Below are 144,179 nucleotides of genomic sequence, written 5' to 3' on the forward strand. Positions count from 1 at the left end.
ACATGATGAGAGCATTATACTGCCTCTGTACAAATCCCTAGTTAGACCGCACATGGAGTACTGTGTCCAGTTTTGGGCACCGGTGCTCAGGAAGGATATAATGGAACTAGAGAGAGTACAAAGGAGGGCAACAAAATTAATAAAGGGGATGGGAGAACTACAATACCCAGATAGATTAGCGAAATTAGGATTATTTAGTCTAGAAAAAAGACGACTGAGGGGCGATCTAATAACCATGTATAAGTATATAAGGGGACAATACAAATATCTCGCTGAGGATCTGTTTATACCAAGGAAGGTGACGGGCACAAGGGGGCATTCTTTGCGTCTGGAGGAGAGAAGGTTTTTCCACCAACATAGAAGAGGATTCTTTACTGTTAGGGCAGTGAGAATCTGGAATTGCTTGCCTGAGGAGGTGGTGATGGCGAACTCAGTCGAGGGGTTCAAGAGAGGCCTGGATGTCTTCCTGGAGCAGAACAATATTGTATCATACAATTATTAGGTTCTGTAGAAGGACGTAGATCTGGGTATTTATTATGATGGAATATAGGCTGAACTGGATGGACAAATGTCTTTTTTCGGCCTTACTAACTATGTTACTATGTTACTATGTTACTATGATTTGGTCAGAAATCTGCAGACTGCATCCACATATGTTACTTGCAGAGTTCCCTGTGGATTTAGCTGAGGATTTCACCTTACCCCATTGCTAAGAATTGAAAAAGGTGCAATCTGCAATGAAAATACGAATTTTAGCTCAATTTTTTTTGTTATCCACAATCTGTGCAATGGATTTTGAAATAGCTAATAACTTGTATTGCATATTACTGTAAATATGGAATCTATGCTGCAAATAATGTGAACATGGCCTTACATGCAGATTCTGTTTCGCATTGGCCAAGTTCACACGTCGCAGATTTGCAGCTCCGATTCCACATTGCAGACATGAAGTAATAGTACAATAAAAGATTCACAGACTCTCAGAAAGGAGAAGGTGGAGAAACTATTTTTTCCACTCCACCTATGAGAAAAACTGATGCCGTCCTGATCAAACCGTGATCAGAATAATTGGACCTTTATTCACGTAAGTGGAGAAATCGGCGGCGTGAACTCACCCTTAGGGTATGTGCGCACGTTGAATATTTGCAGCAAATTTTCCTGTCTTAAAAACAGAAAAATTGCTAATATATTTGCATTTTCTGCCTGCGTTTTTCATGTTTTTACTTGCTTTCCCCCCCCCCCCATTCATTAGAATGGATGAAAAAGGCTGCAAAAACGCTGAATGAATTGATAATACTGATGATTTAAATAAAAAAAAAAAGCTTTAAAGTACGCAAAGAATAATAATAATAATAATAAATTAAATAAATAATTCAATAATAAGAAAAAATAATCAGCGTGTGCACGGGATTTCAGAAATCTCATCCACTCTGTTGGTAATGGGTAACGCTGCATTTTTATTTTTATTTTTGCTGAAAAAAACAAAACAAAACAGTGTGTGAACAAGCCGTAACCGAATGCAACGTGTGATCACAGCCTAAACCTAAAACTGCAGAGAATTTTACAGAAAATAAGGGACAGCGCGCAATATTAAAAAATCAGCACAGCAGGTCCCAATAACGGTGGAGAACAATGTCTGGAAAACGTCGATCACATGTGTGAGGTTAGGTTCCATTTCCGCACCGTTTCGGCGCTGTGTGCATTTATCCCAAGGAGAAGCAGTGACAATGGTCTGCACCTGGTATCACAGTGGTACAGAACACACAGCCCCAGCTCCTCCATCAGACCCTCTCCAGCACTGGGCTCCTCTCCTCAGGCAGCCATGATGAATCACTGGGTTATTAGCAGCCTGTGACTTCCTCCATTGTCCATTCTGAATTACCTGTTAGCGAAGCTCAGAGACTCCTCCCTGCAGTGAGGTCACATAGCCGGAGAGAGGGGGAAGGGAGGAGAGAGACAGCAGCCAGTGCACCTGAGACAGCTGCCAGCAGAGACCTCCAGCGCTGCCCGGTGCCCCCCACAGCCACCCTCAGCCCCTCCATGTGGTGCTGAAGGACAGCTCTGCTGCAGGACCCCACTGCCTCCAGACAGAAGGGTGGGAGCACAGAGAGGGGGGAGCAGCCAGGCTGCCTCATTGTGCTGTGTGCACTGCCTGCAGGACTGCCTGGGTGCCCCCTTCCCCATTCCTATGCCCACCCTCCCCTGATGGGTCTTCTGCACTAGCCCTGCCACCCACACAGGAGGACAAGGATGAAAAAGAGCTTTCTGGTGCCAGAGATTAAACCCTTGGATATATATGATGTACAGCAGGCCAGGATCTCTGCCTCTGTCAGCTGGCTCATCTACAAATGCTATGGCCAAGGTAAGGGGGCATCCTGGGGGTCTGCATGGGTGGGAAATAGGCATTGTATATCCGAACCCTATCACTATCCCATTATATGACATCATTAAGTGGGGCGATCATGGGCGTCAAATGTACAATTATATGCTAAAGGAGCGGAAAAGGATGCCCACCTGGGCGCAATGGCCCCCCAACAACATATGATATGTAATAATGCAATTATACATGACTATGCACCATAAAGGGGCAATGCCATATCCATATGTAATTTAGTAATATAGCAAGGCTATGGTGTGTATATATATATATATATATATATATATATATATATATATATATATATATATATATATATATATATATATATATATATAATTTTGTGTACAATTTTTTTATTTTTTTTTAATTTGTGTATATGTATAATTTTATTTTTTTTCAATATATATAATCATATTTTTTTCAATAACACTTACACACACACACACACACACACACACACACACACACACACACACACTAACACACTAACACACTAACACACACACTATATATACATGCGGTATATATATCTACCAGTCATCATTAGATCTCACCAGTCCATACGTCCTGGCCTGGAGATTCCGGCATCATTCACATTCTATATTCCTAAATAATATAGGATGACCCCCCCCCATAGGTATCTAACCCTATAAAATGGGGGAGAAAGTTCCGGTCTGGAGACCCACCCCGTGTTTACATTCAGATACATCAGGGATGACTTGGTTATGGCTGCTTCATTAATAATGAGGGGAGTATCTGGTTAACCCTCTGTGCCCTGCTGTCTGCACTTCCTACAGGGGCTCTGTAATAGGAAATGACATTGGCCTGGGTGACGCTTTCCTATTTTCGTATATTTTTTTATTTCTAAGGCATTTTTTCTAATACAATTATTTATTTTAATTTAAACATAGGATCTTAAAAATATTTGCAAATAGATCCTACGTACTATAAATTGTGTAATAAAAAAAATATATTTTTTACAGAGTATATTTATATAATCTATCTGTAAAATAATAAACATTCATGCAAGACTACATAATATAGTACAGTATATAATATATAATTCCTGAATACAATATAATGCAATATAAAGATGTAAAAATGTAACATTAATATGAATACAAGACATGTGTATATACAAATATTTGAGAAACTAAAAAAAAATAAAATATATATCCCCTGCTGCAGTGAGGTCACTGTATTCTCTTTATGTAGATGGGTCCTATATAAAAAGCCCTTTTGTTTTCCAGGACTTTTTCTTATGTTAATGGCTGATGGACATTGACAAATAAATCTACCTGCCCCTCACACCCTCACCCTGTACAGGGCTGCATCTCTTTACAAGGGGGTGGGTGGGAGCGGTTTACAAGGGCCTCTCCTTTCATACAAAAACGCCTTCAGGGTTGTTTGCTGAAGCCGTAGTTAAAATAATAATTTTTATTTTATTTTTTTTCAAATCCTCCCACCGCTTTTTTTTTTTTTTTTCTTTTTACACCTCTGTCTTTTGAAAGATGGTTTTATAATGGAGTCCTCCTATTGTTTGTGGCTCAGGGTGTGTCATATAGTCATGGGGTCCTGGTTTCGTTTTATTTTTTTTTTTTAATCTGTCAGAGATGAATGGGTTAATTTTGACAACCATGTGTGTTCTTTATAGCCGGAAACGGGGTGTTTGTGTGTGTGTGTGTGTATATGTATGTATATATGTGTGTGTGTGTATATAATATTGTGTGTGTGCATGTATATATAATAGTGTGTATGTATATATATTATGTGTATGTATGTATATATAATATGTTTAATTTGTGTGTGTGCGCACGCATATGTGTGTATCTATTGTGTATGTGTATATTGTGTGTGATCTATCTATCTCTCTCTATCTATGATATACATATGTATATATGTCAGTATGGTCCCTCCCGGTGACAGCCGGCACTGACTCATGCGGAGCCCGGCCCGAGGGCCGCAGCAGGTGTGATGTCACCTGTCACAGATGACTCGGTCATTCCAGGAACGTTCCCGCTGACGCCTTACCCAAATGACTCGGTGCCACGTACTGACGACATATGTGCTTGTATGTGACTAGGAAAGCTCTTACCTGGACACATATTTCACATCTGTTTCACACTGTATCATACAAGTTTGGCCATGACCGTAATAGTGTAAAATGTCAGCTATGAAGAAAATATATATTCTTAAAGGAGCCACTGCACCTTTAAAAAATGTACTCACTGGCCTCTGTATCGAACTAATACCATAAGGCTATGTTCACACTGAGCCTTGGAGACATTTCAAAAAATGGTGATTTTTTTTCAAGCTGAAACCTCTTCATAAATGCTCCTTTTTCCTGGATTTTTTTTTTTTTTTTGCAGCTTTTTGTTGATTTACTATCGAGTTTGGAGTTGGCTCCATCAGGAGACACATCCTCAAAAAATGCATTTTTTTTTCTCCCCATCAGCCATTTATCAAAGTGGATTTCTTGTAAAAATCTGTTTAAAAAAAAAAATTAAAAAAAAATCAGAAGGGTTTTAAGGAGGTAAATAGAATAAGATTAGTTTTCTGGGCATTTTGAGGAGGAGTTTGTGTTGAGTTTTTGGATCAGAAACTCTCCAATGGCTCCTGAAATACTAGGAGTTTCTCCTCCAAGAAGTCAGGAAAAATAACTGTGTGCACATTTCCCTTAAGCTGGATTTTTGCATGGATCCAACTCCCCTGTTTTCACAGCAAGTTCCAGAAAAATTCTTCTGTATATGGGTATTCGTGGAAGGTCCCGGGAAAGGACAGGATTTATAAATGATTCACTGGAAATTGCCGTAAAACTGGTAAAATGTGGCCAGTTTGAACCATGGGACACATGTCCAAAGCCAAGAGAGAGCCTAGCCTAATGCAGGCCTGTGAAGGTGGCTTAGACCAGAGGTAGTCTCGTTGCAGTTGTATAAATTCTTACTACATCTTTATAATTCTGGACCTTCTCAGAACTTCACGTGTAGGACATGTAGTGATCGTGGCGGCAGACATCCTCTCGGTAAGCTCCTTGAAGAACATTTCACTAAGGCCAGTTTCACATGTCATATGCCTTTGAGGCTGTTGAGTACAAGTCAGGAGACCCGAGCATCGTGATCTGTACTCCAACCATGAACATTGGCCGTGTGGAACCAGCCTAATCCCTCTGCTCAGACAGATATGGAGCAGTACGTTAAGTATGTAGTGAGATAGACTTGGCCGTCCTTTAAGTCCACGTGTTATGCATAACGTTGGGCTTTCTTGAACGCCGTTGACTTCAGAATGTCTAAACTGGCTGTCATGGGTTTACCGCGACAGAGAAGAGCCAGAAGACTGCAGCCTTTGATTTTTTTTTTTTCTTACTCCTGCACTGATTAGAAGTACTTCACCTTCTTATTAAACGGTATACATTTCATTTGGCAGTGCAGGGGTTAATCAGCTCCTGGAGCTAAGATTCTTAGCTGTGCACTTAGTCACTCCCATCTCCTATATAATCTGGGCCCTGGCTAGCACTCATTGTCAGAGTCAGCTTATGCTGCATGGCTGGAAGTTGTTGATTATTATTGGAGAAGGCCTATGGTGGGTATATCTGTAACTGTTGCTAGGTTTTGAGTGTGTGATAATTCCCTTTCTCCTCCTACTTTGGTTTTACCCCATCCTCCACTTTCCGGTGCATTCCTTTGTTGTCTGGGTGAGTAGATTTGTATGTTTCGTATTTTCTGTTATCCCTGTTGGTATTACATTGTTAGACTCTAGTTGGTGTATTGTTGTACACTACTACTCCCCTCTTCCCTGCGTGGGGGAAGGGTACAGACTGAGGGCGATTTCAGGAGCTAAGGCGAGGTACGTGGCCCTGGCGTCTTCACCATCAGAAGCAATCCTGGGAACAAAGTGAGCTAGGGTGCCCCTAGCGTTGGGGATGGGGAAGGAGCCCCTGGTCTCGGGAAATCTGACAGTCATGACACTGACTATCTCAATTTAGTTTTCCTTCACCTGGTGCTTAGAAAGCATTAACCTGTGTACCACTGAGATCACTAGATCTTGGGCAACACCGAAGGAGCCTTTCCTATGGGAAAATCATGTCTCAATGTCGATTAATGTTCTTAATGGGAATATGTCAGCAGGTTTTTGCTATGTAATCTGAGAACACTACGATGTAGGGGCAGAGACCTTGGTTCCAGCAATGTGTTGCTTACTGGGACATGTTGCCGTTTCATTAAAATAAGCTTTGATTATCACTACAGGACTAGGTGTCTTGTGCCCCCTGGTCCAACCAGCCCCCCCAGCTTTCTGTTAATCAGTGATGTGGGTGGGATTATACAGGGCTCAGCAGTAAGAGCACTGCTAGACCTTCAACAGAGAAAACTGGTTTGTATCAAAATGACAGCATGCAGTCCAGCAAGTAATACATCGCTACAATCGGGATCTCAACCCCTACATAATGCTGCTTTCAGATTACATAGTAAAAACCTATTGACAAATTCCCTGTAGGCTGCAGTGAAGTTCCCATTGTTGTCTTCCACATAGTCCAAAATATGCCCCTTGGATCCTGTCCGTTCCAGACTGTCATTTATTGGCCTGTGGGCTAAATGCAATCCAATCGGTGGTCCTTTATTGTCCTGGTTAGACGGGCCAAGGAACGTTTATACTCGCGGAACTTTCGTTAGTTCTGTGCACATAGAATATCGGGTTCTCAGGACTGACAATGACGATAATTGATAATCAAGCTTAAAGATGATCGCCTCTTGTGAGCGAGTGTGTCGGGTGATTGCCAGTTAGGGGCACCGATAGTCCGGAGCAAGCGTTCCTAGAATTGCTCGTCACCCAATTGTTGGCTTTTCTAAATGGGCCATAATTGACCATTATCACACCCTATTATATCATTGGTCCATGTGTGCTCCAAAATACCATATACTATTTTGTGTTTTTTATTAGAATGGGTTTTTGTTAAATTATGGGACATGCCTACCGGGGAATCAAACACTACTGCAGATTTGGATTTCCTTCTTCAACCCTCAGTGATACTGTTGACGTTTTGTGAAGTTGGTGAGGTTCGGGTGTCGTCTAATACATTGCTCTTTCACGTCTATAAAAATGACCCCCTTGGGACGTAAAGGGTATTTCCATGTTGTAAGTGATAATTTGCTGAGCTATGTCCTCACTCTATGATCTGTAGTGGTCTGACCTGTGGCACTCCTACCCACCCTGACAATGAAGGGCATGCATAGCCGGTGTAGTACTGAATTATTTGCACCTTTTTTTTTTTTTTCTTCCATTTCCCTGGCACTCGTTATATAGGTGACTACAGCACATCTAGGTAACCCGCTGTGGCGGCCATACACGTGATATCTGATGGCCCAGCACTCACTGGTGCGTCAGCTGTCTCTCCTTACTTCCCCATATACATAAATGCTCGGCGAAACATTCTTTGCAAACACGTGAGCCTATGGAAGAGGACACCGTGGTAAACCAGTGCGCCGACCCCATCATTCTCCGAGTCAGTGGGGGTGCCAAAGGTCAGCCATCACTATATAAGATGGTAGTGGTTGACGGCCGTAACCTCCTGATTTGGCCTCACTGGTGATCTGTCATGTCTGACATTGGGTCAGAACGAAAACAGCTACGACAACCACTCTCGTCTATCCTTGATTAACAGGTAACATTGGTGGATCTCTCATGTCTTGAACCTTTATCCGTGTCCTAAACAATTAATCTTAAGGATTGTGGAGATCATATTACATTGTGTAAACCTATACATACTCTATAGAGGCCCTGACTCTCTATTTTTTAATTTCTGACCACAAGGGAAGAGTCACACAGCCATATAACTTGGATGAGGATCACAACACAATGCTTGGACTGGCTGGTGGCTCTCCGAACCCAAGAGTATTTCTATGGGTCAAGAGAGCCGCCAGCCAGTCAGAGCATTGCGTTCCAATCCTTGTCCGAGTAAAATAGTCGTCTGACTCTCGCCTAGAGCATTAGAATTCCTAAATGAATTTTTATAGAATTAGATAAACATGGTGGCTTCACCCCCCAAAAAAAATAAATAAATAAAATGGCACCGAACCTGCCCCCAGTTAGCCTGGTTTTACAATTCAGCTCCTTTCTTAGAAGAATGCGGATATGTTTGTCTAATGCTGGACAAAACCCTTAGGATCGGGTTCCATTTCTGACCATCCTTTAGCAGCCATTGGGTCTGTTCTCCACCTTTGCTGTGGAAAGAATGACCACTACCAATACATTTTATAGTGTGTATGTATGTACATATGTAAAATTTCAGCCCCTTATAGGGCGGTAATCGATTGGGATGTGTAAGGGGGCCTGCTTATCCTCAGATGCTCCTAATGGATTTCTTGTAGAGTTCTCCCAGTAAGATTGGGACGTGGCCAATAATTGTCTCTGGTCTTCTATTCCCCGAGTCCTGACCCAAAACGAGGTATTTTAGCACGGATCTGCGGGGCACGCTTATGTGCCCCCTTTCTTCTCTATGGTGGCATTCATACAGTAAGCATGGCATCCCTCAGCACTTAGTGCAGATCTGTCCAGGACGCTGTCTGCATGCTGTCTCTTTTCATCCTGGTAGCCCAGTTAATGAAGTCTTCATGGATTAATTGAGCTGCATTAATGTCTAGGGTAGAGAAATTAGATTGCAAGCTCAAGTGATGGATACGTGTTATCTACATGTGCAGCTGATGGGGGGGAGATGGATTTTTGGCTGTGGTATGTATTGTATGGAGGCTGTCGTCTCTCCACACTGCGGTACACCCCCTTGTATTGTGTGGGCAGAACCTGCGTAGCTATGCATATGGTGACGTATACCGGCTATGTACGGTGTGTCGTGCTGTATACGCTCTTCCTATGATGCCCTGCATGTGCTCAGTGATACTTTGCCTTCCTCCTTGTCTTCCCCTTTGTTCTGTGTCCATGAATTAAACATTGCGGATTGTGGCTGCTGTGCAAGCTGAACCCTCCGCAGGCCGAGCTCTGCCACCCCACCATTTATCTTCCAGCATGGCTATAGGATTTCTGCTTGCCTGTCACCACTGATACATAGGCAGGTGTAATGCACCCCTATGTTCCATGCCTAAACGTCAGCTGAAACCGAGATGAGTTTCCACCATTAATTGGTTAGATCCCTCGTGTAGTAAATGGCAATCTGCTGAAAAAAAGGTAACAAGTAATGGCAGATTTTCTGGCTGGTGATCAGTCATAACCTGAAGTTTATGCTTTGATCAGACAATTATTTTTTTTCCTCTCCTCTTTCTATTACCAAGACTCTGACAACAGCCAATATACGTCTGGATTAAAATTGTATGGCCCATTTTTTTACCATCTTGGCAGACTAATGGGTCCTTTTTTTTCCTGTCTGCTTTATTCCCCCCCCTTTTTTTCTGTCTGCTTTATACCCCTCCTTTTTTCTGTCTGCTTTATACCCCTCCTTTTTTCTGTCTGCTTTACGCCCCTCCTTCTTTTTTCTGTCTGCTTTACGCCTCTCCTTTTTTCTGTCTGCTTAACGCCCTCCTTCTTTTTTTTGTCTGCTTTACACCCCTTCCTTTTCTGTCTGCTTTACGCCCCTTCATTTTCCGTCTGCTTTATGCCCCTTCCTTTTCTGTCTGCTTTACGCCCCTTCCTTTTCTGTCTGCTTTACGCCCCTTCCTTTTTTTTGTCTGCTTTACGCCCCTTCTTCTTTTTCTGTCTGCTTTACACCCCTTCCTTTTCTGTCTGCTTTATACCCCTTTTTCTTTTTTCTGTCTGCTTTACGTCCCCTCCATTTTTTTTTTTTTGTCGAGGAGTCTGTAGTAAATTACCCCATTATGTTTAATTTGACAGTTTAATCTGCCATGTTACTGGTGGGATCCGTCATATGAATCTGAAGGATGATTTATCGACTGATCGCTCTGAAGGATAATTATGGGCCACAATCTGATATTTCGAATGAGTACATAGAAGGACCGGTTTCACATGCCCGACAGTATGTACCGTGACGTCCGGACCCCCTGAAGATCTCCAACCTGAACCCAGCAGCTTTGCAAATGTTCACTTGGTCCTCCGTGCAATAAGCGGCACTCTTTTAGAAAAACATAACAAATAGTATAGATTTATGGCCGGTAATAGCTGAACCTAAAGTTTACGGTCTTCTACTTCATTTCTTATATTTTTTTTTTCTCTATTTCATATGTAAGAAAGTGGGTTCTTACAAGATGCCAGAAAAATGGACCAGTCTCTTCTTTTACCACTTCGAACATATACATGCCAAGTCATTTTGACACTCCAGTGATTTTATGTTTTTTATTTTTATTTTTTTCAGTTGGGTTCCAGGTAGACGGCAGGGGCTTATACCCTTGGTATGAAATTGGGGAATCTACTTAATATGGCAAGAGTGAGAGTTGAGACTACTTTAATTAAGGTGGAACTGAAAATTGAGAATCCATCCTATTGGTTGGAACTGAATATTGAGGAATTTGTTCAATAACGTTGACTAGAGAGTTGTGGATCTATTCTGTGAGATGGACCAGAAGTTTGGGGATCCGTGCATCAAGGTGAAAGAGTTGGGAATTGAAAAACGGTGTGTCCACACGTGGCGAATTTTCTGCACATATTTTCCCGTGTTTTCTCCTTTTAATGAATGGGTGAAGACGCAAGAAAAAATGCTGCAAAAAATTCACAAGTATTATATACAGAAACTGAATATACCCTTAGAGTTCTTGAGATGGAAAAATGCTGGATACAGGGCTGTGTATGGGGAGTAGCGCTGATGTGAGAAGGGATGTGACTATGTAATAACATAGAGGAGCGGATTCTTCGGAGAATATGAAAGGGGCGCGCTCTGTATGTAGAAGATCTTTATATCTGTTACCTGTATATTAGGAGATGCTGAACGCTCCGACCCCGAGAACTAGAAGTAATCTAGAAGGTTAATGGAGCAATGTAAGTGAATTCTCCGCATTCTGCTGATAAACGGGACATTGTCCGGGAAGATACAAACTATCCAGTGTCAAGGCCTGATATGTGACCTATAAAGCTATGGAGGGTTCTGCATTTTCTTGCAATAAATGTGCAGAGGAGGCCAGCGCTCCAGGACATCTTCCTATTGTAGCCAGTACTGTCGCCTGCGTTGCCTCCCTGGGTATACGGAAGAAGAACAAACAACATCCAGGAATTTGCATGGACTTTGAATACAGAGCAAAGTGTTTACTGAGTTCTGCAAGAGATACATATGGACACATACAAGGATACTGAGCATGGCGGCTGAATGTGCATGTGTAATGTGTGCAGAAAGATATGCGCCATGTACAGTACATGTGATCGCAGGGCGACTGGGCACGCGGGCGTTTGTATACATGGGTATATACTAGAGATACATGTGATCACTTGGTTATTGGGTATGTGGGTGTATGCATGTATTTCTAGTGTGTGTGTAATGTGTATACATCCACGTGATCAGCGTGACCAAGCGAGTGTAAGTGTAAGCAGGATGCAGTGACAGACGAGGCAGAGCAAGGGTTAACAAGATATAACGATAAACGGGGAATTCACTCCTCACAGGTAGGTTAATGGTTAAAAGAGGGACAATAGGGGTAACAACTGTAAAACAATAGCAGTCCAATGAAATAACTTATGGTGTCCTGTGGTCCTCTGCAGCAGATGATCCCACAGGAGGGAATGTTGTAGTGCCGGCAGCGGCCTGGCGATGTCTTCAGATGGGGTCCTTTTAAGCGATTGGTCTGTCTTCTGGCAGCAGTGGTCCGTCTCCGGTACCTTGTCCTGAGCCCCTAGTCCATAATCACGTGCGGCCAAAACAAACAAGGCCGCGGCACTCTCCGACTCAAATGTAAACGGGGGGAAGCAAGTGGCAACTTTGGCCACAAAAGTCTGTAGGGTACTCGGCCTTCTCCCCTGTGCACGTGTGCGGTACTCGGTCACAGAACGCACGGCACTTCTGTTTCTGGCAGCTACTGAGCATATGGCGCTTCTGTCTCTGCAGCTACTGAGCGCACAGCACTTCTCTCTGCAGCGGTCCCGCTGGAGGCGGCGGGTACCAAACAACGCAGCCCATCGTGGCGCCGGTGCTCAGAGGACAGGGCACGCTGCTCACCCTGCTGCGCGCGGCTGCTGGTTCCCGCCAAACTTTGCGCTCTATGCTTTTCAATCTGCCCCTCCTACCCGGTTCATGAGGTCGGTCCCGCTCCTCATTCCTTCCCATAGGCAAGAAGGGAGGCAGCCTCAACAGTTTCAGACCTGGCTCGGTACAGGTACCCGCGGTCCGGTCTTCCTCCTCACATGTGTACACACACACACACACACACACACACACACACACACACACACACACACACACACACACACACACACACTTGAGACCCATGTGGACACATAACATGCCTTCTCTGATCCTTCAAGTGTTCCTCGTAGGACATACTTTGCAGTCCGCTTACCATCCTGGTAGCTCTTCTCTGAACTTGCTCCAGTTTTTCGATGCCTTTTTAAAATATGGTGCCCAAAACTAGACACAGTATTCAAGATGAGGCCTGACCAAGGAGGAGTAGAGGGGAATAATTACTTCATGTGATCTAGACTCTATGCTTCTCTTAATACATCCCAGAACGTTTTGCCATGAATCCATGAATATGTATTTTTGTACCTGTTGTAAATGCCACTGTTCTCCTGAATCTGGCACTGTTTTTCTTTTGTTCCTTCTCCTTTCTGTTTCTGAGCCATGGCCACCTCTTCCTTTTGTGTAGTTTGTTTAGCCAAGTGGGTGTGGTAATCAATTCTTTTCTGGGGTTGTCTTCTTGAAGACCACACCCACTTGTATAAAATGAGTACGTTTATATACAGGAAAGAGGGGGCCATATCTACGTAATGGAGAGGCGAAGTAACAAAAGAAAGACCTCCCTAGATTACCGTATATACTCGAGTATAAGCCGAGATTTTCAGCCCAAATTTTGGGGCTGAAAGTGCCCCTCTCGGCTTATACTCGAGTCACGGTAGCGGTGGGGTCGGCGGGTGAGGGGGAGAGGGCGCTGACGCATACTCACCTAGTCCCAGCGATCCTTGCGCTGTCCCTGCCGTCCCACGGGCTTCTGTGCTGCAGCTTCTTCCCCTCTTCAGCGGTCACGTGGGACCGCTCATTAGAGAAATGAATAGGCGGCTCCACCTCCCATAGGGGTGGAGCCGCCTATTCATTTCTCTAATCAGCGGTAACGGTGACCGCTGATAGAGAAAAAAGCTGTGGCACCGAAGACCGTGGGACGGCAGGGACAGCGCGAGGATCGCTGGGACCAGGTAAGTATGTAATATTCACCTGTCCGCGTTCCAGCCGCCGGGCGCCGCTCCATCTTCCCGGCGTCTCTGCTCTGACTGTTCAGGTCAGAGGGCGCGATGACGCATATAGTGTGCGTGGCGCCCTCTGCCTGATCAGTCAGAGCGGAGACGCCGGGAAGATGGAGGCGCCGGGACCGGACGCTGGGAGCTGCAATCAAGAGAGGTGAGTATGGCTTTTTTTTTTTTTTATTGCAGCAGCGGCGGCCATGGCACAGATTTATGTGGAGCATCTATGGGGATATGTGAACGCTGCAGAGCATATATGGGGCACAGCCAAGGGGAGATATGAACGCTGCAGAGCACTATATGGGGCACAGCCAAGGGGGAGATATGAACGCTGCAGAGCACTATATGGGGCACAGCCAAGGGGGAGATATGAACGCTGCAGAGCACTATATGGGGCACAGCCAAGGGGGAGATATGAACGCTGCAGAGCACTATATGGGGCACAGCCAAGAGGAAGATATGAACAGTGCAGAGCACTGTATGGGGCACAGCTATGGGGCAATATAAACGGTGCAGAGCACTATATGGCACAGCTATGGGGAAATAATGATCTATTTTTATTTTTGAAATTCACCGGTAAATGCTGCATTTCCACCCTAGGCTTATACTCGAGTCAATAGGTTTTCCCAGTTTTTTTGTGGCAAAATTAGGGGGGTCGGCTTATACTCGGGTCGGCTTATACTCGAGTATATACGGTAATTAGAACAGAGGCATTTACATCAGGTAAGAAAATTACATATTTATGCCAAGTGACCGGTCCTTTTTATATGACTTGTACCAGCCTATGGGTCGACAGAACTGTAACATGGCAGCCATTGTGGTTATATAGGAATAATGAGTGGGGCGTCCTACATAACTTAGTTTATTACTGTGGCAAATCAATCAATAAGACTGGTCAGAAACAGATCAAAGTTAGGTTTACAGGAACCTTGCGGACGTATCTGCATTCTCGTGCTTCTCAGATGTGATCCATAGACATAGAAGACAGCGACTTACTGATAACTAACCATGATAATCTAACACCAGGCAGATATTATAAATAGTTTATACCGGCTCTGGCTGAGCGACTGGTTCTTGCACTATTATTAAGTCACCTGCTAGCTCACATATGCCTAGTGTTACTGTAATACAGGATTACAACATCCCCGGGAAATTGGGCGCTAACCAAATGCCGACCTTTCATTGCCTTTTCACACTCCACCTTATTCATACATCATCGGTTCTATGGGCAACCAGTACCATTCTGTCATGGCATGTGTGCTTAAAAATCTTTGTACTAGAATTTCATCTTGAAAACTTGAAATAAGGACATTGAAGGTTTTGAAATTCCCTTCTAATACTGCCCTTGGTAGAGGGATTGGGTGGGGTAAGAAAGCCGTTGACCTATATTATCTGAATGAATGGGACATGTCAACTGCCCTACTCCAATCAACATAGAAAAGTTTCACAAATGGAGTCTAACAATGATAAACTGGTACATGGCGGGAGAGTGTCCTCCCCTTGCCCCTTGCAGGGTAATGGGGAATGAGACAGCAGGTCGGTTAGATGCGACCGTTCTTGTAGTGTTGAGGTGGTAGGGGTTCATTTCAGGCTGTAGGCTTTCTTGAAGAGAGATGTTTTCTAGTTCCATCTCTCTCACATTTTGAACATTCAATCTGATGTTTTGGGACACGGAATTCCGGAGGATGGAGGACGCTCGGGAGAATTCTTGGAGGCGATTGGTTGAGGAACGTATGAGTGTGGAGGAGAGAGAAGGTCTTGGGTAGGACCGGAAAGTGAGAAGATGTTGAGATATTAGTTCGGAGATATAAGGAGCAGACAGATTATGGACTGCTTTGTAGGTCAATGTTGGTAGTTTGAACTGGTTTCATTGGGGAATTGCAAGACAATGAAGAAATCTGTGGAGAGAAGGAGAGAAGTGGATTAATCGGGGCACAATGTTGTGAGTAACTGATCTCCAAAAGTGTTAACTCATGACTAGTAGGGATCAGCTGATCATCGAGATGACTTCTAGTTCCTGTATTTGACCCAAAGTACACTGTCCTTCAACTTTTTGCCTTGGACGCAGGTAAAAAGATTTATGTTTATGTATGGTTAGATTTGGAGTTTTCATAATGATCTTCAATACCTCCGGAAGTCAAACTCCTAACTAATATGCCATGGAGGCAACCAATGTTCAAGAGGTCATGATGGATATCATCTTTGTGGACAACCCAACTATACATATAGGGACTTGTCAATGAAGACCATGAAAAATTAACAAGCCTTCAAGACTCTCTGCAAGCCTAGAGTTGTGCAACGCTCGGTTCAGGACAGGACAATTAGTAAAATCATTGACCTGGATTTAATGTTTCTAGGAATGTTGGTCTAATTAGGCGAGGGGGGTAGTGTTGCCAAATGATGGCAGTTAATCAAGGTGCCTTATAGCCCCCATACATCCTAGATCTGTTGAAGTCCTTTTGTCTATTGATGGAAATTAATGTGATTTTCATCCTTCTTATACGGTTGTGGTTTTCTCTCCACCTTTTCCTCTGTCTTCATAACAAACATGTCTGCACTTATCTTGCTTCTGGTGTTTTGTGAGTAACTTTTTCCAAGCTCAGCCAGCCCTGTCCCTGTTCTCACACATGTGCGCTGTTCTCACAGTACGTCTGTGCTTACTATTTGGATATCTATGAAGGTGGCCCTGATACTCTGAAAAATAAAATTGTCTACATTTTTATTATTGTGCTTTTTGTCATCACCCATATGTATTAGATATACAATGACATGTAAAAGTTTGAGCACCCCTGGTCAAAATTACTGTTACTGTGAACAGTTAAGCAAGTTGAAGATGAAATGATCTCTAAAAGAGCCTAAAGTTCAAAGATGACACGTTTCGTTTGTATTTTAGACAAAAAAAAAATTATATAATTCCGGATTGTAGACAAATGGAAAAATGGATCTAAAATTGCACAGCCAAGCTCACACCAGACGATGAAGGAACAGTGCAGGGTATTTGGAAGCGGGTTTCATTTGTCAACGTGTTTTGATGCATACAACCCTTCATCAGGACAACCACTATATTGTTTGGCAGCGCGATTTTAGATTGCATCGATACGTGTTGACAAAAATCTCTTCCAAATACCCTTCACTGTTCCTTCACCGTCTGGTGGGAGCTTGGCATCGTGATTTTACATCCATCTTTCCATTCTTCTACATTTTATCTGCCTCGATGGATCCGCAGCAGCCTTCTGCTCTCACGTGCTAAAACAGGAGTTATCGTCACAACACCATAAGGTGAACATAAACCGTTTTCTGTTTTCCCTCTTTTACACCAGATAAAACCTTATTTGCGCGTTGTCTCCCCAGCCTAATTTTATCCGTATTTTTTTGGATCATAAAACACTTTTTCCCCTCCGAATAATCCAAAGCGAGTTTACCAGGGAGTGGCAGAAACAGGGCGATGCTGCGGTGTCTGAGATCTCACAAGGTATTGGTGCCGGTGAATGGAGTCCATTTTCCCTATTACATCCCTGCTATGGGCTTTGGAAAATGGTCACCGGAGGCGGCACATGCATAGATTGAGATCTCAGCAGGCAAAATCTCATCTCCTGACATCTCAATTTGCAAATGCGCCACCACCGGCAGCAATTTTTCCCTATGCCCACCACAGGGATATCATAGGGATAATGGACAATGCTCACCAGCACCCACACAGTCTGAGATTCCAGGCACCGCAGCATCTCTGGCCTCCTGAATCAGCCATCCTGCCTCCTGTGACCCCATTCCACTGCAGCCGTCCCCAAGGTAAACTACTGTTAAAAGGGAATATAAGATGCACCACCCTTTTATTTAAATGTGTGTTTAAATAAGCCTTTTTTTATAGCTTGTGTTCTGTTTGCATCAAGAATTTGTTGAAATTTCATTGAATCCATTCTTCTCTCTACTCATAAAATGTTCCCGTGCTATTGGCTGCAACACGAGCCCAGTGCATTAATGATCTACGCCCATACTTAATGGTTGGCGAGATGTTCTTTTTCGGAAATTCTGTGCCCTTTTTACTTCATACATAAATTTGATCATTGTGGCTAAAGAGTTCTATCTTAACCAAGACTGGTTTCCAAAATGCAACAGGCTTGTTTGGATGTTCTTTTGCATACTTCTGATGTTAAATATTATGGTGAGGACACAGGAGAGGTTTTCTTCTGATGACTCTTAAGGTACCGTTACACTAAACGACTTACCAACGATCACGACCAGCGATACGACCTGGCCGTGATCGTTGGTAAGTCGTTGTGTGGTCGCTGGGGAGCTGTCACACAGACAGCTCTCCCAGCGACCAATGATCAGGGGAAAGACTTCAGCATCGTTGAAACTGTCTTCAACGATGCCGAAGTCCCCGGGTAACCAGGGTAAATATCGGGTCACTAAGCGCGGCCCTGCGCTTAGTAACCTGATATTTACCCTGGTTACCATTGTAAAAGTTAAAAAAAAAAACAGTACATACTCACATTCCGATGTCTGTTGCGTCCCCCGGCGTCAGCTTCCCACACTGACTGTGTCAGCGCCGGCCGTAAAGCAGAGCACAGCGGTGACGTCACCGCTGTGCTCTGCTTTACGGCCGCCCGGCGCTGACAGTCAGTGCAGGGAAGCTGACGCCGAGAGACGTGACAGACATCGGAATGTGAGTATGTACTGTTTTTTTTTTTAACTTTTACAATGGTAACCAGGGTAAATATCGGGTTACTAAGCGCGGCCCTGCGCTTAGTAACCCAATATTTACTCTGGTTACCAGTGAACACATCGCTGGATCGGTGTCACACACGCCGATCCAGCGATGACAAAAAAAAGGTCCTGATCATTCCCAGCGACCAACGATCTCCCAGCAGGGGCCTGATCGTTGGTCGCTGTCACATATAACGAGATAGTTAGCGGGATCGTTGCAACGATATCGTTAACGAAATTGTTATGTGTGAAGGTACCTTTATATTGACCTCCACTGTTCCTGTTAGCTGCCATTCCTTAATTACATTTCAAACTGAGGAAAGGGCAACTTGGAAACACTTTGCTATCTTCTTATAGTCTTCTCCTGCCTTGTGGGTCTCCACCATTTTCATTTTCAGAGTGCTAGGCAGCTGCTTAGGAGAACCCATGGCTGCTGTTTTTCACACAATATCAGAGGAGACTGGGTTTCATAAAGCTGGGACATTTGCATCACCTGGCCTTTCCTAATGGTGATAAATACACGGTATATATAATTATAATTGTTTTTTGTGTGTCTAAATTACAAAGGAAATGTGTCATCTTTAAGTTTAGGCCTTTTTAGAGATCATTTGCTTAACTGTTGACAATAAAGGCCCCTTCACATTAAGCGACGCTGCAGCGATACCGACAACGATCCGGATCGCTGCAGCGTCGCTGTTTGGTCGCTGGAGAGCTGTCACACAGACCGCTCTCCAGCGACCAACGATGCCGGTAACCAGGGTAAACATCGGGTAACTAAGCGCAGGGCCGCGCTTAGTAACCCGATGTTTACCCTGGTTACCATCCTAAAAGTAAAAAAAACAAACAGTACATACTTACCTACCGCTGTCTGTCCCCGGCGCTCTGCTTCTCTGCACTCCTCCTGTACTGTCTGTGTGAGCACAGCGGCCGGAAAGCAGAGCGGTGACGTCACCGCTCTGCTTTCCGGCTGACCGACGCTCACAGCCAGTACAGGAGGAGTGCACAGCGCTGGAGGACAGACAGCGGTAGGTAAGTATGTAGTGTTTTTTTTTACTTTTAGGATGGTAACCAGGGTAAACATCGGGTTACTAAGCGCGGCCCTGCGCTTAGTTACCCGATGTTTACCCTGGTTACCAGTGAAGACATCGCTGGATCGGTGTCACACACGCCGATCCAGCGTTGTCCACGGGAAATCCAGCGACGAAATAAAGTTCTGGACTTTGTTCAGCGACCAACGATCTCCCAGCAGGGGCCTGATCGTTGGTCGCTGTCACACATAGTGATTTCATTAACAATATCGTTGCTACGTCACAAAATGCAACGATATCGTTAACAATATCGTTATGTGTGAAGGTACCTTACAGTTATTTTGACATGGGGTGCCCAAACATTTACATGCCACTATAGAAGGGATGTAATCTTGAATATTTTCAGCTTGATCACATTATGGAGTGCAGACCTATGAGAGTAGCACAGTTGGAAACAATGGACCCCTTTGATGAATAGCATATGCTCACCATTACCTTATCAAGGACCCCCTATGTATCTTTAACGATCCCTTAAGGTACCTTCACACTGAGCAACTTTAGAACGATAACGATAGCGATCCGTGACGTTGCAGCGTCCTGGATAGCGATATCGTTGTGTTTGACACGCAGCAGCGATCAGGATCCTGCTGTGAAATTGCTGGTCGGAGCTAGAAGGCCAGAACTTTATTTCGTCGCTGGATCACCCGCTGACATTGCTGAATCGGCGTGTGTGACGCCGATCCAGCGATGTGTTCACTTGTAACCAGGGTAAACATTGGGTTACTAAGCGCAGGGCCGCGCTTAGTAACCCGATATTTACCCTGCTTACCATTGTAAATGTAAAAAAAAACCCACTACATACTTACATTCCGGTGTCTGTCGCGTCCCCCGGCGTCAGCTTCCCTGCACTGTGTCAGCGCCCGCTGGCCGTAAAGCAGAGCACAGCGGTGACGTCACCGCTCTGCTTTACGGCAGGCGCTTACACAGTGCAGGGAAGCTGACGCCGGGGGACGCGACAGACACCGGAATGTAAGTATGTAGTGTTTTTTTTTGTTGTTGTTTTTTTTTTTACATTTACAATGGTAACCAGGGTAAACATCGGGTTACTAAGCGCGGCCCTGCGCTTAGTAACCCGATGTTTAACCTGGTTACCCAGGGACTTTGGCATCGTTGGTCGCTGGAGAGCTGTCTGTGTGACAGCTCTCCAGCGACCACACAACGACTAAACAGCGACGCTGCAGCGATCGTCATTGTTGTCTATATCGCTGCAGCGTCGCTTAATGTGACGGTACCTTTAGAAATGAGCTCACTTGCTTACATGCAATGTAAAACAATCAGGAGCTAATCTAAAGATGGCAATGGGTCTCCCAAGCTACTGTGCTCCTGTGAGCTGGATATGATACTTTTGCCCCGCGAACGCTAGAAACATTGCGCTAGCGGCTGGGGACTGCAAGGTCATGTTAAAAAAAAAAATATAAATAAATAAAAAATAATAATAATTAAAAAATAAATGAGACTTAAAAGTCTGGCGCAGAAATGGTTTCTAATATTTTAATCATCTCACTCTTTCTGCAATTAGAGGCCCCTTCTTACCTTGTGAGTAAAGGCACACTTGGAGGAGATTGGTCAATCAAATGTCATTAAATGGCCTTTACCCGGCTAGCAAAAAATCATGAAGCCAAATTGCCCAAAGGCCTCATAAACATACAAATAAGGCATCTGAAGCTGATGATATTGGCTGGAACGGCCAGGTGATGACGAAGATGGGATGGCAGACGGACAATCTATTTATTTTTTTTCGCTAGCTGTAAACCCCAGAGGTGTCTGATAGCGTTTTTCTTCTTTCCCAGCAGTGAGCGCACACAACTGTTTACCTGAACCGTGTGTATGTAAGGAAAGGGTTTGTGCACACGAGTATTTGCAACGTTTGGTCAGTGAGTTGTTTTTTTTCCTGTATGAAAAAAAACCAAAACTGATTTACAATACCAGGATACTGAGCTATCTGAAATTTTATGCTGCTTTTTTCCCCATTGCATATTTTAACCATAGGTGCGTTTTTTTTTGTTGTTGTTTTTTTTTTCAAATCTGCAGCATTTCAATTTATCCTGTGTTTTTAGTGTTTTTTTTACATACTAAAATGAATTGGGTAAAAAAAAGCATGTAAAATCAAATGAAAAAGTCACAGAAAAGCGTCACGTGATTTTTTTTTTTTCCTTTTTCTGCCAACAATCAAAAGAGCAAACGCCAGCATATGCAAATACCTTTACTTACAGATTTGGCTAAGGATTTCACCCTACCCCATATAGTATGCATGAAATAGGGTAAAAGCCGCAATGAAAATCTGAAAATGAATATATTACAATATAAGGAAATGGAATGACTATAAAAAAAAAAAAACTGCCGACTGCTATAAATGATCGAAAAATGCTTGGGAGGCTGAAAAATGAGCAAAAGTTTCCTGAAGCATCCTCTCTTGGAAAAATCAGCGGGTTCACCTGCTAGTAAGACGTCTTGTGCACATACCCTACAGTTTGAGCAGCTCTGATCCAAGAGGTTCATGAAGACAGTGTAGTTTGATTCATCAGATTTGTCATGTCCCCCATCTGGGGTACCATAACACAATAGATGTAGTGGCTGGCACCAGCCGCGATAGCCCTAATGCCAACAACAGAGCTCCCAGCTAGCAAAAAAAAAGACTTCGTAGCTCCTATTCTTCCGTAGGAAATTACAAGTTCAAGGTAATCTGGACTGATTGTCAAAATTTTAAATTTTTGCCAAAAAACAGACCGGGTTGGTGGCATCATTTATTTTAATGGTCGGTGAGAAACTATCAAGAAGTCTCTCCACAGGTGCTCCAAGCCAGAGGGCAGAGAACGAAGCCAATTATTACTGAAAAGATAGGGGACTGAAGGACTTGGATTTGCCCCATGTGGTTAGGGGTTTGGAAATCTGTCTGAGAGTTTTCTCCATCGCCTGACCTTGGAGTAAATGCGGATTAGTTGAAATACATACTGCACACATCCTGTGGTGCTTTTTTTTTTTTGCAAGAAAATGGCCATGTTTTCTAATCCTAACTCAACCTTTTTCATAAACGCTGGTCCAGTCCTAAACCTCTCTATCCTATTATGTATGTAATTTTTATCATTTTGTCAAGTGTATAAAGTGTTTACCTTGGCTCAACCTGCACAGACACTAAAACTGATTTATATAAATTAATCTCCGTGTTGACATGTCTGTGCTACGGCCCATTAGACTGTCAGATCTTCAGGGTGGGGAGTTGTATTGTCCCATATCCAACAGGTCTGGCAGGGAGGGTTTTATTGTCAGTCGTCACCCTTTTGTATGAAACGGACGTGTGATTGGTTACCAGTGATATCATATTGGGTGTAGCGCTCACAGGTGACAGCCGAGGAGTGGGGTGTGCTGTTAATTAATATTGCCGGAGGGTTGAGTGTTTAATTAATCGTAATAACCAAAGGGCTTGTTAAATCTTGCCAGGAATATAAACACTGGGATTAAGAGTGGTGTTCTAGAAGCCTACGATGGCTGAAACAGAATCCTAAAATGCCTTAGCAATGACTGCACCAGAGCCCAAAGGCTGGTTTTGTTGATGGTAAGTCTTCAATGCCTTGGGCAGGGGACCGCAATGGGCACAGAACTCGGGCTTGAAGCTGTTAATTCATATCTGGTAAAAAAAAAAATGTGGAGGAAGCAAGAAGATTCTTTAACATGTTGGTGGAATTCTGTATGGACCGATTTTGGTTGAAGGAGCAATGGGAAACCCGTCTTATTTCCCTTTATCCCATAAGTCTTCTGTTAACAATATGTCATATCCCCAGATGAGCCTTGGAAGAAGATCTCAATTTCATAAAAACCCAATAGTAAAATAATACTGCTGAGAACATGGAGCATTAACAACCACGTGTAAAGCAGGCCAAACACTTTAGATAAACTTCAGCCAAACCTGATTTGGATTTGGCTAACAAAAAGTATATATGGGTCAATTGACTTTGCCCTTGATGGCAGATAATACAGAAAAAAAATGCAGATGGCATGCCTGATTCATATAAGTAATATAAATTGCTGGAAACAGATTCCAGTTCATTCCCCTTTCCCAATTGAAAGAACACACCCTTGTCTGATGTCCTAACAAGTAGCTCATCCTGCCACGGGTAATAATGTGGACAGTATGTTTAATACTGCAATTTACTCTAGAGGCATTACTGAAGAGCCACTTAGTGCAGACCTGGTCAAAGTGCGGTCCATGGGCCACATCCGGCGCTCTGGTTGTTTCAGTCCAGCCCACGGATCGAGACCGCTAAAGGGCTGAAAACAGTGGCCCACAGACTGCACCGTGTCCTCCCTGGCTCGCTTCCAGATGTTACTACCATCTGCATCCTTAGCATATAGACAGCGATACATACATTGAAAGAGGATAGAGCCGTCCACTCCTTTCCAACAGCAGACTCTATGACATCCCTACATCACGTCTGCTGTGCGGAGAGTCCGTGCACTGGAGACCGGAGCAGAGTGCCGGGGGAACTGAAGTGAGGCGAGTGTGGTGTTGTTTTTTTTGTTGTTGTTGTTTTTTTTTTTTTTTTTTTTTTAAATTGAATTGTGTAGGGAGGTATATGAGGGCTCATACTGTATATAGGGGCTATGAAGGGCATCATACCGTATATAGAACACTATGTAGGGCCTCATACTGTATCTGGGGGGCTATGTGAGTTCTCATACTGTATAAGGGAGGCTGTGCGTGGGCTCATACCTGTAAGGTGGTTGTTGGCATACTTAATTCTGCTCAATATTAAGGGATACAATTAATATAATACAGTATGATGAGCCCACCTCTCCCTTCTGCACTGGATGATGAGCCCACCACTCCCCTCTGCACTGGATGATGGACCTCATAGTAGTCCTCAGTAGTGATAGAGTGAGTGTACTCGTTGCTCGGGTGATCTCCGAGTATTTGTGACTGCTCGGAGATTTAGTTTTTGTTGACTCAGCTGCATGATTTATGGCTGCTAGCCAGCCTGAGTACATATGGGGGTTGCCTGGTTGCTATGGAATCCCCACATGTAATCAAGCTGTCTAATAGCCGCAATCATGCAGCTGCGGCAAGGAAAACTAAATCTCCGAGCAGTCACAAATACTTGGAGACCACCCGAGCGTGCTCGGGAAAATCCGAACGAGTATACGCGCTCATCACTAGTCCTCAATCTTAAGAATGGCGGCTTCTCTGCATGGGCACCTCTGCCCCCCCCCAAATTGTTACTGCCTCTGCCCTATATCTGTGGGGTTAGGCTGCTTCTGCTCCAGGCAATGTACCATCTTCACTGAGCTTGAATGATATGCTTCATTTGTTTAAAAACTATTGAATGTAGGAGTTGGTGGAATTTTTTGAGATAAATGAGGGAAGTGTAGACGTGCTTACTGTGTGGGAAGCCATGAAAGCGTACTTGAGAGGGCTGTTGTTCAGGGATATTAGTAGGTGTAAGCGGAAATCGAGAGAGGCAGAGAGGTTGGCGATTGATGGGCTGAGGGTGGCTGAGGATGAGATGGTAATAACGGGTACTCTGGAGGCTGGGAGGAGGTTAAAGGCAGTTCAGAGTCAGTTGGAGGCGGTCTTGCTGAGTAAGGCTGAAAGGAAGAGGGAATTCATGAATCTGGCCTACTACCAGGAGGGTGAATCAGTGGGTCATTTGCTATCGCTGGTGGCATCTGCCCAGAGAAATACTTCCTTTGTTCACTCTTTGGTGTCTGGGAGTGGTGTTGCTGTTTCTGAGACTTCTACTCCTCTCGGGTAGATGGGTCAATGGAGGACACGGTGGCGTTCCTTGAGGAGTTGGAGCTCCCGAGGCTGAGTGACACAGCTAGGGAGGATTTGGAGGCTCCCATTACGGAGGAGGAATTGGGACGGGCATTGCAGTCGATGGCTAATGGGAAGGCGCCTGGCGTAGACGGATTTCCTGCCGAAATTTATAAAAGCTTGGGGGAAGTGTTGATCCCTAAATTGAAGGCGGTCTTGGAGGAGGCTAGGAATGGTGGAAGGCTACCGGTATCTATGCGGGAGGCCACAATAGTGGTGATTCCAAAGGAGGGGAAAGACCCGACACAGCCGAACTCATATCGGCCAATTTCTTTACTTACTATCGACATTAAACTCCTGGCTAAGGTGTTGACGATGAGGTTGACAAGTGTTATTTCTGGCCTGATACACTCAGACCAGTCTGGCTTTATGCCTGATAGGTCAACTGCGATCAACTTACGAAGGCTGTATATGAACTTGCAACTCAGAGCCGATAACTGTGGCCAGAGAATTATTGCATCTTTAGATGCTCACAAGGCGTTCGATAGTGTGGAGTGGGGGTATCTCTGGCAGGTGTTGCGAAAAATGGGGTTTGGGCCGCAGTTCATATCCTGGATTCAACTAATGTATTCGATGGCCAGGGTTAGGGTAAACGGGGAGTTGTCACGGACCATACAATTGGCTAGAGGGACGAGACAGGGGTGTCCGCTCTCCCCCCTTTTGTTTGCTCTGGCTGTGGAACCGCTGGCCGCTACACTTCGGTCTGATGAGATGACGGGGTTTAAATATGGGGTGATTGAAGAAAGGGTGGCGTTGTATGCGGATGACATTTTATTGTTTCTGGCTGATCCAGTTGCATCCTTGGAGGGAGCCATTGGGATTATTGAACGATTCGGATCAGTGTCGGGGCTTAGGATAAATTGGAGTAAGTCTATCTTGTTTAAGGTGGACGATGAGGGTGGGGAACCATTGGAGGATGGACGACTGGAGGTGACTAGTAAATTTAAATACCTTGGAATATGGGTATCGATGCCGGTCACTGAGTATATACATGAGAATCTGACTCCAATCTTGGGTGCCCTCAAGGCAAAGGCGGATGCTTGGCTTAAGCTGCATTTATCTGTGGTAGGTAGGGTGAATCTTATCAAAATGATTCTGATGCCGAAATTACTGTATATTCTCCACAATGCACCGGTTTGGATACCACGCGGGAAATTTAGACAGATTAACTCTCTGTTTAGGAATTTGATATGGGGGAGGCAGCATCCGCGTATCAAACTGGAGACACTTCAGTGACCCAAGGATGATGGGGGTCTGGCATTGCCTAACCCGGAATTGTACTTTCTTGCAGCCCAGAGTCAGCATCTAAGGGGCTGGGCGCATGAAGGGTCATCTGGGGTGGTACAGCGGTTGATGGAGGTGGTGACAAAAAGAAGGCCAGTGGTGCAATGTTTGGAGGATGGATCCTTGGAGAGTCTGGGGAAGTTACATCCGACTGTGCTGTTGATACGCAAGCTCTGGAGTAGATTGAGGCACATACGTGGGATCACGGACTTGACTAGATACTCGCCGCTATGGCATAATAACAATCTGAAAGAATTTGAGGCATTGGGGGTACTAATAGAGTGGTTGGGCAAAGGGATTCAGTATGCATACCAAATAATTGAGCAAGGTGAACTGAAATCACTTTCCCAATTGCAGGCGGAATTTGGTATCGGGACTGCAGGGGAGTATCAGTATTTGCAGATGAGGCATGCCTTTGGAGCTCCGAGTAGGAATGGAGGTATTAGGATTCAAAGGGATATAGTACTGGAGTATGTGTGTAATGATGGGACGACTGGAGGAGTCATATCCACGCTGTATAGGGATCTGTTGCACACTTTACTATTGGGGTTTCCAATAATGGCAAGAGCTAAATGGGAAAGGGATCTGGGTCCAATGGATAATGAGACTTGGGAGTCGGTGTTGGAATGGATCCCAAGACTGTCGCTGAGTGAACCGTATAGGCTGTCGCAGCTTTATGTGATACACAGAGTTTCTTAAGGCCCCGTCACACATAGCGACGCTTAAGCGATCCCGACAACGATACGACCTGTCAGGGATCGTTGCTGCGTCGCTATGTGGTCGCTGGTGAGATGTCACACAGTGCGATCTCCCCAACGACGCAGCAGCGATGCGGCGAACTGTAGCGACCTGTAGAACAATGCTATTTCATGATGATTCAATGGGACGTCCTGTCAACGAGGTCGTTGGTAAGGTGTCAAACACAGCGATGTGTGTTACCCAGCGGGACCTCAACAATCAAAAAATGGTCCAGGCCATTCCGACACGACCAGCGATCTCACAGCAGGGGCCTGATCGCTGCTACGTGTCACACATAGCGAGATCGCTACTGAGATCGCTGTTGCGTCACAAAACTTGTGACTCAGCAGCGATCTCGCTATGTGAGACGGGGGCTTAAGTCTCCAATGGTGCTATATAAGGCAGGATTGCGTAATGACTCTGAATGTCCGAGGTGTAGGTCTACGGATGCAGATATTTTCCATATGATGTGGACTTGTCCGAGGTTGGCTGCCTTCTGGGTGGTAGTTTTGAGTCGTATGGAAGGTGCGTATGGGTGCACGGTGCCAAGGGATCCAATTGTCTGTTTGTTGGGATGCGTGGATGAGATTGGAGTGGATAAACACCTAAAGATAGCTATAGCCAGATTGCTATACATGGCTAGGAAGGTGATAGCTCGAAATTGGATTAGGGAAGAGCCGCCGTCAAGAGGAGAATTCCTCCAGTATGTGAAGCAGGGCCTGACACTGGAAAAGGGGATTTATAAGAGAGGGAAAATTGAAACGTTCAATAAAATGTGGTCTTCATGGATAGCTATGGGATAGTAATGTAAAGTGTGGCTTATACGATTGGTTGAGGGATTAGATACTCTATTGTCTTAATGATGGAAGTAATTAACAAGATGAGCTGCTTTGGGGGGTGGAGGTGGGGGGCCTTGGGATTGAAGGGGGTTGTTTGAAGGGGGTTGTTTGAAGGGGGAGGAGGAAGGGGAAATACTCTGTATTAAAAATGTGAATGTAACATGTTAATTGTCTTGTTATTCTTAATAAAAATTTATTTGAACAAAAACTATTGAATGTGCAAGAGAGTGCGTTTACCAGCTGTAACGAGTGGCTTAACCATACATATGTCCCTAAGACCTTAATGCCCCCATACACATTAGATGAAGATCATCAGAACCCCCCAAAGTCAACTTGTCTGATTTTTGGTTTACTGATCCTTTGTTCTTGTAAAAGATAACCTGCCATCAGAGAAGTGTGACAGCAGCTCTCTCCTTGAGAACACAGAAGAGAGCGCCACAGTGTATGGTGGAGCCAGACAAGATGGCTGCCAACTAAACCATCGTTCAGAGTTTGTGAGGCTTTAGACTTTTTGACAAGTCCAAATTTCCAAGGTCATAGACTTCTTGAAGTCTTCTTGTATCATTCTATTATGCTGCCGCACAAGACCTTGTGTCAGTGTTGTGTATACAGCTTACAATAGATTTTTTTTTCCAAGGAACCGAGAGAAGGTAAAAGCTGAATATTAACGAATATAAACACTGACCATTGGTGTGTTGTGAATTCTGTGGCTGAGTTCACTTCTGTGGTCACAACTGGTATTGCAGTCTCTGGGCTTCCTCCCTCAGGTGTTTTGGTGAGCTCGTTGGCTGCCTTGCTATTTAGCTCCACCTGAGTCTGTCTTCCTTGCTCCTTGTCAATGTTCCAGTGTTGGATCTGAGCTACTGCATCTTTCCTTGGGCCTGCTGCTCTGCTAGATAAGTGCTTCTAGTTTGTTTTCTGTTTTTTTCTGTCCAGCTTGTTATTATCTTTTGCTGGAAGCTCTGAGAAGCAAAGGGGTGCACCGCCGTGCTGTTAGTTCGGCACGGTGGGTCTTTTTGCCCCTTTGCGTGGTTTTCGTTTTAGGGTTTTTTGTAGACTGCATAGTTCTCTTTGCTATCCTCGCTCTGTCTAGAATATCGGGCCTCACTTTGCTGAATCTATTTCATTCCTACGTTTGTCTTTTCATCTTGCTAACAGTCATTATATGTGGGGGCTGCCTATTCCTTTGGGGTATTTCTCTGAGGTAAGTCAGGCTTGTATTTCTATCTTCAGGCTAGTCAGCTCCTCAGGCAGTGCCGAGTTGCATAGGTAGTTGATAGGCGCAATCCACTGCTGCTTCCAGTTGTGTGAGGATAGATCAGGTACTGCAGTCTACAGAGATTCCACGTCTCAGAGCTCGTCCTATTGTTTTGGGTTATTGCCAGATCTCTGTATGTGCGCTGATTACTGCACGCTGTGTTGCCTGATTGCCAGCCATAACATTGGTGATAACCGGAGCATTGGACATAAGCGGCTCTTTAGCGGCGAGTCCTTGTCTCTCAGCCAGAGTTGATCTCAAGATTCATTTTTTATGGTTTCCCTTTGAATCCTGTTGGTATTGTAAATTCAAAAACGTACAACCGGACGGCCCTCTGAAAGTCTTCACTATTCAACTATTAAAATTTATGCTTTTTTTCGGCAAAGCGTTCGTTTCATTTTAACTGGTGATTGTCTGGTAGCAGTTTATCTCCCGCTAAAACAAAGCATGAAATCGAGCATGCCTAAAGATTCCTTATCCAATATGTGCCATCAGGGTGTTGTTGGGAGACTCCCCATACACGTAAGGCTCTAGTCACAATCGCATTTCTGTGACTTCTGTTTCTAACAGAAAATACAAAGCTCTACGGTATCCACCATATGACTAATTTCAGTGGTGTCCAACCCAACAAATTCCATTGGCTTATCATGGCTCCATTGATTTTTTTTCATTGTGGCTTCTGTCATCTTTACTTTAAGGATTTCACCACAAGCCGTGTTATTCTTTCCATTAAATCTGACGGGACTACAAATGAAAGATCTGATGGCAACATGAATGGAGTCGAAAGGTCCCCATACACAAAGGATGAAAGCTACCCGAACCTGAACATTCTGATTTTAGAACTGGCCAACCTTCCGGTGTATATAAGGTCCTACTGACTCGGTTGACTGATATTGGAGCAGAGAAGGATTGGGGAGTCGAAATTTCATCAGACGTCTAGCAAGCAGCTTTCTCTCCTATGCCCATTGAAAACCCATGATTGAGTATGGGGAAGTCGGGAGATGGCGCATTCGATTGACCGCTCTTTTAGCCTTTGGCTATCTCCCGTGTATGGCTACTTTTAGGTGGTCATCCATGTCAGTGAGTTTGGTCATCTTTGGCTAATGTGTTTAGCTGCCTTTAGGGTCACAATCCTAGTGTAGCCAGGTTTAACCATCTATTAGATAATTGTAGCCCTAATTTATCAGATCTGGAGACAATTGTCAAACCCTTTCACCATTTTGCCGGAGGACACTTCAGGTTATCCTTTTTTTTTTTTTTTCTCCTAGCATTGATTGTTAAGGTATCCTGTGACTTTCAAGATTAACGAGCAAATGATTATACCATTGCTGGACAAGTGTCATTTTTGTCAAGTGGAGGTTACATGATTTGTTACTATTGGGATTGGAGGTAAAATCAATCATACATTCCTACTTTGCTTCTATCTGGGATAATCTCTCATAGAAATGGGCGTTTAACGTTTCGGTATGTAGGTTTCTTCCTATTCTGAATCTAGCTCTGTATTCCTACCGGTTGATATGAGGTGGTGTATCTATAGTGGTACTAGGATTTTGTTCCTGCCAAGACTCTGTTGCCTGATTAGAGGGCACCAATGCTATACCAGACGTGTGAGGGCCCATCTCTAGACACCAGGACCCGGAGACTTCAAGTAGCACCTTCTTAATGGTAATTTGTATGTTTAAATGTTTCTACCATGAGCAAATGGGGTTGAGCCCTTCGTTGAGCGAGAAATATGTTCTGTTTGTTTAATATAGTAATTCAATCTTCATAAAGGATTATATCATAATTAACAATAATATTAGTCTGTCATTTGTCTTACACCTACCGTAGTAATTACCGTTTTCAAGTCCTGGGAAAGCGATGATGTATTCTGTGAAAATTTCCCAGCGCTTTCTTTAAACCCAGGTATTATAGTCCATAATGTAGCTGCGTAGGGTCATAATCCGCCATTAGAGTTGCAAATCTCTGCCCTGCCCTTGGTCTACAGATGCCCGCTCACCTTCTGTAGCTGCCAGCCGAGACGGCTATGCCTCTCGACGCCCTCCAACTCCAAACATATGCGCACTCGATTCAGCCAAGCATGTATGTGTTTTCAAAGGGGAGACTAGGCCACAACCAGATTGCACTGTCTGACTTGTATCATACATTGTTCATGTTTTCTCATCTGCAAACACTATTTCTAATTTTCAGTTGTCTCTGAGCTAGTGGGTATAGACCAGCTGGTAAGTTTGTCATACACAGCACACAAGACATGAGATTCCTGCTTTCCTGTTTCTACATATTTCATGCCCAGCAGCATCATGGAGGAGATTATGCAGTAGTACTGAGAAGTGTAACTGTGAATCCAGCTATGGGATAAAAACCTACTAAAGGGCAGCATTTTTTCCCTGTGCCTTTTTCTCCTTCCCCTCACCATGGATTTCAGTAGGTTGCAGTAATCTGCATAAATACCGTATTTTTCGCTTTGTAAGACGCTCCGGATTATAAGACGCACCCCAAATTTTGAGGAGAAAAATAGGAAAAAACTATTTTTTAATAAATTGGTGGGGCGTCTTATAATCCATGCGTCTTATTACTTACCAGGGGTTGTGGTTGTGGTGGATCAGGGTCCCAGGCTCGTTGCCGGAGGCAGGAGTGGAGCATTGCTGCAGGCTGGGATGAGGGGGTCTGCAGGGGGCTCCTGTGCTGCAGGGGGGCTCCTGTGCTGCAGCCTGGGATGAGGGGTCTGCAGGGGGCTCCTTTGCTGCAGGCTGGGATGAGGGGTCTGCAGGGGGCTCCTTTGCTGCAGGCTGGGATGAGGGGTCTGCAGGGGGCTCCTGTGCTGTAGGGCTGTCTCCGGTGCTGCGGGGGGCTCTGGCGACATTTTGTGAAAGACCAGAGCCCCCCGGCAGTTCTTCCATGCGTTCCAGTATGACTAATTCCGGGAAAATGGCCGCCGGAATCTCGAGAGATGAGATCTCAGCGCTGAAATCTCATCTCCCGAGATTCCGGCGGCCATTTTCCCGGAGTCAGTCATACTGGAACTAACTCCGGGAAAATGGCCGCCGGAATCTCGAGAGATGAGATCTCAGCGCTGAAATCTCATCTCCCGAGATTCCGGCGGCCATTTTCCCGGAATTAGTCATACTGGAACGCATGGAAGAACTGCCGGGGGGCTCTGGTCTTTCACAATATGTCGCCAGAGCCCCCCGCAGCACCGGAGCCTTCAGCATCACCCGGGGCAGCAGCGGACAACCCCGGCAGTGGCGGCGGACGACAGCGGCGGCAGGCGGTAGCGGCGGCGGACACCCCCTCCTCCCAGCCTGTAATGGTAAGCGGTATATCCGCTTTGTTAGACGCACCCACATTTCCCCCCCAAATTTGGGGGAAATAAAGTGCGTCTTACAAAGCGGAAAATACGGTAAGTGAAACCCAGCTGAGTTATTTAAGAGGCTTTTGTTCAATCCTCTGCACAGACAACACTTCCTTTATGTGATCCGCAGGTAAAATACACAAATACTCCAACCGCTACGAATAAAAACTTCTTTATCTTTTCATTTCCACAGCAGTTAAAATACAGAAGCAAAGTCCATATTGAAAGCGTTATGAAAATATTTGCATCAATGAACGCATTTCAGATATTATTTTCCTTAGTTCATATATTTACCATCATTAAGGAAAAGGCTATGTCCGAAACACGTTGGTTGACGCAAAAAATATTTTTACAACACTTTCAATATGGACTATATTTCTGTGTTTTTAACAGTTGTTGAAATAAAATTGAGTTTTTGGTTGGAGCTTGGTTTGAGTTTTTGCGTTGAAGCTTGGGTTGAGTTTTTGGGTTGGAGCCTGGTTTGAGTTTTTGGGTTGGGGCCTGGTTTTGAGTTTTTGGGTTGGGGCCTGGTTTTGAGTTTTTGGGTTGGGGCCTGGTTTTGAGTTTTTGGGTTGGAGCCTGGTTTTGAGTTTTTGGGTTGGGGCCTGGTTTTGAGTTTTTGGGTTGGGGCCTGGTTTTGAGTTTTTGGGTTGGGGCCTGGTTTGAGTTTTTGGGTTGGGGCCTGTTTTTTTTTTTTTTGTTTTTTTTTTGTATAAAAAAATGGAGGTTTCTCAACCTTTTCACAACTTGCAGTCTGTGTAAAATAGCATCTGAGGGTTGTCTGAGATTTTATTTTTTTTTTTTAATGAAATGATCCATAGACATTGACAAGATTGATCCAAGACTCTAATCAAAGTTGGACACGTCTCCATGATTTTGTGCTGATCACTGTCGGCAAAATAAATAAATAAATGGTCATGTGAACAACCCCATTGACTAGAACATGTAAGAGTACTATCGTAATGAAACTGATGTCTGCTTATGCCGTAATGCAAATCATTGCAGATACCATGCGTTTTCCCCACGAATTGTAGTAGCTTTTTACCAGTGATGTCTAAGCACCAGTAGACACTACTTTAAAAAAGGTTTGTGCTGTTTAGACAATTTATTCTGAATAGTCAGTCGGCAAGACTTTTCATATGATTGATTGCAGCTTGTCTATAGATGAATGAAGTCCCTTGAAATGTTATGAAATTATGTTCTTCTCGCATGCAACCCTGTATCTCTAAATCGGAGGGCATCACAACGCACACATTGTGTGACTGGGAGACACCAACACATCACAAAACCACCGCTCCTGTGTGAACTTGTGATGTATAAACAGATAAGGGCGGGGGAAAAAAGCACAAAATATTTGGACAAGTTCTTGCGGTTCTTCAGTTTTAATATAATGAGGGAGGGCGTATAATTATCCCAAACCAAGGTAATAATGAAGGGTTAGAGTGTAGTAATAAAAATGCAAAATGTAGATGTATTTTATGAGCTCTTCTCAGCTTTTACGTTACATGTGAAAGTTGGTTGAGATGTATTGGTGGCAGGTGGTTTTCAGCTTGTGTTTCCACGTATCGTAAATGCTGTTTTTTTTTGTTTGTTTTTTTATTTTAGCTGCGTCTTTTGTGCAGAAAATCTGCAGGGTCTAAGGGCATGTTAACACAACGTGTTTTTATTTATTTTTATGTTTTTTTCTGCGATTTTACAAAAATTTGGTAAAATCACAATTTGTTAAAATCGTGACAAAGGAAAACCATCAAGTATGCATTTTTGGTTCATGAATTATCGTCCAAGCTAAGTGGATGTGATTTCATGAAAACTCGCACAGTTAAACATAGTCTTTAACCACACATATTTGTTTTTTAAATTTTTTTTTTTTAGGGGGTCTGTTTTCCTTCCTATTTGGGGCGCCAGAAAAACTGCATGTTACAATGGAGTTGCATTTTTAACTGCAGAATCAAGGCTTTTCTATACTAAACAATGCATAAAAAAATACTGCTTCAAATCGGCACCAAAACCACATCAAATAAAGGGGTAAAAACATAGAAAACAGCAGAATTTGCAATAATAGGTGAAAATTATTTCCTATTTTAGGGCAGACGCTTTCTGAAAAATATGCAGCATTTCCGCTACTTATGAAAATAGACTAATATATTATGATGCTTTTTCTTCTAATCATGACCCTGCCACAGTGAAGGCAAGATTGGAAAAGATCAGCTTTTATCTGGTTCTACATGTTAATGTGGTTAGTAGTATCTTGACCCAAGTAAATCGGCTCGAGCTGCAGTATCGGGCACAGCCGTGGGCTAGTCTGTTTCTAAAAATACAAGTGGGCCCATTTTTTTTCTAACTTCATACAATATTTTTAGTGGTTGTGGTCTTTGGGCAATCCCCCTTTTTTTAGAAGGGTCTTCTGAATTAAATCACTAGGATATGCTATGAATTTATAATCGCGGGAAGTCCAACCTCTGGGTCTCCAACCGACCCTAGGAATGAAGGGGACGCAGCGCTGGTTTAGTTCTGACCCCTTCACTCTTGGTTCCCATGTGCATTGGCAAAGGAAATGCAACACTAAAGCCCAATATTCTCTGTAAGGGTGGCAGTAAAAAGTCAAACCCCTAAAGCAGCGGCATATCCAAGGGATATCCTATAATCAATTGGTAGATTCCTTTATAAGGTGTTTTCTGGTCCAACTTCTGCACCAGAAGTGAGCGGTGCTGATAATGTTACGATTCCAAGATGCAGATATTTTGCCACCTGCCCTGTTGGTTAGATTAAGACATGTGGACAATAGTGGCCGATTGGTAAGTGGGGTCGTAACGTCAACCTCTTTTGTGGAAGTGCGCAGCATCGGCTAACCCTTATAGATCTAGTTCCAGGTTGTTCCACTACTGGAATCCTCCAAACCAGCAGTACTAGGACCCTAGCTGACTGGCTTCCATCGGAGGCTTCGGATACATCTCTGCTAGCGATGAGCGAGTATACTCGTTGCTCGGGTGGTCTCCTAGTATTTGTAACTGCTCGGAGATTTAGTTTTCATCGTGGCAGCTGAATGATTTACAGCTACTAGCCAGCTTGATTACATGTGGGGATTCCCTAGCAACCAGGCAACCCCCACATGTAATCAAGCTGGGTAATAATCTTTAATAATAATCTTTATTTTTATATAGCCCTAACATATTCCGCAGCGCTTTACAGTTTTGCACACATTATCGTCACTGTCCCCAGTGGGGCTCACAATCTAAATTCCCTATCAGTATGTCTTTGGAATGTGGGAGGAAACCGTAGAACCCGGAGGAAACCCATGCAAACACGGAAAAAACATACAAACTCTTTGCAGATGTTGTCCTTAGTGGGGTTTGAACCCAGGACTCCAGCGCTGCAAGGCTGCTGTGCTAACCACTGTGCCACCGTGCCACCCGGTAGTAGCCGTAAATCATCCAGCTGCCGTGATGAAAACTAAATCTCCGAACACTAACAAATACTCGGAGGTCACCCGAGCGTGCTCAGGAAAACCCGAGCAACGAGTATATTCGCTCATCCCTAATCCCGACATAGACATTTGAACATGACCTTCACTCTGTGTTCAGCTTTAGGTGGTCCAATATGCTGTAGGGCCATCATTTGCCATATTTCCCTATGTAAAATAAAACCAACCTGTACTCGCCTCTGGCGCCGTTCCAGCGGCATTGGTTCCAGGTCTCCTAAGGCTCACGTGATATTTTTGTGTCATGTGAGCCGTACAGCCAATTGGCTGCTTTACTCTCACTTCCACCTTCTCATGATTATGATAATTATTTTGCAATTAATAATTGCTTTGTCACTGACCGCTTCTGCCGGCGATTATGCTGCTATAATCGACAACATGTCTACAGAACAGTGGCTTCTCTTCCACCCTGATCTGTTGACTGGACGTGACTGCCGACGTCATACTGATTGACAGCCGTGTCCCAGCTGCAGTCAGTCAGTTGTCATTCAGCATTACTTCGGTAGAGTATTAACCAGCCGGACAGTATTCAGTACGGAGAAAACCACTCTCACTAGGTGATGGTTTATTGCTGGCTCGTCACATTTCATGCCTTGGCCATGAGTCAGCCGTTCCTATGTGATCACTCAGGACTCTGACCTTTTACCTGTCATTTCTCTTACAAAAAAAACGAAAGAATGCAACCAAAATATAGTACAAACCATTTCCTTATCAATTATGGTCCGCAGAATTTTTTTCCCTGTTTATTATTACAATGGCACATTGTAAGAATGTCCATTTACCCCCTCCTCCACTCATATTTGCCTATCGTAGACTTGTTTGTTGAGTTTGTGCTTGAGGTAAAAAAAAAAGTGATGTTGGCTTATTTATTGGCCGGATGTCCTGGCTCGTGGGTTGGAAGTGGTAATATATGCGATGCATTATCCCTTATGGGACTCGGGCTGAGAGCATGAGATGCATTTACTACAAATGGGTCATCTCCAGCTACAACCTTCACGTTCTTCCCCTTCGATATGTCCTCCTTAGACTTTAACAGATAGGAAGGTAACATTAAAATAATCAATAAAATAACCATAAACTAATTTCCAACATACAGTTGCAACTATTCTCATTAGATATGTCGGCCAAGCGATTGTTCGGCTGGTTTTTTTCCTTGAACGCTCCTACACACCCTTGAGCGCTTGATCTGCTGAGGCCTTCTGTGCTCTCTCTACAAGAGACTCTTTGGCAGTCGACAGCAAAAGGATTGGCATCCTAAATCGGACAAGGTCAAATCCTTATCTACCCCTTTATTGTCTGTTGAGGGAGAGTCTGAAGGCTCCCATACATATTAGGCTGTTGCCTTCGCCCACAATATTGACTGTTTCGGAATATATAGGCCTTAAGCCTACACAGCTGCTATGTAGAAAGGGCCAAAACCATTGAAAGTGTTCAATATCACACCATGACCCTACACAGATGAAGCCAGGCCTTCCTGTCCATTGATGGGGAATATAATGCACTAAACAAACTCCAAGGAGGCTCCATTTTCAGCATCTATAATATAAGGCTGGGAGCGTCACTCTGTCCGAAGCTTTTATAGACTGCGCAAGCGCCGGCGCAGTCTGGACCCCACAGAGTGACGCAGCCCAGGAGATCGCGGTATGCGTAAGCACTGAATGCACACCGCGATCTCCAACGGAGAAGCAGGGACGTGCCAGGAGGGTGAGTATGAGCTATATTCACGTGTCCCGTTCCAGCGCTGCGTGCCGCTCCATCTTCCGGGTCCTCTGCCTGTGATGTTCACAGTTCAGAGGGCACGATGACGCAGCCAGAGGACCCGGAACACGGAGTGGCATGCAGCGCTGGATCAGGGCCAGGTGACTATAGCAAGTGTCGGGGGCCTGAGCTAGCGGCGACTCCAACACCTGACCCCCACAGCGCGCCGGTGTCCCCGCCTGCTCAGGCCCCCCAGCACTCGGTACCCAGCGACGATAGGTGAGTATGTTATTTTTTTTATATATATCGCAGCAGTATACGGGGCATATACTATGGAGCATCTTATGGGAGCCATAAACCTTTATGGAACAGTGTACCAGGCATATACTATGGAGCATCTTATGGGGGCCATAAACCATAATGGAGCATCTTATGGGGGCCATCAACCATAAAGCAGCAGTATACGGGGCATATACTATGGAGCATCTTATGGGGGCCATCAACCATAATGGAGCAGCATATGAGGCATATACTATGGAGCATCTTATGGGGCCATCAACCATAATGGAGCAGCATATGGGGCATATACTATGGAGCATCTTATGGGGGCCATCAACTATAATGGAGCAGCGTATGGGGCATATGGATGGGAGCAGCACATGACAGAACGGGGGCACAGGATGGGAGCAGCACATGACAGGATGGGGGCGCAGGATGGGAACAGCAAATGACAGAATGGAGGTGCAGGATGGGTGCAGCACATGACAGGATGGGGGCGCAGGATGGGAGCAGCACATGACAGAATGGAGGTGCAGGATGGGTGCAGCACATGACAGGATGGGGGTGCAGGATGGGTGCAGCACATGACAGGATGGGGGCGCAGGATGGAGCAGCACATGACAGGATGGGGACGCAGGATGGGAGCAGCATATACCAGGATGGAGACCATATACCAATATAAATGCTCGCCACCCGGGCGTAGAACGGGTTCAATAGCTAGTTTATTATAAGCCTCTCATGTACAGTATGTGGATGCTGTGTTGTCATTACTTCCTGAATTCAGCTTCTATGACTACCCATGTCAGACCTCCTGTTCGCTGTTGGCACATTTGGATTGAAGTGTTTTTCTACTTATGAGAAAAGGGAAGGACCAAGAATTTGCATGGAGATCCATCATATCATAACCAAACTCATTATCTTCAGCGACCAATGGTTTATTTCAGTGAAATCCGGTGCATCTTATGTATTATTCTATCCATATCATTGTGAGGAAAAGCTGCATTTATAGGTAGTCTTTGCTTTTCGTTTGACCCATCTTCTAAGGTCTGTGAGTTTGGATCTTTATTATCTAATTAAAGGAGCCCGGGCATGTACCAGGCGCCAAAATCTTTTCCACTGTGACTATCGAGAGTTCTGTATCTTGAGAAGTCCATCAGTATTTTGAAAGCCACGTCTACTCATCAAATCTCATCCTCTCGTTAGTGGCTCCTTTGGGGCTTGAGTCTGAAACCATTTAAAACAGGGATTTGGACATTTGTGCTGTCTAAGGCCATTGATTAATGATGCAGATAGTCACTTTGTGCGCTTTCGGACATCATTTTCGTCAGCCATCAAAACGTGGTCAACTACATTTTGGTGCCTACTTCAAATAGTTGGATACTTCCCAAAATAATGTCTGACGGAGCACAAAAGTGACTCCCAACTTCAACGTTATTAGTCGTTGGCCTTGTCAGCACAGACGTCCGAATCCCTTTTTTTCGTGGCTTCTGACATGAGCCCCGACTGAGACACTGGTGGCGGGATAATACGAGATGGGAACAGAGCCTAACCTGTTAGTCAAGGTATCTGAGAGCCCCCCCCTCATGCTGAAGAGGTCCCTGGTATAGAGGTGTAGGTCTATCAATACTATATTCTGTGTGGTCATGCCATCTGAATACACCAGTGACATAGCTGACATTTTTTTGCAATGCTGATCGGATATGATTGAACTACCTTGTTGGAGTCTGTAATTGCAGCAGTATCTTGCAACGTGATCTGCTTATGCGAGAGAAAATGAACTGTTTCTTGTAGGAGTTTTCTTTCTTCTGGAATGTCCCACTCTTGTTCCTTTTTGCACGCCTAAAGATTAACTGACCGTTCTGACCAACGGCATGGTCGTGTCGCTGGTCCGACCTGGGCGCTTTCCCATGCTGCAAGCAATCCATTCAGCTTTAGAGCAGCGCTTGCAAGTGCACGTTTCTTGGCTAGGAAACCAACCACTTCTGTTAGATCGCAGAGGTGGCCGGTTACCTAGTCGATGGGCAGTAAACTATTACCTTTAAAAATCCCTCTGTTCTTGCAAGCGGAAAGGGGTAAATTTCAAGGTTGCATATTTTTACAAGTACTTTGCAAGTTTAGCCATTAGTCTTTGGCGTGTGGGAGGAAACCTTAGAACCCACAGGAAACCCACAAAACACAGGGAGAACGTACAAAATACTTTGTGGAATCTGAATCCAGAACTCCAGTGCAGCAAAGCAACAGTACTGACCACTGAGCCACTGTGCTGGTGAAATGACTGTCCAAACCAAGCAGAGTGTCTTGATGCACCCTTAGGCTGCCGTCCACTATCAGTATTTGGTCAGTATTTTACATCAGTATTTGTAAGCCAAAACCAGGAGTGGGTGATAAATGCAGAAGTGGTGCACGTGTTTCTATTATACTTCTCCTCTATTTGTTCCACTCCTGGTTTTGGCTTACAAATACTGATGTAAAATACTGACCAAATACTGATAGTGTGACGGCAGCCTTAGTGTACACTTTCTCGCCATGTTTTCCATCTACCTGTGTCCTTCTATAAATCCAGGGTAGTCAATCAAGGAAGAGGAGAGCAGGGATAGATGGAAAATAAGTAGGTAGGAAGGTCCTGTGAACTGTTTAGCTACGCCAAGCGTGCACCGAACACCTGTGCTTGGTTTGAACAGTTATTTCGCAAGTCCTTTTTTTTTTTAAAGGTTTTACAACTTGACCTGGATCTTACATCCACAAGGTTTATAACCAACAATTGCATCTTAAGCACATGTTTGTGCTTCTCCATTAGTCTCCTATCCCCATGTGACCTACTTTCCTGAAACCAGTCTAATCAAACAGATGACTAAACCAGAGGACCGTGTCAATACCAGGGTGGCTGGTTCTGGGGTGATTGTCACCAGGGTCAGTCTTTCTGTTTGCTTTTCTTTAATCTGTCGGGTTTTTTTTTTGTTTCGCATATTGATTCCTGTACTTATTTGCGTCTGCTCCCTTTCATAGGGCTAATTAATTTTTGTGGGAATGTGGACTAAAAAATGCAATGTAAATAGAGGATCTACATCTTCCCTAAAGATTTCCAAACTACGAATGGACAGCTTAGAAATAATTGGAAGCCAACCTCTTTGGAAGGTTGCACTGGTGCTGTTTTTGGCCATCACCTGGATTTCTTTATAAAAAAAAGAATAAAGACCTGGCTAAACCCCATTGGGACACCATGGAGCGGGGACCTTCTGTCTACAAGTAGTTCATTCAGATTGCGGTGATTTTATTTTTTTTTTTTCCTCCCAACAACAAATTTTATCTGTTTTGTATCGGATTTCCGTCAGGGTTTTTTTTTTCTCTTGTATGCAAAAAAAACCCCTCCTTTAAAAATGAAGGGTTTTCAATCAATTAGTGAAAGACACAATAGATGGATAGATCAGAATATCTAACTTTTTTTTTTTTTGCTTTTTTTTATTTAATGGATCAGTAGACTTCCTTTCGCGAGTTTTGCTCTCATCAAAATAGGACATGTCTCCGTTTTTTTAGTGTGAACCATTTGCTCCATAAAAAAATACATAGACATGTAAGCAGCGCCATAGACTAATAAGGGGTACGAATTATTTCCATGAAAAACTGACGTCTATAGGAGTGTATATATAGATATGACCCTACTATAACGCCATTCCCCACCCCTCTCCGATAAAAAAAAAATAAAATAAAAATTTGGCATTTATCTCAGTTTATGAATTGGCTTTAGTTGACATCTTAGTAATATGTGCACATATCGTGTGTATTCACATAGAATAGTTCTCTCTGGAAATGACATGCTTATCGCAGTGTCAGCTGTCACTTTATAGTGGCTGCAAAAATGTTAATTTCAGCATGGAGTGTCTTGTAGGCTATTCATCAGCGGGTCGGACAGGAGTGAACTTGGCATTTCTCGGGATCTCCTGCGTAGCCGAACTTTACTGGAATAGACTAAACCACCTGAACTTCCTTAAAGCCATTTGGTGGTAATAATAAGACGTACCTTAGAGGAAGAATATCCTTCCGCGTGTCACATTTTGAACAATCAACAGTTGAAATCTCCCATAAAATGCTGAATATGGCCGTGTTTTTAGTGCAGCTAAACAAAATAGTGTTTCCAGGAAGGAACAAAAAAAAAATAGCTGAGAAATTCTCATTTTAGTGAAGGAAAGCAACTTGACTTGTACATTGTAATAGACTATAAGAAAAATTGGATTTTTCCTTTAAGATTTCAGCTTTTACTTAATGACCAAGAGAAGGTCATTCGTATGTTTGTTGACGTGTGAGAATTTTGCTTAGACCTCATAAACCTCAGATATATTGTACAGGTCTGTAATACAATGTACATAGGCAGCTATGGCTCCATACTGGACCTTTCTTTGCTCTCTCTGTTGTATATTGTGGTGGTGGTATCTTTTGGGGGGCATCATACAGAAGCCACAGTGGTTATCCTGTAATAGAAAAGAATAATTAAAAAAAAATGTCATCAATAGATCCGAAATACCTTTGTTAGCAAATTGCACTCGTTGAGGGTCTGCGGTGTTCAGCGCTCGGACTGGGAGCGCCAGTCTGAGCAGTGGACACCGCAGACCCTCACATGGCGCTGCACTACACAGTTCCTTCCTTATTATCCATACGACTAATGGTCTCGTAGTGACCGAAACGTCTCTATTTTTTGTGGATTTGCCACAACGAATAAATGCAGCTGAGGCAAAAATTAAGAGACCACTGCAAAATGTTCAGTTTGTCTGATTTTTCTCTTTATATGTATATTTTTGAGTAAAATGTAAATTGTTCTTTTATTTCATAAACTACTGACAACATGTCTCCGAAGTTCCAACCAATAAATTTTGTATTTATTTTCTGAAAATGAGAAATGGTCAAAATAACAAAAAAATTCATTGCTTGCAGACCTCAAATAATGCAAAAAAAAAAAAAAAATAAAGTTCTTAATCATTTAGAAACAACAATACTAATGTTTTAACTCTGGAAGAATTCAGAAATCAGTATTTTGTGGAATAACCATGATTATTAATCACAGCTTTTGTGCGTCTTGGCATGCTTTCTACCAGTCTTTCATACTGCTCTTGGGTGACCTTATGCCACTCCTGGTACAAAAATGTAAGCCGTTCTTCTCTGTTTGATGGCTTGTGACTATCCATCTTCCTCTTGATTACATTCCAGAGGGTTTCAATGGGGTTCAGGTCTGGAGATTGGGCTGCCCATGACAGGGATTTGATGTGGTGGTCCTTAATCCTCACATTGATTGACCTAGCTGTGTGGCATTGGCGCATTGTACTGCTGAAAAAAACAGTCCTCAGAGTTGGGGAACATTGCCTGAGCAGAAGGAATCAACTGTTTTTACAGGATAACCTTGTATGCAGCTTGGTTCATAGGTCCTTCGCAAAGATTAACCTGCCCAATTCCAGCCTTGCTGAAGCATCCCCAGATAATCACCGATCCTCCACCAAATTTCACAGTGGGTGCAAGACACTGTGGCTTGTACGCCTCTCCAGGTCTCCGTCTAACCATTAGATGACCAGGTGTTGGGCAAAGCTGAAAATTAAACTAATCAGAGACGATTACCTTTCTCCAGTCCCCTATGGTCCAACCCTATGGTCTTTGGCAAACTTCAGCCTGGCTCTACTTTGCTTCTCATTGATGAAAGGCTTTTTTCTAGCTTTACATGACTTGAGTCCTGCCTCTAGTAGCCTGTTACAAACTGTTCTTGCTGTGCACTTCACCCCAGCTGCCATTTGCTATTCCATTCCTTTTGGTCACTTGATCTCATCCTGCGGTTGCTGAATGACATTCGAATAAGATGACGGTCATTCCAGTCAGTGGAGAGTCGTTTTCGCCCTTTGCCGGTCTGTAGCTTTGTTGTCCCCAATGTCTGCTACTTGACCTTGTTGTAATGGACTGCCGTCTTAGAAATTTTAAGGATGGAGGCAACATGACACTCACTGTGTCCCTCTGCTAGTAAAGCCAGAATTGAGGCCTTCTTTTCCTCACTCAAGACTTCTCTTTTCAACTCCTTTGGCATGGTTAAGTTTTTTTTTTTTTTTGTTCCTATTACTTTTGGAATATTACTAGCACTTGTTTTGCCATCCAGCTTGTCCTATTGCAAGAGGATTGTGAACACCACAGCAGGTTTTTTTTATACTTTCCTTCATTAAATAAGATTTGGTTCTGGTGATCACCTAATCAGAAGCACATTAAGTAGAATGCGGTGTACTCTGGTTGGAATTCAACTGACACTGGAATGGAATGGCTGTCAGACATGTAGAGAAGCTGATTTATGTAAAACTGCAGTGGTCTCTTAATTTTTGCCAGAGCTGTACTCTTGCTGAATACACCAAATTGAGTACCGAGTATTTTTACAGTATTCCGTCCCCCCCCCCCCCCCCATATACTGTTCACTGTAGGACAATAGAACTCCAAGTTTGCACCCCCTTCATAGACCATTCAGGATCATGTCAAAAAATACTGCAGACTAACAGGGACCGCAGAATCTCTCTTGTATGCTAAACCTAGAAATACATTTTAATTTATACCTTTATTTATTTAGATATTGTTTTATAGTTTTGTACTGATTTTGAGTTAGATCGTGTTTTCTCCATACATACGTGGTGGTTGCTCATGGAAATGGTCTGCAATGGTACTGTGGTGTAGGAAGTTCCATTTACACACTGCATTTTCAGTGTTCCCAGACAATCCAGAGTATGAGACTCTCCGGCTAGTAATGGAGGGTTCCAAATGAAAAACCACCCATCACACTTCTCACGTTCCAAGGATTTGCCTGAACCAAGCAACACCTTAGGGTATGTGCACACGTTCAGGTTTTTTCGCCTTTTTTTTCGCGATAAAAACGCTACAAAAACTCATTAAAAATGCATGCATTATGCATCCTATCATTTAGAATGCATTCTGCAATTTTTGTGCACATGATGCGTTTTTTTCCGTGAAAAAAAACGCATTGCGGTAAAAAAAGCAGCATGTTCATTAATTTTGCGGGGTTTTTTTTCGCTTTTTTCCTGCTATTCTATGCATTTTAAAAAACGCAAAAAAAAAACCACAAAAAAAAAAAACGCATCAAAAACACACAAAAAAACGCATGCGGATTTCTGGCAGAAATGTCCGGTTTTTTTCAGGAAAATTTCTGCCAGAAATCCTGACGTGTGCACATACCCTAAAAGTTTTATTAAGTAGCAGTATCTGCGTTTCCTAGAGCAATGCTAATTATATGAATATTTTATGTGTTTTTCAGAAATTTATCTCTGTAGGAATCTCATTTTTGTTAACTTTGTTGTGCATAAAATATGTTTTGCTTCAGGCTTTTAGTGTTTTGATGAATAGTAATTCAATCTAGTGAAGTGATGAACACCAAGTTATTTTTACTTGTATCGTCAGTGACACAATTATATCAGCATGTCTTATAGGGGTATTTTTACTTCTGGCAAATTACGGTAGTAGCAGAAACTTCTGTTACTGATCATCTATTCTGTAAATGTGGATGGGGTTGTTTTGGTGCCAAGCACATTAATTTCTGCAAGAACTGTTCAGATCAATGTGACCGTGGCTGAAATTGTGCCACTATTCTGTTGTGTGTGAATATAAGGCCATGTTCACACAGTGCATTTTTTACTGCGGAACCGCAGCGTTTTTGCCGCTGCGGTTCCGCAGCTGTTTTCCATGCAGGGTACAGTACAATGTACCCTATGGAAAACAGGAACCGCTGTGCACATGATCCTGAATTTCAAAAAAAAAAGCTGCGCTGAATAGCTGCGGGAAAAAAGGAGCATGTCACTTCTTTTTTTCGGAGCCGCAGCGGTTCTGCACCCATAGACCTCCATTGTGAGGTCAAACCCGCAGTAAAACCCGCAGATCAAAAATATATCTGCGGGTTTTATTGCGGTTTGTGGTGCCGAACCGCTGCAGCAGGAAGTGCGGGGAAGCGGGCGGAAGTGCGTGGGCGGAGTGTGGCTGCCCCGATCCCACCCCCCCATGCTCCGATGCCCCCCCCGTGCTCCGATGCCCCCCCCGTGCTCCGATGCCCCCCCGTGCTCCGATGCCCCCCCCGTGCCCTAATCTCCCCCCCTTATACTTACCCGGCCTCCCGGTGTCCATCCGGCCGTCTTCTCCCTGGGCGCCGCCATCTTGCAAAATGGCGGGCGCATGCGCAGTGCGCCCGCCGAATCTGCCGGCCGGCAGATTCGTTCCAAAGTGCATTTTGATCACTGAGATAGGTTATATCTCAGTGATCAAAATAAAAAAATAGTAAATGACACCCCCCCCCCCCCCCTTTGTCACCCCCATAGGTAGGGACAATAAAAAAATTAAGAATTTTTTTTTTTTTTCCCACTAAGGTTAGAATAGGGTTAGGGTATTTTCAGCCATTTTAACCCTAAAAAACTTCCTAGAAAACACACAGACTCTGCATAGAAAACTGCATAAAAAAAAGGATAAAAAAACGCATCAAAAAACGCACCAAAAAAGCACAAAAAAAGGACCAAAAAAAAGGACCTGCGTTTTCTGCCAAGAGCTGCGGTTTCAGTCCTGAAAAAAAAGGATGGAAATCAGGAACGTGTGAACATATCCTAAAGCCTCATATGCAACTTCCTGACTCTTCTGTATCCGTGTACACAGATACAGGTTCTCATCCATTTTGGCTTTCTGTTCTGACTGGATTCTACCTTACTCTCTTGTTATCAACTTGCTATATCTGCACTCAATATGGGCAGAAATCTACCCTCCTTAAGTTTTTGGCCCTTCTTTAACTTTTTTGGGTAGATCAATGGACGTGTAACAGGGATGGTGGGTTGACGTGGTGTAACTAGAATCCGATGGGCCCCGATGCAGCATTTTGGTTTGGGCCCTCACCTGCCTGCCAGATGTATGGGCCCTTGCAGAGTGTTAGATTCTAAAGACATATGTATTCACTCCCTATATAATGATATCCCCCATCCTGGCCCCTTCCAGTAATCATGTCCCCCATCGTGAGGCCGTTACTATAATAATGTCTTATAATCTTAAGCTCTTTCCTGTTTATAATGTCCCTCACTCGAAGCCCTTTCAGGTAATAGTGAATGGAACGGGGAATATTACTTGAAAGGGCTTCGAATGAGGGACCTTCTAACAGGAAGGAGCTCAAGATGGGAGACGTTGCATCGTTTGACCTTTTCACAAATGGCCTCAATTCCCTGCTGTCTAGTAGATGTGACGTGAGAGTTTTGTGGAGGAATCGACCAGTTTGTCCAGATCATGTTTCATAATAAAATGAATTATGCATGAAGCACAGCAGGGCTGTGGGCCTTCCGCCAGGGATAGCCCGGGTCTGTGCAGTGCCGCTGACTGCTTAATTACAGACCCCAAGCTTTCTGTCCTAGGAGTGCCGACTTTAAAGCTGACGCCTTGGGGACAGGTGGCTGCTTGTGACACTGCTCACATCGTAAACCTAGGAAGCCACCACTGATTAAGGGACTGTGGCAAAGATTCAGGAAATTGTTATTTTTCTAACACTGTAATTTTCAACTTATTTTTGTTGAAAAGATCTGGATTACATAAATCACCTGAAGTCCTGAATGCCAAACTTAAAGGGCGTTTATACCCCAAGGAAGAGGAGGAGTCCTTGTTCAGATTTTTTTTTTTTAAGCTGGAGGACAACAAACATGGCAGATCCCTTGGTAAAGTCCATAAAAAAAATAAAAAAATAATATTCATAAAAAGGCTGTATGTTGAATTAAAAAACAAAAATGGAATACTGAGTGGAGCAATGAGGAATAAATTCCGAACAAAAACTGGCCTCTTTTGATGTGGTGACAGGTCCTCTTTGTCCATTGATGGTTCTTTGACAGAAGTAAGCATCAAAGGGCTTCTAGGGAGATGTATGATCCCATCATGAATGTCACAAAGATATGTCATCCGACTCGCATTGTTTTTACCACTATGGTAAAGAGGGGACATTAAATCACACGGGTTGGTCAGGTCATAAATAATGACGACCTATCCATTGGGTAGGTTATCAATATTAGAACGATTGAGGTCCTACACTTGGACGGGGCTATGTGTTCTGCGCTATACATTGCTAATCTACAGCAACTGCGAGAGCCGATAATAATAGCTTATCGGTGGGGGTGCAGTATCGGACCACTACTGATCAGATATTGATATTCTGCCCTACTTACTGGTTATCTATATGTATAGATTTGCTTATGCCTTAAGATAATGATTGGCCGAACAGCTACCCCCAGCTATATCTGCTGGTTTTAGTGAGCATGCACGTGTTTTCAACGGCAGAGTAGAGTAAGCAAACTATTGACCGAAACCATTGGTGAATGATGGTTTATCCCCCCAGGAAACCAAAGGATTGGGGCATGTTTGATTTTTCTTCCCACCATCCCAACATTATGCTTTCGTGGAGAATATGGTGCCCCCTATGCCTTTTTAGATTGTCCATCGATACTAACAATATCCAATAAAAGTGAGTAAGCTATTGATGGAGACCCTTGATAGTTTATCCCTCCAGGAAACCAAAGGAGCTGGCGATATTTGACCCTTCTTGCCACCCTGCACATCATGGTTTGACGGAGAATACCGTGGCCTCCCCATACACATTAGATGGTCCACCGATCCTAATGATATCCGACATTAAACTAGTAAGCTATTAACGGAAACCCTTGGTGATGGTTTATCCCCCAGGGAATACAATGTTTGATCCTTCTGCCCACCCCCACCTCATGGTGGAAAATACGGTGGCCCACCCATACACATTAGATGGTCTGTCAAGCCTAATGATATCTGACGCAAACGAGTAAACTGTTAACGGAAACCCTTGGTGATTGTTTATTTCCTAGGGAAACCAAAGGGATAGGACATATTTGATCCTTCTCTCTCAACGTCCTGTTTTTAGTAGAGAATAGTGTGGCCCTCTATCCCCCTACAAATTGGATAGTATGTCGGTTCCAAAGATTTGACAATGCCATTAATATACTTGTTTTATTATCATGTAGTTCATTGGCCTTGATGTTTTCATTTAATAAAAGATTTTTGGGAGAAAAAAAAAGGTAAATGGAGTAAAGCATATCTGCAGCCCTATGTAAATCTCAAAAATAATCAATGATCCTATGTTTGAGGTGTATGAGATGACAAACTGGGCTGTGCTGCGACTGGTCGCGGTGTTATGTAAAATTGTAGAGGAGGGTGTATGAGGAAAATCTCAGATTATAAGGAGGTAACGCTGCATATTTAATAGAAAATGTGCAACCATAGGAAGAACGCCTCCAGAGAAGTCCCCGAGTGCTGTAGGACGTGGACCGAGCGAGTGATCACTTCATCTGTGTGTGATTTAGGCGAATCATGCAGTGAACTTGAGACGGCTGGCGGAGGACAGTCTGGGGCGTACTGGGCTTACGGTGACCTAGTTTGCCCACTTGGTTGCCATGGTGATTGTAGTAGTAGTAGGGGGCTGGAGTGGGAAGCCGCACCCATAATCCAATCCAAATCAGGCTTTTTACACCCAGCATGGATGCCCGTGCTTATAAAATGTTAATTCTAGTCAGGTGCTGAGCAGAACAAGGGCAGATCCCAGTGCAGAGTGATGGCGGACCCCCGGGAGCTCCTGTGTAACTGCCTGTCACTGCCGCAGACATTTATTTCTTTTGAAGGCCTGAAATTGTACATTTTTCACTACAGTGTAATTTCAGTGGGTCACAATAAAAAGCACACGTGTTCTGTAGCATTCCCCCCTTCCTAATCGTCTGGTCCTGCAGGGAACAAGTATACCCATTAAGGGGGATTTTTGCCTCATTTGTGTTGGTCAGAAATTTGACTTCAAACCTCCTTACATTGATTGTCTATCCAATAGACCGGCCACCATTGTCAAATTATGAAAAAGCTGTTTAGCCCCCGGTCAATTTTCATTTTTGTGTTTCCATTTTTTCCATCCCTTCTTGCCAGAGACATAGCCTTATGAGGACATGTTTTGTTTTTTTTTGCCTGGGGGATAAGTTGTAGTTTTGCACGACGCTGTACAATGTACTGGAAAACGGAAAACAAAAATCTAAGTACGGACAAATTTAAAAAAACAAACCCCCCAAAAAACAGCTATCCTGCCATTGTTTTTTGAGTGTTGATTTTTACTGTGTTCATTATGCGGTAACCTGATTTTCCAGATCGGTACAATTACAGTAATGCCAAACTTCCATCTGTACACCGGAGCTGCCTAGGTGCCCAACAAATCCTCTTGGCTCAATAGTGAAGTTTTAGCTTACAGAAAGTTGAGACAAATTTCAGGGGTATACACTACCTCAGGGTTGTCCTAACCTATGTAGACCATCAAGAGGGCCACTACATAAGAACCGGTAGTGATGAACGAATTTGGATATAAAAGTGACATAAAACCTAAGTTAAGGGTTTACAAAATGGCTGATCTGTAGTTCTCAATCTGATATGAATAACCTACTGTATCGTACCGTATCACTTACTGTACCATATTAGTAGACAACCCTGGCACAATAACACCACTAAAAAGCTCCGGCAAGTGTCCAGGGTTGCGGAGCGGCGTTGGAAGAAAACACACTTGCATGACCACTTCACTGCATTCAATCAGGCAACACTCGCTTTTAAATCTGCTCTCACCTCTGCTACACAGGCCTACTTCAAAACCCTCATATCTTCCCTATCCTACAACCCCAAACAGTTATTCAAAACGTTTAACTCCCTCCTCCGCCCCCCCACTGCCCCCTCCAACCTCCCTCATCTCTGCTGAGGACTTTGCCACACACTTTAAAAATAAGATCAACCAGACAAGGCAAGTCTTCATTGTTCAACCACCACAACCCCTTTGTATACCAGACCAATGCCCAAACCCCATAACCTCCCTATTCAACATCACTGAAGGGGGACTTAATTGTCTCCTCTCCAAATCGCACCTCACCACCTGTGCGCTTGACCCCATCCCATCCCACCTCCTTGACCAACCTCCCCACCACACTTATCCCATCCCTAACCCACCTCTTTAACCTATCACATCTTCTGGCACCTTCCCTTCTGCTTTCAAACATGCCACAATCACGCCTATCCTTAAAAAGCCTATCCTTAAAAAGCCAACCCTCGATCCAACTGCTATGTCCAGCTATTGCCCAATATCACTGCTCCCATTCGCTTCCAAACTCCTGGAGCAGCACGTCCACTCTGAACCTTCCTCCCACCTCTCATCTAACTTGCTCTTTGACAATCTACAATCTGGTTTCTGCCCCCATCACTCAACTGAGACTGCCCTGACCAAAATCACGAACGACCTACTTACCGCCAAAGCTAATGGACAATACTCTGTACTCCTCCTTCTAGACCTATCTTCTGCTTTCGACACAGTTGACCACTGCCTCGTACTACAGATCCTCTCCTTTGGCATCAAAGACCTCGCCCTATCCTAGATCTCCTTGTACCTTTCCAACCACACATTCAGCGTCTCCCACTCTACCTCCTCATCCCACCCTCTCTCTGTTGGAGTCCCCCAAGGCTCTGTTCTAGGACCTCTACTGTTCTCAATCTATGCACTTGGCTTGGGACAACTCATAAAGTCCCATGGATTCCAGTACCACCTGTATGCTGATGACACTCAGATCTACCTCTCTGGCCCAGGCGTCACCGCTCTGCTGTCCAGAATCCCAGAGTGCCTATCAGCCATATCCTCCTCCTTCTCCTCTCGCTTCCTCAAACTCCATGTGGACAAATCTGAACTCATCATCTTTCCTCCATCCCATAGATCTTCCTTACTTGACCTATCTATCGCAATCAATGACATCATGCTTTTCCCCGTACCGGAAGTCCGCTGCCTCGGAGTAACCTTCGACTTTGCCCTGTCCTTCAAACCGCACATCCAAGCTCTCTCCACCTCCTGTCGCCTTCAGCTCAAAAATATCTCCAGAATCCGTCCTTTCCTCAACCGTCAATCTACTAAATTGCTTGTGCATGCCCTCATCATCTCCCGCCTTGACTATTGCAACATCCTTTTCTGCGGCCTCCCTGCTAACACCCTTGCACCTCTCCAGTCCATCCTTAACTCTGCTGCCCGACTAATTCATCTCTCTCCTCGCTACTCCTCTGCTTCCCCCCTCTGCAAATCTCTTCACTGGCTCCCTTTCCCTTAGCGTATCCAGTTCAAATTACTAATACTGACCTACAAAGCCATCCATAACCTGTCTCCTCCATATATCTCTGAGCTAATCTCCCGATATCTTCCCTCACGTGATCTCCGGTCCTCCCAAGACCTCCTTCTCTCCTCCACACTTATTCGCTCCTCATCCAATCGCCTCCAAGACTTCTCCCGAATATCCCCCATCCTCTGGAATTCTTTGCCCCAACACGTCCGACTATCAACCACATTCGGATCCTTCAGACGGAACCTGAAAACCCTTCTCTTCAGGAAAGCCTACAGCCTGCACTTAGCCCGCTGCCTCCTCATCACTACCGAAGCTACCGCCTCACCAACACCGGAGCTACCGCCTCACCAACACCAGAGCTCCTGCAACCCCCGACCTACTGTCTCCTTCCCCATAATCCTGTAGAATGTAAGCCCGCAAGGGCAGGGTCCTCGCCCCTCTGTATCAGTCTGTCATTGTTAGTTTGTTTACTGTAAGTGATATCTGTAACTTGTATGTAACTCCTTCTCATGTACAGCACCATGGAATCAATGGTGCTATATAAATAAATAATAATAATAATAATAATAATCTTGAGGATAGGTCATTAATGTTATATACAGAAAAAAAAAGTATATTTCAGCTCACCCTTAGTTCATCTGTCCGATGTGGTAAGTATCCATCCGAGCACGGAAACAAAGTGTTGCTGCCACAACACTGGTCGACGTGTAGAGAAAGGAAATATGGATCCAGCTCCAGGAATAAAATGTAAAAACTTTATTAGTTCACATTAAAATGCTGCTGAGACATGACCGGCATAGTGAGTAAAGGAGAGCAACCAACACCCGACTGGACGCGTTTCGAGCAACAAATGTGCCCTTAGTCCTCAGTAAGTTGAATTTTTGTTTCGCAATTGCATCTGCTTTGGCTAATGAAGAGAGTGACATGTAAAGCCTGGAACTAGAATGGCGCTAATATTGGCTTTCAAATTTTCACGTTTTAGACAACCTTTATAAAGGGGAAGTGTCTGTCTTATTTAATTACTATGCGGGTTTCTGACGGCTGTCCGGGGTAATTTGTAGTTGGGTCTAATTGGCTGGAAGGTGCACATTTCATTGTGTTGTGTCTCCGGTGAATGGACAACCTGTCGGATGGGCTATCTTATTAATTGTAGGATATGGAGAGACAAGAATGGGAGGGTCGGGTGGAGCCGTGAGTCACCTCCTCATCCCTGGAATGGGTGTGAGGAGTAAAACAAAGCTCAAGAGTTTATGCTCTCATGATGGGAAAGTGCCAAGAACATCCGAGCATTTCACTCCTTAGAAGGGAAGTCAGCTGATGTGGTTACCATTACTATTCTCAGTCTGAGAAAATGTATGATGGTTACAAATGATAATTTTCGGGTTTTGATCATAATTAGGCTTTTTTTTTTTACGGACACTTTTTCAAAACCGAAACCACCTTAAGAAATGCTCATTTTTAATGTTTTTTTCTGTAAAAATAACAGATTCTTTTCTTCTTTTATTGCAACCTTTTGATTTGACAGTTTATTTTTTTTAAATAAAAAAAAAAAACACAGCAAAATGGATTACATATAAAAATATTTTTTTCCAAGCATTTTTAAGTAAGATATTGGGATTTATCGATTCCAAAAACTCCCCAATAACTCTGGTTTCACTTAGCCTTGAACTAGTTTTCCCAGTTTTCGAAAATCTCTATCTTCGGGCTACAATTTTTTTTCCTCTGGTCCCAGCGCAGTTTCCACGGCTGTTCCCGTTGACCGTTATGGTCTGTAGCGCCGACATCACATGGGCAGCGCTACAGATAATAACTGAACTGAGCAGCTTGTGCCGGCAACTCTGTGAGGTCAGTTATTTGCTGCATGTGGACTTGCCGTTAACGCTGCAGACAATCAATACTCGGCACTGGACCCAAGAAGGGTGAGTGAAGATGAGGTTTTTTGGGTTTTTTTTATGGCTTTTTTTTTTTTTTTTAACCAACTATAGTTGGCAGACGGGGGTATTGCGAAACCAGAAAACCCCTTGGGTGCAGTTGTGCCCACTAAACTGTCCCCTGTTTGACTGGCTCTGTGTGGGCTCAAGGCATTGTCCAGGATTAGTAAAACACAGGAGCCGAAGAGCTAAGGGGACCCATTTTCATCACCAAAGCAGGTGGAATTTTGCACTGCAGCTATTGGACTGCAAAGGGCCCATATATTGATCTTGCACAAGGGCCCTTTTTGGTCCGTGTTCCCATGGACACTTTTTTTTTTTTGGGGGGGGGGGTGTGGAAGACACCAGCTATGTATTCCTAATCCAAGTCATCCCCTTTAAGGAGCTTTTCTACTTTATGTACAGAAACTGCGCCAGAACAGAACAGCGTAACCCAATTCAAGAGAATAAGGCTGTGAGCTGCAATACCAGACACTATCTATAGACAATGGTGGTGCTGTTTTGGGAAATAAAGCAGACCCCTCTGTAATTTCCAACAATCTATTCACTGTCTGGTATAGCTGTATATGTTTCCTCTGTATAAGTCCTTCATATTAAAATACCACTTTAATAGGATTTGGAGAGAACCCGCTCCTTGTCGTAATTAACGTCCTTGCACTTGGAGGAGTCGCCGCCAAGAGCAAAGTCATGTGCAGGCTATAGATGCATTAAATTGAGTGACTTGATCAGCAAGAACTCGACCATTGTGTGCTTTGTGCCTCTAATAAAATATTCCAGCGACGTCGGATGGGGGGGTGAAAGAGATTAAAGGGATAATCTTTGCGTTTTGTAGGTCAAATTTCTCCTTCATTTTACCTCTGACCAGAATTCCTGAGACTGGGGCCCTAAGCCAGCTCACTGGTGTCAAACCAGTTTGTCCAGTCTTTGTTTCCATTATAAAAGTTCGTATGTCTTTTGGATTTACAGGATAAACTTTTCGCTGCTTGTTGGACTTTTTAAAAAAGAATGGTCACAAGTGTTTTATTAAAGGAGGTTGATAAATGATCTCCATCTGTTGTGAAACTAAACCGCCAACCATTTCTGGATCCAAAAATCAAGTCCATACATCTGAATGTGGTTGTTACATGGATTTCTGCAAGCTCCTTCCTAAACTTGCTGCCATGGCCTGCAGAGTCTCCGGACTTGTCTCCTATTGAGCACATCTGGGACATCATTGGTCGGCAATTGCAAAGGAAGCTGCCAGCAGCGAATCTTGATGATTTCCCCAAGTCTTGCATTCAGCACGGCAGAACATTCCTCAGACAACCATTAATAACCTCATTGATAACAGACAAGGCGCATAAGTTCGGGGATTTCTATGGTGGCGCTCATACTCCACACTAAATAAAATGAGAAGTTTTGAAAATGTTTTCCCATGTGTTTTTTTTTTTCCCATCGTTTGGAGATCAGTAACATGTCTATCCATCCTGTGATTATATATTTCCATGACTTTTCTTGGTTTTGAAATGTCAGTGTTGAGGAGATCTGTGATGGATGAAATGTGTGGTGTGTACCCTGTCGGGTAATTGTTTTAGGACTGGGCTTGACGATGTTACATATGTAAAGAAGCTCGTAAAAATAAGAGAGAGAAGTCGTCTGACCGGTTTTTCTGGGAGAACCAGTTGGCTTTGGGCCGCAGCCTCCACTTTATTTTCATTCATGTTTGTTTGGACACACGGCACATGTAAGACAACCGCTGTCACGTTCCATCTCCTTTGTCATCCTCCCGAAAAAGCCTGAGTAAGCAGAGCACTGTGATGGCGGTTATGTCGCTGGGCACCCAACTTTCTCAAGTGGAGAGGTGATTTAAAAAAAAATCTGAGTGTATGACATTTTCAATTTTTCCATGGTTTTACCAAGAGTGTTTTGGTGGGCAGGAAATTGGGAAGGGTTGGATGACAGATCACCATTGTGGATGTTGTATGTTCCCATCAAGACAGGATGGATGTGTAAGATGCAGGTCCCATAAATGTAAGATGGATGCAGGTCCCACCGAAGGGACCCACATATATTTCCAGAATGGACCGCTGTCGGTGGATAGGCGGCAGTCCCTGCCACACAAATGAATGGAGACCGATGAGAACGTAGGACCAACCTCTCCGCTGTCGTTGGAGTGTGATAAGTGGGTCCCATCTATCATAGATTTATGGCATATTTTGCAGTGATGCAAGGAAAATGGGACAATCACTATTTTGTGTTTTAAAATATTACTTTATATATAAATGGATACTGCAATGACCATTGTGTTTGACAGCCGTTTCGCATGAGTCACGCTTCCTCTGAGCCTCAGAGGGAAAGCTCAGAGGAAGCTTTCACGCGAAACGGCCACAATTGTCTCCGCAATCTTTCACTATTACCGTTGAACTCTATTTTTTTTACTTAATTGTTAATTGTGCAGCATATATAGTTACATAGGGTGAAAAAAATACTCTGGTCCATCAAAACCAACCTTTCTCCACCAATTATAATAATTTCGTTGTCACTAAATTATCTATAAAGCACAATGCTATTTGTTTGGAGGAAAGCATCCAACCCTTTTTTAAAAACTGTTCTATTGTCTGTCATTACTATTTCTTGGGGTTGGGCTGCTCTGACTGTAAAGAACCCTATGAATGAGAGCCGTGCCAGAGCCTTGTTTTTCACCAGTTTGGGATATTTTGTGGCTCTGCCTTAAATGTATAGGAATGGGAATAGACCTTCTCAGTTACTGAACACTCCACTTTCAAGGCCATATTTGCCTTTAAGGAGACGGCCACAATGGGGTGTTAGGCCAGCTTTTTTGCTGGTCACCTACTTTTCTGGTTTGCCCATTGCTGCCCACCAAGGTATATTTGCCCTTTATGGGCACATTTTCTAACTGAAGTGGGCGACACTGGAGCTTTTCCTCAGTAGCACAGATCCCCTTGTCCTGTGTTTGTAGTTTTAATATATAATGAGGTTTATAAATCAGTAATTCTCATTATCCTCTTTCAACAGTTTTCTGTTCTGTATTGTATAAAACTTGACCGGATTATGAATTCAGGGTACTTAACCGCGTCTGTGCTGGATGTCATTAGGTGACGGATGTCATACAATTAATGCGGCTGTGCAACATGATATAGCATTGTGACAGAGGTGCCGGTTACTCCATTCTGACATATATTTGGCTGTACTAAAAGGGGTTATTCCCAGAATCTATTTCATAAATCACAGCAAATGAATTCTCATTGGTAATATACACTAATAAATATAAACATTATTCCACCCTTTGTCTTTTTTTTCAACTCTCTCTGCCCCTCTGTGCCTCCATGTTCACAAAGCTGAATGTTCGGTGTTATTCTTATCTGCTAAAACTACATTTACAGGAAGCACCTTGCCCCTCTTAAGTTCTGCAGAGACCACCCCCTTCATTGTCTGTGCCCTCTTGATTAGTCCCACTCTGAATTATCATCAGGCTTTAACCAAGTGTAGAATTCTGCTTAAGCTTCTGTGCTTCCTGCCTGTCTGACTTCATCTTCTGCCTTCTACATCAGTATGGCTGCCGTGTGGTTTTACATCAGTAGTTGGTTTTAGCATTGGTCATCTGTACTGCACTCTTTCACAACATCGGTGTAGAACTGCTTTGTTGCCTGCTGCAGAGAGTTCAGGTTTGTGAAACTGCAAATGCTCCTATTGATGCATACGGCAGACGATAATCCTCGGCAATGTGCATCAAAAGAGCAGCTTTTGAAGTTTTGCATAACTTAATTCGGTCTCTTTTTATGCAGAACCCCAATTTTGCAGTATATCAAATTTTTTTTTTTTTTATCCGCTGTGTATATAGCCTCATTCTGTAGTATATATTTTCTGTCCTCTCTATATTCAGCCTATCCTGCAGTACATCACTCTTTAGCTCACAGTACACAGGCATTGCTGCTTCTGGGTATGAGCTCTGCAATGTTATGTGAATGTTTAACCCTTTTTCGTGACTTAATCCATCACAGTAGAAGCGCTTTCCTAAACACAGCACAGCCATGCTGAGAGACTGCACTGTGTTAGCCAGGAGCGCTGGAATTACAGGATGGTGGCAATGTCCATTTAAAGGTAAATAGAGCCTGGAGGGACATCCTCAAGAGGGGTGATATGTGCAAAACGAATGAGGTTCAATTAAAAAAAAAAAAAGGGCTATATAAGCACAATTTAATAAATATATTTATACATTATTATAAGACAACATTGTGAATATGGGAATAACCCTTTTAATATTTCGCCCTTTCAGAATACATTTTTTTTCTAGTACATAGGTTTCCAAGTTGTTTTCAGGAAAGATTGGTTATGGTCACCATTACAGGTTTCCCAGTATGCTAAATGCATACATGCCAACTTTGAGAAGTATATGGCAGCCGAATCCTGCACTGGATCTCCCCTTTCTCTCCCTTTTAGATACATCTCCATCCAGCAATATATCTCTTTCTTTCTTTTCCATCTATATACAGCCCCATCCTGCAATATGTATATCTTTCTTTCCTATCTATATACAGCCCCATCATGCAGTATATTTTTTTCTGCCCCCTGTATGCACAGCTCCATCATGCAGTCCATCACTCTTTAGTTACCAGTACATGGGCATAGCTGCTTGGGTATGAGTTCTGCAATGTTATGAAGATGCTTAGCCCATTTCCGTGGCATCATCCCTCACAGGAGAAGCTTCATCCTAGACACAGCGCAGATCATGCAGGCCTATTGATATGTTTACTGCCCCATGAATATGCGTATGCACATCAAGATTTTCAGGAAACATGATTGAGATACTCCAAATTTCCGTGAGATATCGCCTTTTACTTGGAACTTTTCGGACGTCTCGGGAGAGTTGTGGGGTATGACTGACTGGAAAATGTGAGCAATAATAAGTGACCAAGGGGTGTATCTGCAAATGTTGATGTCTTTCAGGTCTCTGCCATTATAGAGCTGTCGCCCTTCCTTTCCAGATACTCGTTTTCATGAGAAAGCAATGTAAGTAAAATGGCTAATTAGCGTTCTGTCTATATTCTCTTTTTCAGAGGTGCCAGAAGAACTATGCTCCCCGTGCTACACAGACCAGTATGAACAGGAGCATGTGAAGCCAGCGGTGATCAGCCTCCTATTATCAGCGGATGTGTACTGCAGAGCCTACCGCAGAGCATTGCCCCATGACAGCTCCCCTCCCAGGGACAATGCCGGCCTGCTGCTCCTACTGTCCCGAAAGGGGTTCCCCCCTGTGCACCAAGGAGAGCCTGTGAAGACCAGCGACCTGAGGGAGAAGCCCATTCGTATGGTAAGATCAGGGGTCTTTGGCTGCATTGCTATTCATCACATTTAGTCTAAAGCTGTGGCAATTATGGGACATTGTACTTGTAAACAGGCCTTAATCCTTGTGGGGGGATTTTTTAATATAAATGCAAATAGAGTTAAGACTGACATCTGTGATATTAGAAGGATAAACACAAATTTTCAAACCCCACTCCTCTTGGATGGGTTTGCGAACAGTACTATGCCTTTTTATTAAAGGGGTTCTCCAGTTAATTCCAATCTCATGGGTAGGTGATAACTTGCTGATCGGTTGGGGTCTGACCGTTGGGACCTGCACCGATTGGCCGAACAAGGAACTTGTATGCCCATTACAGTGACCGGACGGTGCACAAGCTGGACCGCTGCTCCAGTCATTCCCTTAGGGGCTGTAGAGCTCTGGGCTCTGCTTTTTCCAGCAGTCTCATAAAGAATGTGTTGAGCTGCAGTCAGACATCCGGACAGCTGCTCGATTTTGTCAAGGAAATAAAAGTTCTCCGCAGTATGTTGTGTTTTTTTTTTTTTGTTTTGTTTTTTCAGAGCAGTGTGTGAATGTAGCAGAGCTGTGTGAATGTAGCAGAGCTGTGTGTATGTAGCAGAGCTATATGTATGTGTATGTATGTATGTATGTATATATATATATATATGTGTGTGTGTGTGTGTGTATATATATATATATCTCTGTATATGTGTATATATATATATATATATATATATCTATATCAGAGCTGTATATATATACATAGCAGAGCTAATTGCGTGTGTGTTGATGTAGTAAAAAGGTGTATGCACACTATGGGGAACATCAGACTGTGTGTGTGTGTGGGGGGTGTTTGTGGACACCATACTGTTTGATGGGGGAATAAATTACAAATAGTTGTATCCAGAAACAGATCCAGGGGGAAAAATATACATTTTATAAAAACAGCAATTTATTAGAAATGTTATTAAAAAAAATAGTCAAAAGTAAAAAAGTGCAGTTCCCTGGGATATGCACAAATTGACGCGTTTCGAACTAGTGCGTTCCTAATCATAGTAGTTCGAAACGCGTCATATCCCAGGGAACTGCACTTTTTTACGACTATTTTTTTTAATAACATTTCGAATTGTTTTTATATAATATTTCCCCCCCCCCCCCTCCCGGATCTGTTGCTGGATATACCCATTTGTAATTGATTCTAACTTGCTGCCAACTCAATCCTTGCACTGCCGGAGGAATCGCACACTTCTAACAGGTGAGCCGGACAAAACCCTTTTTCCTATTTTTGTTTTTTTGTTTTTGTTTTGGGGGAGTCTGTGGGAGAATCGTACAGTGTGTGGGCATTATACTATGTGTGGGGTACTGCGGGGGCATCTTATACTATAGGGATAGAGCCATGTAAGTGATACAATACTCTATGGGAACACAAAATGGGCTTCCCTAGGAGCAGTATTTCTGTCTGGGCACATGTAAAGGGTACGTGCTTGGCTTAAAATATAAATTGCTTAAATTTTTCTTATGTTTTGAAGTTTTAAATTATGAAAACGGTGTCCCAGCAGGGAACCCTTAGCTGTTGCTTGCACTGTTTCTGCAGTTAAAGGACATTGATCTGTATGTGATTTATGGGGGGAAAAAATGGAAAATTCAATAAACAAGGATCTGACTCTTTGGCATGAGGATTGTATGTCCTAATTAGCTTAGATAATCATGGGGTAGCCAGAGGAAAAGTCTGAATCGCATGTCAGAGGGGTGATTTGGGGGAGATGGGTGTCATCAGATGATTCCCTTGCAAAGTTTTTTATTTTAATTCCAGACTATTGACATTTTAGCATCAGGATGTGAAGGATGCAAAAAAAAAAAAAAAAAATTAAAAAGGAAAAATCAATAGTCCATTATCCATTTTATGCCAAGGATGCTGGACTGTGAGAATTTAGCTTTTTGCCAGTCCTGTCGCCGGCCCCCCCCCCCCCCCCCCCCGTCACTGCACCCGCTTGTGATCTGTTACTTGCTGACAGTGATGGATGCGGGGCTGTTGCCTGTTGAGAGTAACAGGGTTAACACGTGTAATGTCACAGCAGTGAGTGGATGACTAGGATACGGGACGTCGTCGTTGTGACCGGCTGACTTCCCACTGGGAGGAAAAAAAAGGGTGTATTTTCCACTATGGTGAAGTTGACTGGAGTAAGATTTCGGACGAAAGGAATGCCGCAGGTCATCACACCCCCCTCCGGCCCAGCTGTGCCCATTTTGACATAACTGGGTGTAAAGTTTTGCACCACTTTTGAATCTTTGAAGCTGTTTCCGCTTGAAAAAATTTGTAATATTATTTTTTTTTTTTTTATAGGGGGTCAAAAATAAATCATGTGCATATAGGGGCAAAAGGTTATATATGAAAAGACTATCCTTTTGAGTAGGTTTCTGCCAGAATGACTTTACAGACCCTTCATGACATGGCCTCTTTTTTTTTATTTTTTTTTTTTACCCCTCTCCTTGTTAGCCACCCCTTTTTTTTTAAATTTTTTTTTTATTTTTCCATCAATTTAGCTGGCCTGTTTTTGTTTTTGTTTTTTTGCGGGACGAGTTGTACTTTTGAATTACCCCATTGATTTTACCATATAGTGTACTGGAAAACAGGAAAAAAAAAATCCAATTGCGTTGAAATTGCAAAAAAAAAAAAAAAATGCAATTCCAGAATTTTGTTTTTTAAATTTACCGTGTTCACTATATGATTCTCAGGTCAGTACGAGTACGCAGATAGCAAACATGTATAAGGTTTGTTTTTTGTTATTTTTTTAAATTAAGTGGTGAAAAAAATTTGGGAAATTTTCTAAGAAGTTTTTGCTTTTGTCGCCATTTTCTGAAAGGCATAATATTTTCATTATTTGGGGTCTGAGGCTGGGTGAGGGCTTATTATTTGCGCTCTGTGCTGACATTTTTACTTATACAATTTTGGGGTAGACACACTGTTTTATTCACTTCTGATTTTAATTTTATTACAGTGTTGCAGCCAAAAAAAAACCATAACTATGGTGCTTTGGATTTTTTTTTTTTGTTTCATTACGCCGTTTACCAATTGGATTAATTTATTTTATATTTTGATAGACTGGAAATTAATGCAAATGTGCATTTTTAAAAAAAATTGTTTTACTTTTAATAAAGGAAGCAAAAGTTGGGCAATTTGAACTTTTGTGTTTTTGTTTTGAAAATTTTTTTCCATATTTTTAAACATTTTTTTTTCTTTCAATTTTTACTGTATTAAAAAATCCCCTTAGACGTAAAGCTGCGGTTGTGTGGTCGTTTATGCTATACGTAAGAGTGCATCAGCGCTGCTATGTATAGAAAAAAAAAATCATGATCTTCTATGAACACTATCCGGCTTTCACAGAAGGATCTTAATGACAGGCATGGGGGTCTTCAGACCCCCCGGCTGTCATCGCAACCCATCGGCGCCCTGAGATCACGTCACCGGTGCGCTGATGGGATGCCGACACGTGTAAAATTTGCGGGGAAAGATGCAGGCTCGGCATGCGAGCCCGCATCAAAGGCAGGGACACGACGTATGACTTAAGTTTACGTCATATGTTGTGAATGAAGTTGTAGAGTAACCGTCATTTTTAGTTTTTATTTCATACGGCAATAGTGAAAATAGGCAACTGTGTAATATATCTTATCAGAGAAAATCTGCTTCTTTCTCCTCCTGGAATGATCTTTCTGCCCTAGTTCAACCTAGACTTGCAAGTGGTAATAAGAAGGATATTGCCCTAGGAGCGCTGCCCATAGGTTCTCGCCTATGAAACTGGTGCTAAATTAAATGGTCAGAAAAGCGATCTTGTTCCTTAAACCTAGTATGACAACCAGTGTCGGGCTGGGGTGCCAAGGGCCCACCAGTAACATTGACTTTGGGGGAGCCCACTTTTCACCTGCATACAAATATTACACTTCCTTCGCTCATAAATTTATCTATACCTCTATACAATAATAAACTGGTTAGTTTGGATAATGAATGATGAGATGCTGCTTTTTTCTGTACAGAGTGAATGAAGTGCATTATGCCAAGTACTGCCTATACAGTGGGATTGGGGACCCTGATCTGAACAAGGGCCCACCGAGAGATTCCCCTGTTACCCTATGGGTCAGTCCGAGCCTGCATTCAACCCTAATCTGAAAGGACAGGAGCTTTCTGAATTGCGGACCTGACAGTCCTACCAAGAAATTGGGTAAAAGGGATCAACCCTGATAAAGGTCTGTCTGGATAATATGGGAGATGTCAGGGAGCATTTACCATGATGAAAGGGAGTTCTGGTAGATCGGCTCACTCGGTTGCACACGTAGGTAGACATGAACGCTGTGTCTTTAAATCTCTCACTCGTTTATTTAAAGATGCTGCATAAGCAAAAATAAACATGGCCTCTCTGGCTTAAGGAAAACAGAATATAACAAAAACTGCACAGTCTGTGTTGTTGTGGGGATGCGCCCGCTGTGAAGAACAACCACAATACTGGTTCAGTTTTTCCTTACCAGGATACAAAGCTCTGGAGATGCTCTCTCCAGTCCTGCTGAACATTGAATGCTTCAGAAGGCCGACTATTTAAACCCCAGACCACACCCTGGGATGGAGATAAGGTGGACAACCTCCAAACCTGCTCTATGGTTGTCCACAAAAACCCAGCCCGTAAAATGGCCAGTTAACCCCTCTCAACACATAGTGTGCTGGAGCAAACTTCTGGGTTTCAAATCACTGAAGCTAATAGCCTCAGTGTAATGTATCTGCCATCCAGCACGTTGCCAGTGACTTTGTCAGAGTTCTGGACTCAAGCTAGAGAGTTCAAAATACTCAATTCAAGCTGGGAAAGGAGAATCCTGCTCTAATAAGGAAAGACCAAGACTGCTCCGGAATCTGGAACAGCCAGCCCATATGTGTGCCCTGACCCATCACCTAGCGGGGGGAAGCTCTATTGTAGGCGATGGGCTATTTGGGACACTCTTAGAGTCCTAAGATCTCCACATGTCCTGTCCAAGAAATATAACAGAAGTCAATCATTTGAATGACCTGCCTTAACCCCAAATGAGATTGACTTGGCCAGCGCTCCCACAGGAGGTGAAAAGATGGAGCACTACTATACTCTACAACCCAGTCCTCCAGAATGGTAGGTAAAAAAGGACTAAGGTGGAATCCAAAAAAGCATAAAGGATTAAACCGAGTACTGAACTAGCAGGAGGAATCAATAGCCACACAATACGCCTAAAAAGTACCGCCTTACTGGTGTATCTTGATAAATGGTCTCCTATCAGCTGAAGAAGCCTAGGTAAGGCTAAGACACCTGCTCCCCAATGCCCAAGAAAAAGACTTGGGTAAGGCCGGGGTCACACTTGCGAGAAACTCGCACAAGTCTCGCGTCTCAATACCTGGCACTGCCACCGGCACTCGGGATGTACTTCTATTCAGCTGAGCGCTCCGGTCCGAGTGCCGGTGGCAGTGCCAGGTATTGAAACGTGAGACTCGTGTGAGTTTCTCACAAGTGTGACCCCTGGCCTAACTCAGTGACTCCTGCCTCTAGAATAAGTCGGTGTTCCTACTAAAGGCTGGAGTTGTCAATAAAAAGGGATCCCTCAGCCTTCAGCGGAAAGGCTGGAGCCAGGCTACTTGGACCGCATAAGGGATGCACTAAGCGGAGAGGTCTCTTCCTGAGACAAAAATACTGGCTCAAAGTTGAAGCGCACAGAAGTCCTGCAACTGAAAAGTCCTTGTTGATAGGTCTGAGTCACTTAAGACGGGATCATAGACCTGTTGTTCACCTGAAATGTCCCTTACCGAGGGGTCTGAATTAACTGGATGGACTCTCCTAGGATAAAGCCAAGGTACCCCCTGGTTCATGTGTGCCAACTGACCTACCAAGCAGCCCCCTCTGGATGGTGACTCGAATTGGATAGTGGTCCGGGTGCCAACTGGATTAGTGACATGATCAGCCACAGGCTTCGCTTGTGGTGATGGCTTGCTGTGAAAAAAAAAAAAAAAGGTCAAAATGATGCCTCTGCAGCATGCCAAACGGACGGTTTCTTGGCCTAACTGACTTCTCTCTAGCAAGGCATTTATCCTGGGAACTGATCAAGGTCCCCTCAGGACATTACATGCTACCTTCAGCTGAGAAATATGAGTCTGATGGTGGGATTCCTCAAGGGAAGATATCAGAGTACTAACTGATCTCCTATTACGATACCTTCTGCAAGGAATTTCGCCTAGTTAAACATGCTAAGGTAATTGGAGCACCCCCTGGTTTGCTTCCATGCCATGTAGCTCATTTGTGGGATAAGACCTACAAAAGAGAGAAGACAGTTTTAAAAGTCACACTCACTGAGTAGTGTCAGGTTCGCTTGCAGAGCTCTGCCTGAGAACTCTACCTCTCTGGGAGAGGGTGGACAAAGTACCCTGAGTAATCTGAAAGGGCCAAAGCGGGACACTAGTGACGTGTTCCGACTATCATCTGGCATGGCACCCAAAACTACCCCTAAGGGAGAGCACAGCATGGCTGCTCTCCACACGGAGGCCTACACAGGTTACTGTGACTCACTTGAACAGGGCACACTTCTGAGCTCTCATCCGGTTGTATGTCTGACCAACCGTGGAAAGTAGTCAAAAGCATAGTAAGGTACCACTCGCACTGTCTGATTTCGTCTGCTGACCTTCAAGAAGTCTCAGCTATGGGTTGAGTGCCACTGAGGAAGGAGTTTGGAGTGCCAGTAGATTGCTAAATAGGAGGTACATTCTACAGTCATGGACAAAAATTTTGAGAATGAGACAAATATTAATTTTTCCAAAGTCTACTGCTTCATTTTTTCTAATGGCAATTTGCAAGTACAGCAATTGCTGTTAAGCTGATCACTCTGACATTCAGGAGTATATGCAAAGTCAATATTTGCCCAGAAAATGAACTTTAACCCCCAAAACACATTTCAACATCATTGCAGTCCTGCCTTATAAGGAGCAGCTAACATCGTTTTAGTGATTGATCCATTAACACAGGTGTGGGTGTTGATGAGGACAGGGCTGGCGATTAATCAGTCATGATTAAGTAAGAATGACATCACTGGACACTTTAAAAGGAGGCTTGTGCTTGGTATCATTGTTTCTCTTCAGTTAACCATGGTTATCTCTAAAGAAGCACGTGCAGCCATCATTGCACTGCACAAAAATGGCCTAACAGGGAAGAGTATCGCAGCTACAAAGATTGCACCTCAGTCAACAATCTATCGCATCATCAAGAACTTCAAGGAGAGGCTTCCATTGTTGTCAAAAAGTCTCCAGGGCGCCCAAGAAAGACCAGCAAGCGCCAGGACCGTATCTTAAAACTGTTTCAGCTGTGGGATCGGACTACCAGCAGTGCCGAGCTTGCTCAGGAATGGCAGCAGGCTGGTGTGAGTGCTTCTGCACGCACTGTGAGGCGAAGACTCTTTGAGCAAGGCCTGGTTTCAAGGAGGGCAGCAAAGAAGCCACTTCTCTCCAGAAAAAACATCAGGGACCGACTGATATTCTGCAAAAGGTACAGGGAGTGGACTGCTGAGGACTGGGGCTAAGTCATTTTCTCTGATGAATCCCCTTTTCTCTAGTCACCTTCCACGACAGCCACTTCGGAGGTTGTCTTCCCCACCCTAATACGGGACAGGAACACAAGAGGTTAAATACCCCTCCCCTTCCTGCACCGCCAGTGTTTTCCTGTCCCCTATGGGGCATGAAGAGATTCGAAAATTTATTCATTCAGTTCTCGGGACGAAACAAGGGAAAGAAGGCGGCAAAAAACACCATCGCAAACTGGATCAAACAGTCTATTTGCTTGGCTTTTTCATCACAGGGACTGGATCCACCTGCCTCTCTGAAAGCACACTCTACCCGAGCAATGGCAACATCGTGGGCAGAGAGGGGGAATGCCTCATCAGAGCAGATATGCAGAGCCGCCACCTGGTCGTCCATCCATACGTTCACCAGACATTACCGGCTAGATTTCAATAGGGATTTAACATTTGGCAGACGTGTTCTGCAGGCTGTAGTCCCTCCCTAGAGAAATTAGCTGTTGGTACTACTCCGAAGTGGCTGTCGTGGAAGGTGACTAGAGAAAATAGAATTATTCTTACCGTTAATTTGGTTTCTAGGAACCTTCCACGACAGCACTAATTTCCCTCCCTACCTGATATTCTTATTGGATGATTCCTGCACTTTTGTGGTAACTATACATGCTACTGTGTCCAGGAAAACACTGGCGTTGCAGGAAGGGGAGGGGTATTTAACCTCTTGTGTTCCTGTCCCCTATTACGGCAGGGACGACAACCTCCGAAGTGGCTGTCGTGGAAGGTTCCTAGAAACCGAATTAACGGTAAGAATAATTCTATTTTCGATTGTTTGGGATATCTGGAAAACGGCTTATTCGGAGAAGAAGAGGTGAGCGATACCATCAGTCTTGTCTCATGCCAACTGTAAAGCATCCTGAAACCATTCATGTGTGGGGTTGCTTCTCAGCCAAGGGAATCTGCTCACTCAGTCTTGCCTAAAAACACAGCCATGAATAAAGAATGGTACCAGAATGTCCTCCAAGAGCAACTTCTCCCAACCGTCCAAGAGCAGTTTGGCGCCCAACAATGCCTTTTCCAGCATGATGGAGCACCTTGCCATAAAGCAAAGGTGATAACGAAATGGCTCATGGAACAAAACATAGAGATTTTGGGTCCGTGTCCTGGAAACTCCCCAGATCTTAATCCCATTGAGAACTTGTGGTCAATTATCAAGAGACGGGTGGACAAACAAAAACCAACAAATTCTGGCAAAATGCAAGCACGGATTATGCAAGAATGGACGGCTATCAATCAGGATTTGGTCCAAAAGTTGATTGAGAGCATGCCAGGGAGAATTACAGAGGTCTTGAAGAATAGGCAACACTGCAAATATTGACTTGCTGCATTAACTCATTCTAACTGTCAATATAACCTATTGGTACTCATAATATGATTGCAATTATATTTCTGTATGTGATATAAACATCAGACAAACACTAATAAAAACCAGAGGGCAGCAGATCATGTGAAAATATAATTTTGGTGTCATTCTCAAAAATGTTGGCCATGACTGTATAAAGAGCCTCTAGCGGGTTGATTTACCCAGGAAAGAGGTAGTGCTATCTAAATCGCCTCTTCGACATGCCCCTTTTACCTGCTGTGGAAAGTGGTTCACGAAGTGTCCAAGTTGTAGGTTCACCTGTGGAATCTGCATGGCTGTGAGGTCTCATCTGGAGGGTTTGACTCTCTCAGAAAGGTGGTCTGAATAAGCTCTGGTCTTCAGGGTCCTCTGTGTGAGATACTTCCAGCTGAAAGGCCTCAGCTGGTATGTTTATCCACTCTGTAAGGTGGTCAGAATAAACTCTGAATTGCTATGTCAACCCCCCCACCCCCCTTTTCCGGCAAACTCTGCCTTCGCGGAGACAAGGCTACAGCCTATTTAAAAGTTGAGTGCATGAGTGATTACACGGTGCAGGTGGTGCCATACATGTAAATCACTACAGATTGAACCTCCTGAAAAACCTTGGCATACCGAAGGTTAACCAAGGGAGTCTGGTGAACCCTATCCAAGGCTGTTTGAAAGCCTCTGTCCTAGGACGGGCTGGTGGATGTGACACTGGACTGTGGCCAAGGTACTAAGGGTAGTAACGACCGCCACCGGGGTGTAGGATACAGAAAAGCTAAAGGTTAGATACATACTGGGGGAAAATGCAGCATCCTCATACCCAAACCGCAGGGGTCACCTGAGCAGCAATCTGCAGAGGAGGAAGGCGGTACTAGGCTGCAATATGCTAAGCGTGGTCCGACAGATACCCAGACTTGCACGAGAAGCAAACATACTAGGGCAGGCTGGATAGCCAAGAGTGCATGGTCTTCTTGGACTTCGACCTTATGAGGGCCAGAGAAGACACACAGAATACCAAGGAAACTCAACTGGTGATAGAAGGGCACCACAGGGAGTCTGCCAGCATTGTCCACCAATAACAAACAACCTACATGGTCTGATGGCTGTTAACGACAGAGTGAGGCCCACATAGTGTTGTGACAGAGGGCGCCGAGGTTGGCCTATGCAGGAACATGGAGCAAGCCGAAGAGAGATGGAGGAAGAATCATCCTGGGTGGATACCCAAGGAAAATGGCGCTCACCCCATCAGAGGAAGAGGATGGGGCTGGGCCCTGTTGACCTGTGGGTCAATTGCCTGCTCTGATTAACACTGATTAACCAACGGGCGAGGACAACCATATACATTGATTAGCTAGAGGTCTGAGAACACTGAACAAACTGATCGTAAATAATAATATATAGAGTTCAGTTAGCGCAGGGCTACACTCAAGCCTGATATTTTCCATACCGCACGTGATTTGAGCAGCATACACAGGCTATGAGATTAAACACCTAAGGTGATAATCGCACACATGAACTCCATCTCTACCCCGACTGACACACACACCCTTATTGGTACGAAAAAGAGCCACTCCCCACTCATACAACCCCAACCCAAGGGCAAACACCCAAAGATCTGAGGGAGACTAGGAGGTCTGAGGAGAGGATGGACTCAAAAAAAAAAAAAACTGGGTGGGGTAAAGTGGGGTTAACAGTAGGCCACAAAAGGAGATGCTACTACGCCTAACAATGATGACTGGGAAGCCAGCGAAATGCAGGGCTGAAGCCAGGGACCAAGTTGACTAATTTGTCTTGAAGAAGCTTGATCCTGGGCATTCCAGACTCTATATTCTGCTCCATACAAACACACGCGCCTCCAGGTGGCAGCAGACTATCCCACAGTTACTGTATACCCAAGTAAGACAAACGAGAAAAAAGCAGATTTCTCTGATAAGATATATTACAACGTTTCTTATTTTCACGTGTATTATTGATTGACTTGAAGAGCTTTTCTTTTTTTTTTCTTTTTTATTTAACTAAAGCGATCTACAGTTGTGGAATTTGGCTCTCATTTCACCAAAAAAAAACCTAGAGCCGGAGTAATTGTAGATGTGTCAAGTATACAAAGACCTCATTCTGCACTGATGTCATCTGCCGACATCAGAAACCGCTGGTACTGGGCTCTTTGTTCTCGGAGAAACTGGCACACAACTTTTAGATAAAGCTTTTCCATTCCTGTTTTTTTCACGGAGGTTGAATAACTTACTTGCTTTGCCAGTCAGCCATGACTGCTCCACCCTGACTATTGTGCTTTATGCCATTATTCAACGACACCGTCCCCAACCGGATGTAAATGTGCTTCGTATGGGTGATCCGTACATGCCTACTCATTCCAAATATAGTCCAAAGAAAGTTACAATACACAAGATTTTTGTATTGTGTGTATTGTTTGTTAAAGTTTCAAGTTACTCCCTATCCAGAAATAATACGCTTAAGAAAAACTGATGATCTTGGGTTCCTTTGTCCTTGGCCAGGAGGCAACGTGCTGTAGAAGAATTCTTTCCCCCATTGCTCAAGGTCGCCCTTATGTTGAACACTGCACTGTGCTATACCTACTGTAGGTATCTCTTATCCTGAATGGTAATAGTGTATGCAACTAATCGTAATTATTAGGTCTCTATTCTAAGGTGTCCAAAAAGTAGTTATGTATTTCCAAAAATACCAGTACTATACAGTGCTGTCACACTACATACAGTAAAAATAATCTGTCCAAATATCCGAGCCACACTATGTAAATACCATCATACAATTCTCGTATAACACCACCTCCACAACACAGTGCTTGTATACCACCACCACAACACAGTGCTTGTATACCACCACCACCACACAGTGCTCATACGACACCACCACAGTGCTTGTACGCCACTGCCACCACCACCACCACAGAGTGCTTGTATACCACCACCACACAGTGCTCGTACGCCGCCACCACCACACAGTGCTCGTGTGATGACGCTTCCGCCAACACACAGTGCTCATGTGACACCGCCACCACCACACAGTGCTCGTATGACACCTCCGCAACCACACAATGCTCGTGTGACTGCCGCCGCTGCCACCACCACACAGTGTTCGCATGACACGATGATACGGTTACAAAATGACAGCCTTCTACATAAAGCATTTTAAAGCCAATACAACCGTTTGTACAATTACAATTTGTGACTGTCACAAACTCCAGGTGCCAGGATCTTTTTTGCCACACCTGACCAGCAGTGACAACTGCTGTACCCTTTTCTCACCATCAACTGGTGGTGCAGTTTCTCTGATTGTAATAGAAACCAAACAAGCCAAGCCTCTCCTTTACTTGGCGAAGCTAAACACAAGATGAGGATGGGGGAAATCGCTAGATAATGGGCCCAAAGACACAAGTTGGATGAATCAACAGAATATCTAATGTGTGTGTGGTGTCCCAACTCCTCCTGATGGCAGATATTGGTGGAAGAACAGGATTGGGAATGTTACATTTGACCATGCCTGATTGTGTTCCTTTTGCTCACTATTGAAAAATGGATGCAGAGTTTACGTTTGTGAGGAGTCGTGAAAATTTAGCAGTCGGCCAAATGTGTGTTGATTGGGTGGATAAAAAATATATTGTTTTTGGAATGATCGGACTCGAAAAGAATAACCTATAGGGTTGATCATAATATGTGTATTCCAATCATGATAGATCAGACAGTCTTCGGCAAGTTTCTTTAATATCCATGAAGGTGCACCCAAGGGTAAATCTTCCCAAACAATTACTCCATTTGTATAAGATAAGATAAACATCATAATAATGATTTAATACTGGAATGCTTACAAACAAGGTTATCTAATGACGAAACCTCCACCAGTGCTCTGCCGGAGCAGGCCTGCGCCCATCAGGCCTATCCACAGATCCTGACATGATTATCCGGTATTACACTCTCTTCTGTAATTTGCTGGACCGTATTCAAACAAACTCGTGTGAATGTAACAAATAAAGATGTATTATAGGAACACTGCTCCCTGTTTAATGAGGAATGTAATATTCATTCAAAGCTTCCTTTTGTCATGAGGAGTCATCGAAATCGGAACATGGAAATGATGAGGTTGTTGGTAATGAAGGAGACCGTTGATTGTCAATAACTGTAAAAATTAATCAGAAGGGGTCATTATATGTTAACTAAACCTTTTAAATAATTTTGGATATGTCGTAGCACCTGCTTGGTTGATTAGTTTTTGGGACTAAGCCCTTCACCAATTGGTCAAACCAAGAATCGCAATCATGGATGGACCCATAGACTTTCTATTCAGCCTGTTAAACACTTTTGGCTCTCGATTCAAGAAGATCAATGTTTTTCATGCCTGTATTGATGTGGGAGTGCAAGGCTCCCGAATCTTTAAAGTGGTTGTCCACTACTAGGACAGCCCCTTCTCATTCCTCATATTTGGACACGTTAAAATAGAAATACCTATACTTTCCTCCAGTGCCGGAGCTTTTCCAGCAGGGTCGGCACTTGCATTCCCAGGGCTCAAATGAATTTGTTTCGACACGTGAGCCCTGTGCCCAATCAGCGCTGTCTTCGCCTTCTGACTTATAAGTAATCAACAGGTGGTCCATTCTTCGACTGGCTGCTCAGTTCTTTAACTTTAGTTATACAGTGCTGATTGGGAGCAGGGTTCACGTGTCATAACAACCTCCAGTTTCTTCTGGCTATTATTTTGAAAGGAATAATATTTATTTTTAAGAAAGAGATCCATTGACCTCCAAATACTCGCATTGTTGTAAAAATCAAGCCGTGCACAGACATCTCTTGAATCTGAGATCCCCAACCTGTTTACAGTAGTAGGCAACCATACTGTCTCAAGGTTACCAATCGTGCCAAATGCAACTAGACATATAGGATCCACTCATAGCGGTTCTTATCAGATTACTATGACATTCTTGGAAAAGATGATGCCGTTATTACTCAGACATTGTTTTTTCTCATACTAGTGCTATCGTGGTCTTTACAGATAACACACCTACCTATGCTAGTCTTTCAGGCAGTTTACATATCTATGGTAATTTTTTTTCCTTTAACCGCTTAAAAGCACGGAGACTCGTCCAATATTGATCCGAGTGTTGGCTCAAAATCACCAATACAAGTTTATGGGTCAGTGAACAAAATTGGAAATCACTAGGATACCATGTAAATGCTGTTTTTTTTCTTCACTGACATCTTGCTAGGAGATGCTTAAGAAACCCCCATTTTTATTGTTTTATTTATTCATGAAAATATCATCAAATGCTGATGGTGAAAACTGAAATACTGACCAAATTCTGATGAAATGTTCATCAAAAACAGTGGAGAAACTCAGACTTTTTTTCTTTTTTTTTTTAACATTCTGAGAAAAGCACTGACGTCTGAATGAGCCCTTAGATCACATATGTCAAACTCTGGCCCGCGGGTCAAATCTGGACCACAGGGTGATTACATTTGACCTGCGAGGAAATACCCGATGGGTGATTACATTTCACCTCTTCGGATGCTACAGTCATGTCATTTGGCCGCTGGCTCTCTATACAGGCGGGTGTTTGGGTCTCGTGGTCGCATCGACAATCATGACGCATGTGGTAATGTCCCCAATGCTGTCCTGTCATTGCCAATGAAAGGGATTTTTTTCATCTTTTTCTTCTGGTTCACACTACGCTGCTTACTATTGACTCGTGCCTTTCTATTCTCCACTAATGAAATCGGCTGTAACATTTCTGCAAAGTTATCCATCATGGCAATTGAAATCTGAGGCAGGAGGGTAATCTCCACAAGGTTTAGCTGAGACTCAGGCACCCAGATTAATTGTTTGATAGGAACTTCCAGAAAAAGTGAAGTGCTGCATTTCGTTACCTGGCAGTCTCATTGCATTGAGGACCGGTCTATTAGTTTCTCCTCCCTAGGGGGTTGTGATGAGGCTGAGCCCCTCTCTGGTCTGACATTGGTCGTTTAGGGGTACTGCTGAGGCACATTTGGACATTTCTCAAGGTTTCGTAAATTACCGTATATATTTTTTTAAGTTCGAATAGGACATATTCATGATACATGCCATCTTTGGACAGTTTCCTTGACCACTGACTTACCCAACGTGCAGAAGATGTCAGAGCAGAGCTGAAGAGATGATCAATAATAATTTAACCCTATGATAAAACTAGCTACTGGCTAAGAGGTGTTTTGATTATTTGTTGTTTTCTCCTTGGCAATATAGTGCACAAATAAACACATTTACCAGCTATTCTCAGGATATTTGATAAATGCCTGATCGTTGGGGCCTTCACAATCTCTTGCCTACAGTGAGGAGTATAAATGTAGTGTCGGTGGAGCAAGCAGCTCCATAGCTCCATTTAAACCTATTGGGATGAACAAAACAACCACACATTTTTCAGCGATAAAGAACTGGCGCTTTAGAGAGTCAAATTTGCTTCCAAGAAGAGATGCCAGGTATCTGGCTCGGACTAGTGTGCATCAGAGAAGATCAGCAGATTCAGTGTTAAAGCAAAACTTAAAGGATGTTTCTCATGAACAAAGTACACTTTAATCAATAAGTCTTGGAATAAAAATAAATTTCAAATTTGGATGTGTTCGGATAAATGTACCCCTGCTATGTACTGTGTAATTGCCGCGTCTAACCGTGAAGGAACGTGGAGTCCACATACTGCGGCTTCAGGGAAGGGAGAACATAAAAGAGAATATACAGACAGGACAGCATGGTATTGCCACTACTGGTTTCTGTAAGGAAAAACCTATCCCTGTCTAATTTAAAGCTTGTTTTACATCACAAACTGAGCTGTGATCCTTGTACTTTGCTTGTGGGAGGGACAAGACCTTTTAAGTTTGTTTCCATATAAAAATTTCCATAATTGTTGACATTCTTTTAATAAATATCAAGGTTGGTCCATGACGTTGTCCAAGTTTTGGAATTTTGAGTTTGACATCCCTGCCTTAGATGGATATTAGATTGAGTCTCGAATCTCTGTTTGAAGTACTTTTATTTTTTTTTTTTTTATAAAACGAGTTTCCCTTCTCTTCTTCCAGGCTGCGCACCTGTCTGTGATTGATTCCATGATGATTGTATATACCAATCGGTGCTCAGAGTCTCTTCCTTCCACCGAGGAGCCTGGACTGGGAGGCTTGGAGGTCAAGCTGCTTTCTTGGGTTGATAAGGTAAAAACATATTGGGGTTATAGTAAGTGAGTGCTCGGTAGGCTGTAACCTATTTGCCTTGTGGTTAAATGGTGGAAGGTGGACTACCCACCACCTTCTTGTGGTCTTTAGGCCATCTTTACATATTTGGTATTTGGTCAGTGTTTTACATCAGTATTTGTAAGCCAAAAACCAGGAGTGGGTGAAAAATGCAGGAGTGGTGACGTGTTTATATTTCCTCAGATTGTTTCATTCCTGATTTCTGCTTGGCAAAATACTGATATTCAGTATTTAGTCAGTATTTTACGTGTGTATGTGGCCTTAGAGTGGTTGTCTATTCCTTCTACATAGAAAATAAATGGTGATGATGATGGCTGTAGAAGTGATCTGTCTTGTTCTTCAGATGAAGACCATCTTCGTTATTGATGGTGTTCATGTTTTAATAACGTGTGTTTCCAGATAAATCACCAGTTACTAGAAGAATCTGAAAGGGAACAAGGTCGAAAGCAACTTGCAGCTCCAGAGGGTCAAAATCAGGCTGGGGTAAGTAGAGTAGAACTGTCCAATTAATCTTTGTAGGTTAGTTTCAACCTGTAGAGTGAATTCTCCTTTTCAGATATCTGGCAAACATTTTTAGACCTCCTTCTGTTTATTAGGAGCCTATATATATAGGACCTAGTTTGTCATGTGTTCTCCATTTTTATGCTCCTGAAAAATTCAAGATAAAGCTAATTTCTGTAATTTCTCTGGTTCTATGTAGAGTTCTGAAAACAGTGGACAGTATGTATTATAGGATATGCTTAGTCTGTTTCTTCTCATCTCCCGGTCTGTCTCCTTGGACTTTTTTCACTTCTCCTCTTTTTCCCCAACCTTCTCTACCCATGATCAATTCAAATATTTCTTCTTTTTTTTTCTTCTCCATCTGTCTTCTTTCGGTTTGCTACTCTTTCTGGTTCTTATCATATCATTCTACGATGGCTTCCTTCTGTTTCTTCTTCAGTCTTCTTTCTCTCTTCCCTGATCCACAATATTACTCTTTCTCTTATTTGTTAATTTCTCCTTTTCTTTTCTTTTTTTTAAGATTAATTCCATTCCTCCTATGTGTTAAGACTGCAATCCTGTTTTAATCTGTACCCCTTGCCTACACAATGCAAAGGTAGCCATTTTGTTGTAGTCTTCCAGATATGTAGCCTATTTATTCAGAAACGTAGAACCATTAAGGGTTGAGACAAAGTGGATGTCTCCCCAGTGTGTACTCAACAGATATTTTAAATCCCCCTCTTATTTTTCTCCGCTATAATGCCCCCTATTTCTTCTGTCCTTTATGTTTCTCTGTTATTCCATCCCTCCATATTTTTCTCTTTCTCTCCAGTGCCCCTCCCGCTGGTACTGGAAGCTGGTCCCTGTAAGTGGCTTTTCTTGTTTCCTGACCCTTTGTACCTATGTGGCAGTTATGCGTCTTATTTTGGCATACCATGCCCTTTCCCTACCAGTTGACGCCTGTTTACGTTCAGTTTTCTTAACCAAAGAAATGCATGTGTAATGCTGCTTGATCTGTATTGTTAGCAAAGGCTTGTGGGATATGTGATTTATATCATCATGTACTTTTTATTTGTGTATAGTTGTTTCCTAATTTTTTTTATTTATTTTTTGTTTAAAATTTTGGTAGCCTTTTTGGAGTTTATCCCAATTATTTTTATTTTCACCTTTTAATTTTTTTGTCACTTTCACTCCGATTATTTTATCCATCTGCTTGTATATCTGTATGTCCTTTTTTTATCATTTATGCCTTTTTTTTTTTTTTAAATACCACAGTAGAGCTGCTATCCCAGAATCCTTTGCATCCCACCTCTCCTCTTGGGCCGCAGACTGAGAAATCATTTAACTTTTTGACTATTTTATGGTCAAGTTTGGCTTGTGAGGTCCTTTTGTAAAATATTTCTAATAAAAAAAACCTTTTTTTAAGGTACGCCATTGATGGGCTAAGAGGGGACGCTGCAAGAGACCGTCAATTTATTCAGAAAACATTAATCCTTTTAGTTGCATGATCTTGTTTTTTTTTTTTTTAATTTATTTATTTTTTAAACCCATTTTTCTTTTGTTCTTGTGAGAGTGCTGGTGCCGCTTTTAAGGGTTTAAAGCAGAAATGTCCTGTCTTTATCAGCATTTCATGATATGCAAATAACACTTGACTTTTTTTTTAAATTGCGTACTTTTTTTTTTGTTAGTCCAAAATTATAGGTTTTTTAAAAAGGTTTTAGCAGCTTGTGCTAATCAGAGGGCACAGATTTCTAGAATATATAGTCACTCTGCCTTAAATTGGTAGATATATCCAGAAAAATCCGTGTGCACAACTTTGATCCGTATTCTGGAGCAGATTCACCTATCATAAGTCAATGGGTGCAGCAAAAAAACAGATCACGTGCGGGTTACCATCCGATTTGTCATGCATTTTTCACAGATCCATTAGTTATTGAGATGGAAAACATTATTTGACTTTTTTTATTTATTAAATTTGTTCATGTAAAAACTGGATGCCGTACAGATGAAGAAAACTAATGCACGGATGGCACATGGACGTAGTGAAGGGACGCACGCAGACGTAGAACACTGATGCACAGATTGCACACAGGCGTAGTGAAGGGAGGCCCGCAGACGTAAAAAAACAGAAGCACGGATGGCACACGGACGTAGTGAAAGGGCAAACGGGTGGCGCGCAGATGTAGAAAACTGACACACGGATGGCACGCAAGCTTAACAAACAGACACACTGGAACGCGGACGTAGGAAACTGGTACACGGATGGCACATTGACGTAGGAAATGGACACACTGATTGCAAGTGGGTGTAGAAGACAGACGCACAGATGGCACGTGGACATAGAAAACGCTTAACAGACAGACACATTGGCATGCAGATGTAGGAAACAGACGCACGGATAACACACGGATGTAGAAAACTGGCACACTGATGACACGCAAGCTTAACAAACAGACACACTGATGGCACGTGGATGTAGAAAACAGATGCACGGATGTAGGAAACTGGCTCGCAGATGTAGGAAACTGGCGTGCGGACGGCACGTGGACGTAGGAAACTGACACCCTGATACAATTTGGATGTGTGGATTTTCAGGACGAAAAATAGAAGACTTTGCATTTGCTCTTCTGAATGTGGCCATAAGGAGGCATTGCATAAATCTTGCTTCTTTTCAGTTGAATTTTCTGAAACGATCCTGGTAAATTCAAGCCAGTTGGGCAATTTCAGAACACTTGGCAACTGTGGCTCCAAGCTGTCTCATTGTTTCCTCCACTACAAAAATGGACAAACAAGCTTTCTGGCACGGGCGGCGACATAGAAGTTCCTCCTCCTTAAAGAAAATTGTCTCCTAGAAACCATCTTTGATGGCTGTCTCGACGGGAGAGATCCGTGTGGAGATCTGAATCAGGAGGACCCGTATCCATGAGGAGTCTTACTAAGCCCAGTAGTTTTGTGCTAGCCCTTTGAGGCCTACACATCACCGTAGCAGTCCTAGCCTTTTCTCCCGTGGTTTTGTGCTGTGGTTCTCCGTTTCCAGGTCCAAGGGATTGTGTATGTGTAATAAATAAAATTAAAAAGAACTACTACTTCACACGGGCCCAATTCATCATTGCATTTCCAGAATTTTTTTTTCCCGTGGTTTAAAATCATCGCCAATAACAAAGTCAACTACCTGAGAGATATTCAAACGATTTGCGCCTTTTTTTTCAGTTGTCTTTTGCTGTTTAGTTATTTTTATGATTTTTATGTTATTGTGGCTTTTTCAGATGTTTTAAACAGATTAAAAAGTTGAATTTTATTAAAGGAAATCACAAAATTTGGCGCAATTCAATTCCAGTCCCCCCCTGTAGTCATTTTATGTACGCTAGTTAAAAAGTCGCATATTTTGAGAGATTTTACAAAACGTGCGACTCGTCTGCATTAGAGAGTTGCAAGAACAGTGATGGGCAAAATAAAAATAAAATTTTTGGCTTTAAGCAAAATTGCAAGTCCAAAAAAGAAAAGAAAGTGAGTTAAAAAAAAATAAAAAGTGATGAATTCGGCCCAAAGTGCTCAAAGGCTGAATGCCAACCACACTGGCATGTGACTTCTCCATTTTGTGCTGAATGAAAAGCTTTTTCCTCTGTTGATCATGTTGTGACAATTGGCTGAGTATGTTGTGCACCATTGAAAATTATGTATGTCAGCAAGTAAAGCCTTATTACACCCGTAGGTGGAAAACTTGGGCATCACTGGACCGACTTTACTCATGTCTATTTGTACAGGGGTCTGTGAAGCTGAGATAAGATGTTTCTTACTCCTTCCCTTAAATTGTACAGCTGCTTCGGTTGTCTTTCGGGAGTATATATATATATATATATATATATATGTATATATATATATATATATATATATATAATCTCGAGCCACGCCCACTCCTCATAGCAGGCACAGGCCACATCTATCTCCGTCGTGTCTAGGATGGACTTGCTCCTGTGAGGCATGATGTCAAGAGAAAGGGGGAAGCCTCATGGATAGAGATGTGAGGGGGAAAATGAGAGAAGTGAGGAGCTGCTGCAGTATGAGGCTGTGTATAAAGAGTGAGGCGCTGCAGGTGGAGGCTGTGTATAAGGCCACATTCACACGTTCAGTATTTGGTCAGTATTTTACCTCAGTATTTGTAAGCCAAAACCACGAGTGGGAGAAAAATACAGAGGTGGTGACGTGTTTCTATTATACTTTTCCTCTGATTGTTTTACTCCAAGATTTAGCTTACAAATACTGAGGTAAAAATACTGACCAAATAACGTGTGAACGGGGTCTAAAGGAGAAAAGTGTGGTGCTGCAGAAGAGAGAGGCTGTGTATACGATTCGCTTTATTGCAATTAGTGCAATTTCTCGCGGAATCAAGTGTTTCAAATTGTATATGGAAGAGGAGTGTGAGGTGCTGCCGGAGGAGGCGACTATAAAGGAGAAAAGCTGTGCTCCAGAAAAATGCTGTGTATAAAGGAGGAGCGTGAAGTGCAAGAGTAATAAGGCCCATTCATTGACTGCCGCCATTAAGTCGTATCGGCAGTTGCTAAGGGGTTGATATTGTGTTAAAAGAAAACTCTTGCTTCAACAAAATGACGCCGGTATACCTGCAAGATGCGACACAAACCGCAGAGCAGGATATACTATATACACAGGGAGATGATATACAGGAGGAGATGACATACAGGTACATACTATATACAGGAGGAGATGACCTACAGGTATATACTATATACAGGAGGAGATGACATACAGGTATATACTATATACAGGAGGAGATGCCATACAGGTATATACTATATACAGGAGGAGATGACATACAGGTATATACTATACACTGTGTGCAGAATTATTAGGCAAGTTGTATTTTAGAGGATTATTTTTATTATTGATCAACAACTATGTTCTCAGTCAACCCAAAAGACTCCTAAATATCAAAGCTTAATATTTTTGGAAGTTGGAGTAGGTTTTTTTTAGATTTGGCTATCTTAGGAGGATGTCTGTTTGTGCAGGTAACTATTACTGTGCAGAATTATTAGGCAACTTAATGGAAACCAAATATATTCCCATCTCACTTGTTTATTTTCACCAGGTAAACCAATATAACTGCACAAAATTTAGAAATAAACATTTCTGACATGCAAAAATAAAACCTAAAAAAATTAGTGACCAATATAGCCACCTTTTTTTTATGATGACACCCAACAGCCTTCCATCCATAGATTGTCAGTTGCTTGATCTGTTTACGATCAACATTGCGTGCAGCAGCCACCACAGCCTCCCAGACACTGTTCCGAGAGGTGGACTGTTTTCCCTCCCTGTAGATCTCACATTTTATGAGGGACCACAGGTTCTCTATGGGGTTCAGATCAGGTGAACAAGGGGGCCATGTCCTTATTTTTACTGGCCAGCCACGCTGTGGAGTAGTTGGAGGCATGTGATGGAAAATTGTCCTGCACGAAAATCATGTTTTTCTTGACCGATACCAACTTCTTCCTGTACCACTGCTTGAAGAAGTTGTCTTCCAGAAACTGGCAGTAGGTCTGGGAGTTGAGCTTCACTCCATCCTCAACCCGAAAAGGTCCCACAAGTTCATCTTTGATGATACCAGCCCATACCAGTACCCCACCTCCACCTTGCTGGCGTTTGAGTCGGAGTGGAGCTCTCTGCCCTTTACTCATCCAGCCTCTGGCCCATCCATCTGGCCCATCAAGGGTCACTCTCATTTCATCAGTCCATAAAACCTTTGAAAAGTCAGTCTTAAGATATTTCTTGGCCCAGTCTTGACGTTTTATCTTATGTTTCTTGTTCAAAGGTGGTCGTTTTTTATCCTTCCTTACCTTGGCCATGTCCCTGAATATCGCACATCTTGTGCTTTTTGTTATTCCAGTAACGTTGCATCTCTGAAATATGGCAAAACTGGTGGCAAATGGCATCTTCACGCTTGATTTTCCTCAATTCATGGGCAGTTATTTTGCGCCTTTTTTGCCCAACACTCTTCTTGCGACCCTGTTGGCTACTTGCCATGAAACGCTTGATTGTTCGGTGATCACGCTCCAAAACTTTGGCAATTTCAAGACTGCTGCATCCCTCTGCAAGACATCTCACAATTTTGGACTTTTCAGAGCCCGTCAAATCTCTCTTCTGACCCATTTTGCCAAAGGAAAGGAAGTTGCCTAATAATTAAGCACACCTTATATAGGGTTTTGATGTCATTAGACAACACCCCTCCTCATTACAGAGATGCACATCGCTTGATTTACTTAATTGGTAGTTGGCTCTCAAGCCTGAAAAGCTTGGAGTAGGACAACATGTATAAAAAGGATCATGTGATCAAAATACAACTTGCTTAATAATTCTGCACACGGTGTATACAAGAGATGACATACAGGTATATAGTATATACAGGAGGAGATGACCTACAGGTATATACTATATACAGGAGGAGATGACATACAGCTATATACTATATACAGGAGGAGATGAGACACCGGTTATATACTATATACAGGGGAGATGACATACAGGTATATACTGAGGGGAAAATGAGGAGTGAGGGGAAAATAGTGGAGTGATCGGAACATTACAGGTGTGAGGTCAAAATGAAAGGTGCAAGGGGGAAAATGAGAGACATGAGGTGTTATAACTAACCACAGTTAGTCACTACGTCACTATGCCCGGGCAACGCCAGGCTCTCCAGCTAGTGTGTGTATGTATATGTATGTAGAAAAATTTTCTGGATTCTTGTGTGTGTGTGTGTGTATGTATGTGTGTATACACACACACACACACACACACACACACACACACACACACATATATATATATTATACACGCACATATATGCACATATATATACGTATTTGATGATATATTTGTTGATATTCTAATTTAGTGAGAAGCATAAAATATATATATATATATATATTATGCTTTTCACAAATTAGAATATCATCAAAAAGTTTTTCAGTTCTTTAATACAAAAATTCATATGTATATTATAAACAGTCATTACAATCAGAGTGATCTATTTCAAGTGTTTTATTTCTGTTAATGTTGATGATTGTGGCTTGCAGCCAATGAAAACCCAAGTCATTATCTCAGTAATTTAGAATAATTAACAAAAAACCCCTGCAAATGCTTCCTAAGCATCTAAAAAGGTCCGTTAGTCTGTTTCAGTAGGCTCCACAATCATGGGGAAGACTGCTGACTGACAGGTGTCCAGAAGGCAGTCATTGACACTCCACAAGGAGGGTAAGCCACAAAAGGTCATTGCTAAAGAAGCCGGCTGTTCAGAGTGCTGTATCCAAGATTCACAAGGAGTGGACTGCTGCTGGAGCCATTGCTTCAAGAGCCACCACACACAGACGTATACAGGGCATGGGCTACAAGTGTCACATTCCTTGTGTCAGGCCACTCATGACCAATAGACGCCAGAAGCGTCTTACCTGGGCCAAGGAGAAAAACATCTGGACTGTTGCTCAGTGGTCCAAGGTGATATTTTCAGATGAAAGTAAATTTTGCATTTAATTTGGAAATCAAGGTCCCAGAATCTGGAGGAAGGGTGGAGAGGCCACAATCCAAGCTGCTTGAGGTCTAGTGTGAAATTTCCACAATCAGTGATGGTTTGGGGAGCCATGTCATCTGCTGGTGTAGGTCCACTGTGTTTTATCAAGACCAAAGTCAGTGCAGCCGTCTACCAGGAAATTTTAGAGCACTTCATGCTTCCCTCTGCTGAAAAGCTTTTTTGGAGATCGTCTGACCTTAATCCTACAGAGAATCTATGGGTTATTGTCAAGAGGAAGATGAGATACCAGACACAACAATGCAGACAAGCTGAAGGCTGCTATCAAAGCAACCTGGGCTTCCATAATCCCTCAGCAGTGCCACAGGCTGATCGCCTCCATGCCACGCCGCATTGATGCAGTAATTGATGCAAAAGGAGCCCGACCAAGTATCGAGTACAGTTACTGAACATACATTTCATTAGGCCAACATTACGGATTTTAAAATCCTTTTTCAAGCTGGTGTTATAAAGTATTCTAATTTACTGAGATAATGACTTTTGGGTTTTCATTGGCTGTAAGCCATAATCATCAACGTTAACAGAAATAAACACTTGAAATGGATCACTCTATATCATATAATGTAATGGCTCTATATAATATATGCAATATATGAGTGTGTGTATGTATGTATATATGCACACTTATGTTTTTATTATATAGTTGTTTAAAATATGCAGCATATATACAGTATACACGCACGTGTTGTGTGTGTGTGTGTGTGTATATATGTACATGTAAGTACCGTAAGCTGCATATTTTTAAAAAATATGCCATATATATTTTTTAAATATGCAGCATGTGTGCACCCATATATATATACACATACACACGTATGTAATATAATATAATACACTATATTATACACTATGTATACATATATTATACATGTGCCTCATATATGAATGTGCACACATACATACACACAAACACACACATATTTTTTTTCTGTTTAAAATTGTTTTTTTACTGTAATATGTTGGTGAGGAAGAGAATATCACGTGCTCACTGTTACTCCTTCCTGTGATAAAACATTAAAGCGGCTCTACAGTGTGAGGACCTTGTTTCTCAGCGCTCTTGACCCCATTCAGATTCAGAGTCTAAGGGGACTATAGGGTCTAATTTTTGTCCAAGCTATTCCAGCACTGAGTGGAATTGGGCTTTACATGGTTAATACACTTTGGTGAATCAAGTCCAATTCTATTTTTCTACTGTCTGGATCTAGCAGTAGGTGTCAGATTGTTTTCTAAAGTGCTGTATGTCAATGTTTGTCTTCCCTGTAATCTGGCGACCATTTTGCCTCGTTCTTCTTCATTAAATGACATATTATGGCTGCCTAAGAAAAGGACACTCCTGCTGTAGGCCCTACTGCTCAGCCTCTGTCTGTCACTCCCTCTGATATGAAGCTGCCCTGACTTATCTCCGTTGCTCTTTTCCGTTGCGTTTAGCATGCCATCGCTTTTTGTTTAAAGGAGTCTGGGAATAAGCCTCCTGTGGTAACGTATTGTGCACGCCATCATTTCCAACTGTTCCAATTTCCATTTTTTTATTTGCTATATAATGCATTTTTTTCAATACATATACTTTTTTTTTTAATCAAATCTGTATTTCTTCCTCGTTTGCTGGTTCAATAAAAAAAAAAAAAGAAGAAAAAATCGAAATGGTTTTAGATTTTTGACGGTTTTGAGAATATCCGTAGTGGTAAGAGGACACCTAGTGGACCACAATTGGTTTTGCACCTCAAAATGGAAAGTGACCATCTCTTCCAATTGGTGCCGTGCTGCCCCGCTGATTCTGGAACCGTTTTTCTTTCTCTTCCAAGACCCTCCATTCCAAAGTTATGCCCCTTGGAAATAAAGATGCAAATTTTCTCTTGAACTAACTGGGCGTATACCATAGTTCTTATATGTGGGCGTTTGTTTTTTTTTCTCATCTGATGCTGGCCAATCAAAACACGGCTTGCCGGCAGAGAATTTCTGTGGTATACACTCAATTGATGAAGGGAAGAGTTGCACCTTCATTTTCTGGCGGGAAATAACTTTGGAAAGGAAGGACCCAGAAGAAAAAGAAAAACTGTTCCAGAATCAGTGAGACAGTGGCAATCGAAGGAGGTAGTCCAGTTTAAATAAAAATAAAAAAAAAATCCAGTGAAAGGTCCTCTGAGTGGTTTTAAGGGTGGCAGTCACTATATCTCCCGACTTTCCAATACACAAACAGTTGGCTAAAGGCCCCTTCACATTAAGCGACGCTGCAGCGATACCGACAACGATCCGGATCGCTGCAGCGTCGCTGTTTGGTCGCTGGAGAGCTGTCACACAGACCGCTCTCCAGCGACCAACGATGCAGGTAACCAGGGTAAACATCGGGTAACTAAGCGCAGGGCCGCGCTTAGTAACCCGATGTTTACCCTGGTTACCATCCTAAAAGTAAAAAAAACAAACAGTACATACTTACCTAACGCTGTCTGTCCTCCAGCGCTGTTCTCTGCACTCCTCCTGTACTGTCTGTGTGAGCACAGCGGCCGGAAAGCAGAGCGGTGACGTCACCGCTCTGCTTTCCGGCTGACCGACGCTCACAGCCAGTGCAGGAGGAGTGCAGAGCACAGCGCTGGAGGACAGACAGCGTTAGGTAAGTATGTACTGTTTGTTTTTTTTACTTTTAGGATGGTAACCAGGGTAAACATCGGGTTACTAAGCGCGGCCCTGCGCTTAGTTACCCGATGTTTACCCTGGTTACCAGTGAAGACATCGCTGAATCGGTGTCACACACGCCGATCCAGCGATGTCAGCGGGAGAGCCAGCGACCAAAGAAAGGTCTGGCCCTCTAGCCCCGACCAACGACATCACAGCAGGATTCTGATCGCTGCTGTGTGTCAAACTAAACGATATCGCTAGCGAGGACGCTGCAACGTCACGGATTGCTAGCGATATCGTTTAGTGTGAAGGTACCTTTAGCTACGACTCCTGTTTTCTCAGAGAAAGCCACTGTTGGCTTATCTCTGCCCTGCACGAAAGGATCAGCTGTTAAAATCAGTTGTTAAAATTCAACAGGACCCTTATCTGCCTCAAAATCATCAATCAAGAGAGTCAGAAGGATCCAATAGACATTAGATGGTCAGATGATATTGCCGGGATTGCCCGTCTCTCGTCTAGTCTGATGTGTATGGGTATATTTGTTCCTGAAGGGGCCAAAATCTTCTCCTGTAAGCTATAACAGTAGACAGTGCCAAATCAGTAATGAGGACCCCCAACACCGAGGAGCTTCATGTTACCCCTCTACTTTCTTTGGTTTGGCTGGTATGGTGTCTGGATTAAGGTTGATCTTCTTGAAGGCCCAGTAGAAATAGTTTTGGCAATGGTAAATTTCAGTTTGTTTCCAAGTATAAAATGAAGAAGCATCAAATGGAGAATCTGTGGTCTAAATATTGTTTCGGGGATTGGTGTAGTTTTACAGAGATACTGAAGGTAGAGCCAATGCCTCTGCGGTTCTGGTCTTGTTAATATAGACATCCGGCACACATTTCAATAATTTTCTCTGCCTTGTCTGTTTGTCATCTCCTACTATGCCTGGCACATTCTTGACTGATCCCAGAAATGGGCCATCTGGTGACCCAGTACGGCCACTTCACACATGATATGATCTCAGCTTGCGTGCTTCTCTAGTGCTTAGGTTTCCTTTGTGGTTTTACTGTCGGAGGTGATATTAACGGTAATGAGTCTCATTACCACCCTAGGACACCATTAAGACCTTGGTGTGATATTGGTCCAATTACTATGTAGTTGTTTTCGGGCATTAGAGTAGATGTAAATAGATACACAGCCTTTAAAAACTAAGGGAAAAAATAATGTACATAACAACATACATACATACATACATAAAATTTTCACTAGTTTTTAAAGGCCACGTATCTATTTATATATAGTTATATACGCAGATTTTTTTTTTTATTCCTATAAAAAGATGATTGTGTGTAAGTGGCAGTGAAAGATCAGCATCCGTGTCCTCTTCTGAGTCTTGGGCTGATCAGAGAAATCTCCTGCAGCAGCTTATCCCCAGAGTTATAGTGAAACACTGGTGCTGAGATGACCATGACTGCCATCATCTGTACTCCAACAAGTATTTTTTGTTATCGATTCCGCTAAAGGAAGGCAAATAAACTGGGTTGCAAGCCACTTATATGCCATTTTGTTTTTTACACGTTTAAAGACCAATCTCCAATTAAAGTGACTTGCAAATTTTCCAAACTGGACAAAATTTTATTAAAAAAAAAAAAAATTGCTCTTTTAATACTGATGATTGATGGGGAATATGCCAATTTTAGATGCAAAAATAAAATAAATAATAATAATTCCAAAATGTTGACAATGCACATAAGAGAAATAAATATCCATCCTGTTTCTGAGCAAATACAGATTTTCTTTAATGTCGGTAAATATTCACTTGTGGAGCCTCTGATCACTGGCAGACAATCGTATTAGCACCATCATCAACATGGCCACTTTACAACGCTATGCAATCAGTCTGCATCATACAGTGATTTTTGGTTGACACTTTGATTGTGTGTTGTGACTGTCAAGAATGGTTGTTAGATGACCATCTTCACCAAGGTCAAGTGAAGACAATAAATGGCACAATAGAGGACCTAAATTGGTTGGAATTGGCAAGAACACCCAACTATTAAGGCTTTTTAATACTTCTGATATTCATGGTTCCAGTTCAGATTTGCTGACATGGAATCAACACCCTCATATATGCATATGACGTAGTTCAGTACGGGCCATGATGTCCAGGGGCTGAGGTGGTTTCTGTTGGATGTGTGAAACCAGCCTTACAGAGTGGCCATTGGGAGAATATAAATGTACCCTGTTGGCAGTTCCCACAGATTAAACTTTGGGACTTCCAATCCCCTTTTGGCTCTTCTGTTTCTCTGTAGACTTCAATTTGTTGGACTGGAGATCTTGGGATCTAGCAGAAGAAATGTTATTGCGGTTCCGCTTTCCATTTATACAGAACATGTACACATTACTTATCGCAGTGTAATCTTTATCATTGTAAAAACCGGACTTATCTTAAGTACAAGTGGCCGTAGAGATTGGATGGAAGTAGGTTGATGTCTGAACAACCGTTGAGCGAACAATCTTCCACTGAACCATCATATCTCCAAAGCAATCGTGTGTATTGTAGTCCATATTGGCCATTTCAGTGGTTAAACCTGATCATTCCTTTTTAGCTACCCCAGAAGTAGGACACATTATCTTTTTCTAGGTCATGATGGTGGGTCATCAGTTGCCCAAAAGTGTCCATTCATCTTGGAAAACACTGAGATGAAAAACTCTCTCTCCTCAATTCCTTTTTTCAATGGAGAGATTAGAATAATCTGCTTTCAAACACGTCTGGGGGCAATTTATTGTCTTGGGGAACAAGAGAACCAGCTGCTGAATTTCAATAAGCCCTATCCTTGTCCCACCGACATCATCTGTCTCTAGAGTGTTCGGTGATCCAGTTCACGTTAGGTGCTTGGCCAGTCTTGCAGAATATCTACAGTAATAGGTATGAGGGCCTTATAATGATAGTTTCTGCTTTGCATTTCATCCAAGAAACTTTTGTTAAGTTCAAAATCAACTAAAGTCTGTTCATGCCCACCTTAAGGTTTGATTGGTTGTTTGTAAGTCATTCTATAAGAAATAGTTTGACAACTGATTAGTTTCAAAATCACCTTTTAAATGGGGTTGCCTTTTTGGGACCATTTTTTATGTTGGAGCATAATGGAAGATCCTCTTGAGTCCGGTAAACCCTTAAGACCCCAATACACATTAGATAAATCATTCAAAACATGATGACTTTGGCAGGCCATGTGTATGGTGACACTTCTGTCTCTTTCCTGATGATGATGTGGTTGAAAATTTGGATCGTGCAGTTTTAAGATTTCCATTCAAGCCGAGCATTCATGTGTACGGGGAGTCGGGAGCAATGGCTGACCACTGAGCGGGCATTCAACTGACAGTTATCTAAAGTGTATGGCCAACTCTAGTGACCAACTCTAGATTTCATGGTTCTTGAGAGAAAAATACATATTTTGTAGCTGCTGGATTGTAGGAAGACGCATCTCTTGGTCACGTTCTCGTAAGACAAATGAACCACCTCAATGTTCTTTACAATCTTCTCCAAGACAAATGAACCACCTCAATTTTCTTTACAATCTTCTCCAGGCTATAATATAATCTTCTCCAGGCTATAATATAATCTCCTATATACAAACAAGCGTGAAAGGAAGAAAAACAGTTTTGGTGAAAAGTTGTTTTTTTTTTTTTTACCTTTTTTTTTTGTGGGGTTTAATTTTGTGAATGTCCCGTTTAACCCCTTTTAACAATGATATCTTGTTGGTTCCATGTGCAGTTTGTCTAGATGTTTTAGATGGTTCTCGTGTATTTTTTTTTTAAATTTTCCGCAGCTTGCTGAATGTATATTGTGTTTGCGCACACACCCTCGTAGTGACTGCATGTCTTGTTCGCACGCCGGCCTGTAATGTCTATGATGATGACTATTGCGCACACACACCGTTTTGAAGTAATTGTTTGGGGCTTGTTATAAAACAGGCTCCACACCCTGCACTCAATGCTGTAGGTTGCTAGTAAAGCCTCGTATATAATCGGCATCGGTGTAACACTAGAGAGGGCTGGCCGACTGCCGGATCACTTCAGTTGCTTCTACCTACGTGTTTTAGTATATTTTACACGCTTGGACACTATGCACTTTGTAGCAGTCAGCCATGCTTGTTCGGGGTACTCTGTTCATCCCGCTTTCCTTCCCTCCTGATTTCTCCACCAGATCCGGTATCGGAAAGACAAAGCTCTATCCAGGCAGACTCCATGTTTTACGTCCGTATCGTCCTTGAGAGACTTGTCCAACGGGGGTGCCCTGGCTGCCTTGGTCCACTATTACTGCCCAGCTGAACTCCGACTACAGGGTGAGTAGAAGCAAACCCTTCATATAGCAATAAAGACTATTCCTTCTACCATGTCTCAATTTCCAAGTTATCCAAAATGGCTCAAAAATGTGACCTGACCTATTTGTCATCTTCCACTTACTAAGATGCATTTTATCGCTTGTATAGAAAGAATGGCAAATTTCTCTTTTTTAATTTTTCTAATTTCTGAGAAAGGAGTAAAAATACGTAAATGTGTAACCCAGTATGTCCACTATGTGTATGTGGTTATTATCTTAGATCTCATTGTCCCAACACTCCCTGCTCGGTCAGTGGATGAAAAATTACTATTCTGTGCTTTTGGATTGCGAGTGGTGTTTTTTTTTGCCTTTTGACATATGGGGTTATTAAATTTACTGTCTGCATGCAATAAACTAATTTCCTACCTGTTTAAAAGTTTAGTTTAGCAGTTAAAAGTTGTAACTCTTCGTAATGGAAAATGGAGGTCTGACCTCTGGGCTTAAGAGAAATGTCACAAGATCTATTTAAAATGTCAACTTATAGCACGAGCTTCTGTTCTGTGCTTCAAGCTGAAATCTGGATTGCAATGCTCCTCTATTGACCCAAAAGTCCTTTTTTTAAAGAAAAAAGAAAAAAAAGGGTCCTTTTTAAAGCAAGTTTTTTTATATTAACCATATGTTAATAATTTCTAATGTTACATATTTTAATGTAATCCTGAAATCTTTTCACTTTGACTAGTAAGTCTAATTTTTCTGTAGAGATAATTTTTCCTCAGTCGTCTCCACACCACAGGCAGAACAGGTAACACCTCTATATAAAGCAGGATCCACCAGTCATCACTCGCCACCTCCCTCCTCCCTGCGCAGTGACCTCTGCACAGATCACAGAGCATGCCTATAATGGAAGAGAATTATCCCCGGTCAGTTGTATTTCTGGGTCTTCACATGGACATTAGCTGCCATAGACTGACACTCTGACCTCCCCGCATCCTCATGGTCTGATGCCATGCTGAGGATGGTGGGCGTAGAAGTGAAAAGTAGCGCAGAGGACTACACTGGGCATTGCTGAACTGTTTATTGAAGAATTTAATAAGCATGCTCTCATCAAGGCAATTGAGCAGGAGGAGGTGATCTGTGACATTGCCTATTGTGAATCCTTTATCGGCTGTATTTAGAGCGGTTACCTGACATTGTAATCATGTCTGTGATAATGAGACTGCTGGAAAGTCTTCTGCACAGAACAGGAGGTAGGAGTCTAGTATAATTGCTTTTCTAGAATTATTATTATTACCGTATGCTTTGCTTATATACCGCCATCATATGCCGCAGCGCTTTACATACACTACAATCACTGTCCCCCATTGGGGCTCACAATCTAAATTCCTTATCGGTATGTCTTTAGACTGGGGGAGGAAACTGGAGAACGTGGAGGAAATCCACAGATGTTGTCCTTGGTGGGATTTGAACCCAGGACCCCAGTGCTGCAAGACTGCAGTGCTAACCACTGAGCCACCGTGCTGCAAGTGAAGGAGTACCGGCACTACTCCATAACAAGCATGTGAGGGCCTCAGGTTTGGTTGGGGGCAGGCGAATGGATAAGGGTGTTGCTCTACTTTTCGGAAAGTAAAATCCAAAAAAAAGCAGCAGTAAAAGGGCTAAAAGTGGTCTCACCGATCATTAAATCTTTGCTTTTTCTTGTTCATCAGTTTGCACAATACATCAAACAGGATAAGGTGGGTGCATGTAGTGTGTAGTATGAGGCCTATTGGCTAGTGTGAAAATTGCAGGACCTCCGGCTTCCTTTTTTTTTTCTCCATATAGATCCGGGGCGGACATGTCATTGGTGCAACCTGTGCTTTTGTACAAGGGCCTACGACTTATGGGGGCTACTAACACATCCAAAGCTGTAAGCAGCTTCTGTCACATAAAGGGGGCATTATGATGAACTCTTGGACTGCGAAGGCCCCATATATTGTTCTTGCATAGGAGTCCTCTGGTGTCTGTTTCCGCCTCTGATATAGTGATGTCGAAAATTTTAAAAGAATATACATCTGACGTGACATAAAAAATAGGCCATTTTCTGATGACACATCCCGTAAAGCTAAACGCCAACTTGCCAGTATGTTCCTTCTTATTTGTTCTCTTCCGCGGATTGTCTGGTCTATTTTTGCAGAGCTAGCAGTTTTGGGGAACCTCCTGGATAAAGATCAATCTGATCTGACGTCTGGGAGGAAATTTGCCTCTCGGAAAACCAATGACAATATAAAATCCTCTATATTCAGTCCTCTTTAATTTTTTGTTTAGATGTCTGCTTAAAGGATACGATGTCCGTGGCTGATAGTCTCTACAACCTGCAGCTCCTGAGAGACTTCTATACCAACCATCTACCGCCATCTTGCCCACTTTCCCTGGAGGACCTCCTTTATGTGCCCACTGCCCTGCGGGTGAGACACAGACGTTCATGACTTCTTCCACCATTTATGCCAGAGATTGGACATGCATAACATATTTTTTTTTTGCCCTTCTGGACAGGTGAATCTCCTTTCGCTCTTAGCTGATCTGTATTATTGCTTTGAGGTCACCAAGCCAGATTTTGTGCAACCTAAAGGTAAGGAGATCTAATCCAGCTAATCATACTTGACCCAAAACGGATATTATGCAATAAAAATATCAAGTTTAGTCTCTTTCACATTTGTCTTGTTGTTTTTGACTTTTGGTATTCAATTGTAGACTTGCAGCTTGGAAACGAGAGTACAACACCGTCCAGTGCACACAGTGGGGGGTAGGTATACTCTGCCAGCTTTTATATGCGGCACCTAGCTCACCTCACATTATGGCATGTTTGTTGGCCACCAAGCTAAAATGCCTTCTTCAGGATCGGAATTAGGAGCATATGTCAATAACATAGACCCAAAACATTTTTGGGCTAGATTACAACATAGTCGGTCACAGAAGTGCATTACTCCCAACTTTTAAAGACACAGAGAGGGACATGTGCTGGTTCACAAGCACTTAAAGATTACCTCTACTGAAGTCGCTTAGTGTTTTTCACCCATTACGACACCTCTCTCATGGCCCTCATACACTATGATATTCCCCACGCACAGTTTAATACTCCATAGAAGAATTACACTACACACAGTACGATGACCCCAAATTGCTTCCACACAGTATAATGTCCCCCAACACAGTATGAAGTCTCCTCAGAACTTGGATGCACAGGCTGAACGGTGGAGCAAGGAGCAGAAGGCTCCCTGTTCCACCATGGAATTCAACTGTATTTGCATCCAGATGATACAGATACCATTGAAATCGGTTATCAAACTGTTTCTGGAGAGCTCCCTGTCAAAAGTAAGCAAGTATAGTATGTGAGTTTGTGTATATATGCTGAGTTGTGGTCAGTTTAAGGATCTGACAGCTTTATAGACTTGTCGATCTCGGTAAATATTTGTATTCCTCCAGTAATAACTATTTTGAAGCCATGTTTCTCATAACCCTTTGTCGTTCCATTTCGATGTTTTTCCTCCCTAGACATGTATGATTAAATTAACATATAGGTGTTACTATCCAAAGGGGCGTGTCCATACTGTCTGAAACTGACAGCGCTGATTGGACAATGTCAGGGTTGTGCGAGGACACACCTCAAACTGGTAACACCCCATTGTCAAGTTATTCTTATATTTTCAGGAATAAAGAAGGAATGACACAGAATAATAAAAAAAAATTCTCCAAAACATACTCCAGTATTAATTGATTATGAAATATAGGTACTAGTAAAGTAGATCTGTCAGGAGAGTTGACAGTTCCTGGCTGTCCATGTGAGTCTTAGTTCCCATTAACCTCCTCTCTGCCCACTCACTACTACTCTGTCCATAGCACCAAAAAGCTTTTTTTTTTATTATTATTATTTATTTTTTTTTTTTTTCAGAGGTTCTCCTGTGTTTAACTTTCGCCCTGGAACCACAGGTAAATTTCACTTTTCCTGGAAATATTTTTAAGATTTATTTATTTTATATATGGCAATTTTAAATCACAATTGTCCTGGTCTTGTAGGATCGTTGCCTCACTCATCATCAATGTCCCACATGGATGGATTTGGAAAGACCTGGTCGAAAAATCCATTAAGGTGTGTTGGTATATTGTTTAGAAGTTGGAGAATGTTATAATTTGTAGTTTCTTTGTATTTACTTTCCCTTTTTTTTCTCTTTCCATAGTCATCCTTTGTCTCAGGCAGTCTCCTTTAGTATACCATTTGGGCTTGACAGTGACGTAGACATTGTAATGGGGAACCCTGTAAGCATTCTTCGGTCTGTTAGCTCGGACAGCTTGACTCCTCCTCCAGTATATACTCCATCCTCACCAAACTGTGTTAAAAAGTCGACCTACACCCCTACTGAGGACGGAGCAGAATTTCCAATGCAACCCCGCACCTTTAAAAAAGTCCCATTAACGGTGAAAGGAACCAGTGACCTACAGGTTCAGGAGAAACCAAATGGTGGTCAAGGAACACAGACTGATCTCCCAACCATTGAAGAAGCTTTGCAGATTATCCACAGTTCTGAAACCCGGCTTCTCCCAGACGGAGCACCAGATGGTTTCTATCTTCATTCGCCTGAGGAATCTAAGCCATCCAAAGTAGAAGAAGAGCTTGCCCCAAACTTGGGTGTTTACAGGACTCATGATGGCTCTAGAAGGCTTTCTAGAGATGATGACTCTGTGCTGAGGGATAATAGTCTAGATTCTGATGCAGAAGAGACAAGACATACTCAAGAATCCAGTCGAAGCTCACTTAGCTCCCAGGCTGATTCTTCTGCTGGCTCAAGTGCAAAGATGACAAGTTTTGCTGAACGCAAAAAGAAACTTGATGCCAAAGTAAACTCGGATGGTTCCCCATCTTCAGTCCCTGTTAATTCTCCTAATACAACCACATGGGCACAAAAAGCTGAAGAATCCCCAGTTAAGAGTCCAGCCTTGAACTCTGAGATGAGTCAGCTCGGAGCTAGGCTTGAAGAGAAACGAAGGGCTATTGAGGCCCAGAAAAAAAGAATAGAAGCTATATTTGCAAAGCATCGACAACGGCTTGGAAAGAACGCCTTCCTCCAGTTAAAAAAGAGGGATGGAGAAGAAGATGGAGAAGATGAAGGACTGGACGATTTGAAGTTGTCCCCAGATGAGGGGCTTCCTAAGGAAAATGAAGATGAAAATCTTAAGAAACCAAGTGAAGAAGAAGAAGAAAAAAATAATGACAGCAGGATGCCTGATGCATCTATAAAAAGTCGTAGTGAGAAACAAGTCAGTTTTTCCCCAGAAGTGACAAAAGCAGGACTAGAGAACAACCTGGGGGAGTACAATAGGGCAGTAGAAAAACTGAATTCTGCACTGTCCTCTCTCCAGACCGATATGAAAAGACTTTCAGATCAACAGGAAAAGATAATGAAGAAAGAAAGTAAAGCCTGGGTTATACCAGCCTCAAAGTCCTCGCCTCCAGCCCATCGGCCAAAGTCCTCACCCCCCACTAGACTTACTAGGGAGATCCAAACTCCTCGTTCCTCCCCGGCATCCCCTTCACAGTCTCCTTCACGTATGGCTCCAAAATCTCCCCAGCCAAATACCAGACGATCATTGCAGATACAACCAATTGCACCTAAGAGTCCCAAAAATACTCGTCCTGTTGAGCTTAAGATTCCACCTTTGAATAGAGTACTCACCCCTCCGCAGAATGTGGACACTATACCTCACTTGCGAAAATTCTCCCCCAGCAAAGTTACAGTCCAAACACGGTCCTCCATACATTTCGCAGAGGAAGAAAATGAGGAACCTCAGCCAATTAATGAAAATCATGGGAACTCGCGCCCTGTGGCTTCAGTGTTTCCTCAGAGCAGTGGCGTTGGGTTATTGGCCGGGGAAGAAGCCAAAAGAACTAGTTTGATTGAGATCCCATTATCTGAGTTGCAGCCTACAGGAGATCCTGAAGTCGATGGGATGGACTCACTAGAAGGAACTCCAGGAGAAGAGGGATTGCAGAGAGGAGTTGGATTCTTCTTTAAAGTAAGAAAGTCAAGTTGACCTATAACTTGCCAAAATGTACTCTTTTCTGTGACTCCCGGTTGAACATTTTCTAATACTTTTTTAGAAATAAAGTACCATAAATGGTCTTGATGATGTAAATCATATTCTGTTTTTAGGGTGAGGAGCGGACAGAGGATGAAATGGCCCAAAGGAGAGCGGCTCTGCTGGAGAAACAGCAGAAGAGGGTGGAGGAAGCACGGAAGAGGAAGCAATGGCAAGAGGATGAAAAGGAAAAGAAAGAGGAGGCCAGGTAAGATCAGGACTGTTACTTCTAGATGATGTGGAAGTCAATTGGGGGCAGGGGAGTCAAGGAGCTGTGTTGACATCATCTTTCCACAAACCATTTTTCTGCTTGACCACCCCGCGATGTGAATCATGACATGATGGGATGAAACAATTCTAACTTTCCAATGTAAGTTCCTCTGACTTTTAGTTATATATTTATTTTTAATTTCTTTCCAGTCGACAGCAACAGCAGGAGGAGCTACAACGCAAGGAAGAAGAGGCAGTGCATCGTCGAGGAGACTTCACCAGGCAAGAGTACCAGCGCCGACATCAACTGAAGATAATGGAAGATCTAGATAAAGTCCTTCGACAAAAACCTATGACTGTTAGAGCTGTTAAAAAACCTCGTCCAAAAACAGTCTTCCATGATGACTCTGTTATTTCCCGAAGTCCTGTGAGAGGACTATTAGGTAAGATTGGCGATCCTGGAGAATGTGGTGGATTACACGTAAAAGGGAAGAATAGAAGTGACTTTTTCATTCATTTTTAGGCTCCAAACTGAGCAAAGTCTACTCTCAGTCCACCATGTCCCTTTCTACCGTGGGAAATGATAATGGTAGCGGATTATATAAAAAATCACCTCGATCGCCAAGGTAAAGATGTTATACAGAAAATGCATCATGGATAGTGTAACAATACTAGCTAACTTTTGCTTTCTAGTATTGTTAAAGAAAAGCTATCATAAGAAACTGAACTATCACTTAACCCAGGTTTTTGTGTAACGTATTTTTTTACATAGTTTTTTTCCCCTCATATGATAATAATTATTATTTTTTTAATAAATTGGGTAAATTGTATTCTTGAAATTTTCACCCTGGCCGCTGGAGCTTTTTTTTGGTCTCCTACTTGCTAACTTTTCAGGAAGAGTTATCAGCAGTCTCATTATCATCAGAGGCAGGATTACAATGACAGGTAACACCTCTATAAACCGCTAATAACACAGGATTTACCAATCACAATAGGTGATGTCACCCACTGCTGACCCTGATTCCATCTCGCTGTTCAATGACCTTTGCACATGCTCATTAGACACTTCTATACATAAGATCGGGTCAGAGTCTGTTTATTGCTGCTAATGTACATGTGTTGTTTCCTGAAACAGGATATTGTAGAGTTTGAAAAAGCTCCACTGGCCTCTGTGAAAATTGTGAGATTTCTATTTACATAACCTATTGTTTTTAATCAGGTTTATGTTGTGATGGTGCCTTTTTAAGCTATCAAGGGATGAAATTAAGGGCAACTTCCCAACAAAATCTGCATGTAAAACATGCAGTCATGCACTAATGATATAAGCAGCAATACTTATCAGGGAATTTCCTAATATGTTAATACATTTCCTGTTCCTCTCAGGGCGGTCTCCCCCTCCGGACTAATGTCTCCCAACCGGGGTCTCTTCACGCAGAATGGAGACAAGGACTGGGATACTGGTTCTACTGCATCATCGCCAGCCTCCATCCCAGAGTATACAGGTAATCTACGTCTTCATGGACCTGACTTTTTACTTCTTGTACCGTGTAGTTCTGATCACGGGCAAACCAGCTCTATACTTCTAATCAACCAGTTGTACAGACCAAGCAGTAAGTTTCGGAAGCCTCATTTCCTATTTCCATCCATACGCGTGAGGCCGAGTGGACTTCTGGTTACTGCAGTTTTGCAAAAGAAATGGCTACCCCAACTTTTTCATGCCGGTATATTTCTTAGTCTGTATTTTAATCATTATTATATATTTTTTTCTTTATTTCAGGGCCTCGTCTGTACAAAGAACCAAGTGCAAAGTCAAACAAATTTATCATCCACAATGCTTTGTCTCACTGCTGCCTTGCAGGCAAAGTCAATGAACCGCAGAAGAACAAAGTGCTAGAGGTGAGTGGATGCGGATTGTCCTTTTCTTTGCTCCTTTCTATTTTCTAGATGAAAAGTTTAGGATCTTTACCTTCACGTGAGGCTACGGCAAAATTAAAGTGTAACTTAAAAAAAGTTTTTAACATGTTAGAGGAGATGCAAAGTGTTGATCAGAGGAGGTCCAGGTCCACAAGACCCCACCGATTTCTTAAAACGCCTCTCTGAAGTGCACAAATCCCGCATGAGCGGAGACCCCTGCTGTGATAAATTCTTTTTTCCCCCCCAAAATAATACTCCGCTCATCCCAGCTCACTGATTTCATATTGTTGTCAGTAGTTTAGATTTCCATTGACCTCATTTTTTTGTCTCGTCATGGCGGGAGGTGCAAATTTGTGCCGTAATTAAAAATGTGCTAGTTGCTTTGAAGTATTTAGGTCAAATCTAATTTAAAACTTTTTAATTGTAAGTTGGGTTTTCCATAAGCTTTTTACATCTTTTTAAAAAGCATCTAAACTAAAGGGTTGTCTGATATTAAGATATGTATGTGTAAGAGGGGGTCTTATATTTATTTTTTTAGTTAGGGCTTATATTCAAGGGATGTTTTATTTCTTTCCATGAACAACAATCCACATCTATTCTTGATAAAAAAAAAAAAAAAAATTTTTAAAAATCAACATTTATTCAAGTATAATCATGTCATCATACACAAGTTTACACACACTGCGCATACATACACATGTATAGACATACACTGCACATACGGTACAAACCAGCCTAGTTCCTCTAGACTTTTGCAGTTAAGGGACCTTTTAATGTCATCTTGGTCACACGAATGTGATGTCACCAAAGGTCCTTACACAGTGCTAACCTCAGAATAGAAATGCTGGGGGCTCTGGGCAATTGCCCAGATTTCCTCCCCTATCCTATGCTGGCCCTGATTTTAACTAGGGCTTTATTTTTTGGTATCGGGCTTATATTTCAAGCATACTTCAAAAATCATGTAAAATCTTGCTAGGGCTTATTTTTATGATAGGTCTTATTTTTATGATAGGTCTTATTTTTGGGGGTAAATACATTTTTTGCATGTATTGATTAAAAGTAATTTTATTGTCAGACCACTCCTTTAAATATCTATATCTTAAAATTTTCCTTTTCTTTGGGCTGCTTGGTTTACATCTGGATCGTGGCCATTTCTAAGCATCCTAGACTACAGTTTCCATGATGCCTAGAGATTTGTCCGTAGACTCATGCGTAGTAAGATCTGTGGGCCGAGCATGCGTGCTGCCAATGTAATGGTTTTTATGGACGCTGCATGCTATTGAACTGTAAGTGATGAAAAAGATGAGGTAGGAAGATATGTGCCATGACCTTACAAGTAGAATTTTTTTATTCTGAGAGCTCATGTGCCGTGACAAGGAACACTTCACTTTTGGTAAATGTTGAAAAGTTGCTTGAAATGTAAAATTAATGTGTGGGAGCTTTAGTTGTGTAATCCTTGACAACTACTATTAATGTTGAGCCAACATTCTCAGTGCAAGGTCTCAGGTACACATGGGACCTGAGAATTATAAGGTTAGTCTGCAGTGTTACTGAAAGTGTGGTTGCCAGGAGAAAATAAACTTATCTCCTCTGGCTTTCAGTCATAGAGGCGTGGCCAGCTGACTTCATTCACCCCTCAGTATACATGAGGTGGCTGTAAGCACGCTCTGGCACTCTGACAGGTGGCTCTGTAGCTCATTTGTGGAAAGTGAGCCATCAAAGTCTGGGGCATGCTTACAGCTGCTGCTCACAGTATAGTGAGTGGTGACTGTAACCTCTTTGTCTACACCCGCCATGACTGAAAGCTGACGTCTCCAGATAGCCACACTTTCAGTAAGGTGGTCAGGCAGCATTGTAATGCTACTAAACTGCAGATTTGTAGGCAAATGGTGTTGTCCAAGCTGACAAGTTCACTTTAAATCTATTAATCTGTTGAACAGGTGCTATCCGACCTGGTGGCTAACAGGAGATGTTGATAATGGCTCTGCTACGGAAGAGTGACATGTATAATGCCAAAATCCTCTTTCTTTTTTTCTTAGGACATGGACAAGAGCCAAGCCAACCACTTTCTCATCCTGTTTCGTGACAGTAGTTGTCAGTTTCGAGCGGTTTATACCTTTTCCTCTGAGACTGATGAGCTCACTCGTCTGGCCGGCTACGGTCCACGAACAATAAATTTGACCATGGTGGAAGAAATCTTCAAGTACAGTTCGGACCGCAAACGATTTACGCAGATACCCAGCAAGACCATGTCCATGAGCGTTGACGCCTTTACAATCCAAGGTCATCTCTGGCAAAGCAAGAGGCCCACTACACCCAAAAAAGCTGGCACTCCCAAATAAACTGTACTAATTTAATCTTGGATAGGTCATGTCCTTCTGCCGCTTTTTAATCTCACCTCCTTGGGGTTTGTCATTACTATTTCTTTGAACACCAGTGAGGGATCTAGAGTTCACAGTGTAGGTCAGGTCGTGCCTGTTCCTCACGTGTTCTCTCCAATGTCTGACGCTTTGTTGGTTGTATAGGCTCCGATCTTAAACTGATGACTGGTGTTCTATGACATTTCTGAATGTAGGCCCAGTAGTTTCCACCTGTCTATAGAGAAAATAGTTCTTCTGTCTTCTCGCCCTCCATGATGTGCCAAGCTGGTGCCTTCCATGAACTTGGTGCCACATATCTAACACTACTGTAGTCTACACCAGTTTTTGCATCGGTGCCTTCAACACTTTACACAGTACAAAATGGCAAATGTATCTGCTCGTGAAGATGGCCTGAGTTCTCTCCCCACTACCACCCATTCTTGGTCTTTTTTGGTTAGCTTGTTATTGTCCAAAGTGATAAGTCCAGTTCACTTGTGGTGACCTCCTTCCTGCTGAAAGTCGCTAGGTGGCTGCTTCATCTCATATCTGCATGGCTACTTGGACCACTGGTTTTCTTTACTGCTCTTCACTCATTTCGCACATCCTTTCACTGCCTCTACCATTTGTAATGCAACCATGGACTACTCCATGGTGGGTATCCACTGCCTTGCCTTTTTCACCTACCCATCACCACTGCCATGGCTTCTTTGGCCGTCCATGGTTCACTGTTGTGCTGCATGTCCAGTGCTATGTATCTGCTGAAGGAATTGCCCTTGTCGTGTTTCCTTAGTCCATGCTTTAAAATTTTTCCTTCTTATCGGAAGGCTTTTTTTTTTAGCTTTGCCTATTCTTTTCAATCATACATTCTTTTTAACAAATCCTAAGTTACAGGGGCTGGATCCTAGTAGCCTAGGCGCCCCTGACTTTGACAAAAAGGCAGAGTAAGAAAGGGTGGTGGCGTGTATATTCTAGCCACTCGCTGGAGAATAAGTTGGCTGGCACCTCTTTTGCCTTTTCTTTGTTCTCTAAAAGATGTAGACAATATTTGTATATTATAAATATACAGGCTGAAAACTGGATGGAAGCTGTTTATAATGTAAGAATTGTGGTGGGAAAGAAATGAGCTTTAAGTGTTCTGCCCTTATAAGTCTGTATCCTCTTGGTTAAGAACAACACGGCAGACGCTTGCCGCTGGCTCTACATACATCTACCCTAACTGCTTTCAAGCCGTGCTCTTTTCTGGATTAGGTCTGTAAGCCTGGTGCATGTACACACTGAGCCATCTCCCCTGAATTGGTTAATATAACTATTACCTGAAACTACCTTTTGCCTGTGTGTATAAACCATAGCTACTGATGTTCTGTTGCACCCTTCCACTGTTATAGAATGCTGAGATTTGTGGTTCTTCTACCATCCTAAAAGAACTTGCCCTTTTTTTTTTTTGGTCTGAGCTTTTACATTCTTATATCTTTATAGTCAGCACAAACAATGACTGTATAAAACTGCAGGGAGGGTGACCATGCTCTGCACAAGCACACTTTGTAATACAATGGGTAGGCTCCTAGCCGTGGAACAGAAACTTTAATGAGCCATGTTTTTATGCCGCAGCTTTAGACCGTTTTCAACCTAGAAGTTCCCTATTAAGTGCTTAGCCATATACAGTAGCGATAGGGTTAATATAATGGAGACTAGAGAAATTTTGATATTTTTGGCTCCTTAGAGGCAAGTTCAACTGTTTAGCTCCACCTTCTGATTGTTAGCCCCACCCCTGAGGATAAAAGGCAACACCCCCACAGAACTCAAGCAATGCATCATACACTATTTATAAACCTATTACAGATAACATGGATGAATCGTAGGCGGAACAGTCTCAGCGAGTCTGGACTCCATAGCTGATGACTAGCTACCCCGCCACATGTATTTATAATATACATACAGATTTATTATAAATATCTATATTAAATGATTTTGCAATTATTTGTATATAAAAAAAAAAAAAAATCAATCAAGGAGAATGAAAATGCTGTGGTTTGTCTTTTATTTTTGTGGTCTAGAATTGGTGGGGAAAAGGTTGCAGGAGAGTGGTGGGTTCAGTCATCAGCAAGACCAGAGAAGACGGAAGAAGGGACGGACTTCTGCTCCAGCTGCACCTCTGGGGGGGAAACAAATAGAATAAAAATTGATTATTTCAGTGTCAAAAGCTGTAGTATAGGTTAAAGGTGCCTTCAAAACAAAACTAATAATTATATATTTATATGGGAAAAATAAATTGAATGCTGCAGTTTCAACAATCAAAACAACGCCCAAAACTAGTTCTACCCCAGTCACTGGTGGGTCGTGAATGGAAGTGGTGTGTTCAGAGCCTAACATTGTTATGTGCTGGATTTTTGTCCTTTTTGGTCAATGTCTCCATTTCTACCATTAGTGTGGCATCCGACATTCACTTTTCTCGTATGCAGAAAACAAACCGCCATTTGGATTCTGTCTGCTCTTCACAAACCCATTGATGTGAATGTTTTGGATGAAAGATTTTTTTTTTCTTTCTGGACAGTCTATCATTAAAGCACAAAGATGTGAACAGCCGCTTGGGCATCATTCAGACTGTCTTTTTTCACGTTTGTTAAGATGGCCTGACAAGGATCCCAGTGTTCGGACTGGCCATCGGCTTTCCCCAACTGAGCCTGGCAGCAAGTATTTCTATGGAGCTGTCATGCTTGACGGGATAGCCAACGGCCAGTCTGTGAATCCCGATCCTCCTCCAACTTATACGATGCTTTTCACGAATAGAACACATATCCACTCTAGCATGCAGGTATAATCTCCATGACAGTCCTGTCTTATGATTTCTAAGTGTTGACAAGACCAAACTTCCAGTAATTTAGGCAGCAAGAATGCTGCAGCAGACCATGGCTCTCTTACTGTTGAAAAGATTGAACTTGCAACCATGAACCATCTAATACAATACTTACAGGCAGAGGTTGGCCATTTTCCCCATGTAATGACCTATCCGGAATTAAAGCCCCACATGTGTAGCCCTGAAGCTTGTCCAATACCACACATGGACACCCAGTCGCATTGGAGGCTTTGTAAAGTGCAAACATTTCACTCACCGTCCGGCTCCAGCTCCTCTTCCGAATCGTCATCTCCAATATTTATCTCGTCTGGATTGTTTTGAAGCGTCAGCTCTGCTAATTCTGTGCGGGAGGCATCAGATCTGCACCGAAAGGTAAAACAGGTCCATTAAGTAACGGCACGGTAAAACAGTGGCCCTTAAAGTGGTGGATACAACAACCTGACTTTACTGACCTGACAAAGAGGATCTTCTCCTTCATCTGAGGTTTATCCTTCTCGGCCTCTGCTGCCACCACGGCCGCTCTCTGCTCCAGAGCCTGCATCTCATCTGCTGGTTCTGAAAAGATACAAGATATTCCTGGTGACCACTCATGGTGGGATCAGACCAATATACGGTATCACCCCTAGGGTCTGAAAGACAGGCCGAGGACAAGAGAAACTGTCCTTCTCTCAGATTGTGAAACTATGGAAAATTATGTGGTTTGTGAACACTTGCAGGAATTGCAAACGTTCCCTTAAAGGGTTATTTCTAATGCTGCAATTTATCACCTGGTGGCATCTGGCCGACCCCCAGAAACTAAAATGCCCCATTGTCATGCGGCACTGCCCAAATGGTCCATAGACATTAATGAAGAAAGCCCATGTTTGACCTCTATACTATATGGTGGACTCAGGACCCTTGTTCCAGTTGTCTGTGCAACCCTGAGCAATCAGATAGTTATCGATAGAAAGATATATTTAAGAGGAATATAAGAAGAGGCCGCAAGAACAAAGACATCAACATGCCCGACTTCCATAAGAAACATGGAGCCGCTCTAAGGCTACGTTCACACTAGCGTTATGCTAGTTTGCGTCGGGCGACGCAGCGGCGACGCATGCGTCATGCGCCCCTATATTTAACATGGGGGACGCATGCGTTTTTTTTGTTGCGTTGTGCGACGCATGCGTCTTTTTTGCCGCAAGCGTCGGACCAAGAAAACGCAACAAGTTGCATTTTTCTTGCGTCCGAATTTCGGCAAAAAACGAATGCGTCGCAAAACGCAGCGTTTTTGCATGCGTTTTGGCGCGCGTTGTGCGTTGCGTCGCCGACGCAGCGGCGCACAACGCTAATGTGAACGTAGCCTAAACAGGATGAGTGTCATTTGATCTTGGCAAAGTTGAGGGGTTCAGACATTTCAAAGTTTATAGCTATTAACATAGGCAAGGAGAAGGGTGCACCCCACAAGAGTGGGCGAGTTCTGCAGCACAAATTTCATTGGTCACGTGGGTCATGTTCACACTACGGTGCAAGAAAACCGCACCATCCGGATAATGCCTGCAAGTTTTAGTCTCACTGTAGGTTTTTCTTATTTTCTATGGACATTCCTGTGGCATTTTGTGGTTTAAGAAGTAGTAGTATTCTGGATGATAAATTTTTTTTTTTGAATGCTATGTATAGAGTGAACATGGGGGAAGCCAAAGAACACAGGGTCTTGGGCCCAGACGTGACCCTCTCTCTGGTGTTATCCAGGCTCCTGCTTCATGTACAACCCTCATAGACCTTGCACTAGATTTTGCCTGGAGAATTTTCTGGCTATCCATTACCTCTTTCTTGCGGCTGCCCGCTTGCACCCCACACTCCCCGTATGTGAATCGTACTACCTGCCTCCCTCTCTGTAGACTGGTTACTACACAATAGGGTTACCTTTGCCGTCCTCATTTGCGCCTCCTCCTTCGGCCCTCAACCTCTGAGACACAAGGAAGGTCCCCTGGGTGTTGTACTTGGCTTGTACGCTACGCTTCACCCGCAGCATCTCACGCAGGGTGTCTTCGTTACCGTGCCGGACCTCAAAATCTCTCCAGGTCTGCCAAAACACTGCAGTCAACTGCAACAGGAGAATTTATGTTAACACTAGGTCATGACGGCCTCTATAAAAGTAAAATGAATAATAACTCTCTGTACTAGCCGGGAATAACAAAGGCTTCAAGGACTCACCCGGGGATCACACATCTGAGAGCAGTAGGAATAAACTGCTCGGCTGCGGTCAATCTCTCCTAATTTACACTCCATGTCAGCAAACCGTAGACACATCTCCCGGGCCTGGTCATCCGGCAAAATCTGAGAAAAGAATCACAAAGCACCATAAACGACTGTTCGACAGCTGCAACATATGCAGGGATTCCATAACAGACAGGCGTGTTGCAGCTGTCGAACAGCCACGGGGACTTGAACATATTTATCGAGCACACCGAAGACACTCGGCTAGCACACGAGCATGCTCAGATAACACCTTATCCGAGCACATTCGCTCATCATTAACAAGGACCCATTCTTGAGATGGGTATCGGAGCCAGAGGTGAGACCCAGATTGATCTCAAGAGAAGTGTTTGTCTCGCGTAGTCAGGAATCAAGACGTGGCCGCACATGAGCTGCTCTCTCCATTCACTTATGTGGGAGTTATGAAAATTGCTAAACTTGCTTGCCAGGTAATTTGCGGAACTCCTATAGAAGCGAATGGAGAGAGTCGTGCATGTGAGGCCAACCTCATGATTCCCAATGTTGAGAACTTTCTTCAGACAGAGGTGATAGCATATTAAGAAAAAAAAAAAGCACAGTACCACTAGAATCCCCCCAGCCACCTCTGATGCTCTGTCAGGACTAGAGGGGATATCCTGACCACCAGCCACCTAACCCTGCGGTCAGATGACTGATGGTTGGGACATCATCACTTCTGGTCCTGATGAAGAGGATGAGAGAGGAAACGTTATCAGCACAACAGGATTCGATAGGTAGATATTGTCTTCTACCCTTATAACGAAGGCTTCAGAAGTAGCGGGATAGCTAGTGGAAATTGTTCATTTCTATGAAATTTTGTAGGAAAGCCCGTACCTCAATGGCTCGCTCATAAATACTGCGGGTGTGTGTGACGCCATATATTTCAGCCGCTCTCTTAATGTAAATGTTAAACATCTCATACTGCTCTTCTCGTTCAACCGCCTGAGTTGCTCGCTCGTACAAAGCCATGGCGTGCCGGGCCAGACCATGCTCTTCCTCCAGCTTTGCATACAGTAGAAATATATCTATCAGGATAAGAAAGAGGGGCCGGTAAATGACAATAAGTAAAGACGGTTCCCCGCTCAACATCTCGGGAGTTAGATTTTGCTAGATACAAACTTTTTGCAAACTTTCGTGGACAACCATCCAAGGCTTGTTCAAACAGGTCCCGAGCTCTCTCCAGCTTCTTGCCTCCATAGCGAGCTATGAACTTAGACAGGTAAGTGCTCCAGATGTCGTAAACGTTGGGCCACCGGAAGAGGGCGATGCCGCGCTCATAGGCCTGGGAGGAGAGGGGCAACATGACTAAAAGAACCATTGGCAGAAGTGAACGTGTGCACCCCCATTGGGGTAAGACAGACACCTACCTTAAAACTTTCTTCAAAGTAGTTGTGTTCCTCCAAGAAGAGGGCGTAATTGATGATGATCTGCGGGGTGGCTATGCGGAGGTCAATAATGCGATCGTATACCGCCTTAGTGGACTGCGGGGGACAGAAAATCAGGTAACATCTTATTGTAAAAAGTGAGGACCTGAAGTAAGAGCCATTACCCCTGGCAGTGCCAGGTCTAGATGCCAAATAGCAGTGGAGCCAGGGGTTACACAGATGAGCTGGACTGCCTGGCACGCTACACCTAGTCCTGCAGTGATAATCTCCTGCTGATAAAACACCAGTTGTACTGAAACTACAGAAAGCTGATGAGCAAGTGACATTTCTGGAATCAGGCTCTCTGTTCCTACATCATGCTACTCTCAGATTCAGGTGACAGTCACATGTTCAGTATTTTACATCAGTATTTGGAAGCCAAAACCAGGAGTGAGTGATAAATACAGAAGTGACACTGTGTTTCTATTATACAGGGAGAAAATATTGGAACCAAATGGCGCTTAGAACCAATGAATTGAGAATGCAGTTTTTCAAGTGGTTACTGCAAAACGGCAGAAGTTCAAAGCGGCTTATAAGCAATGATTCTAATTGAACAAGCGCTGACCCGGTTGGTGGCAGACGCAAGGGGAATCACTGCCGGTCGACCAAAGTGGTGAATCACCACTTAGTAAAATGGGGTAGTGACGTCACTCCCGTGTGAATAGTCGGGTAGAATTGTAGTCTGTTATCCTAATCCAACACGTTTCGGAAACGTGCGACTTCCTTCATAAGGGATGTTACAGCCCCAGTTTGCTGAACTTCTAAATACCAAGGTCAATTAGTCTACATAGACAGGTGACCAACAACGGACACGGGCATCTCCATAGAGGAAGGGGAATGGTTACCATATTTTGCTCTTATGTTAAGAAACATACTAGTGAATGGCCAGTGGTAACCCCCTACATTAAGGGACCACTATCAGTATAAGGAAATGAGCATGCAAATTAGAGAGGCTCCAAGAGTTAACTGATCAAATCTAACCTGGTTTATCTTTAGAAAATGTAAAATATGATTAACTATAATGTCCTCACACTGCAGGATCCTCTGTTCCTCTCCTGGTTTTAGCTTACAGATATGACCGTGTGAACATGGCCTAAGTAGCAAAAACCTACTGACAGATTCCCTTTAAAATCGCTTAGTAGGGGAGAATGGACCTTTGAAATCCTTCCGTCAATGTAAAGATTTTTCTTGGACTTTCCACTTAAACTCCCCCTCTACTGGCCAGAAACAGGTCATTTCCTGATATACTTACTGTTAGTGTATTATCTAAGGAAGACGAGTTAGATTAGTACCTTGAAGGTGCCCAGACTTTCCTCCAGGTCCGCCAGCATGGACCAGACCTTCAGGGACTTGTACAGTCTGTTCTGCACCGGCTCCGAGGCATCAAAATATTCAGCCTTGCGGGCAGGCATCGCCGTGGCTTTCTGCAAGCAGAGACATAACACTGTTACCTATACTCAAAAGTACAAGAGGCGCACACATAACTGTTGGCTGCATAATAAAAAACTAAAAAAAAGTTATAAATTAGGTAGAAGCGAACGCAAATGTGACAACCACAATCACCATTGGCTGCTGTCACTATAGCAAAAATGGACGCAACAACGGAAACACATTTATGCCCCGATCAATCATTTGTGTTTGCTTTTTTCATGTCACTTTCCTTTTTTTTTGTCTTATGACATTTGCTGCACGTTTTGGGGCCAAATTCATATAAATGGTGTACGTGATTCATGAGTTTGGCGCAAAAGGTTTTGTTTTTTTTACATTGTCTTGAACTGCTTTTGTGACTTTTGGATCGGAGTTGATGCAAATTTGAAAAGTTTTTTTTAAAAGTTGCAATTGATTAATCAGTTGGAAAAGCAATTAAAAATATATAAGTAGACTTCGAAAGAAGGCGAAAATAGAATAATGAATTGGGAGCCAAAAGACAAAAAACAAAACAGGCACAAAGGCAATGATGAATCGGGTCCTTGGTTTTGGATACAAATTGTAATTACATTCCCCTTTTGATTAACAGAGGCATTTGTGGGGTTAGCGGCAGGTTTGGGTCTTAGCTACAATCGCCGCTGTTAGAGGAGGATGTGGGCTGTGTTACACTGTGCGCATTGGGCAGCTGAACCCGCTCCATTTACAGGGACCCAACATTGTCGGGAAGGGGTTAAATATGGACTTATACAGGATTAACAGATTTTGACTTCCAATCCGACACCATGTGTAATTCAGGGGCAAACTCTACATTTCCGTACCCTTAATATCGTCAGAGCCTCATCGTAATTCTCATGTCTCAGCTCCATCTCACCAAACTGGCACCAGACCGAGGCCAAGTCATCCACATGCGTGTACTGCACCTGCGTCGCTCTCTGCAGTATGGCCCGAGCCTGTAGGGGAAGAAACGGAAAGATGCAAAAGTCAGTCTGTTCTGCACACCATTTTCTAACCACATGGTAATATTGTCATCTCCAAGTTGGAAGCTTTCCTTAAAAAAAAAAAAACCCTGTGGCAATTCAGCCCATTGGTCGTGTCTGGTACTTCAGCTCTGTTCCATTGAAGTAAATTAGAGTTGCAATACCACACACGACCTGTGGACAGGTGTGGTGCTGTTTTTTGGCAGCAATGCTTTTTTTTATCCTATAAATCTGTGAAGTCACAAGTGGATTCAGTATCAACTATATGGGTATGTGCACAGGTTGTGGATTTGGCTGCAGATCCGCAGCAGATTTGACGCTGCGGATTCGCAGCAGTTTTCCATGCGTTGTACAGTTCCATGTAAACCTATGGAAAACCAAATCCGCAGTGCCCATGGTGCGGAAAGTACAGAGCAGAAATGCTGCGGTTTATTTTCCGCAGCATGTCAATTCTTTGTGCGGTTTCCGCAGAATCTGCACACTAATCCGAAACTTGTGCACATAGCCTAAGTCTCTGCCCCCTCTGTTCCGAAGGAAGACAGCGAGGTTACCGGAGAGAAGCTTATTTAGTAGTGATGAGTGAACGTGCTGGGATAAGGTGTTATCTCAGCATGCTCAGGTGCTAACAGTATCTCTGGCGTGATTAAATAATATGTTCGAGTCCTGCGGCTGTTCGACAGACGGAACACATGCAGGGATTGCCTGTTTGTTAAGCAAATAAATGGCAAGCAGCTGCAAGGGTCTAGTCCCGGTATAAATCACCACTCACGTCATCTATTTGTCCATTGTCCTCGTAGAACTTGGCGAATGCCACCCATAAAGAGTGCGGTTTCCCAGTTGCCCTCACCGGGTTCACTGTCTGGACAGCTTCTGTGTAGGTGTTAATAATCTAGAAGGTAAAAATGCATTTAATAAGAGAAAACTAAAAGCAACAAGAGGAGCAAAAATATAAAGGCAGAATTAACGCGCAACTCACCTCTCGTGGCTTGCCTTGGTAGAGCTGCACCCTCTTGTGCCACTCATGAACATTGTGTGGGTTCTGTCGTAGTAACACCCCGTTAAGTAAAAGGGGTCTCCGCTCCATCAACTGTTCGAATCGAGCCAACCTCAGCTCCAGATCCAGGTCATCTAACGACACATAGGGAGCATATGAGGACACTGAAGCACAAGGAGGATAACTGCAGAATTTTTACCCCTTTATCGATATGTGGCAATGTACTGGTCATAGAGAATCCCAGCAATCCTGACACAAGGGGGTCTGCAAAATGAATGGAGAGGAGGTTGAGCAAGAGTACCACATCCCCATCCATTCTCTTAGCAATTTCCATTCTCAGGATCATTGGGGGTCCCAGTAGTCAGACCCCCCCGGAATCAGTAAGGTATTTCCCCAGCACATTGACGAGGTATAACCCATTTAAGTGGCTTCTTACCCTCCTCTTCCTTCCCCATCTCACTGACTGTCTCCATTTTGGCAGCAATGATGCTTTCTTCAAACTGAGCATAACTGTCGAACACCTGAGTGAAGTCTCGCACAGTAGTGACGGTCTGAATGGCCTCCTCGTAGACATCTCGAGCCTGGGACAGAGAACATTGTAATGAGAAGTCTGGCAAGAACATAAAATGTAAAAAAAAAAGAAGAAAAAGGGGCTGAAATCACATGTCAGGGATAATATGGCCAATATCAGATTATACCTTTTCAAAATGGCCACTGCGGGTATGATATTCGGCAAGTGCGCACCACAACTTGCCCCTCTGGTCTGTAAAGCGAGTCAAGCCGCCTCGAATGATGGCTGCGGAGTCGAGAGAGCGGACAGAACCTGGGTGCTGGGACAGGAGGGTGCAAAGCTCCTGCCATAGCTGAAATGGAAAGAATTAGTGGTTATATATATATATTCACCTGTAACAGCAGCGACCAGAGCTTCACCTTCCTCAGGTCCACACACAAGTCTCCGCCACTGCTCCAGTTGCTTGCTATTGGCTGTGACGCTGACGTCACGTCGACAGGATAGCAGTCAATGAATGAGATCGGCTGCACTGATGGTGGCGACCTGTCTACACTGGCAGCCACTGAACGCACCAACTGCCTGCCATGCTGTCGACGTGATGTCAGCACCGCAGTTAATGCCAGACACCGGGAACAGCAGAGGAGACTCGCTGATGGACCTGGTGACGGTGAGTATAACGGGTTTGTTGTTTTCTAACAACGGGGCAGAAACTTAACTGAAAGGGAACAACTCCTTAAATCACTTGGATGCCATTATCAAAAACTGACAGTGGCATTTAAATGGTTCCCACTCACTGCCAGGCGCCCATCGGCCCTCTCCTGCAACATGATCACCTCGCTTTTCTTACCCACAAAGAAGAAAAAAAAAAACTAAAAATGCCGAAAAAATAAGTACACCTTGCCATGCAGAAGAAAAAATCCTTATAAATAAGGAATGAATTGTGTTTTTTTCCTCATCAGTTAATCTTTACTTCAGAACTTTTTAAAATACATTTTATGATAAAATAAATGATGCCGTTGAAAAACTACAACTTCGCAGGAAAAAATAAATCAATAAAAAGCGGCCCAGTTCTCAAGAGGGGGTTATATAATATGTTATCTGAGCACGAGAACATGAGTCGGATTATCACTAATGAGGACCAATCCTCTACTGTCATTGGGGACATGGCGGCCATACATACAGGTCCTTCTCAAAAAATTAGCATATAGTGTTAAATTTCATTATTTACCATAATGTAATTATTACAATTAAACTTTCATATATTATAGATTCATTATCCACCAACTGAAATTTGTCAGGTCTTTTATTGTTTTAATACTGATGATTTTGGCATACAACTCCTGATAACCCAAAAAACCTGTCTCAATAAATTAGCATATCAAGAAAAGGTTCTCTAAACGACCTATTACCCTAATCTTCTGAATCAACTAATTAACTCTAAACACATGCAAAAGATACCTGAGGCTTTTATAAACTCCCTGCCTGGTTCATTACTCAAAACCCCCATCATGGGTAAGGCTAGCGACCTGACAGATGTCAAGAAGGCCATCATTGACACCCTCAAGCAAGAGGGTAAGACCCAGAAAGAAATTTCTCAACAAATAGGCTGTTCCCAGAGTGCTGTATCAAGGCACCTCAATGGTAAGTCTGTTGGAAGGAAACAATGTGGCAGAAAACGCTGTACAACGAGAAGAGGAGACCGGACCCTGAGGAAGATTGTGGAGAAGGACCGATTCCAGACCTTGGGGAACCTGAGGAAGCAGTGGACTGAGTCTGGTGTGGAAACATCCAGAGCCACCGTGCACAGGCGTGTGCAGGAAATGGGCTACAGGTGCCGCATTACCCAGGTAAAGCCACTTTTGAACCATAAACAGCGGCAGAGGCGCCTGACCTGGGCTACAGAGAAGCAGCACTGGACTGTTGCTAAGTGGTCCCAAGTACTTGTTTCTGATGAAAGCAAATTTTGCATGTCATTCGGAAATCAAGGTGCCAGAGTCTGGAGGAAGACTGGGGAGAAGGAAATGCCAAAATGCCTGAAGTCCAGTGTCAAGTACCCACAGTCAGTGATGGTGTGGGGTGCCATGTCAGCTGCTGGTGTTGGTCCACTGTGTTTCATCAAGGGCAGGGTCAATGCAGCTAGCTATCAGGAGATTTTGGAGCACTTCATGCTTCCATCGGCTGAAATGCTTTATGGAGATGAAGATTTCATTTTTCAGCACGACCTGGCACCTGCTCACAGTGCCAAAACCACTGGTAAATGGTTTACTGACCATGGTATTACTGTGCTCAATTGGCCTGCCAACTCTCCTGACCTGAACCCCATAGAGAATCTGTGGGATATTGTGAAGAGAAAGTTGAGAGACGCAAGACCCAACACTCTGGATGAGCTTAAGGCCACTATTGAAGCATCCTGGGCCTCCATAACATCTCAGCAGTGTCACAGGCTGATTGCCTCCATGCCACGCCGCATTGAAGCAGTCATTTCTGCCAAAGGATTCCCGACCAAGAATTGAGTGCATAACTGAACATTATTATTTGATGGGTTTTTTTGTTTGTTATTAAAAAACACTTTTATTTGATTGGATGGGTGAAATATGCTAATTTATTGAGACAGGTTTTTTGGGTTATCAGGAGTTGTATGCCAAAATTATTATTATTATTATTATTATTATTATACATTTTTATAGCGCCATTTATTCCATGGCGCTTTACATGTGAATACGGGGCAAATATAGACAAATACATTAAACATGAGCAGATAACAAGGCACACGAGTACATAAGGAGGGAGGACCCTGCCCGCGAGGGCTCACAGTCTGCAGGGGGTGGGTGAGGATACACTAGGAGAGGGAAGAGCTGGCTGTGCGGCTGTTCAGTAGGTTGAGGATCACTGCAGGCTGTAGGCTTGTCGGAAGAGATGAGTCTTCAGGTTCTTTTTGAAGGTTTCTATGGTAGGCGCAAGTCTGATGTGTTGGGGTAGAGAGTTCCAGAGTATGGGGGAAGCACGGGAGAAGTCTTGGATGCGGTTATGGGAAGAAGAGATGAGAGGGGAGTAGAGAAGGAGGTCTTGGGAGGATCGGAGGTCGCGTGTAGGTAGGTACCGGGAGACCATGTCACAGATGTATGGAGGAGACAGGTTGTGGATGGCTTTGTATGTCAGTGTGAGGGTTTTGAACTGGAGTCTCTGGGCGATAGGAAGCCAGTGAAGGGCTTGACATCAGTATTAAAACAATAAAAGACCTGACAAATTTCAGTTGGTGGATAATGAATCTATAATATATGAAAGTTTAATTGTAATCATTACATTATGGTAAATAATGAAATTTAACACTATATGCTAATTTTTTGAGAAGGACCTGTATGTGGTTACTTCACTCTGAGAATGGGAGGAAGGAAGCAACCAGCTGGTGCCCACATTTCTCAGATAACCCTTAGCGAGTACCTTGGGCATTGTAAACACTGGATGACCCCTGTATAAGTGAGAATGGAGAACAGTTGACAGCAGTGCCCCAAAGCGAGAGGCTGGACCAGTGGCCATCAGATGCTTCCATCTAAAAAGGTGAAGCCCTCTACCCTTCTCTTCACCTGATAATTTGACTTTCCCTCCTTTGACACAAAGTCATCTTGGTTTACAATGGTTGCCAATCTGGACGCTGCTTCATCCAATCTGTCAACAGAGCGCAGGTATTCGATGTACTCCTCTGCATTCTCAGGAAACAGCTGTCACCAACAAGAGAAAAGGGTCGCTGTTATACTGGAGACATGTCCGAGGGTCTTGTGATTCTCACCTCTCTCAACAGATATGATTCAGTGAGTACTTTGATGCTGAAAAACAACCTTTGCCACGTGCCTGTAGTTTGTAAAGTTGGTCATACGCTATGGATTAACACATCCCGATCTGAAACCCTGTGTTTCCCCCCAGTAAAATAATATCACCTACACTCACCTCTGGTGCCGTTCCAGCAGTGTCGGCACTGGCTCTCCCGGGGATCGCGAGACATTTTTTTTATGTCACGCAATCCCCGTGGCCAATCAACACTGACTTCATTCTCTTCTCTAATTGAGATCTAAAGAAGTGAGAGAGCAGCTCTGACTTGAGGGGAGAGTGAGACCAGCACTGATTCCGCCACAGGGCTCACGTGACAATGTCATGTAAGCCCCGGTAGAGCTAGTGCCAGCACTATTGGAATGGCGGCTGCACCAAAGGTAAGTAAAAGTGTTATTATTTTCCTGGGGGGAACATAGTGATTGGGTTGTCCCAAGTAGAGAGAGCTCACTAATTTTGGAAGGACCAGCCTTCGGTGCATGGTGGCCTCCTACCTGGAGATAAAAACATCAGGCACTAGGATTTCAACATGCCCAATCCTCATTTCCTCAGGGGAGATGAGCCGCCACAATGGACTTACAGCGGCAGTCATTCGGAACACAATCACGCTCAGCTGGAGAGTGGGGGGCTGTCACACAAACAATATCTAGAGTATATGGAACGTAAGTCGTCAGACACCTACCTTCAAGTACCTCCTGTAGACCCTGACCGCAGTCTCTGGTAGGGGGTGTGCACGGACAAAGCGCAAGTAAAGGGGCCAGATACGATGGTGCTGGGTGATGGGAAGAGCACGTAGAGCCCGGTCCAATGTCCTCCTCGTGCGGGTAACTTTACATTGGTCCATGAGGGACTGGCAGTAATCCAGCCATATGCGGGGCATCTGATCGGGGCAGAGAGATCACATTATAAAGCAGATCAGTCTCAAACAGAGGAAGGATGAACATGAAGGCGACCACTGCCGAGGCAATGTAATGTCTTTACCTTGTGCATGAAGACCAGGGCTCTCTCGTGGCAATTATTCACCTCCTCGAAGGCCGGATCGGTGATGCACCTCCTCTTCACCTGCTTCCTGCGCTGCTTCAGGTAGGCATACCATAACTTGTAGCTGGAGGATACAATGATATAAAGGATTGATAGCAAAACCAGAACATACAGCAGAACAGTCCATCAATTAGAACGTCTTCCTGGTGCCATCAGATCTACAGCCTGGACCTGGTGTGAGATGGGACACGGTCTCAGATTCCCTGCAAGCACTGGCCAAGTTCTAGACTGGGCCCTAAAGGCATGTTCACATGTTTAGGTTTTTAGAATCTAAAGCCAAGATTCAAAAATAGGAGACATCCCAGGATTTCCTTCATATGTGACTTCTATTTTTTATAAGTTCCTGGCTTTGGCCTCAAAAACTGTATAAAAAAAAGAAACCAAGATCATCAATGTGCGATCCAAGGACAGCGGACTGAAGGAAAACATGGTTGTGTGAACCTGGACTATTGCAGAGAAGCTACTGGAATGTTATCCAAGGATCCCATATAGAGTTACACCAATGTGGCGACTACAGATAGCCGTATGGTGCTATAAGGACATTTCCCACCGGGTAAGCCATAAAAGGAACGGTAGACGGGTCCTGGGTGGATGGTGGGAGCTCAATCGCATGTACACAGGAACGTGCAAGGGAACTGCAACCACCTCTCCACCGCCAGGGCCCTTTTGGTGTGACTTAACGTACATCACCATTTACGTACACCATACATTTATTATTATTAATTTTTATAGCAACGTTGATTCCATGGTGCTGTACATTTATGGCATATCTTGTAGAATATCCCTTTAAATCACGAAGAACCCAGCTCTAAAAGAAAGCGGTGACCTCATGTGACGACTTACACAGGCTTTATGTACAAGGCAATTCTGACCAATGCACATGTGATGTATGTAGAGGCAGCACGGTGGCTCAGTGGTTAGCACTGCAGCCTTGCAGCATTGGGGTCCTGGGTTCAAATCCCACCAAGGAAATCATCTGCAAGTAGTTTGTATGTTACATAGTTATTAAGGTTGAAGGAAGACTATAAGTCCATCTAGTTCAACCCATAGCCTAACCTAACATGCCCTAACATGTTGATCCAGAGGAAGGCAAAAAAAAAACCATGTGCAAAGAGTAAGCTCCACATTGGGGAAAAAAATTCCTTCCCGACTCCACATACAGCAATCAGACTAGTTCCCTGGATCAACGCCCTATCAAGGAATCTAGTGTATATACCCTGTAACATTATACTTTTCCAGAAAGGTATCCAGTCCCCTCTTAAATTTAATTACAACATCATACGGCAGAGAGTTCCATAGTCTCACTGCTCTTACAGTAAAGAACCCGCGTCTGTTATTATACCTAAACCTTCTTTCCTCCAAAGCAGAGGATTCCCCCTTGTCCCTGTTTCAGGTCTATGATTAAAAAGATCATCAGAAAGGTCTTTGTACTGTCCCCTCATATATTTATACATTAAAATAAGATCACCCCTTAGTCTTCGTTTTTCCAAACTAAACAGCCCCAAGTGTAATAACCTATCTTGGTATTGCAGACCCCCCAGTCCTCTAATAACCTTGGTCGCTCTTCTCTGCACCCGCTCCAGTTCAGCTATGTCTTTCTTATACACCGGAGACCAGAACTGTGCACAGTATTCTAAGTGTGGTCGAACTAGTGACTTGTATAGAGGTAAAATTATATTCTCCTCATGAGCATCTATGCCTCTTTTAATGCATCCCATTATTTTATTTGCCTTTGTAGCCGCTGCCTGACACTGGCCACTGAATTTAAGTTTGTCATCCACCCATACACCCAGGTCTTTTTCATTAACGGTTTTGCCCAGAGTTTTAGAATTAAGCACATAATTATACATCTTATTACTTCTACCCAAGTGCATGACCTTACATTTATCCCCATTAAAGCTCATTTGCCATTTATCAGCCCAAGCTTCTAGTTTACATAAATCATCCTGTAATATAAAATTGTCCTCCTCTGTATTGATTACCCTGCAGAGTTTAGTGTCATCTGCAAATATTGAAATTCTACTCTGAATGCCCCCTACAAGGTATATTATTCCACCTTACTATGTAGTCTCTTTATCGGTCTGTCTTATGGGCTCTAGGTATATTGGACATACAATAACTACACTGTGCTGCTATACAAATAATCACATTGTGCTGCTATACTACTTGGTGTGCATTGTTTGCACTGTGCTGCCATATAAATTCAGTGTGCACGGTTTACGCTGTGTTGCCATATAAACAATTGCACTGTGCTGTTTTATTGATCTGTGCACACGCTTGAAACGTTGAGACTCTTTCTTTATTTATCTTACTTTTAATTTTACTATATATAATGAACACCACTGTGGCATTATTGATTCATTAAAAAGACAGATTTTGTACAATAAACATCTTGTGGCACTATAACAACTTTTGGGATATAATATATAATCCTAGTACATGGTGACCTCCTTACAGACATGATGGTTATTATTATATTTTGTGGATACGAACATGGGAGTCCTTGTGTGCACATGATTTAATGCTTATTGGGGATATACCCATACTTACCATTTGACTTTAGGAGCCACAATATACACTACAATTGGTCTTTGTGATACCCCGTACTTTTTTCCACCTGGTTTTTGTTTTCCCTTTTATATAGGTTATGTGATACTTTTATGATTAATAAAAATTATGTCTATCATGATTTTTTGAGTTGTGCATTATGTTGTAGGTTCATTAATAAATATGTTAAAAAGAAGAGGGCCCAATACTGTTCTCCCCGTGTTTGCGTAGATTCCCTCCCACACTCCAAAGACCCTACTGATAAGGGAATGTAGATTGTGAGCCCCATCGGGAACAGGGATGATAATGGCTGTAAAGTGCTGTGGAATAGGATGCCCAGATCGTAATACCAAAAAATAAATCCAAAAACCATATGGGATAAAAAGCAACTGATCCAGATAAGACCGCGAGCCACAGAGCGTGCTCTGATATTACATGGGTGCAGCGAGCCCCTAAATGTGCACTTTATTTTTAGTGTAAATGGGTTTTCTAAAAAAAATAAAATAATTATAATTCACATTTGAACACAACCCGAGATCCAGACGATGGCTGGACCCGGCTGCGGGGACACGTACCTCCCGGGGAGCTCCTTCAGTGCCCGCTCGTAGATCAGGTTGAGGGTGTGCGCCGGGGCCGAGAGCTTGGACTCGATGTATCGCATCCAGCACTTGACGGAGTAGGGATTGCGCAGGATCTCCTCCTCAAACTGCAAGTCATCTTCTTCCTGTAAGAGCGATAGTCAGCGGCTGCCATCAGTAGCCATATTCCTGCCACTACCGCCCCCCAAGGAAGCAGAAACCAATGGGGTGACAGGGGAACAAACAGGAGACCTCCGAAAATGTCTGTTTGTGCTCTACGGGTGAATGGATGTGATTGATATACATGCGGTCACATGCTGACTAGACTTGCACGGCCGCGCTCTGTGCATGGGAACTGACCGGAGCCGGACGTCTAGTTGGATGGTGGCCGGAAGTCTAGAAATCACATCCTTGTGGTCACATGACCGCCCGCTCCCAGAGAACCCCAACAGTGCGCGCTGTGACGGTCCATAAGTCTGCAGAAACCTAACGTAAACGCAGACTCGTACCCCGAGACTGGACAACCCCTTTAAGAAAGCCTTGTGAAAAGCTCAGACAGAAACATTATGGGGTGAAAAGACAACGCAACTCGTGCTGCAAAAGGTTAAAAGAGAAATGACAACGTGCATAAGCGAAAAACGTCCAGTCAGGACGCGGATAAAAACGTCTGGAAGAGCTGAGTCCCACTCTATGTCCCTGAAAACATGGTACAGGACGCCTAGTGGGACTACAATACCCAGCATTCCGCGCAGCTCACCCCTCAGCAGACATCACACACGGTACACACGTCTCTCAGTCACCGGTGAACTTACAAACGCGATTTCTTTCTCCGGCATGTTGTGGCCTCAGCCTCTCGTTAATACAACGCCACTTCCGGGAAATGTCCCTGCAAGGATCCGTAGCACGCCAAAAGTGTGACGTATCTTACGTTCTGTCCGTGCGCTTGAATAATGACGCCCATCGATGCACATAGCGCCATTTTGGTTGTGGGCAAGGTCACTGTGCTTGTATTGCTTGTATTGTGAGCACCCGGCATAACACACAGCGTCCGCGCCATCCACCAGCTGCACGGTCCCACCGCCAGGGCCACACTGTACCACAATTGTAATAGGAAGGTCCTAAAACTAACGGGTGTTATATCAGCCACAGGTGTCCCCCCCATAAGTATATCAGCCGCAGGTGTCCCCCCCATAAGTATATCAGCCACAGGTGTCCCCCCCATAAGTATATCAGCCGCAGGTGTCCCCCCCCCCATAAGTATATCAGCCGCAGGTGTCCCCCCCCATAAGTATATCAGCCGCAGGTGTCCCCCCCCCATAAGTATATCAGCCACAGCTGTCCCCCCCATAAGTATATCAGCCGCAGGTGTCCCCCCCATAAGTATATCAGCCGCAGGTGTCCCCTCCATAAGTATATCAGCCGCAGGTGTCCCCCCCATAAGTATATCAGCCGCAGGTGTACCCCCCCATAAGTATATCAGCCGCAGGTGTCCCCCCCATAAGTATGTCAGCCTCAGGTGTCCCCCCCCATAAGTATATCAGCCGCAGGTGTCCCCCCCCATAAGTATGTCAGCCGCAGGTGTCCCCCCCCCCATAAGTATATCAGCCGCAGGTGTCCCCCCCCATAAGTATATCAGCCGCAGGTGTCCCCCCCATAAGTATATCAGCTGCAGGTGTCCCCCCCCCATAAGTATATCAGCCGCAGGTGTCCCCCCCCATAAGTATATCAGCCGCAGGTGTCCCCCCCATAAGTATATCAGCCGCAGGTGTCCCCCCCCCATAAGTATATCAGCCACAGCTGTCCCCCCCATAAGTATATCAGCTGCAGGTGTCCCCCCCCCATAAGTATATCAGCCGCAGGTGTCCCCCCCCATAAGTATATCAGCCGCAGGTGTCCCCCCCCATAAGTATATCAGCCGCAGGTGTCCCCCCCCCATAAGTATATCAGCCACAGCTGTCCCCCCCATAAGTATATCAGCCGCAGGTGTCCCCCCCATAAGTATATCAGCCGCAGGTGTCCCCTCCATAAGTATATCAGCCGCAGGTGTCCCCCCCATAAGTATATCAGCCGCAGGTGTACCCCCCCATAAGTATATCAGCCGCAGGTGTCCCCCCCATAAGTATGTCAGCCTCAGGTGTCCCCCCCCATAAGTATATCAGCCGCAGGTGTCCCCCCCCATAAGTATGTCAGCCGCAGGTGTCCCCCCCCCATAAGTATATCAGCCGCAGGTGTCCCCCCCCATAAGTATATCAGCCGCAGGTGTCCCCCCCATAAGTATATCAGCTGCAGGTGTCCCCCCCCCATAAGTATATCAGCCGCAGGTGTCCCCCCCATAAGTATATCAGCCGCAGGTGTCCCCCGCATAAGTATATCAGCCGCAGGTGTCCCCCCCATAAGTATATCAGCCGCAGGTGTCCCCCCCATAAGTATATCAGCCGCAGGTGTCCCCCCCATAAGTATATCAGCCGCAGGTGTACCCCCCCATAAGTATATCAGCCGCAGGTGTCCCCCCCCATAAGTATGTCAGCCGCAGGTGTCCCCCCCCCATAAGTATATCAGCCGCAGGTGTCCCCCCCCCATAAGTATATCAGCCGCAGGTGTCCCCCCCCATAAGTATGTCAGCCGCAGGTGTCCCCCCCCATAAGTATATCAGCCGCAGGTGTCCCCCCCCCATAAGTATATCAGCCGCAGGTGTCCCCCCCATAAGTATATCAGCTGCAGGTGTCCCCCCCCATAAGTATATCAGCCGCAGGTGTCCCCCCCATAAGTATATCAGCCGCAGGTGTCCCCCGCATAAGTATATCAGCCGCAGGTGTCCCCCCCATAAGTATATCAGCCGCAGGTGTCCCCCCCCATAAGTATATCAGCCGCAGGTGTCCCCCCCCATAAGTATATCAGCCGCAGGTGTCCCCCCCATAAGTATATCAGCCGCAGGTGTCCCCCCCCATAAGTATATCAGCCGCAGGTGTCCCCCCCCATAAGTATATCAGCCGCAGGTGTCCCCCCCCATAAGTATATCAGCCGCAGGTGTCCCCCCCCCATAAGTATGTCAGCCGCAGGTGTCCTCCCCATAAGTATATCAGCCGCAGGTGTCCCCCCCATAAGTATATCAGCCGCAGGTGTCCCCCCCCCATAAGTATATCAGCCGCAAGTGTCCCCCCCATAAGTATATCAGCCACAGGTGTCCCCCCATAAGTATATCAGCCGCAAGTGTCCCCCCCATAAGTATATCAGCCGCAGGTGTCCCCCCCATAAGTATATCAGCCGCAGGTGTCCCCCCCCATAAGTATATCAGCCGCAGGTGTCCCCCCCCATAAGTATATCAGCCGCAGGTGTCCCCCCCCATAAGTATATCAGCCGCAGGTGTCCCCCCCCCATAAGTATGTCAGCCGCAGGTGTCCTCCCCATAAGTATATCAGCCGCAGGTGTCCCCCCCATAAGTATATCAGCCGCAGGTGTCCCCCCCCATAAGTATATCAGCCGCAAGTGTCCCCCCCATAAGTATATCAGCCACAGGTGTCCCCCCCATAAGTATATCAGCCGCAGGTGTCCCCTCCCATAAGTATATCAGCCGCAGGTGTCCCCCCCATAAGTATATCAGCCGCAGGTGTCCCCCCATAAGTATATCAGCCACAGGTGTCCCCCCCATAAGTATATCAGCCGCAGGTGTCCCCCCCCATAAGTATATCAGCCGCAGGTGTCCCCCCCATAAGTATATCAGCCGCAGGTGTCCCCCCCCATAAGTATATCAGCCGCAGGTGTCCCCCCCCATAAGTATATCAGCCGCAGGTGTCCCCCCCATAAGTATATCAGCCGCAGGTGTCCCCCCCCATAAGTATATCAGCCGCAGGTGTCCCCCCCCATAAGTATATCAGCCGCAGGTGTCCCCCCCATAAGTATATCAGCCGCAGGTGTCCCCCCATAAGTATATCAGCCGCAGGTGTCCCCCCCATAAGTATATCAGCCGCAGGTGTCCCCCCATAAGTATATCAGCCGCAGGTGTCCCCCCCATAAGTATATCAGCCGCAGGTGTCCCCCCCATAAGTATATCAGCCGCAGGTGTCCCCCCCCATAAGTATATCAGCCGCAGGTGTCCCCCCCATAAGTATATCAGCCGCAGGTGTCCCCCCCATAAGTATATCAGCCGCAGGTGTCCCCCCCCCATAAGTATATCAGCCGCAGGTGTCCCCCCCCATAAGTATATCAGCCGCAGGTGTCCCCCCCCATAAGTATATCAGCCGCAGGTGTCCCCCCCCATAAGTATATCAGCCGCAGGTGTCCCCCCCCCATAAGTATATCAGCCGCAGGTGTCCCCCCCCCATAGGTATATCAGCCGCAGATGTCCCCCCCCATAAGTACATGAATACAGCACAGAACCCCATCAGTGTCCTAAGCGATCATTTGCCATGTAAAGTTATCCCCCCAATTGTATTACGTGAACCTGCAGCTCCCAGTATGGTAAGGAGATGATGGGAGTTGTTACCAGCCATCATCAGACCATACACTAACCCCAATACTGATTAAATGTTTAATATTGGTGGTGGCTGCGTGTAAAGAGTTCCTTACCTTTTGGGAGACATCTTATATATTTTAGGCTTTTCATAGTGAGCAGATTGGTGCAGCTCTGGGTCTTGAGATCCCACCGATCGCTCAGAAGTCTGCGCACAGCTGAGTAGACAGAAAGCCAATGACCCCGATTATCAAAGCAATTTCTTCAGAATTCTGGTGTAAATTGCTTTAAAAACGTTTTTAATGTAGTGACTTTTGGCGTTTTCACACTAATTTCTCCCAGCTCCCCAAATTGGGAGGGACAGGGACACAGCAGGGTTACGCCCAACGGTGGCGCAAGTGGATTTGGGGACCCACTGCCTGCCTAGGAAGGGGTGTAGCTAAGCGGCTGCCAGGTATTCACTGGAGCACTGGCGGACACAGACAGAAAAGGGCCCCTGTGCAAGAACAATTCATGGGCACTTTGCAGCCCAAGATCTCTTAAAAATGCAAAATTGCACCTGCTTTGGAGGTATAAATGAGCCCTCTCACCTCTTGGGCACCTATGCGGCTGCACAGGTTGCACCAATGATATGTTCGCCCTGGCACTGGAGCTCCTGATGGTGGAGACAGACTGGGTTGCAGATAGCCACCAGGTATAACTCCTAGGCAGATTTCGGTACTGCAGCTGCTGACCCCACTGACACGGACTAGGGCTATGTTTAGACACACCGGTATAGGATACTGGATCAGAGACTGGCTGCACACGGACCAGGGTACTTTGGGAGCAGGACTGGCCGCACCAGCACCAGGGAACTTCCAATTTTATTCTTGTCGCACCAGGACCAAGGAACAACTTTTAGGCAATGGCCGCACCGTGACCAGGTGGCGAAGTTCAGGACATTGGCCTTACCGAGACAACGTTCAGGCCCTGGCCGCACTGGGATCAGGGATACGGGTTCAAAAAACACTGGCCACACCAGAACCAGGACGCAGTCCACACTGGGACCAGTGGTTTGGGTTCAGGACCCTGGCAACACCAGGACCATGGATTTAGGTTCAGCACCTTGGCCACTGAGACCAAGGCTTCGGGTTCAGGAATCTGGCCACACCGGTACTAGAGATTCGGGTTCTGGACACTGGCCACACTGGGATGAGGGGTTCGGGTTCAGGACACTGGCCACACCGGTACCAGGGGTTCAGGTCTCTGGCAACACCGGTACCAGGAATTTGGGTTCAGGACACTGGTCACATCAGGACCATGGGATCTCACAACTGCACTGATAGCCACCACACTACTTTCCTTGACAACTACCTAAGGGAGAGGGAGTCTTTTATGTAGGATGACTCCCAGCAATTGGCTGGGAGCCATTTCGCAGGTGGACATCATTAGACTAAATGCCTCTCAACAACAGACTGAGGGCATTTACCATATGTGCACTCTGCCCCTTTAACAGCATGGGAGCGCATGCGAGCATTAGGGGTGCGGCGGGGAGCTGCAGTGCATAATACAGGAAGGAAGCAGGAACATGCTGGGGACCACGCCGGTGAGTAATCTGGCGTCCCTGCATGGAGGGAGAAGTGGACACCATTCAGGGGGGCCGGCCATAATGCTACAGTAATGCAACAGCACACCTAATGCATGACACGTTGTAGCAGTCCCTACTGCAAAAATCTTACTCCAATCATCATCAAGACAACACCCTTGCACAGCAACGTCACCACCGCGATCACACCCCTATACAGACACGTCACTACCGTGATCACAGCTCTGCACAGTGATGTCAGCGGCTTGATCACAGCTCTGCACAACAACATCAGAAGCACGATCACAGCTCTGCACAGCGATGTCAGTACCATGATCACACCCCTTCACAGCAACGTCAGCACCATTGTGACACCCCAGGGTCCTGGTCGGCACGGTGGCATTGCTTTCCTCACGGGGAGAGGGATGTCACACTTGGAAGCAAGGATGGATAGCTTTCATCAGGTAAACACAAACATGCAACATGTTCACACTCCAGGCCACAAGGGGGAGCGCTGATCCTGCTTTTGGGTGATTCTTTTATATATATATATATATATATATATATATATATATATATATGTATGTATGTATACTAGCTGAAGAGCCCGGCGTTGCCTGGGCATAGTAAATATCTGTGGTTAGTTATAGCACCTCACTTCTCTTATTTTCCCATCACACCTCTCATTTTCCCAATCACATCTTTCATTTTCCCCCTCACATCTCTCATTTTCTCCCTCACTCCTCTCATTCCCCCCTAACACTTGTCATTTCGACCTCACATCTGTCATTTTCCGATCACTCCACTATTTTCCCTCACTCCTCTCATTTTGCACTCACACTTTTTCATTTTCACCTCACACCTCTCATTTTCACCTCAGTATATACATGTTTGTCATCTCCCTTATATATAGTATACACCTGTATGTCATCTCCTGTATATAGTATATACCTGTATGTAATCTCCCCTGTATATAGTATATACCTGCTGTGTGTCATCTCCCCTGTATATAGTATATATCTGTGTGTAATCTCCTCCTGTATATAGTATATACCTGTATGTCATCTTCTATATATAGCATATACCTGTATGTCATCTCCTCCTGTATATAGTATATACCTGTAGGTCATCTGCTCCTGTATATAGTATATACCTGTGTGTCATCTCCTCCTCTATATAGTATATACCTGTGTGTCATCTGCCCTGTATATAGTATATACCTGTGTGTCATCTCCTCCTGTATTAGACCTCGTTCACACGTTATTTGGTCAGTATTTTTACCTCAGTATTTGTAAGCTAAATTGGCAGCCTGATAAATCCCCAGCCAACAGGAAGCCCTCCCCCTGGCAGTATATATTAGCTCACACATACACATAATAGACAGGTCATGTGACTGACAGCTGCCGTATTTCCTATATGGTACATTGTTGCTCTTGTAGTTTGTCTGCTTATTAATCAAATTTTTATTTTTGAAGGATAATACCAGACTTGTGGGTGTTTTAGGGCGAGTTTCGTTTGTCAAGTTGTGTGTGTTGAGTTGCGTGTGGCGACATGCATGTAGCGACTTTTGTGAGATGAGTTTTGTGTGGCAACATGCGTGTAGCAACTTTTTGTGTGTCGAGTTGCATGTGACCGGTTAGTGTAGCAAGTTGTGTGCAGCAAGTTTTGCGCATGGTGAGTTTTGCGCGTGGCGAGTTTTATGTGTGGTGCCTTTTGAGTATGTGCAAGTTTTGTGTGACGCAACTTTTGCATGTGTTGCAACTTTTGTGCATGTGGCAATTTTTCCACGTGTGCAAGTTTTGCGTGTGGCGAGTTTTCCATGAGGTGAGTTTTGCACTTGTGGCGAGTTTTGCAAGAGCCTAGTTTTTGAATGTGGCGAGTTCTGTGCGTGGCGAGTTTTGAGCGGCGACTTTTGTGTTTCGACTTTTATGTGGCGAGGTTGGTGTATTTGTGGTGAAATGTGTGCTGAGGGTGGTATATGTGTTCAAGCACGTGGTAGTGTGTGGCGCATTTTGTGTGTGTGTTCATATCCCCGTGTGTGGTGAGTATCCCATGTTGGGGCCCTGTACGGTATATACTCTTTGGCGCCATCGCTCTCATTCTTTAAGTCCCCCTTGTTCACATCTGGCAGCTGTCAATTTGCCTCCTACACTTTTCCTTTCATTTTTTCCCCATTATGTAGATAGGGGCAAAATTGTTTGGTGAATTGGAAAGCGCGGGGTTAAAATTTCACCTCACAACATAGCCTATGACGCTCTCGGGGTCCAGACATGTGACTGTGCAAAATTTTGTGGCTGTAGCTGCGATGCCTCCAACACTTTTCCTTTCACTTTTTCCCCATTATGTAGATAGGGGCAAAATTGTTTGGTGAATTGGAACGCGCGGGGTTAAAATTTCGCTTCACAACATAGCCTATGATGCTCTCGGGGTCCAGACGTGTGACTGTGCAAAATTTTGTGGCTGTAGTTGCGACGGTGCAGATGCCAATCCCGGACATACACACACACTCATTCAGATAGATAGATAGATAGATAGATAGATATATATATATATATATATATATATATATATATATATATATATATATATATATATATATATATATATATTGTGGTTTGGAGGGAAAGTGAGTGAGATAGTGCCAGACAGCAGACTGGATCAGTCTGAGGCAGGAAGACGTGTGAGGGTCCATTCAGCTAGAGGTGCTGCAGCCCCTGGATAGAGAGACTTAGAAGGACGAACAGACTTGCAGTGAACGTGCAGGAGAGCGAAGCATGGGCGAGTTACACCAGGGGAGCAGAGCATTAATTTGGCTACCTCCCTGGAATAGCGCAGATACCGGTAGCCGGAAGACCAAGGTTATGAGGGACTCTATGACTTACAGCAGAAACCGGCAGGACAGCTGGAGTATTACAAGTTAGCTGTCCGCCCTAAAACCCAGGAGACACAGTGACACATAGAGTCCGGGTCGTGATAGAGATCCTGTAAAAAGGCTCGAGTCACTTGTCATACGGGTTTGTGTCCTACCTTCATGGAGGACAGAGACGAACTGAGAGGACCTTGCCAGAAGCCATAGGCAGTAAGGGACTACATTATCACCACGCTTAGAGGAAGGCTTTCATCTCCACCTGGAGAGGGGGACTCCTAACTTGCTTCCATGCCGGCCGGACTCTGCCTGTACCTGTGATGTGGTACCCTGGACTGTGGCTGCCTGAAGCTACAGTAAATCAGGTAAAGAGACTGCAAACCTGTGTCCTCATTCCTTACTGCACCATTCACCATCTTACATCTACACACTGGGAGCCCTGGGGACACACTTCACCTGTGGGAAGTTATATCATCTAGCTGCAAAATCATCACCCCAGAGGACCCCTTTAACCCCTTCATGACCTTGGGATTTTTCGTTTTTCCGTGTTCGTTTTTCACTCCCCTCCTTCCCAGAGCCATAACTTTTTTATTTTTCCGTCAATTTGGCCATGTGAGGGCTTATTTTTTGCGGGACGAGTTGTACTTTTGAACGACATCTTTGGTTTTAGCATGTCATGTACTAGGAAACGGGGAAAAAAATCCAAGTGCGGTGAAATTGCAAAAAAAGTGCAATCCCACACTTGTTTTTTGTTTGGCTTTTTTGCTAGGTTCACTAAATGCTAAAACTGACCTGCTATTATGATTCTCCAGGTCAGTACGAGTTCATAGACACCTAACATAACTAGGTTATTTTTTTATCTAAGTAGTGAAAAAAAATTCCAAACTTTGCTAAAAAAAAAAAAAAAAATGTGCCATTTTCCGATACTCGTAGCGTCTCCATTTTTCGTGATCTGGGGTCGGTTGAGGGCTTATTTTTTGCGTGCCGAGATGACGTTTTTAATGATAGCATTTCAGTGCAGATACGTTCTTTTGATCGCTCGTTATTTCATTTTAATGCAATGTCGCGGCGACCAAAAAAACGTAATTCTGGACCTCTATGGTTACAATGGAGACGCATCGCCGACCCCCGATCATGTGACGGGGGTCGGCGATGATGTCATTTCCGGCCGCCCGGCCGGATGCGGTAGTTAAATGCCGCTGTCTGCGTTTGACAGCGGCATTTAACTAGTTAATAGGTGCGGGCAGATCGCGATTCTGCCCGCGCCTATTACGGGCACATGTCAGCTGTTCAAAACATGAAGGGTGCATGATCACACCCCTGCACAGCAACGTCACCACCACGATCACAGCTCTGCACAGCGACATCAGCAGCATGATTACAGTGGCAAATAAGATCCTGACCATATGTACCGTATATCAGACACAGGTGTACCCCACACAGATTTTATACATTATAGTTGTGCACAGGACACTTCAGGAATATGTAACAAGTTAACTACTCCCAATGTCCGAATTTACACTCTGTATCAATTTTTACATCCGTGAGAAATGGATCGTTTTTCTCTTGTCACCCATTTTGCTTCTGTGTTACATCCATTATTTCCTCAACACTTTTTTCACTGATTTAGTAGACTGCCTTATATTTTATTTATCCATTCACTTTTAGCAATGCATGACAGCCCACCTCCACACAGTATAATGACTCCACACAGTGTGATGCAGCCACAACAGCCCCCCTCCACATAATAAAATGGCCCTATAACAAAACAGGTGGTAAAGTACTGGACGAGAGATATGTGTCACCGAGGTGGCTAAACTCAGTGATTTGAAACCTGGAGAGCGGGTTCCAACAAAGTGCGGAAAAGTTTTTGTTAATAGAGCAGCATGGGTACAGGTTTTTAAGAGCAGTCAGAAGAGATGGGTGGGACTGGCTACTCCCATCTCTCCACCTGATCTGAACAGCCTATTTAAGGGCAGCTGAGATGCTCCATAGCTGTCTTGGAGTAGATGTGGAAACACCTCTGTAACTTGGTTCTATTTGGTTCTATAAAGGTGAAAGGCCCTGTGATCCTATGCAGACTAGAATTGATAAAAATTGTAAACAGATGACCCTATACTTGCTAAGGACATTGTTTTCTTCTGTTATACCTCGATTCCAGAAAGGCTCTTTTTGTTTTGTCTGGAGTCCTCTGAAGCTTATGTGCGAATTCTACCAGCTGCCTTAAAGCGAGTGTAACTCTACAATTGGTGGATAATGCGGGCAAGGAGCACAGGTGGTTAGTTGAAAGACTTTGTGTCCCAGTTAAAGGCAGATGCAGCAGTACAAGCACAGTCTAAAAAAATGGAGTGGATTGTCAAGCAGCTGGTATAGACCAATGTAGAGCTGCAAAGCAGCAGCAACAGCAAGCCCATCAGGTAACCAATAAACTTTTGAAAAAACAACAGTCGCAGCTGCGGGACGAGCAACAGATGTAAACCACATAACTCCAAAACCAAGGTGACGATACTCAGTGATGGAAAATGGTAAGAGGGGAGTTACAGCAGATGGAACTCCTGGCATAAGCTATAAGTGTCAGTGAAACCACACCATTCCCAAACTGAGGTGAAGGTACCCAGTGGATGAAAACTGTAAGAGGGGCATTACAGAGGATAACTCCGGGCGATGACCTTGAGGCCTTCCTGACAATGTTCAAGGGGATGTCGGACCAGGTGAAACTGACTCCAGAGCAGTGGGTGGAGATTCTCATGCCATATCTGACTGGGGTGCCTCAGAAGGCATACTATGATCTGACCCTTCAGGACGCCAAGAAGTACAACAAGCTGAAGGATCAGATTATGGCACATCTAGGCATAACCCTAGACTTCAAGGAACGACAGGTGTACCACTGGGGCTACCACAGGGACAAGCCTCTCAGGGCCCAGATGTTTGACTGCAGTTAGCACAGAAATGGCTGCGGAAGTCAGAGACCTGTTTCCCAGCCCATATGGTAGAAAAAGTGATGGACCTTTTTATCCACTCCTTGCCTAAGTCAGTACAATCCTGAATTGCCAAGGGAGATCCCCAGAATGCAGATGACCAGGTGAGCCTCATGTGAAGATACATGGCAGTAGAGAGCTCACTGAGCAGTCAAGGGAATGTGACAACATCACCTTACAGAGATACTCGAAAGAAGGAATCCAAATCCTCGCTTTTCGACCTCGTAAAGACACAGGAGAGGATGGAGCTGGTTCCAAGGAATCCCTCTTGTGCCGTTGGCGATTTTATACCCTGGGACATATGGCTGCCCGTTATGTGGCCACCACGGAACCTATGACCTGCAGCATAAGCTGACAATGCTCATATTATGCATAACATATTAGCAGTGCTATTCCTCAACCTGGTGCGGGAAGGAAGGAACAAAAGGAAAGCTGCATCTACTGGATGCTGTTCGGAGGAAACAAGCCGGGTCCTGGTAGGATAAATCTTATATTCCACTTAGTGTTTCAAGGATGGTCCGTCCTCTTCGTTAGGTGTATACAGGCCATTGATAACCATCAGCCTTTATACAGGCTGGTGGCGACACCACAATGCATAAAACTTTTGATTGGTCACTCAATAATAAGACAACTCATTCACCAAAGAACGTTGAGAAAAGATATTATGAACAACATGGATTAAGTCCAAATATTTGTCAATAATCTGAATAAGAACTTCTGGGGTTCACCTTTACCTATTCTGACACGTGCATAGAATCCTTGGATTAAGTTATCGATAAGAACCATTCTGGGGTGATTTGTAAGCCCACCAATTTTAAAAAAGTGGATGTAAATAGCTACTTGGATTTCTTGAGTAACCATCTGCCAAAATGAGTCAAAAAGTGCCTTACGGACAGTAGTGGTACGAAAGAACTTCACAGAGTTCCTTCATGAGCCATGTATGTTGAAGAAAAGATTTGGGGAAAACAGTTACCCCAATTGCATCTTAAAGGATGCTTTTATGAGGACTAGACACTTTATTTTCCCCTGAGGAAGCTGCGAAATGTGTGGCGTCACCCATTGATCTCTCCCGTGGCGCTATGGATCTTATAACACGCGCTTTTTAATGATTCTATGCGACCGATATATCCCTTCCTCATATTATACCTTGTCCATATATTGCACACATGTACAGTATAATAGCTGACTGACATTGCTGCTTTTTTGTGCTTTTCATATGCGTTTATATTCATATGCGTGATAAATGCTGTTATTATTGTTTATTTATGGTTTGAATACTTACTATGATATATTTAGGAATAATCGGCCCTTTTACAGCCTACTTTGGGATATTATCTGGCTTTGGATTGGATTATTATTGTCCATTTCATTTTAGGATTCATCACTGTCTTTAGGGTTATATTGGCGTGTTATTGATTGTATTTCTATCTTGAGGGATCTTATATTATACATTGTGCTGTATAGCGGTGTAATCATGGAGTTACATGGTGTTTAACCCCTTCACCACCTTGCAATTTTCCGTTTTTGCGTTTTCATTTTTTTTGCTCCCCTTCTTCCCAGTGCCATCACTTTTTTTTAATTTTTCCATCAATATAGCCATATGAGGGCTTATTATTTGCAGCACGAGTTGTACTTTTTAAATACTCCATTGATTTTACCATATGTACATAGTGTAGTATACATAGTGCACAGGACAACGGGAAAAAAAAACAAGTGCGATAAAATAGCAACAGCAAAAAAAAATTGCAATTCCACAATAGTTTTTTAGGTTTTTAATTTACCATGTTCAGTAAATTCTAAAACTGACCTGCCACTATGATTCTCCAGGTCAGTATGAGTACGTAGATACCAAACATGTGTAGGTGCTTTTTTAGTTAAGTGGTGAAAAAAAAATCCAAAGTTCGTAAGGAAAAAAGAATGTTGCTATTTTCCTAGACTCGTAGCGTCTTGTTTTTTTCTTATGATGCCGTTTACCGATCAGATTAGTTTATATTTTGATAGATCCAACATTTCTGAATGCAGTGATATGAAATATCTGAATTTTTTTATTGTTTTATTTAGAATGGGCAAAAGGTGGGTGATTTTTATGTTTTTAATTTTTTTTAATATTTTTAAAAAAATTTAAAAAATATTTAACTGTTTTTTTTAGTGTCCTTAGGAGACTTGAAGCTGCGATCATCCAATCGTCTGTTAGGCCTGTCCCACACGTCCAGATAATTCCGGTACCGGAAAAATCGGTACCGGAATTATCCCTGTCCGTGTGCTTACGGAGCACATCAGTGTGGCACACGTGCGGCAGCCGTGTGCCGACTGAGGACCACACGGACAGTTAAGCGCTGTCCCCTGCGTGCGGTGCTGAAGCCGGTATTCATCCCTTCTTCCCAGCAGAAAGAAGGAATGAATAATCTTTTTTTTTTCTTTCCCCTTAAAAATAAAGTTTGGGCGTCCCCTCCCGCCTCCCATCCCCTGTGCGCCCCCCCCCCCCCCCCCCCCCGCTTGCCAGTAAATACTCACCGACACCCAGCTCCAGCGAATGGGCAAAGTAAAAGTAAATGTGGATTTGGTCAAAGCAGTTGACCAAGTCAGATTTTAGGAAAACTCGACTTTGACTTTTATTTTTAGAGGGATTTGCAGGTTTGGTAGTGGGGCGAGTCCCTCCCTCCACTCCAAGTTTTGGGAATGGCTCTGTGTCCATGATTCCCATTTGTCTCTCAGGTTTGCCTTGGGTGTGTCAGATTTGGTTTTTGCAAGCTGCAGAGCAGGAGGCTCTGTGCACCCAGACCTGTGTGAAGCTAACACAGAGCCATGGACTTCGAAGCGGCTGATACACCCAAGAGACACGGCGGTGCCATTGCCCACGGCAACGGGTTAGAACACGGACTGTTTTTGAGAACCCGGCTGTGAACCAGAGAATATCATTTTCCTGTTTAAGTGAGTTTCTGGAACAAAGACATTTTATGTTGAACTTTCTTTGGCCCCTGCCTATCTGTCACACTGTGTAAACCCTGCTGCACTACAGTATTTTATGTTTTTATTGCGGTTTTTGATGTCTATATTGTGTATTTGTTGTGTGTATTTGTGTGGATCAGTGATGTTGAAATTAATGCTCTTGGCAATGTATTTTGCCACCAGGAACACCCCAGGTGGACATGTTTCAACTGAGGTATCAAACTTAGCATACTACTCAGTGCTAGCTTCGGCTGCAGGATGTTGCTCTACAAGGCAGTTTGTATTGACAACATACAACACTGATTCAGTGTGGCTCCTTCACAGGAGCCACATTACTACGCGGCAGAAAGGCCTGGCACTCTACTACCGTATTATGACAAAAAAACTTGATGGAGAGTGCAACTAATGGAATTCGATATAGTGCTGAAAGATGCATCCCCTAGGGCAGAAGGCACTCAACAAGCTCCTTGGGAAGAACCGGTGGTTGACCTGAGTATGACCAATGCTCATGACGTATCAGTATCAAAGCACAAGGACGTCTTGGTGCTGATATCGTTTGGTCAAAAGAGAAGATCAAAAGCTGCAGAAATATCATAAAGTTCGGAACTTGGAATGTATGAACCAAGCCAAACTCGACATCATCAAAGCCGAAATGGACAGGACAGGGCTCTACTTCCCCGGAATTACCAAACTAAGATGGACTCAATCCGGACATTTCCAGTCAAAAAAACATTAGGTCTACTATTCTGGCAATGATAACTGAAGAAGAAACGGTGTTGCTTTTATTCTCAACTGGAGATTAGCCAGCAATTTCCTAAAATACAACGCAGTCAGTGATATAGTCATCTCGATGCGACTGCAAGGATTGCCAATTTATGTCACAGTTATACAAATCTACTCACTAACAAAATATGCTGAGGAGGAGGACATTGAACTATTCTACAATCAAGTTCAAGAAGAACTCAACGTTGTTGGAAACTTTGGAATTGGTGAACGAAACAAGACTGGAGGAAGCTTCATTGACTTTTGTATGACAAATCAACTTTCCTTCATGAACACCCGCTTCCAAAATCTCAAACGGAGACTATACACATGGACATCACCGAATAAAGCCTATAAAAATCAGATTGACTACAAATGTATTCGCCAAAGATGGAGGTCGTCATTCATTAGTGCAAAAACAAGGCCAGGGGCTGACTGTAGAACTGATCATGAACTTTTGACAGCAAAGATTATAATCAAGCTGCGTAAACAGACTAGATAACAGGTTGTTTCCAACTTCGATTTGACCTACATTCCTGAAGTTTTTTGGAACAGTCTGCACAACTGATTTAGAGTACTGGACACAGATGAAAGAAAGCCTGAGGAATTATGGACAAATATAAAGACTACTATTACTGGAGAAACCAGAAAGACAATAAACAAGAAGCAGAAGAGACTCCCCCCCTAGCCTTGGTTAACAGAACAGACCCTAAAGATCATCAAAGAAAGACGAATAGCAAAAGGTAACAAGCAGGACGCAGCCAAAATCAGTAAAAGACTAAAGAGATCCATTCGAGCAAACAAAGAGCTTTACTACCAAAAGACATGTACGCACGCAGTATGATTCCCCCACAGCCCACCATATACAATATGATGGCCCCCACACAATATCATGGCCCCATAATACATTAGCCTTAACACACAATTTAATGGTCCGCAAAGCTGCCCCAATCTTCTCAGTGATGTGTCACAAGCCCACACACAAATACCGACTGGCATATAAAAAAATATTTGCCTCGCCCTTTTCCCCTAATGGGCTACTCCAGTCTGTGCAAATTGTGGACTGAGGCTCCGCAAACCGGGCACAATCTAGAGGTGTTATCTCACCTGCTGTGCTGAGACTCAGAAGCACAGGGTGAATGATGGAACAGGAAGCTGATGACTCTCTGTTCCACCAATGTTCCACCAATGTATTCATGGTGTCCGTGCAGCGCCCCAGAGCCCTGGTTGTTGCAGTAGTGTCGCTCTGCCACTAAGGGGAGTGATGGTACGTCTGATGGCACTAAAGGAGTTCACCTGACCAGGTATCACAAGCACACATTACACTTCACACTCCGGCCACTAGGGGGAGCAAAAGGTTTTATTTATTAGGCCACTCCTCACACTGGTAAAACTAGGGGTTGGATAGGAAGTTAGGGGAGAAGCTGACTGGGTTTTGTCCAGGCAACATCCCGTGGCAGGGGGTGTTGCGGGGAAGATTCAGGGGGGTCCCTGTCAGGCGTGGGAACCTGGCAGGTACCTAGCGACAAGACAGAACGTTACGGAACTGCGCCTGCACTACCTTGCGGCAGTATCCTAAGAAAGGACACGAAGCGAAGGATATTGTGGACAGTGAGAAACGAGATCAAGCAAAAAGGAGAGCCAGTAGGAGTCATGCCCCGAGAACGGCAACATCCTACTGAGGCGCGTAGCCGGTGCCCGGAACACCGAGGAAGTAACTGACTTTATGCCTTACTTCAAATACCGCAGGACAGTTAATTATACAGTGACGGCAAAACAAATCTTTACAAGTTCAATGAAACCACGAAATCTTAATATTCAAGTGTTTTATTGTGGATATTTTATTACAATTAGTATTTTGTCATGTCACCCTTACATTTTATCACCATCTGCAGTCGTTTAGGCATGGATTCAGCAAGGCTGGCTAAGTATGTGGAGTCCATGTTTACCCACAGTGTCTTCAGCACTTTCTTTAGATTGTTGATGTTAATGGGTCGTGTCTCTTGAACCTTGAGCCTCCTTTGACCAGCCTGAAAGTGCTCTCATCACTAAACATCACTTTCTTCCACTCTTCAGATGTCCAATCTTGATATTTCTTACAAAAGGCAAGTCTTTTCGTCTTCATTGCTGCTGTGAGCAGGGGCTTCTTTGCGGCACGGCAACTTGGTAGACCCAGGTCCTTCTGCAGGCGGTGACGAATTGTCCTAGTTGCGATGTTCTGGAGGAGCATAGGGTACTTGTTTTTTAGTTCAACAGCAGTTATAGAAGGATGTGACATCACTTCACGCTTCAGAAGCTTATCAGTCCTTGGTGAAGTCTTCTTAGGTGTGCCAGAGCCTGACTTCCTCTGCGGTACCATCCCAGGAGACAATGATGCCGCCGACCGCTTCAGTTGATAAATTGCTTCTCTTGACACTCCCAGATCTCTAGCTACAGCAATCACCGAATCCCCCTTCTCGAGCAGAGTCAAGGCACGGGATTTCTATTCCATTTTAAGCTTCTTTTGACCCATTGTGGGAGATAATAAAAAACTGAGGGAGTTAATAAGATTGCCCAATAGCAAAACTGGCTGGGCTGCACATAACAACAAATCAGAGTGCAGCTTTCGCTTTACCTGAGAAGTGAAAACTGAGCGTTGATTGGTTGATATTTGCAACAAAGCCAGCTTTAATATTAGACAGTTTTTTATTAAAGTTTTTTTTTTGCTGCGCAAGTGTAAAGATTTTTTTTGCCGGCACTGTAGGTTGGCTGTCTACCTTACATCACCTAAGCAGACATAGGGGGCAACCGTGGAGAGGGGCGTCTCTAGGGTCCCGGAAGAGCTCCGAGCCTACCTGTCAAACGGGTGCGTCCTAGCCATAACCAACTTGGGGGACGGAGAATAGAAAGAACTAGAAAGAAACGAGAAAGAACGAGAACAGAGGTTGTGAGGACTATCCCGAATGCTCAGCAGGGAAGCACTACAACACACAGGCGCTAGTGGTAGGCAACGATTTCCACCTGCAAAGGGAACTCTGGATGTGCCTTCGGACCGGCCGGTCTCAGACAGCCCTGTTAACTGTGCTCTGGATTGAGGATCTTGAAGTCACCAGTAAAGAGACTGCAACCCTGTGTCTTCGTTATTGTCTGCACCTCACACCATCACCATCCACCTTACTGGTAATCCCTGGGGACATACTTCACCTGTGGGAAGGTTTACCATCTAGCTGCCATCACATCACCCCAGTGGGCCCCAAGCAGCATCGGTCACCCTGACCGAATACCACAGGTGGCGTCACAAAACCTTGACAGACTCATAGCACCTTTCATTGGACGCCCCTTAGCAGGGTCACGGACCGGGTCCAGCCACCGTGACATCCCCAGAACTGAGCCAGCAGAGGACCGGTACCGAGTAACCCGCGGCCCTGTGTCTGGGGGCGCTCCAATTTGGCGTCACGAACAGGATCGTACTTAAGCCTGAAGAATTGAGTCGTGTGTGCCTTGGAACTATGTTAGAATTGTGCTTGAACTGTGATTTATTGCAAAAACTGTGTATTGCTAACTGCCGCCAAGATTCCCGCCAAAACCATTGCCGTGCCACGAGGAGCGCCAGAGAAGGAGGGCGTGCCATGGGAGGAGATCGTGAAAGCGGCGCCAAAAGTAGCCACCGCCCCCTCCGACTACGGCTGCAGGATGACGAGCTCAGGAATGCAGGAGCTCACACCCCAGAAGATGGAGGAGCCTCTTGTGTGTGCCGCCGCAGATCAAGAAGTAGAGACGGCGACCAGCGAGTGCCTGAACCGCGACGAAGTAGCCCAGGACCCCCTCAGTCCACCGGAGGCGAGTCAGAGCCTGCCGCTACTGGAGATGCCCGACCTCCCGACTCCGGACGTGGGGTCGGCGAAGAAATGGAAGTCGGAGCTGTGCAAGAAGATTGCACAGGGAGAGCCGTGGTCAGAGCCGCAGCAGACTCCAGTGTCCTCGTCAGCGGAGCCGACCGACATCGGTCGAACCACATCAGATGCAGGTACCAAAAGCGACCCTTCCCCACCGACCGATCCAGCTCCAGTGACCGCTTCCCGTCCCATCTATGACTGGTCTCACGCTACCGAGATTGTGGTGGCAGCCCTTTACGCCATGAAGGGAATACTGCCCCCGATACCGGCATCTATGGGCGAACCATTAGATGTGAGTCACGAGGGCGTGATCTTTGAATGGGATGCTCCAAGGTTCCAACCAGACGGGTCCAGACAGGAGGGCTCTTACATAGTGGGGCTCACCTGGGAGCAGTATCGACGAAGCTTAATTTCGCAGTGGAAAGACCGATAACGAACAGAACAGACTGCCCGACCAGAGGTACGGACGCCCCTCATCAACTGCTGCCCTGAGAGTTTGGTGAAACAGGGGATAGTGCTGGCCTTCCACCTGAGAAGGGGTTTTGGCTTTATACTGGAGCCAGGGCTGCCGACTGAAGTCTTTGTGACTAGCTGTAATGTGGAACCCCAGTCCCACAGTGTACCTCCTACCCGAAACTTGTATAGGGGGACCATGTGACCTACACTCGCCACTGGAGTGAGCGAGGATGGTATGCCAAGAGAGTCAAACGATGTGCGCTTGTGGTTGCGCCATCTACGATCACGACCAAAACTGGTGACTGTAATCCACCGACCCCCGACCCCGCAGGACCCAGCACTACAACCCCGGCGTGTGGTGTCCTGCTTGCGGAATCTGCCACCGGCACCGCCGTTCGTACCCAGACCACTACTGACTTGATGAAGACCGTGCTGGACGATGGCACAGAGCCAGACCTTCCCCGGTCGGGAAGTGGTCACTACCGGCTGATGTCCTGTCACCTGCTATAGAAATAAACCTCGAAGACCTGAACTTGTATATAGTTATTTAACTGTTTGTCTTCCTGCTATTTTGCTGCTCATACCCGTCTAGGGTTAACTCTTAAAAGATCCCTTTGTTTACCCGGGATCCCTCTTGTTTTTGGCTTGTTTGTTTGCCATCAGTGTTTTAAAGGACTGCCGAATCATGGACAGTAAATGATTCACAAACTGCATTGTAAATAGTTCGCACCTTATTAAAGGTGCCCTCTACTGGTTTTACAAAGAAAGAAGGCTTTGTGAAGAGACTGTTTTTGAATACAGCACAGAAGGTCTTGCTTTCTAACGGACTTGCAGACAGAGAATCTGCACTACCTCAAAGAGACTTGGTTCCCTCTTAAAGGGAATGTTTACATGTTGCACTTAAGTATAATGTTGCCTTAAGAAAGTTAAAATTGTAATAACGTTGAGATTTAGGAACTGTTAATAATGTTACTAGAGATTGAGGACAAGAAAAGTTGAAAGCCGAATTCCAACATAGTGAACCCGTAGGGGTTGGAGAGTCCTCCTGAGAACCATAGAAAGAAGGTTGGTTGCTGATAGAAAAACAATGACAGTAGGCCCAGCCAAGGAGCTAGGCAGTCCTGCATTTGTGAAGTTAGAAAAATAAAGAAAAAGATGAATTTGCCTTATAGTACTTTATAGTAAGCCTTTAGTGGGTTCAGCCTATACGCCCTTAAAGGAGAAGTTAAATTATTGTTCAGAATTTGCACTTAGTAGAATACCCGGCAGGGTACCAGAAGTTATTTATAGTCAGAGTGTTATTTAAAATATTTAACCTTGTTTTTGTTTGTAACGTTCAAGTGTACTCACCTCCCATGAAGGGAAGCATTGTTATATTTACTTGTTTCAAGCATTTCAAAAACTTGCATGTCTTTCACTAACATGTATTGTTGTTCTTCTTCCCAGTCCAGGAGTACTGGATTTAACCGGGGGGGAAGGCAGCGCCCCAGAGACCTGGTCGTTGCAGTAGTGTCGCTCTGCCACTAAGGGGCGTGATGGTACGTCTGATGGCACTAAAGGAGTTCACCTGACCAGGTATCACAAGCACACATTACACTTCACACTCCGGCCACTAGGGGGAGCAAAAGGTTTTATTTATTAGGCCACTCCTCACACTGGTAAATCTAGGGGGTTGGATAGGAAGTTAGGGGAGAAGCTGACTGGGTTTTGTCCAGGCAACATCCCGTGGCAGGGGGTGTTGCGGGGAAGATTCAGGGGGGTCCCTGTCAGGCGTGGGAACCTGGCAGGTACCTAGCGACAAGGCAGAACGTTACGGAACCGCGCCTGCACTACCTTGCGGTGGTATCCTAAGAAAGGACATGAAGCGAAGGATATTGTGGACAGTGAGAAACGAGATCAAGCAAAAAGGAGAGCCAGTAGGAGTCGTGCCCCAAGAACGGCAACATCCTACTGAGGCGCGTAGCCGGTGCCCGGAACACCGAGGAAGTAACTGACTTTATGCCTTACTTCAAATACCGCAGAACAGTTAATTATAGGTTGGCTGTCTACCTTACATCACCTAAGCAGACATAGGGGGCAACCGTGGAGAGGGGCGTCTCTAGGGTCCCGGAAGAGCTCCGAGCCTTCCCGTCAAACGGGTGCGTCCTAGCCATAACCAACTTGGGGGACGGAGAATAGAAAGAACTAGGAAGAAACGAGAAAGAACTAGAAAGAACGAGAACAGAAGTTGTGAGGACTATCCCGAATGCTCAGCAGGGAAGCACTACAACACACAGGCGCTAGTGGTAGGCAATGATTTCCACCTGCAAAGGGAACTCTGGATGTGCCTTCGGACCGGCCGGTCTCAGACAGCCCTTTTAACTGTGCTCTGGATTGAGGATCCTGAAGTCACCAGTAAAGAGGTAAAGAGACTGCAACCCTGTGTCCTCGTTATTGTCTGCACCTCACACCATCACCATCCACCTTACTGGGAAGCCCTGGGGACATTCTTCACCTGTGGGAAGGTTTACCATCTAGCTGTAATCACATCGCCCCAGTGGGCCCCAAGCAGCGTCGGTCACAATGACCGAATACCACAGGTGGCGTCACAAAACCTTGACAGACTCGTAGCACCTTTCATTGGACGCCCCTTAGCAGGGTCACGGACCGGGTCCAGCCACCGTGATATCCCCAGAACTGAGCCAGCAGAGGACCGGTACTGAGTAACCCGCGACCCTGCGTCTGGGGGCGCTCCATCCGCATGTTGAGGTTACAAGTATCCTTGTATACGAGAGACAGGGTGGACGACGGCATGATGTGGTCTTCCGGTGGGATTGAAGCAGCCAAATAGCTGTAAGTGAACCACGGGCTGCAGATTGCCCAGGTCTGGCCGATGGTCATCATATATAGCTATACACTACAAAAAACTTTTCAGTTTGTACACTGTGCTTTATTAACACTGCATAATTCATACTAGCAAACATTATAGGTAAGGAGGGACTCAATATACTGTTACACCATGGGTTAAACACTATACAATAGAACAATATGGAGATACAGTTCTATGTCGCAAAATACATCATAACGTTGTTTAAATAGCAATTCCCTAAATTCAAATTTCCTGCCTCAAATTTCACGGATCGTTACTTGAAGTGTCCTTTCTATTTACATGATGCGGGTAATATAATACACAGACGTAAACTCCGTATTCAGCCATCGCTGTTAACATTTCGCTAAAAGTACAAAAAAATATGTTTATGAAAACGGCATACCACATGTGGGTTTAAAGATGCAGTTATAACTTCACCACAACCACATTGTACCAATACGTTTTTACAGTTACCACGTGCATTTAGCAAACAAGGAACATGTAGCATATGTAGTTCAGAAATTGCCTTACTAGCTCACTTAGTGTAAGGCCAAATGGAGCAACTGTAGTGCAGCCATATATAAAAAAAAACAATGTAGAAACCCACCAACACAAACAAGATGCATGAAGGATGTGGTGCTCAGTAATAGCTTTACTAGTTCACACAGGGTAAGGCCAAATGGAGCAACTGTGCTGCAGCCACATAAAAAAGCAACATATGAATCCAGGCTAAGGGTGAAACCAAATGGAGCTGCAGCCATGACGTCCCCAAAAACTGCACCGTCAGGCCTTACCCTTAGGTTGGGTTTATAAGTTGCTTTTTATTTGTGGCTGCACCACTGTCACTCCATTGGGCCTTACCCTTAGGTTGGGTTCATAAGTTGCTTTTCATATGTGACTGCACCACCATCACTCCGTTTGGCCTTACCATAAGTAAACTACTTAAGCAATTACTGAGCGACATGTGAAACATGTCCCTTGTTTGGATCAGTGGGTCCACACGATACTTTCTATATTGAAGTATTCCATGTAATTGACCACAACTTGCCTACATGTGACTATACCCAGGACTCATGCGCACAGAGACATAGGTGCTCCATGTGCTGCAGTCTGATGCCTGCAGCACCGTAATGGAAGATAGAATCTAAATAATATCAAAGTTCTAAGGAGGTAGATAGACTCTGGTGCTATACCAGGGCCTTGTGCGTAGCACTAAACTGTCTGTGTGTACAAGCCCCTGTACTGGAGCTCTACATAATTGCCGTGCATGTCTAATGCAAGTATAATAATGGCATATATCAGATAAAATATATTATACCCTAGGGACAGGGTTATATTAAGCTGTACTGCAAAGTTATGCAACACATTCTGTTTTTCTGTCTTCCAAACAATGGTTTTGGAGGTTAACCCCTTCCCGACCCATGACGCCACGTAGGCGTCATGAAAGTCGGTGCCAATCCGACCCATGACGCCTATGTGGCGTCATGGAAAGATCGCGTCCCTGCAGATCGGGTGAAAGGGTTAACTCCCATTTCACCCGATCTGCAGGGACAGGGG

General features: G+C 43.9%; 2 protein-coding genes across 3 annotated transcripts; one reads left to right on the forward strand and one right to left on the reverse strand.

The window, feature by feature from the left end:
- The first annotated feature begins 1,930 nt into the window (after positions 1–1,930).
- On the forward strand, positions 1,931–102,882 carry CAMSAP3 (calmodulin regulated spectrin associated protein family member 3). Of its 2 annotated transcripts, XM_069766841.1 has the most exons (18): positions 1,931–2,362; positions 59,410–59,663; positions 75,678–75,806; positions 76,245–76,328; positions 77,158–77,190; positions 90,731–90,869; positions 93,152–93,291; positions 93,380–93,455; positions 93,578–93,629; positions 94,776–94,813; positions 94,901–94,973; positions 95,062–96,895; positions 97,033–97,166; positions 97,379–97,611; positions 97,692–97,794; positions 98,552–98,670; positions 98,946–99,064; positions 101,122–102,882. In XM_069766841.1, the coding sequence occupies exons 1-18, from the start codon at positions 2,251–2,253 to the stop codon at positions 101,422–101,424; spliced, it is 3,975 nt and encodes a 1,324-aa protein (XP_069622942.1). In that variant the 5' UTR covers positions 1,931–2,250; the 3' UTR covers positions 101,425–102,882. The 2 variants fall into 2 exon arrangements, with proteins under 2 accessions (XP_069622942.1, XP_069622943.1); XM_069766842.1 differs by lacking the exon at positions 77,158–77,190.
- A 581-nt stretch (positions 102,883–103,463) lies between these two features.
- XAB2 (XPA binding protein 2) lies at positions 103,464–120,777 on the reverse strand. Its single transcript, XM_069766843.1, has 19 exons — positions 120,687–120,777; positions 119,872–120,020; positions 116,690–116,813; positions 116,391–116,588; positions 115,468–115,602; positions 112,071–112,235; positions 111,809–111,953; positions 111,355–111,506; positions 111,148–111,267; positions 110,220–110,351; positions 109,266–109,397; positions 107,917–108,030; positions 107,669–107,831; positions 107,384–107,574; positions 106,490–106,612; positions 106,199–106,379; positions 104,749–104,851; positions 104,553–104,656; positions 103,464–103,594 (listed from the first exon to the last, which is right to left on the reverse strand). The coding sequence occupies exons 1-19, from the start codon at positions 120,708–120,710 to the stop codon at positions 103,533–103,535; spliced, it is 2,517 nt and encodes an 838-aa protein (XP_069622944.1). The 5' UTR covers positions 120,711–120,777; the 3' UTR covers positions 103,464–103,532.
- Between the last annotated feature and the right edge of the window lie 23,402 nt (positions 120,778–144,179).

This window comes from Ranitomeya imitator, chromosome 4 (assembly GCF_032444005.1).
Source record: "Ranitomeya imitator isolate aRanImi1 chromosome 4, aRanImi1.pri, whole genome shotgun sequence".
Classification (NCBI taxonomy): Eukaryota; Metazoa; Chordata; class Amphibia; order Anura; family Dendrobatidae; genus Ranitomeya; species Ranitomeya imitator.

Bases quoted from the DNA above. Each gene is read 5' to 3' on its own strand.
- CAMSAP3 (XM_069766841.1), top strand. From the start codon at position 2,251: ATGAAAAAGAGCTTTCTGGTGCCAGAGATTAAACCCTTGGATATATAT. The intron at 2,363-59,409 runs GTAAGGGGGCAT...TCTCTTTTTCAG, and splicing joins CTACAAATGCTATGGCCAAG to AGGTGCCAGAAGAACTATGC. The intron at 93,292-93,379 runs GTGAGACACAGA...CCTTCTGGACAG, and splicing joins ATGTGCCCACTGCCCTGCGG to GTGAATCTCCTTTCGCTCTT.
- XAB2 (XM_069766843.1), bottom strand. From the start codon at position 120,710: ATGCCGGAGAAAGAAATCGCGTTT. The intron at 107,575-107,668 runs GTTTGTATCTAG...TTATCCTGATAG, and splicing joins TCCACGAAAGTTTGCAAAAA to ATATATTTCTACTGTATGCA. The intron at 104,852-106,198 runs GTAACCCTATTG...GTATCTTTTCAG, and splicing joins CGCAAATGAGGACGGCAAAG to AACCAGCAGATGAGATGCAG.